Genomic DNA, 124,673 nt, shown 5'->3' with positions numbered 1-124,673 from the left:
AAGTGAGTGGTTGGGAACAAAAGGGAACAAGGGGGAAATACTGTATAAACAGGGAAAGGGGTTGTGAAAGCCTTTTCGGATGAGTTACAAACTAAGACAAGACAAAGTCAAAATGTGTTAGTATGTATATTTTGGTATGGAATCAGTGGGGGTAGTGGGCAGGAAACTAGAAAGTGGGGTGGGGAAAGAGGCTTTAAGGCAGTAGGTGTGTGTGTGGGATAACAGCACACATGTGATCCTAAAGTGGAAGAGGGATCCTGGGAGGAAGTTATAGCAGAGATGGCGGCGGAATGGGTAGGAGGTGTGTATGGAAGTGACGTGTGTACATGCAGGGAGGAGAATCAAATAATGAAACTGAGATTTTAGTATCCATGTTTTTTTATAGTTGAGGTGAATGTGGTTTCTCCCATCTTGTTTGTAGAAGGCTCTGCCCAAAGGAAGAAGGCTGTTAGCCTCAGTTGTTCAAGTCAGAATGCTTTTCCTGCTTACGAGGAACTCCACTTTTTGCAGTACTTCCCCAGAGTCTAGCCTGCCATTTACAGCTTTATCTCTGGTATGATGGTGTGCTGGGAATCATACTCTCAATCCTGGGCTTTTGTGGCTGAGACCAGGAGGGTGTGGCAGACTTGTCCACACTTGTTTATCTTGATTACTGGGTGTTCACTGCCTGCTGAACTTTGGCTTCTTTCTACACAAGTCCAGCATACTTATGTTCCTATCCTGTTGCTTCCCGTGGCAGCACTGGGAGTGGTGGCTTCCCTGGGCTGCTTGGAGAACCTCAGCTCCAGGTTCCTGACACCCTTCTGCTGCAGCCTCTATCACTCAGCCTTTAGTGGTGTATCCTGCCCCAGTCACAGCTCCACAGTCCACTCAGCGTTAGTGCACAGGCATTCTTTTCAAAGGTGCATGAACACTTTACTCACCCAGAACTACTGTATTTACTTCAGTGGAGTGGGATGAATGCATCCAAATTGGCAATGAGCAAACAATGCACACAGTGGCACCTTGCCAATATCATCCTATGTAAAAACCTATCTGCCTTAAGAAAGATTTTTTCCTTTTTCTGCAATTAACATATTACCATGTTTTAAAGTTATAAAAATATACTATCTGTGTGTGTGTGTGTGTGTGTGTGTGTGTGTGTGTGCGTGCGTGCATACGTGTCTATGCACTTCTGTGTCATGGCACGTGTGGTTGGCTCTCTCCCTCCACCATGTGGGTTACTTGATCACACTCAGGTACCCAGGCTTGGTATTGGGTGTCTTTACTTTCTGAGCCATCAACCAACCCCAACCCTAAGTTTATTGCCTAGAAGTAACATCTATAATTATTACATTGTTCTGTTGGTCAGAAATCCAGACAGAATGTGGCTTAGCTGGTTCTCTGTTTTAGGTTACGGCTACTTAAATATTAGTAGGGTGCACTCCTTTCTGTTGACTGAGAAGAACGTGTTTCCACGTTTACTCAGTTTGTTGAGTTTACGTTCCACACCCAGGGCTGTGTTCTCATCTGCCAGCTGTTGGCCAGGTGAGCGTCTAATGGCTAACTGCATTCCCTGGGGCTTGCCTTTTCCCTTTGGCTCCAAAGCCATCAACGATGCACCAAATCCTCCTTAGAATGTGATCACCTCTGATACTCCCTGTCAATTGGCTCCATGCAGGTTGTCTAGAATTTCCCCCTTTAAACGGTCTATAGTTTCAATTCTTCTGAAGATCTCCTTGATAGCAGTACTTTATTATTTTATGAAATAACCAGAGGTGAGAATCTTACAAGAATGTCTTAGAATCCTATTATAAGGTATCGGAATATAATGAAAATGAGAACAAGCTTGGAGAACAAGAGGCTTGTATTGGAACAATGTAGACATATACAGCATTGCAGAAAGAACGGCTTCTATGACAGGAAGTGCATATACACACAGGAAGTTGATCCAAGCCCTTTTGTGGTGGGGTTCTTGAACTCTGATTCCAAAGATAAGACAAAAGGCAAAAATAATGAGAGTTGACCTTGGAAAGCAAATGTATTCTGCAACTCATTTTGTGAGCCTAGCTAGGCTACCCTTGATCCTAAAAGTTAGAGAGACCTTAACAGAAAAATAGTTACAAGTCTATACCATTTGTGAGAGTTCTCTACATTCGAAGCCAAATAGCATTCCAAATTCTGCAATATATAAAGAGTAATAGATCAACAGAAAACCAAAGTCAGAAGTATTTCACGCATATGACTTCTGATTTACAAGCAAATGTTATCTGTGTTTGTAAGCGTCCCGGAAAGGCTTGCTTGCCAGACTGAGTTGCTGTTGGGTGGCACTGGAGCCTTTCTGGAGTGCCAGTGGCAGGAAGTTGGGTCTCTTGGACTGTGCACGTGATGGCTCTGGGGACCCAACACTGTCTTTTCCTCTCATTTGCTTGAGGCAAGGTAAGCAGATTCTTCTACCAAACACTCTCACTATGATGTACCCTCTTGTCATAGGTTCAAAATAATACACCAAGATATTTCTGCAGAATGGAGCACATCATCTCTCACAAGCGTTCATTTCCCTATGGAGAGGAGTGTAGTATAAGGCTTGAAATGAGTCTTAACTACTGGGAGACCCTCCCCAAGTGAGACACGAGAATGGAGTCTCACTTGCAAATGCAAGGGGTTTATTTTCCAGCACATCGGGGTCGACCTTCAAGCAGTTCCTCATGGCGAGTGACTAGAAGGAGATCCCGAATGGCTATAACAAGCAGTTTTTATACTTTTTAGGGGTACAGGTTACATCAGCAAGGTTACAGTTTAAACTCTATGGCTAAGCATATCGACCTTTGAATCTATTGGCTAGCAAGCATATGACATGCATTCGAGCTGGGACCAGAGAGCAGGTGGTATCAGTACATTCTGCAGTTTTTCAGGAATGTCCCTGCTTCTCCCAAGAGCTGTGGGTGGAGAATGGAATTTGGCTTAGCCTTGACCGGAAGCAGGAAGCTGGTACTTGGCCTAATCTTGATCTGTGGTGGGGGATGTAAAGTTGGCAGAAGCTCCTGGGGCCCTTCACAGGAACCCCATAAACTACCTACTTTCTACCAGGCCAAGCCTCTTAATAGCTCTTACATTTCAGTAAGAACTAGGGTCCTCGAGTAGAACTACAGTTGTCACCTTCTCTTTAATCTTAAAATAATCCCAGAGCAAAATAATAAATATGATGATAATAATAATAATTAATAATAACAAGTCTTAACATAGAAAGGCAAGAAATAGAAAAAGGTATTACTAATCATAAAGGAAAATACTGATACATTGACTTCATTAAGAACTTCTTCCCAGTTGGGCAGAGGTGGCACACACCTTTAATCCCAGCACTCGGGAGGCAGAGTCAGGCAGATCAAGTCCAGCCTGCTCTATGGAGCAAGTTCCAGGACAGCCAGTGCTACACTGAGAAACCCTGTCTCAAAAAACAGTACAGGTACGCACACGCCCCCCCCCCCATTTTTTTCTCATCTAGGTATTAGGAGAGTGAAGAGATGAGCCATTAAAGTGGAAAACCACTGATAACATATAAGCAGCATAAGATTTCCTCAGTGTGAAATATACTAACACAAGTAATTATGGAAGACACCAACAACACACTGTACGAATGGGAAAGCACTAAATAATGATGTGGTTGATGGGCTTTTCATTACAAAGAGATGCAAGACAGAACGTTTGGTATAATATGCCGTTAGATGGGTGAAGATTGAAATATCTGAGTACTGCTGAGGGCAGGTCGCTGGCAGTTGTACTTTTGAATCTACATATAACATTTTCTGGTCTTTTGGAAAACAAACTTACTTTGATTCCATTTACAAAAAAACCAAAAACCAGAGAGTATGCTATATTTTAACTACACAAAGCAGTAGTGTTTATAATATTTTCATACCATCATTGCTCAGCTTGTATCAAATTAGTGTTGCTTTTAGATTGCATTATGTTATAATGCTTGATTTTCAAAATTATTGTTTGAATTGCTGGCTTAAGCCTCAAAGACTATTAGATAAATTGTCTTGGAATTAGGACAAAATTTCAAACAATATGGGAAGAGCCTAAGTACACCTTTGTCACTTTGTACTAATTATCATAGACCTGTTTGTGATTATAAAAATTATAATAAACTCTGAAAAATGTTGAGGTTATTCTACATTCCATAGTATAAAATGTTTAGCCGAGATTTAAAAATAAACACAACATTTATCTCATTTAGTCTGTAAATTTTCTTTTAGTAATTGCTTAGCATGTATTTTAAGATGAAATACTTTATAGCTTATTATCAGTGATTTGTATACCTATTCTACACAGCTATATACACGAAGTTGCATTAAAGTACAGAGAGATCACAAGGAGAAAAAGTTTAAGGTCCATTCTAGGGTATACTTAAGTGTATGGACACAAATAATCCTTTACAACAACTGCTGATAAATAGCCTAGATCAAGGACTAGCTTATATACTCATTAATAGTATAAGATGCTATAGTACGTTCATGGGATATGGTAATCCGCAATGGACGTCAATAAACTATAGCCATATCAGCACAGGTTCAGCAAGACTTCCAAGACATACTAAACAAACTCATTTTGCTTATATTTACTTAAAACTAAAAACCAGAGATTAAGCTCTATCATTTAAGGCTGAGTTATTAGGCAGTGAAACTGCAAAGAAAAAAAATGTCTAGGTGGGCTGGAGAGATGGCTCAATGGTTTAGAACACTGGTTGCTTTTCCAGAGGACTCGGGTTCAATTCACAGCACCACACAATGTGGCTCATTGAGGTGGACATTTCTGGTTTCTTTAACAGCTCAGTTATGTCATGTGATGTTTTCTGGAAGCTTCCTTGTGAGAGGGCATGTGATGTTTTTCTGAAAACAGGCACTTGAGACAGCTTCACTGGTCTTTGCTGGTCTTATTATTCTCTTGTAGAGAGAAATTTGCCAACAACTTCTCGTGTTAATCCAGCTGACTCTGGCCACACTTTGCTGACTTGTGCTGATTTGGTAAAGCCTTGCTGTTTCTGCTGAATCCTGCCAGTGCTACTGAGTCATGTTTTGTGTGTGCTATTGAATTGAACTGCTGGTGTCTTCTCTGGACAACAAAGAGTGGAGTCGCCTCAAGAAACTACTTTTCCTATTAACCTTCTTTTCTCCCTACTTCTGGACTGTGGGTTAAAAGGGAGGTTGAAGTATTTAAGAACCCTAAAGTAGGTTTTGAAAAACATCTAAGCTTACATACAACTGTGGGTAATCCCAGTTCTAAGGGATCAGACTCCTTCACACAGATATGTAGGTAGACAAAACACCATCTTCCTGTCACATTTCTTTCCCTTGCTTTTCTAAGTCCTAATGATTCTTGTTTGTAGGGTCCAAGAATCTATATTTTTAATTAATTAATTTTAAAAATAATTTTAAGTTATTCTGAAGGGTAGAGCTTTCATGGCACAAACACCACCCATGAGGTAAACATGCCAGTTGTTTATAGTATATAATGTATAATATATAAGCAGAGATAATGTTTGTTATTTCTATGAAATCAAGACTACCTGGCAGTCTAAGTGCTCAGGCCAGAGGAAGTCATTATTATAACAAAGGAAAGGATAAAGATCAACATTTTTTTTTTTCTTTTTCTTTTTTTCCGGAGCTGTGGACCGAGCCCAGGGCCTTGCGCTTGCTAGGCAAGCGCTCTACCACTGAGCTAAATTCCCAACCCCAGATCAACATTCTTTATGAATTTAAATTTGTAAATTCCAAACAAATTATTACCAAATCATATCAAATATGTTAAAAAAAAGCACATAGCTAAGTCAGTGAGATTTATTCTCACAGTGCAAGTCTGTTTCATTCCTCAAAAAAAAAAAAAACTCTAAGTAATCTGTTATATGAAGAATAATGAGGAAAATCATGTAATCAGGTAAAAACACATAGGAAATACTGACAAAACAGAATAATTATTTAAAAGAAAACCAAATCAGGGGTTGGGGATTTAGCTCAGTGGTAGAGCGCTTGCCTAGCAAGGGCAAGGCCCTGGGTTCGGTCCCCAGCTCCGAAAAAAAGGAAAAAAAAAAAAAGGAAAAAGAAAAAGAAAACCAAAACAAAAACGTTTCTTCAATTTTATGGAGAAAATGTACAGGAATTGGTAATATAATTCCGAGGTAGATTGCATATTATCATGTTTGAGGCTTAGTATCTTCAACAATGCAAAACAAATTAATAAACAAAAGAAAAAGAATCCAAAAAAGGAGAAATGGTTGTAAATTCTTTATTATATTTTTTTGTCTATTTAGTTATTTTAACATGTAATGGATGTAACCTAGGTCCTAGTACATGCAAGGCGAGTGATTGACCAACGAGCTACATTCCCAGTATCTCAATAGATTTTCTAGAATGGTATATATTGATTACTATTTCCCCTTCCTCCCCGAATCCCCCTACTTCTCATCCTATCTGGATCCATCTCCCTCCCCTTGTCTCTGATTAGAAAACAAACTGGTTGGCCCTAAAGAGATGGCTCAGTGGTTAAAAAAGCATTGAATGCACTTCTAGGGGACTCCACAACTACCTGTAACTCCAGTTCCAAGGGCTCTGACACCTTCACACATATACATGGAGACAAAACACACATCACATAAAAACAAATCATTAAAAACAAGCATCTAATGCTCGCTTCGGCAGCACATAGTAAAATTGGAACGATAGAGAAGATTAGCATGGCCCCTGCACAAGGATGATGCGCAAATTCGTGAAGCGTTCTATATTTTTATGAAATTCACAGGCAAATGGATGGAACTAGAAAATATCATCCTGAGTGAGATAACCCAATCACAGAAAAACACACATGGTATGTACTCATTGATAAGTGGATATTAGCCCAAATGCTCGAATTACCCTAAATGCACAGACCACATGAAACTCAAGGATGACCAAAATGCGGATGCTTCACTCCTTCTTTAAAAGGGGAACAAGAATACCCTTGGGAGGGGATAGGGAGGCAAAGTTTAGAACAGAGACTGAAGGAATGGGCATTCAGAGCCTGCCCCACATGTGGCCCATACATATATAGCCATCAAACTAGGTAAGATGGATGAAGCAAAGAAGTGCAGGCTGACAGGAACCGGATGTAGATCTCTCCTGAGAAACACAGCCAGAATATGGCAAATACATAGGCGAATGCCAGCAGCAAACCACTAAATTGAGAATGGGACCCCCGTTGAAGGAATCAGAGAAAGGACTGAAAGAGCTTGAAGGGGCTTGAGACCCCATATGAACAACAATGCCAACCAACCAAAGCTTCCAGGGACTAAGCCACTACCCAAAGACTATACATGGACTGACCCTGGGCTCCAAATTCATAGGTAGCAATGAATAGCCTAGTAGGGGCACCAGTGGAAGGGGAAGCCCTTGGTCCTGCCAAGGCTGAACCCTCAGTGAACGGGATTGTTGGGGGAAGGGCAGTAATGGGGGGAGGATGGGGAGGGGAACAGCCATAGAAGGGGAGGGGGAAGGGTTAGAGGGAATGTTGGCCTGGAAATCAGGAAAGGGAATAACATTGAAATGTAAATAAGAATTCCCAATTTAATAAAGATGGAAAAAAAACATGCATCTAAGGGGTGATAAAATAATATATAAGATCTAACAAAACAAATCCATTGGAGTAGGACAAAAACAAAAGAAAACAAAACCAAAAACCAAAATCCAGCAGGAAAAGACCCCAAGCAAAGGCAGAAGAAGCAGATATAGACACAGAGACCTACTCGTTGGTATAATCAGGAATCTCATAAAAACACATACCATGAAGCTGTAATAGATACAGATAGGACCTGCTGGGTGAAAGGAGAAAAAAAATCATAGAAAAAAAGAAAAGGAAAGGAAGGCCCCTGACAAGACAGTATGAGGGAAGGAATCTTGAAGATCCTCCAGAGGCATGTGCTGGGAGTGCAGCCTGCTCCAGCAGTTTGTTCCCAGTGAGGAGAGTCTGTGTTTAGTAAGCACCTCGGTGAAATACCTCACTTCCCATGCACTTAGTCTGTGGCACCGAGGACCACAGCTTGAACAAACTTAGTAATAAAAAGAATCAACAGTGCTACTTATTATTAAAAATCCAAGTTTCAGGCTCCCTATCAGACAAGTATCCCAAAGGGAAGACTGAGAATTTGCATTTTTAACAAGGGCCCCTGGCGATTCTCAGAGAAACCTGGACACTGTTATGGTGACTTCCACTTTTAATTTTCTGTTCTAAGTGTAAAGACGAAATACCTGACTTAGAGTAAGAGCGGCTTCATTTGAAAGAAAGTGCCTACCCTGTAGAAAAAAGGGCAGATTATAAAGTAACACATTTTTGTCTGGCTCAGACTTTTCGGTGCTTCAGACCCATAAATCCAAGTGTTTACACTTCCTTTTGAAGTCATAAAAACATCCTAAACTCTTTCTTCAAGTCAGAATAATTTCCCTATAACCTTGGCTCTTTTCCAGTGTTCGTTATATCTCAGTGATGGCCTCAGTAGCGGGCCCACCAGAAACCTCCAGTTTTTAAAAAGGTTTCTTTCCTTAAATCTTGATCTGAATCTGTCACCAAGGCCTCTCATTTTTCTTCCTAATTTGTTCCATTTGCCCTACTTATTTCCATTTCCTTGCTCTCATTTCAATTACACTGTGTCTAACTTTTCCCATCATGAGGACATCCTAATTGGTCCAGTGTTGGCCAGGCTTGTTCTCCCTCGCTGTAGCTGGAATGATTCTGCTCTGATCTTATCAAACTCCCGTTTTCTCAAGAAAAGGATTAAGTTTTGTTTTTTGATAAAACAAGGCCAAAACTGATCTTTAGTGTGGTGCCCAGTTTCACCTTGTATTGCTGTCTCCCTGTCCAGTCACAATGGCCTCCTTTTAGTCTCTTAGGCTTGCAAGGCCTGCTTCTAACAAAAGGCCTTTATATAGGGCATTCCCTGTGTTTTTCCACGGTTGTGTTTATCTTTTGGATCTAATTTGAATGTGACTTCCTTAAGAAAGCTTACTCTAACACCTCTGGCTAGATTGACAAATCCCCCTCCTGTACGTTTTTGTAACACCTAAGAAAATTGAATCCTCCCTCCCTAAATTAGACCACTTAAAATCCTCTCAGCTTGAATCATTTGTTTCCTCTCTCAAAGTATTCTCTAGATGCAGTCTTGTTACAGTTTAGGCTTAGTAGGGAGCCATTCTTGAGATTTGGACTTGTTAGAACAGCGGCTTCACCTGCTTTCCCATCATCCCTGGCTGCTATGATACATTTTAACACCGTGAACACTTATTTAACTTGTAGGTTTTCTCCCACTGCTGTTGGATGCTCTTGTGTTTCCTTTGTACTTAACAAAGGGCCTTGTCCATAAATGCTCAAAGTCATCCTGTAGTCTGTAGTTTAGCAATTTATCCCTTGTATAGCTGTCTTTCCTGCATTGTCTCGGACTGAACCCTGAGCCTTGCATACACTAGATAAAAGTATACTATCACTAAGCCATATCCTCGGTGCATGTCTTACCTCTCCATTTATAAGACAAAATGGAATAGTGCAATCTTTATAGTATACATATCTTTCTACTTTACGTGTCCTCATTTGAAAAATTTGGGAGATGATTTAGGCTGTTTCCCTTTCAAACCTGGCTAGACTACATTTTTTTCTAATATAATGTCCCTAGAAAATTTTCACCCAGGATTAGATTTTTTAGAATCTCTTGGCCCCAGCTAGTTCTTTTCTGTCTTGCTGTCCTGTTTTATTTTATTTTATTTTATTTTATTTTATTTTATTTTATTTTATTTTTTGGTTCTTTTTTTCGGAGCTGGGGACCGAATCCAGGGCCTTGCGCTTCCTAGGCAAGCGCTCTACCACTGAGCTAAATCCCCAACCCCCCTGTTTTATTTTTAAACTCCCTTTATGACAGACCTTGATAGCTCAATGAAAAACCCTAGGACAAAGTATTAGCAAGAGTCAAAAATGATCTTTCCTGTTCCCTTTAGGAAAGATCTGCGACAAGAGGCAGTAGCACAAGTTTTATGTTCTTAGAAACTATCAAGGCTGGGAAATAAAGTGGTTAATTTTCCAAATAAAAACTGGTGAAATGTCTGTTTTATTGTCTTCCACATTGGTGAGGCGATACACTGCACACTAAAGTTTAACTCTCTCCCCCCATTTACAAACTAGATACTATGTCTTCTCCTTCTCTGCAGGTGTCTTCAGTGTAACCATACCATCATTATACCTATTGCACTTTGAAAATCGGAAACATTTTTTTCCAGTAACTAAAGTAGAAAAACTCATAAAAATGATTGAACACAGGATAGAATGCAAAAGCCTTTGTTGGTTTCCCTTCTTCTTATGCCTACGGAGCTCTAGTTTCCCTTCCTCCTCTTTCAAGTGTGAATTGTTATTGATACTTGCAGTTGATTAGAAAACAACATTCTTTGTGTCGTTTTCAAATCTTAGGGAAATAACAGCACTATGGCTTTACGCAGGCCCAGTTATTTAGAGCTTTGGGGGATTGTTCTTGAGGTTAAGAGTATAAAGATGGAAGGCTCAGCCTTTGTTGCTACCCATAGCCTGAAAAGACCAGCCTTAACATTTAAAGTTCTTCTCATACTGGTGAGGTAAGCGCCTAGTCATGAAAGCACCCTTTTTGACGTCCAAGAGCAACAAAAGCAAGCCTAAAAGCCCTCATGGGGTATGGCCAGGTGATGTATGTATGTTTTCACTGGCTTGGCTGGGATTGGACTCTTCTGAGCTATGCAATGTAAACCTTTTTTGCTGCCTTCTGCATGACAGCTGTTCTGGGATCTCAGGTACCTGCTCTTTTCCAGACACACCGGTCTCCTCCTTCAACGCCCCTCCCCTTTGTCCTCCCCACTCTTCTCTCGCTCAGAAGCTCTGGGACAATCAAGATCAATTTCTTTTCACGGCGAGACGGGGGCGTGGGAGATGTTCAGGAGAAAAGAAGGCAGAGGAAGAATAACAACTACTAGTAAGGGTCAGTCCGAACGGCCCTACCCTGTGGTGCCCCGAGGACGGACAGCCTATACTAGCCGCAGAGGATTCACAGCCTAAATCCTCGGGCCACACCCTCCGCTCTGAGGCACCAACGGCTGGGCCGGCCGGATCACGTGATGGGGGAGCGGCGCGCGCCGGCTGCAGCGCCCATTGGCTGGCGGCGGGAGCGCGGGGTTTGATGGGAAGGCATTGGCCGGGCCCAGTGCTGTATCAGTGGGTGCTGCTGCCTGCTGCATAAGCTCTACGCGGTGGCGACTCAGGCTTCCCCGAGTGGACGCCGGGGCCAAGCGGCGCCCGCTTTCCTCAGGTAGGACGGTGAAGGGAGGGCCGCGTAGACAGAGGCGCTCGGAACTGCGGGAACCAGTCGCCGGGTTCCTCCGCGCGCCGGCCCCGGTGCCTCCGCCCATGCCTAGTGGCCTAGAGCTTGGCGGCGGCTGGGGACGTGCCGCGGGGCTGCCCTCTGTACGCTGTTGCCGCCTTCTCTCGTGGATCGCCCTGCACAGTGGCCCGAGCTGCTCCGGAGTGCACGAGACTCGGCTCTGTCTCCCCCAAGGCCGGTGTTCTCCCCGGGTATGTTCTCAGGGATTCCGCGCAGTGGCTGTTTAGAGCTCGAGCCCTTGGGCCCACTTGTGTTGAGAAGTGTCAGAAGGTCCCAGAAAGCACACCCCTAGCTGAATTATCCACCCGGAGTGGTCCGATCACCTCCGCGTCCACCTGAGCTGGCAGGACCAGCAGGTCTGAAAACTGTCAGTGTCATGCAGCTCCGTCCGCGTGTGGGCGTGGATTGTGAGCGACTTATAGGAGCAGCTCCACAACCATTGTCCCTCCAATAGCAGGGACAGCGGCCGGTCTGAGGGGTGGAGTGGGTAGGACGAAGATACGAGGTGTCAGGAGCAACCCGGGAAAAACAACTTCAAGGGACATCAGTAGGTTTAATTCTTTGATGATGTGTTTGCGGACGTAGAGTTCGGATTGGTCAATTTATTTTTTGCGTGCAGTTTTAAGCAACACCTGTGACTCACTGAGTTTTCCGTGTTGTGTTCTTCAGCCCTTTGGCTTCTGGTTTTGTGGTGCCTAGAGCCTATTGTTTTCTGTCTCCGTGGCCTCGGTCTTAGCTTAGACAACATTGTCTAAAGGTGTGATGGATGTGAGTAAATTTAGTTTCAAGCATATGTTCAAGCTGGAAGGCAGGACTAATACCAAGTCCCCAAAGGTCATCATAGTGCCTTCTTTGGGGAACAGAGTTGATTTTGATTACATTTTCTTAAGCCAGAGTGGTTCATTTAAAAGTAGAGTTTTAAAAAGTTCCTTGACATCTATTGGGGTCACCATAGTAATAATGTTAATAAATGTTTATGGTGTTTATATATTGGAAGAATGCAAGGACAGGTGACTCACAGAGGTATGATTTCATATAGCAATCTGTCAGGTTTTTTTTTTTTTTAGTTTTTTATATTTTGTGGTGGTCTTCTCATATTAAAAGTGCTTTTTGAGGTGTGCTAATCATTTATTATTTTGGTAATAGACCTGGTGTAAGATATTCCAGAGTTGTCTATTTGGACATTTGGAAGCGATTTCGAACAAATCACATTTAAATCCAAATTGTGTAGTATAATGTGGAAGTGCTGGTAAAGGTGACTAGTTTATATTTTTTTTTTTTCTTTTTTTTTTCCGGAGCTGGGGACTGAACCCAGGGCCTTGCGCTTGCTAGGCAAGTGCTCTACCACTGAGCTAAATCCCCAGCCCCTATATTTAAGTTTGGAATCTAAGGTAAAAACACAAAACTCCATTTCTTTTGTTGTTTTCTATGAAGGCTTACAAGCTTTTTATTATGGGATGTGCTTGAAGAGTATTCTGCTTTATTTCCATGCTAGGGTAAATGAGAAAAATACTTTGAGTAAAAACACAAGTTTATTTTATTTTCAAACATTTAAATTATGAAATGATTAAAATATGTCCTAATTTAATGAAAAGTTAGGCACATGTTTTATTTAGATATTACACATTTTCTTGGTAATAGCAATAGTAATGGCTAAAATTAACTAAATACTATGTGCTAAACACCGTGCCAAGTGGTAATTTCCCTTAATTTATACAATTCCAAGGAATGTAACTATTTTAACTGCTTTGTTAGCCAAGGCTTAGAGAATCTAAGAACTCTCTAAGTTTAGTATCATATAGCTAGTAAATGGCTGAACCATATTTTCAATCCTTATCCCATTGTTTTAAAATGAGTTGAGAATTCAAGAAAGACACTTAAATCTGAGTGTGAATAACAGTAGAAAATACCATATAGTATGGTAGAGGGCTGGAGAGGTTAGGAGCACTCAGATGATCCATATGGTGGGTCACAACCATCTGTAACTCTAGTTTTCTGGTATCTAACATCCACTTCTGACTTCTCTGGGCACAAGGCACACATGGTGCACATATACACACAAGCAGAATACTCATACACAAAAAAATAAATAAAACTTAAAAAAAAACACATTTAGGTGCACTCAGCCCTTAAGGTCACACATGCTAAGTCCCATTGTGATATCAGAGTTGGAAAGAGACAGCACCTGTTGGGGACAAGCTGCTTGAGGTCCACTTAAAGGGAAGTGAGTGATTTATGCTCCAGAAAGAAATGCTAGAGTTACTGGGCCAGAGAGTTGAGATGGATTAGAAAGTGGCAGTAACTACAGCAAGAGGAACAACTTATTACGGGTAATAATGTCTCATGTCTATAACTAGGGTAAATTAGGACACAGGCAAGCCTTTCAACATCTGAGAATTCTAACTATCTGTCTTTTGCAAATGAGGAAATTGAGAAATAAGAGTGTTTAATTTTTTTTGCTCATTGTTTTACAGTAAGTGATGGTCAGTCAGAATTGGAGTTAAGGTGGAATGGACAGAAGCAGTGGGTGTGGTAGAGAAATGAACTTAATGCTGGACAATAAATATCTAATCTTACTGTGATTCATGTCTGTTAAAAATACTGCCATATGTGCATTGAAGAAATCAGCTTTAATAATACTAGAATATGATAGAAACATTTCTGGAACAACAAGAATTGATTGTTGCTTATGAATGTGAAAGCATGGATTTAATGACTATTACTAATATCTCAGAGGGTAAATTTAAAAGCACAACTTCTCGTTTCAGGGAGCCTGGAGGCTAAATCAGGTGGGTTTTTTTGTTTGTTTGTTTTTGTTTTTTTAAACAGCAAAACATTCTCTAAACAAATAACTGACATAAAATAGGTATTTGTTATTAATTATGAGTATATTTCATATACTCATTTAAAAATATTAGGCTAGTTGATGTAAAGTTCTAACTGGAACCCTAAAAATTTAGCAAGCCATTTAGTTTCTCTCTAATGCAAATTTAAGCACTCAGATTTAATCAGATAAAAGATTGGGCTACCTGACACATTGCCATAAACACTATTGTTATCACTCACTTTCCAGCTTAGTAGCTTTGCTTACCAACTGTTTGAGGAAGTTCAAGGTGCTTTCTTATATTTTATTGAACTTTGTATTTATTTTTCTGTTTTATGGTGCTGAGGAAGGGGCTCAGGGATCCTCAGTACTAGGCAAGCGTTCTATTTCTGACCAGTATCCCCAGCTATCTAGATCTTGTACATAGACATTCTAGCCTATATAGATAGATTCCTGCCTACGTTTCTATATAAATATCTTCCACTTCAGATTTTATCATTTTGGGAATGATTGGTTGCATTAGAAAAAAAAGCAAAACTAAATAATGTGTTTGGCTTTACTACTTAGTACTTTGGGACTTAGCATATTACTTCTCTGGCCTCAGGGTCTTAATTTGTGAAGTGGAAGGGGATAGAATATAAATGATAATATTCTTGGGAATCATTTGTTTTAGGGCCTCTTAGAGATCTTGTGCCAAGTGTGTAACTGATGTTGTTATTAATTTCAAACAGTAAAAGGTCAGTCTAAGCCAGGTGGGGCATGATGGTACAAGTTTATAATGCTAGTCAGTACTCAAGAGGCTGAAGCAGAAAAGTAGTTGAGGGTAGGTTAGACTATATAGGAAAATCTTGGCTCAAAAAAAAAAAAAAAATCCAACCAAAACAGAGAATTTGGTCTCAAGGTGTGGTGGCTACAAGCTTGGAAGGATACATTTATTTCTTTTAGAAATAGAAATATGTAATCTAATTGTGCAGGAAACATTGTCAGTTATCACAAGCCATTTCTAAAATAGGGGGATGACAGACAAGTAAAAATTAAGTGATCATCTGAATTTCTTTACTTCTATCATTCTTTGTGATTATTTTTAGAAACTTTAGATTTTTTTGTTTAATCTTGACTCAGAATTTATACTTTTGCTCATTAGAGTTCCAGAATATCTCATAATTACATTTTAGAGTTTAAAATACTGAGCAGGAGTATATATAACCACCAGATTAATATTTAGTTTGCAACTTAATTGCAGCGTATAAAATTAAGTTAGTATGCTTCAGAGTGTTTTAGAACAGATAATATTTTGCCCATAAGAATCTCTCTGTAAATGAAAGTACTTTATAATTAGTCATTCATTACTTTTCTAAAAAAAGAAACTCTTAAAATAGTATGCCTTGAGTTAATTTGGACATATAAATAGTATTGCAGTTCTTACTGGGTGCTGGTAATTATCCTGTGATTATATTTATGTTAAGACATGGGAGATATACCTATGAAAATAAATGTATGTGTGTATTAAGTGTAGTTTCACACACTGATAATCATATACTTGTAGCCTGATAACATATCAATTGGAGGGTATAATTTTACCATTTCAACTTAAAAGAATAAGAAATTATAAAATGATTATCTGTTAAATTGATTTGATATACTATTTCTGAGTCTGTATATAACATTCACGAATCATAGATAAACAAAGAGTACACAGCTAGCTGAACTAAACTCACTACTTGAGGGTCATAAGTTTAGTAGCACATGCTTAACTGGGTGTTGAGCAGCAGTCGTCTGAAGATAGAGAGACTTTAGGACTTATTTCTTATGTGCTGTGGGGCAAATCACTAACTTTCTTGTTCTTTAATTTTTTTTTCTATTTCCTTTCTTTTTTTTTCTGGAGCTGGGGACCGAACCCAGGGCCTTGCGCTTGCTAGGCAAGCGCTCTACCACTGAGCTAAATCCCCAACCCCTTTTTTTTCTATTTCCAAGGTGTTTACACTAAAAGGTTGTTCTGTGACAAACTGTTGACCTTATTCACTTTAATTTACAAAACAGTTAAGGCTCACCTTATTTATTTTTTTTTTTTTTTTGGTTCTTTTTTTCGGAGCTGGGGATCGAACCCAGGGCCTTGCGCTTCCTAGGCAAGCGCTCTACCACTGAGCTAAATCCCCAACCCCAAGGCTCACCTTATTGAAGGATTTATTTATTTTTTTTTATAACAAGAACAACATAGAGGAACTATTTTTAAAAAAACAGGAAATTTGTAAGTATGTGTATACTTTTAAAAATGATTTATCATTAAAAACATTTCCAACTCTGTTTTTACTTTTAAGTATGTCCTCACTTTGAATATTCTAATGGCTATCTGGATTCAAGTTTTATGTAATTGAAGGCCAACAAATAATTTACAGTATTTTAATGTAATATTGCAACATTAAAAATTTAGAGAGAATGTGCTGTGTATTTAACTTAAAATTTTTAAATATTTTACTTTGTTTTAGCTGTGACTTCTTTTGGACAACTCATGATATTTATTATTGTGCCAAGTTTCTACAGATAAAAGATGGGTGGATTATTTTCTCGATGGAGGGTAAGAAAAAGTTTTTTTTATTGCTAGTTTTTAAAATCTGACATAAAAGTATTATAGAGATTTTTCACAAAGTTATCCTTTGGAGTGTGCTCTTTAATGTGTTTGATATTATATATTTAATTTCATTTAACTCCATTAGAATTACTTTTTTGGATATTATTTTGGTAGCTCTATTTTATGGGTATCAAATATGTCTAGTAATTTATTTTTATTTGTGTATTTTATGCAAGTACTTTTCTTCTCATACTGCCCAAGTTCCAAGTTTATTCTAAAAGTAGTTGAAATTAAAAATTTTATACCATACTTAAGGTTGTACTGTACCATCTATCTAATCTGTCCATCTGTCTATCTTGGAGATGGGTTTCACTGTGCAGCCTTGAACTCACAAGGCTCTTTTCCTGTCTTTTCTGTTATTAAAGGAATTTTTGTTTGTTTTGTTTTGCTCTCTTATTAGCATGTCACATAAATTTACTGATACCACGCGAAATATGCCTTTAAGAGTTATTGGTTGAACAAAATAAAAATGCAGATTTTATAAGATAAGCCTTTAGAGAAAGTATCTCAAATTTAGAGATATAAAATATAAATTATATTGATAAATTGTACTATAAGAAGAGATAATGTAGTCTAAGACAAACTAATTTTCCTTATTCCTTATAATAAGAGTCCAGTAGTACTTAGTATATAATTTAGCTCTTGACTTGTTCGATTAAATTCATGTTTTAGATTTGTGTTATATTGACTTTCTTTTTAAAAAAATCCATAGGTAAAATAGCATATTTACTGTATGCAACATGATGTTTTAAAGTGTATACATTACATCGTTTAGGGATAGTGAATTAACATATGCATTAGCTCACATAATTACATTTTTTGTGATGAGAAATCTAACATTCTGTCTGTTAGTATTTTTCAAGAATATAGTATATCAGGGCTAAAGAGATGGTTAAGTGGTTAAGAGTATCTGACTTGGTGTTCTTGCAAAGGACTGGAGTTCAGTTCCCAGTGCCCATATCAGTTTTTTCACAACTGCATGGAGCTCCAGTTTCATGGATTTGGTACCTCTAGCTTCTCATGATAGCTGAACTCATGTAACTATACACAGAAACACATGTATATGCAAACTTTAAAATGAAATAAACTCATAAAAAGAAGACAGTTATCATTATAAGCTCTAGTCACAATGCTGTACCATTTGTAGAACTTACTCCACATATTTTGTATCCTTTGACCCCCAAAGCTTTCAAGTCCTCAACTCTGTACCTACAGTTTCCTTAGAGTTTTTACTTTCTACTTCTATGGGATCCCCCTATTTCATTCCACAGATGAATGAAATGACTCCTCTTTACAAATCTTTGACAGAGCCAGGCATGGGGACTCATGCGTTTAGTCTCAGCACTTGCGAGACAGAGGTAGGTGAATCTCTGAGTTTGAGGTCAGCCTGGTCTACAAAGTGAGTTTTAGGACAGCTAGCACTGTCACACAGAGAAATCCTGTCTCAAAGAACAAAATAAAGCAAAGATAAAAACAACGATAACAACAAAAAATTATGACAGGCTGAGAATCAAATTATCATTATTTTGTTTTCTTATTTGGTTGAATTATATGAAATTGCTGATATTCTACTTTGACATAGAGACATGGCAACTTTACATGATTCAATCTTATGTTATCAACTCTTCTAGGGATATAAATACTGGTATTCATTACTGTCTTGGTAAATATTTTCTCAATTGCCATTTAAACTATTGTGGCTTATATAGAAATACCTTTGGCAAATAATTTCTGCTACTATAAAGTATCCTTTTATATTCTTTAAAAATTTCATTTTTTCAAAAGCCGTGTACTTAGGGCTGGAGAGATGGCTCAGAGGATAGAGCACTGATTGTTCTTGTGGAGGACCCTTGCTCAATTTCCAGCTCCTAGTTGGTGGCTCACAACTGACGCTAACTTCAACTTCAGGAGATTCAGTGCCTTCTTCTGGCCTCTTTGGCACATGGATGCACATGGTATACAGATACAGGCAGGCACACATCTATAATCATTTAAAACAATCAAGCAAACAAAATCACTTCTGAAACTTTAGGTATCACAGTGAAGGTAGTCTTTTTTTTTTTTCTTTTAATCTCCGGAGCTCTGGGGGTTTCAATACTGAAATCAGTAAGTGTGCTGCTGGCACTGAGCCTGAGTATTACTGAATTAGACTGTCTTTAGCTCATGAATCTTTTGGTATATAATATGTTTCTCTAGAAAAATCTATTCTCTTGAGGTTAAGAATGGTAAAAGTAGAGCTATCAAAGTCAAGTTTCAGGAAAAGTTATTTTAAGAATCTTACATAGTTTGGTAATTATAATTTTCCATTATAGTTATGAACAGGTAGACCTATAGCTTGGAACATTGAGAAACCTATTTGTGAATTAAAATGTTCATTAATGACTATATAAACCTGTGTTTTTAACAAAATGTTTGTGGTAATAATTTTTAATGCCATGTCTTATTTCTGTTTCTAAAACAGGCAAAACCTTCAACAGTAGAAGTTCTAGAAAATATAGATAAGGTATGTTCTTTGGCTCTAATGTACTTTAATTTATTTTAGATGTTAAATAAATATTTCTCTAATAATTTTATATTAGAGAAGAGACGTGAGAACTTAAACATGATGTAGAACAGTGCTTCTCAGCCTTCCTAATGCTGTGACTCTAATACAGTTCCTCATGTTGTGGTGTCACCAACCATACAATTGTTGGGATAACCCACACTACTGTATGCACTGGCTGTGAAGCTGTGTCTGTATTCTCAGTTGTTAATGGCCGTTCCTCAGGTGCTGGGCAAGCAGAATGAGTAAATGTCTGTTGTTCCCTTACCTGCCCAAAAAGAAATGGCAAACAGTCAAGGAGGTCACCTGGTCCTCAGAGCCAAAGGGGCAGTGCTGAGAGGAGAGGAGGCTCAGGTAACGGGTGACATCCTGCTGCAGATTGGTGTGACTTTTTGCGTAATAAAGTGCTGGTGGCCCTGGCAGGGGAGACTAGCTGAAGCGGGGAGGGGAGCAGCAGCAAGGAGGTTGATGGTCTAGCTGAGGGACATCCCCAGCAGACAGCCTTAGACTTTATTAAAACCCGCGCAGGACCCTAAGAGCCGGCAATATCAAATTATTTTGTTGCTACTTCATAACTGCAACTCTGCTACTGTTATGAATTTATATATATAATCTGATATATAGAATGTCTGATATGTGACACTGAAAGGGGTTGTGATCCACAGGTTGAGAACTACTGCTACAGAGACATCCTGAGAACTCTAGTGTTACATGATCTCAAAAAAAAAAAAAAAAAAAAAACTAAAGTCTCTCAGTGACTTAAGAAGCCTGTGTTAAGTAGTAATAGAACCTGTTAGAGTGCAGTAGAGCAAGCATGGTGTAAATCAATGTAACAGCATAATAAAGATTGCAGGCTACTGTGCAATACTCCTATATATAGCTTTAACATTTTTCTCTTATCTATCATGTTTTTTCCCCCTCAGAGAAATAGATGATAGATTGTGAAATGATGTAATTTCAATCACTTTTTTTTTTTTTTTTGAGATAATCTCACTTTATTATGTCTTCTGGCCTAGAACTGTCTGTCTGTTTATATCAGGCTGGCCTCAAACTTGGAGAAATCTACCTGCTTCTGACTATGTGTGTCAGGATTAAAGGTGTATGCCACCATACTTGGCCCTACTATTTTTATTATTATTTTTTTGTCAGATTTTTAAAGGCTGTATGTGAAGAATTATTATTTTCTTGACTCCATAAGTGTTTGCTGATGCCAATTTAATTTCTCCAGTCTTTGCCAATTTGATAGATTAAAAATAGTATTTAATATATTTCAGTTCAAAAGTTGGGACAGACTTAGTTTTTAACTTCATTTTTAGTTTACTATTCCATATGTTTTGCTTTAAAATATTAGAATATTGTATTTCATTGAATTTTAGGAACCTTATGCAATCGTTATGTTAATTCTTTCAATTTTAATTTTTAAATAATTTATGAGATTTCATAATATGAATACTTTTCTCTTAACAGGAAATTCAAGCATTGGAAGAATTTAGAGAAAAAAATCAGAGATTGCAAAAATTATGGGTTGGAAGATTAATTATCTATTCTTCAATTCTTTATCTGTTTACATGTTTAATTGTGTACTTGTGGTATCTTCCTGATGAATTTATAGCAAGACTTGTCATGACACTCCCATTCTTTGCTTTTCCTTTGATGTAAGTATTTTTTGTTGATCTTTTCTTTTCTGACCAGATAATTTTAATTTTTTATTATAAAATATTAATGTCTCAGGTTGAATAAATTTGGATTATTTTTGCAGTTGGATAATTGTTATTTTTTAAATTGTAGGATAATTTCTACTTTATAAACCAAAGGTATACCTGAGGGATATCACCATTGTTACTAGTAATATATAGGTTTCTGATAGAGCGCCATGACTCCTATAGGCATTGGACATGGAGTGGGGGAAGGTAACGAGTGGGGAAGGATTGTAAAACTGAAATAAGTGTCCAGATGACTCTACAGAGGTATCTTTCACCCTGACTCCTCTCTTTTTAATTATTGCTATAAACAATAATTTCTTAAGTATTTCATAACCTGGTACTCTATAGGAAGTGTATCTCAACTGGACATTTTTGGGAACAGTTTTTTCATTTATTTAGCAAAATGTGGATAGCAGTTGTGTAGACATAGGATCATTATTGTATATGGCGAACAAAATTGAAAAATCATTGGCTGTAGATCTTAGGCTACATATAAAGTAATAAATATGATTAATGTTAGGACAGGAATGCAAGTGCTATGAGAACAGGGGCCCCAATTCAGGCTTACTGTGGGGGTCTAAAAAGAGTCTTGGTTGTAAGTTTTCAATTGGTCTCAAGTTAAGCAGCTTAAAGCAACACTCATTCATTATATCAGCGCTCTGAAGTTCAAAATTCAGGCAGCTTAACTGGGTCTTTGTTTAGACTCTCATAGGCCAGAGTCTGTAGGGATGAGACAGATTTAGAATCTCTGGAGGGAGGAAATACAGACTAGATTATTGGTCAACGTCTGACTCTGTGATTTACCTGGGTATTCCACAAGAATCTCCCACCTTAACATCAGTAACTTTGGTTATAGCTGAACAGTCCTTCACAGCAGTTGTCTAGATTACTGTGTGATTGGTTATATAACCAAAGGCTGCGTTGAGAAGAAGGATATCAGTGGGATTGTTTACTACAGACTTTTAAAGAATTGATGTCTGAATTTGAGACTTGCAGAATGGGTTGTGTGTGAAGTGGTATGACATGGCAGCAAGAATAGTGGTAGCTGTGGCAGTAGGAGTGTGTAGTCACATTACACTCATGGTTGGGATACAGAATAAGGTGAATGCTATTGCTACACTTGTGTTTACCTTTTTATTAAGTTCGGGATCCAGCCCAGAGTATGGGTCTGTTCACGTTTAGTTGAGCCTCTTACACATGTCCAGCTGTCTGTCTTCTAAGAGATTCTAAATCTAGCTAAATTGACAAGATTAACCATCATGTTATTATAGCCACTGAGAGTGTAGCTTGTAATAAATTAGGAGGAAGTAAGAGTGGATCTGGAGTAGGAAGCTAGAAGGATATTATAGTTGATAAGGGAAATGATGAATGATTTGTATTTGATGGGTGGGAGAAGAGCAGATGGATTGAATGAAATTGATGGATTGGAGATTTAGGAAGTAGAATTGAGAGACTTGGTAATTGGATTTGGGGTGAAGAGGAGGAATCACGTCAAGGGTAAAATTCAGGTTTAGTATGGGATATTTGGTTGAGCGCAATCATTCATCAAAATAGTGAGTAACACGAGTAGGAGGAAGTTTGGGTATCCATTGTATTTTCTATTGGAACTGTCGACGGATGGCTAAGTATGAGTGTGAGGTTTAGAGAAAATTCAATAGAAGATAAAAATTTAGGATTTTGTAGCTTATAATAGTTAACTGAAGTCAGGCCTGTAATCCCAGCTACTTGAAAAACTGATGCAGAAGGATCACAAGATTGAAGCCTGCTTTGACTATAGGGGAGTTGATTCAGGCTATGCAACCTACTGAGACCCTGTCTCAAAAGTAGAAAATACAGAAGGCACAGGGGTTCTAACTTATTAGTAGAACATTTGCTAGTATATGTGAGGCTCTGGTTTTGCTCCTAGTACCACACACACACAAGGTTACCAAAGCCATCATCTCTTTATTAAGTATTAGGCATCTGCAGTGTGTTAAGTAGTGGTAAGATTCTGCTCCATGTAACTTGCATTCCTCTGTGAATGGGCAGATAAAAAATAGAGATAAGTTAGCAAAGATGTTCAGTTAATTTAGAGAGAAATATGTGCAATGAAGGAAGTTAAGTGATGTGATTGAAAATAGTTTCTTTACAAGGGTCCTGGAAGGCCTCTTTTTGGGAAGTGGTATTTGAATTGAGTATTAAGTGTGATGAACAAGTATGGAAAAAAGTTGAAGTTTATGAAGATTATATGGAGCACATAGTGGCACATATACCCACAAAGTTCCACATAAAGGATTATTTAAAAAAATGTTAGTGGTCATTCTTTCTAATGGTATGATTTTAAGTAGTTCTTTTATTCTATATGTTTTCTGGTAGTGCTTGCATTTTTTACATCAGTGTATGCTTTACATTGTTAAAAACAAAGTCTAACTGTTGAAGGACTGTGCTTCTAAAACTAGAAAATAGAAAATATGTAGACTGAGAACTTGAGTATATAGCTTATGTGAGGGGCCGAGATGACAGGCATATTTGTAATGTATGATGGAGAGATAAATGCTGTGAAATGAACTTCGAGAACCAGGCAAGGTTTATATTAAGGAAAAAATCAAACCTATTTCAAAGTAGGTGAAATGGGAAGCTTCTATAGAGGAAGAATAGCAAGATAGAGAGTACATTAAGAGGGTCACATATACGATGTTTTATGGAGACAAAAGTAAAATACCTAGGAAACTGCTATATAAGGTCTTTTGTTTCATTTTGGAGACTGGGTTTCACTGTGTGGCAATGGTCAGCCTGAGACTCACTGTGTACACTAGGCTGACCTTAAACCTGCAGAGATCTGCCTGTTTCTGCTTCCTGATTGCTGGGATTAAAGGCTTGCACTGCCATGCTTGGCTTAATACATTTAATCTAAAGATAAAGGCAAATTGGACTGCCTAGTAGCACCAGATGTTAATAGATAACTTAGAAATATTTTGAAAATTAAATCTGATAGGATATGACAGGAAGAAATGGTATATAGAAAAAGAAGGCATCAAGAGTGTTAGGTTAGGTTTTGGTTTAATCTTTAGTGCAAGGCGTATTTCCTAGTTTGAATTCCCAAACTTACAATCGTAATCAACTTGCATGTATAGAGTAAACACATTTATGTGCACGCTCAGTTCTGAGACCTGAAGTTGAGTTCATGTCTAACATTGCAGTTAGTTTTCTGGTTGTTGGCCCTGAGCCTCCTCATATGCTGGGTAAGAGCTCTGCTTCTGAGCTGTACTGTCAGCCTCGCTCTTAACTTCTTTATTCCCCCCCCCCTTTTTTTTAAATAAATCTTTTGTGTCTTTTTAAATTCCAAAATAGAAATGATTTTATAATGCTGAGCTCTTTTACATTGCTTCTTTTCTATTTTTTTTCATAAGAAGCAGGGAGAAAATAAGATTAAAAGTATGAGATACTTAGTTGATTTAAATAGTTCAATAAAAGTAGGAAAAATAATTTAACGTGACATTCAGTTCAACATAGCAGGTTGAATTTCTGATTTTAAAAGATAATTTATAAATGTCTGATTAGAACTCTGCTAGTTCTAATTGCTGTTCCAAATTGTGCTTTGCTGGATCTGTCACTAAATCATAAGAATTACTTTTGAGACAAATAAATCACTTATTATTTGTGATACTGGGGATAGAATCACTGCACCATGTCTTAAACATTTTTTACTGAGCTGTACTCTTATCTTAGCCTGCATCATTTTTGAAAGTTAGAAAAACTTTATTACATGTTCAAGTGTACTTAAGTATTGACTTGACATAGCCTAGAATCATCCGAGAAGTCTCATTTGAAGGGTTGTCTAGATCAATTGGCCTGTGTACATGTCTCTGGGGATTATCTTGATGGCTAATTGATTAAAAGGGCCCAGCCTACTGTGGGAGTATCTTCCTTAGGCAGGTGGTTCTGGGCTGTATCAGAAGGCTGCTAAATGTTAGGCTAGGAGCAAGCCAGTAACAGTTCCTCCATGGTTTCTACATTGAGTTCCTTCCCTGACTTCCCTTAATGATGGATTGTGATGTGTTAAGTATAAATTAAATAAAGCAGTCCTGTCTTCTGTTGCTTTTGATTAGAGTGTTTTATCAGCTGTCCAAAGGAAACTAGAACAGTTACGTGCGTATGTGTTTGTGTGTGTGCGCATGTGTGCATCATATGTGTGTGTGTTTTAGGTCAAAGGACTTCTTATGGGTGGCCATTCTTTTCTTCTACTGTGTGGGTCCTGAGGATTGAATTTGTGCTGCCATGATCTATGGTAAAGAGCCTTGGCCCAGTGAATCATCTTCCCTGCCCAGGAAGCATTTGAGGGTGTGTGTTTGTGGTGACTTAACCCAGTGCCCCATGCATGCTTGACAAGTACTATTCACTTAGTCATACCTCCAGCCTATTGTATCAGTTATAAGCAGTATCAATGTATTCTTCGTCTCTTTCTTTCCTACCCCCTTCTTGCCTCTCTCCATCTTTCACTTCTTTTTCCCTTCCCTTCCCTTCCCTTCCCTCTCCTTCCCTTTCCTCTCCTTCCCTTCCCTTTCCTCTCCTTCCCTTCCCTTCCCTTTCCTCCCCTCCCCTCCCCTCCCTTCCCCTCCCCTCCCCTCCCCTTCCCTCCCCTCCCCTTCCCTCCCCTTCCCTCTCCTTTCCTTCCCTCCCCTCCCCTTCCCTCCCCTCCCCTCCCCTTCCCTCCCCTTCCCTCTCCTTTCCTTTCCTTCCCTCTCCTTCCCTTCCCTTCCCTTCCCTTCCCTTCCCTTCCCTTCCCTTCCCTTCCCTTCCCTTCCCTCCCCTCCCCTCCCCTCCCCTCCCCTCCCCTCCCCTCCCGTCCCCTTCCCTCCCCTTTCCTCCCCTCTCCTTTCCTTTCCTCTCCTTTCCTTTCCTTCCCTTTCTTCTTCCTTTCCCTCCCTTCCTTCCTCCTCTTCCTCCTTTTTTGGATTTTTGTATCAAGGTTTCTCTTTGTAACCCAGTGAATTCTGGAATTCAGTCTGAGGTAAGGCTGGCCTTGCACTCACAGAGATCCTCCTGCCTCTGCCTTCCAAGCACTGGAATCAAAGGTTTGTGCCACCACCAATTGGTAGTGTTTCCTTTCTTAATAAAACTTCATAGATATTTTATTCTCTATAATTTCAGAAATTAATTACTATGAAAAGTTGATCTTTGAGGAGTTAATCCTGGGCTTCCTCCATGGTCGTTTGTTTTTGTTTTAATTAAACAGACCTTTTTGTTTTCTCTTACAATGTGTCTTGGACTGCTGTGTGTCATTGCAGTTAGTGCTTTGTAATTGGAGACGTTGCAGAATCATCTCTCCCTCCCTTTGTCTCATTCTCATTTGTTACCTCCACTGTTGCAGCTCCTAGTTCAGTGAGCGCAGGCCAAGTTATGAAACAAAGAATAGATGTCTTTTCACCCAGTGACAGTCAGTGTGAAATGAAATACAGGGGTGAAAGTGGTATTGTGGCAAGTAAGATCCTATGAGTACAGCATTTTGTTTGGAGTGTGAGCTGTTGCTTAAGCTTAGTTGGACTTCTTTTCTTGGGAATATTTCTAAGGGATCGACTAGGATTTATTTCAAAGTATTGAAAGTGGAAGGAACAATAAAATGTTATTTTATTCTTCACATTTTTATATTTATTAGACCACTTAGAAATTTGTCTGATATATTCAAAATCTCTAAAATGTGATAATTACCTTTATTCACATTTTTTGGGGATGCCTATACTAAAGAGGTCTATACTAAAGATCAACACTCATAATCTAGTCCTAGCTATCCCAAAATTACCCTATGTGGTAGAATGTCAATGCTTTATATAAGATGTCTTGAGAATTTAATTCATCTTCTCATTGTTATATACAATGATAAACTTCAGATTCCATTATTGTTTTCTAGAACATAGAGGTTCAGTAGATAGTCATTTTTTTCAGTTCTTTTTGAAATTTAAATACTGCTTTTTTGGTACTGAGGATCATCCCTAAGACCTTATACATGCTAAACAAATGCTCTACTGCTAGGGTATTTTCTTAGCATAAGGTTGAGTTTTCACCCCCCTAACCCCCTGATTCTAAAACTCAAACCCCTAGGGTTTCACATACGCTAGGCAAGTACTCTGCCGTCCTCTAGCCCCACTAAATTATAATCAGAATGCAGTGTTTAGTTCATAGACACCGTTAGGCTTTGTCACAGGGAGGGAAGGTTTGGATAGACTTATACTTTTGTAGTCATATTATGGCAGATATGCATTGCTTTAGGAATTTATTTTTTTGTTTTCTTTGAAATAATGTCTCAGTACATGTAGTCCAGGGTGGCCTCCAACTAGTAATCCTCCTGAGTGATGGGAATATAGGAGTGTGTCACATGCCTGCCTGAGTTGACTACATAGACACACAGACACACAGATACACGCACGCACGCGCGCACACACACTTTTTTCCAGTTGTGCTGTGTATGTGTTAGGTAATCATTCTATCTCTGAGCTACGTCCCCAACCCTTTTTGAGACAGGGTCTTGCTAAGTTAATCAGGCTGGCCTTGAAGTCATCCTTTAGCTTGGACAAAGCCTGGAACTTTTGATTTTTCTACTTCAGTCTCCTGAGTGGCTGGATTAAAGGCCTGCTTCACAGCATGTGTGAATGTCCCCTTCTCTCCCCTTTAATTTTATATGGTACTTAAGATCAACTCAAGGCCTCATGCATGCTAGGTAAGTAGTTGACAACTGAAGTGAATTCAACTCTAGTTGGTTCTTCTCCTTTTAAGAGAGAGAGAGAGAGAGAGAGAGAGAGAGAGAGAGAGTGTGTGTGTGTGTGTGTGTGTGTGTGTGTGTGTGTGTGTGTGTGTGTGTTGATTTAACCAGTGCACCTTGCAGGCTAGACAAAGCACTCTTCCACTTAGTCACACTTCCAGACTATTGTATCATTTATAAACAGTCATATGTATTCTTTGTCTCTTTTCTTCCTTCCTTCCTCCTTCCCTCCCTCCCTCCTTCCCTCCCTTCCTTCCTGCCATCCTTCACTTTTCTTTTTTTTTTTCTTAGTGGAACTTTCTAAACATTTTATTCTCTATAATTTCAGAAACTAATTTACTATAAAAGTTGATCTTCCCAGAGGAGTTAACCATGGGCTTCCTCCATGTTTTTTTAATTTTTAATTTTTAACTTTTTATTGTTTTCTCTTACAATGGGACTTTGGGGGAAGACATTTAAGCAAGGGAATTGGAAAAGGTAGTCAGTCACGTTCCTCTTTCTTTTCATATAGCCCTACTTTAATTGGAAGCTATTAAGAATATTTTGATCTTAGTTAATTTTCTATTCCATGTTTTGCCATTTTTCTTTTTATGGGTCTTGTTTTACTTGGCAAGTTTAGGAACCTCTTGCTTAGTTATGTATTCCAAAGCTTCCTTTTATGTCTTTTCTAAGCGTTTTAAAAGAAACACATCACACTTAGGTTTCTTTTTTTTTGGTTTTTTTTTTCCGGAGCTGGGGACCGAACCCAGGGCCTTTCACTACCTAGGCAAGCGCTCTACCACTGAGCTAAATCCCCAACCCCTCACACTTAGGTTTCTAATGTATTTTAATTGATTTTTGTATAGGGATGACATGTTGGTTGGTCTTTCTCACCCCAGATGCTGCCTAGTGGCTAACTAATTAGGAAGGAGCGTACTTTTAGAAACAATTTTAATAGATCTTCTTAAAGTACAGTATGACCATATGTAAGGAAATGTTATAATGAAACCCATTATTTTATACAACTAATCTGTGGTGATAAAATTAAAAAGATAAGTGATCTTTCTCTAGTTAAGTCTTTTTTTTTTTTTTTTTGTGGTGTTAACGTAGCACCTTCTATTTTATTTGTCCCTGGTATGTCTCCATTATTTTAAGTCTGAAAAAACAGTTTCAAAGTTAGTGTATATTAAGGATTAGATTTTACCTTATGATCCAGTATGACAGTCTGCTTTTGAATTTCTAGTTTTAAGTTTAGTTCACTTTCTTGATAAGAGTTAGTTTTAGTTTTGAAATATAATGTACTTTTAAAAAATGTTTTATAATAAAAAAGACTTATTTATTTTGTGCCAGTTATTTGTGGGAGATTTATTTATTATTAATGGAATGTCTTCATCTGTGTTTTAGACTGACTGGAGTTTTCCTTATCTTGATTTTTGTAGGAAATTTTATCTTTTCCTAGCCAGTGAAGTTAGGCAACTGCATTTTCTCATGGGGCAGAATCTCTTTTCTCCTTCCTTGTCATCAAAATACTGCTCTTTATAAATAGATCATTTTTGAATAATTTATTTTTTACCTCTTTTCTTTAGTTATATTTCTTACCATTTTTGCTGACATGATTTGATTTGTAGATTTTACACTTGGAAAGGTTTATCTTGCTGGCATCTTTGTGAATATTCTGAAGTTTGGGTTTTATAGCAACAACTCAATTTTTACCAGAAAAGGAGATTAAATTTTTATTTTTATCTTGTTTGAGTGATTTCTCAGGCTGGAATTGGGTGAGAATGGAGAATGTGCTATTATTCTCAACCCAGAAGGGTGTGATGTGTGTGTGTGTGTGTGTGTGTGTGTGTGTGTGTGTGTGTGTGTGTGTCCCTGTTTTTTCATAAGTTTCATTTCTCTAGAAAGCCTTAGCTGGGATAAGTAGAGCATAGATGTCTGAATTCCTGCAATTATGTTTCTAAATTCTATTATAAAATAAAAAATAATTCCATGTAAATTAGCCCTAAACAGTAAGAATTTGTGTCTGAGTAAAGAATGGCAACAAAACTGTTTTAAGAGCAAGGTCTTTGTAAATCTTGGAAAGTTGACACAAGAATCATTGTTTGGTTGCTGATTTTTCTCAGGAGCAGTTCTGATAAGAAATGAAAGGATTTACTGTCCAGAAATGGGGGCAGCTTTGGTTTGAGGAGACTATATCTCAATTCTTAGAGCTACATTTTAAAACTTATATACTCATTTACAAAAATATCTGGTTGCTCGTACTTAGAATCTTTCAATCCCTTTCCTATTTCATGCCTCTCTGTACTTTTTTTTTCTCTAAATCTTTCTCAGAGTACAGTCGTTACTCTTATCTATGATTTTGCTTTCTATGGTTTCAGTTGTCTGTGGCCAACCACAATCTGAAAATTACTAAATGAAAATTCTAGAAGTAAAAGAGCCACAACTTAAATCTGAGTAATGTGATGGTATTTATACCACACTGCCCTGTCCAGAATATCAGTCATTCCTTTGTTTAGTGTATCTATGCTACAATATGTGACCTGTCAGTCACTTAGTGGTCCTCTTAGTTATCAGATTGGTTGTCCAAGGTATAACAGTCTTCTAGCTAATTCTAATTTTTACTCTAATAATGAGCCCAAAATACAACAGTAGTAAAGCAAAGAAAGCAACAGGGCTTAAAACATGGAAGGCCAAGCTAACTCTGGTCAGTGTAGCAATGCTGTATGACATAAGAAAAATCATATGTACAGCAGTAGTTCTCAATCTGTGGGTCACAGTCCCTTTGGGTGTTGCATATCAGATATCCTGATATGAGATACTTACATTATGATTCATAACAGTAGCAAAATTATAATTATGAAGAAGCAACAAAGTAATTTTGTGATTGGGGGTCAGCACAAGAGGAACTGTATTGAAGTGTCCCAACGTTAGATGTAAAGGATTCAGTCTGTCTATGTTTCAGGGATTCAGTGGGGAGGAGATGATAGAACTTTGAGGGGGCATATTCCTTGTAAATAAGGGGAATATATTGTGGGGATTTGCTACTAGTGTGTTATATTTAACTTTTCTCCTTCTCTCCTTTCCCTTGATAAAGACAAATGTTCAGTAGCTTTTTACTGCTTATGTAGCTGCTGTAAGAACCAGGTAGGAATCTAGTGCTAGTTATTTGTTTTCCTATCATAAAACTATATGATCACAATTCAAAGGTGTGTATCCATAGCTATGTAGCAAACTGTCCCAGAATTTAGTAGCTTAATAAAGTCCCTTACAGTTCCTGAAGGACAAGAAGTGTTGGGAGCAGCTTAGTTGAGTGACTCTGTTTCAAAGTCCTTTTTCTTGTATCAATTACAGTTAAGCTGTTGGCTTGGGCTCGTCATCTAAGGGCCTAACTGAATCTTCAGTCATAGCAGACAAAGTTGTTGCAGAGTTTATACCTGCTGACCTCCAGTTTCTGTCTTACTTCATTTATTTTTACCTTTGCCTGACTTCATTCTGTTTTTTTTATTTGTTTGCTTGTTTCCTGGAAATCTTTGTCTTTTTATTAGGCCATATCTTATAGATCTATGCTTATGTGTGGATTTATTTTCCTTGCTGCAGTCATAAATCATGCCAGAGCTAGTCGTTTTGCCACTTTGAAAGTAGATTCTGAACCTAAATACAGCCGAGGTCATCTGGTATATATAGTTTTAGGCATTGTGGGTAATTTTTTCAAATCTGCTCTGAAGCTTACACATTGTTTAGCAAGTTTCAGCCCTTCATTAGTTGTTTACTGCAGACTCATTGACTTTTCAGGCTCGGTAATCCAAGAGAGAACAGAGAGAGGGACCCAAGTCTGAGCTCTGTCTGACCTTATCTTTACCACCACCTCTGTCACATTCCGTCAGCTGTGGTAGTGAGAGGACTTTTTTAAGTTTCTAAATAGCAATGCTATATTTTGGAGTAAAGAACTAAGTTTCTTTCTTACATTCTAAATTTTTATCCAGACACAATGTATCTTTTGTGTTTTAATTTTTGTGAGTGTATATTCGTTGTATAGGGTGCTGGTAGTTATGTATATAAAATAAATGAAACAGTGTGTTTGTCATTTTGACACTGACTTAATCCCTTGATATGATTATCTCCAGCTACATTCATTTTTCCTGAAAGCTACATATACTTTGTTCTTCTTTATGACGGAAAACTTCCATTATGTATATATGCCACACTTTACTAACTTCTCTGTTGATGGACATTTAGGTATTGATTCTACAACTTGGTTGTTATGAATGGTGTTACAATAAGTACTTATAGGCCAGCATCTCTATGATGTGTAGAACCTTGGATTGAGAGACCTGGGTCTTAGGATAGATCTATTTGTAGTGTTTCCTAGTGTAGTGCTGATTTACATGGCTGGATTAGCTCACATTTTCACTAGCAGTATGTCTAAGGGTTCCCTTTTATCTGTATTCTTGTCAGAGAATTTGTTGTTGCGTTCTTAGTGACTGCCAGTTTGACTAGGAAGAAAAATGGAATTATGTAGTTTTAATTTGCATTTTTCAGATAGCTAGTGAGGTTGAACATTTTTCATATGTTTATTGACCATTTTATACATCATCTTTTGAGAATTGTCTATTCATTTTATTCTAGCCCATTTATTGATTTTGTGGTTTGATTTCTTACTGTTTTCATTTTTGAGTTCTTTGTATATTGTAAATGCTAATCTTCTGTCAGATGTATAGCTAGCAAAGATTTTCCTCCTATTCTGTAGCTTGTCTTTTCATTTAGTTGTTTTTCTTTGCTGTATGAATAGAAACTTTGGTTTCCTGAGATCCCATTAGTCAATTGTTGTCATGATTTCTTATACCAGATTTCTATTCAGAAAGTCTTTTTTTCTTAATAGTTTCAGAGCTTTAGGTCTTATAAAGGTTCTTTGGCCCACTTGGAATCGATGTTTTAGTGTGTGTGTGCATGCGCTCATGCATATTTGGTTGCGCATGTGCCTATAGACGTTAGAGAGATTTGCATTCCTGGGCCCTGGAGTTATAGGTGCTTATGAGTTGCTGATACGGCCCTAGGATTGGAACTCCTTTCCTCCCGGTAGAGCGGCCAGTGCTGTTAGCTACTAAGCCACCTCTCCAGGTGTTGGTTTCATTTTTTTTTTTTTTTTTACAATATGAGAAATAATTAATAGCTTCTATTCTATTTGTGGATGTTCAACTTTTTTCAGTGTCTTTTGCTGAAAAGGCTATATTTCTCCAATGTATATTTTTGTCATTTTTGTCAAAAGTCAGGTAGGTATTGCCACTGTGTGGGTTTATATTTGGGTCTTCTCTATCACCCTGATTTATATGCTTTGTTTTGGTACCCATTTTAATGATATTTTTATTACTGTAGCCCTGTAGAATAATTTGGAATTAGGTATGATGATACCCCTGGTGCCTGCACATGCGCACATGAACACATGCGCATGTAGTGCACATGCATGTGCACACAAAGGCACATGTACACACCCATATATTTTTGTGAGGAGTGATATTGGAATTTTGGTAGGGATTGCATTGACTTAGTCTATAAATTGCTTTTGGTAATATAATCATTTTCACAATCTTAATTCTTCTAGTCCATGAGCATGGGTCTGGGGGATATCATCATGCTTTTTAGTTTCTTAAATTTCTTCAGTTTTATGTTTTTACTGTAGAGGTCATACATTTCTGTGGCTAAGTTTATTCTAAGTATTTAATTTTTTTCTTGAAGCAATTGGAAATGGATTGTTTTCCCAACTCTTTGTCAGTCGGTTCCTATTTGTACTTAGGAAGGCTGATATTTAATGTTAATTTTGTATCCTGCTTCTTTGAAAATGTTTACCAGTTTATTAAGGGAGGTTTTAGGATCTCTGATGTATAGAGATATCAAATACAAATAAGGAGACTTTGGTTTTTTCCTTTTCTTTTTGTACCCTTTTTGTTTTCTTCTCTTGTTGAGTGCTGTAGCTGACTTTAAGCAGCACTCGATTGTATCAGAGTAGGATAGTAGACAACTTTTCTTGTTCTTGATTTTAGGTAATGCTTTGAGTTTTTTCCTACTTAGTATAGTATTGGCTATAGGCTCGTTTTATATAGCTTTATTATTTCTTTTATTACTACTTCCTCAGAGCTTTTTAAAATCTTGCCATGAAAGGGTATTAGATTTTGTTAAAAGCTTTTCCTGTGTTTATTGAGATGATCACATGACTTCTGTCTTGGAGTCCATTAATGTGGTACATTATATTTATTGATTGTATATATTCTTGCACCATCCCTATATTTATGGAACAAAACCAGCTGGCATGGCAGATGATCTTTTTGATGCTTTTAAATATTTCATTGAATTTTTATATTTCTGTGGTCATTAAGAAGACTGTCCTATAATTGTTTTCTGCTTTTTGTATCAAGATAATACTGCTTTCATAAAATCTTTGGTAATGTTATTTCCCATTCTATTTTATGGAGTAGTTTAAGAAGCGTTGATGTGGGCTGGGGATTTAGCTCAGTGGTAGAGCGCTTACCTAGGAAGCGCAAGGCCCTGGGTTCGGTCCCCAGCTCCGAAAAAAAGGACCAAAAAAAAAAAAAAAAAAAAAAAAAAAGAAGCGTTGATGTTTGTTCTTTAAAAGTCAAGTAGAATTTAGTAGTAAATCCATCTGGGTCTCTTTGATTTGGGAGATTTTATTAGTATTATTGACACAATTTCATTGCTTGTTATGATTCATTAAATTTTTAATCTTTTCATTTGTGTGTGGTGTGTAGTACGTGTGTGTGTGCGTGCGTGCGTGTGTGATTGCAGACCCTATGGAGGGACAGAGGACAGAATTGTGGGGTTGATTACATGTGGCTTTTGGTGGTTGATATCAAGTTGTCAGGTAGTCACATCACATTGACCCACAGCCATCTGGCTGGCCTAGAGTTTCCTGGTTTTATATTAGCGATGACTCTGACAACCTTGAGATAGGATTATTTTTTGAGTTTCTCTCAATTCTTTTAATATTATTGGATATATTAATAGTGCAAAGCCTAAAGAGTTACTACTAGAAATTTTTAGAAAGGCGTTATTTAGCTAAATTTTATTATTTGAAAGTAAGGTTTTTTTCCCCCTCTGAATTTCTTTTTCTGGATAGCTTATTCTATTGAATAATGAAAATCTCGTCAGTGTTAAATGGTAGGGATCATGTAATAATACTCTTGTTTGAAAAAGCAAAACATGCTTACCTATTAACACAAGGGACAGATAGGAAATGTTTTTGGAACCAGTATTTACTTAAACAGCATTCTTGAGATTGGAGAGATGGCTCAGTGGTTGAGAGCTTGTGCTGCTCCTTCTTTTTTTTTTTTTTTTTTTTTTTTTTTTTATTCTTTTTTTTTTTTCCGGAGCTGGGGATCGAACCCAGGGCCTTGCGCTTGCTAGGCAAGCGCTCTACCACTGAGCCAAATCCCCAACCCCGTGCTGCTCCTTCTTGAGGTCAGTCCCCAGCATCTATGTTAGTTTACAACTGGGACTTCAGTTGCAGGTGATTGCACACCTTCTGGCCTCTTTGGGCATCCCCACACATATGTACATATAAACACACAGACACATACACATAAATAAAAATAGAATAGAATTAATAAAAGAAAGCATTCTATAATACTGTTCTTAATGCTTTGGGGGGGTTTATAGAAGTTGACAAAAGATATGGTTTCTCTAGAGAAATGCATTCACACATAGAAAGGTGGTTTTATAATTCCAGGAGGAACTCTATGAATGTCCGTGGAATTTAGTTGAGAGCTCATCTATTGAAATATCTAGTGAGCCTCTGGTGTTTCTTAACAAAACAGTGATTTTTGATTCTCAATACGTAGGGAGAAATGCCTAACTAATTGGAACTGTTAATTTTTGCCTTTAGATTCTGATTCACCTCTTGTAATGATGGATTTTATTTTGAATTTTGCTTCCTTTCTAGCATCTGGACATTAAGAACTGTGCTTATTTTCTTCTTTTCCAAGAGAACAGAGAGAAATAGTAAGTTTGAATACTTTTTATAAATCTATAGTAACTCATCATACAGTGAGGTGTTTTATAAGCCAGAGATGATGGTATGGTGTGTCAGATTGTTTGCTGTCCTACATAACAAAGGTCATGAGTGTAAGAAAGTTCTGTCTTTAATATGTGTCAATTTTTACTTAGTTTTTTCTATACAAACATTTTTTTTAAGTAAAAGCAAATTGTATTTGTTAAATTAATTTTTGTGGGCAACATTGGTACAGAGTAAAATATAGTACATAGGCGCTTGTTTCTTATCCATCTCACTTGTGTACATGGGGCTCTACTTGCATGTGCACTCCTGGTACCTGTGGAGTCCAGGCGAGGTCACTGCGTCCCCATGGATCTCGAGTTACAGATGGTTATAAGTGGCTGTGTGGGTACTGGGAACTAAACCTGGGTCCTCTAGAAGAGCAACGCATGCTTTTAACTACCAAGCCATCTCTCTCGCTTTTCCTTTTAATTGTATTACTCTCATTAACATCACAACCCTTTAGCTTTGTCTTAAGTGAAATATATAAATGCAAAAATTTGCTTCTGTATGTTTTATATATGTGCAAGTTTTAAAGATTTTTCAGGTCTTAAAAAGTATTTGCTGGGTGGTAGAGACTTTAGTTCCAGCACTTGGGAGCCAGAGGCAGGGGCTGGTGTCTGCCCTTCTTTGTAGTGGCCAGTACCATGAACACTAGTAGGGGTGAAGCCTTTATCTAGTTATGCACCAGCTTGACTTCTCTGTGTTCAACGAGATATATATTTATCTCATATATGACTTAAATATCTATGGTTTATCTGAAATGAACTTTCTATATGGTATGTTTCTTTTTTCCACTGTACAAAAGTATAGTCTACTGAACTCTTGTACCCGTGATTGACTTAGTTATCAACTCATGCTCTCTCTTCTTTTGTTTTGCCTTCACCTTCTTCACTGCTTATTATTTTGAGGTATATTTTAGAGAAATAAAAATAAAAATATAATATATTATCATACCTAGATATACAAATAAAGTATTAATGTAAAATATCACATTTCTAGTAGTTTTATAAGTACTACATGGTTTGAAGATATTTGCTTCGGTATGTAAGTTGTATGAATAGATGGCCTTTGCTGTATGCTCCTTGCCTATAATCTCACTTCTGTCTAGTTTCGGGTATGATATGTGCTCTAGCCCAAATAACCACTTATTTGCAGACATCTTTGATTCTTTCACATTTTTTCTTTCTCTACTTATTTAAATGTATTTCTGTTTAAATGTAATTAATTTCTAACAAACACTACTTAAATACACTGTTTTTTCACTTGAAACAGCTTTATTTATTATACATATATGTTTGTGCCCATATGTGTTAATACATCACGTGTATGTACAGGTGTCTGTAGAGGCTAGAAGAAGTCATTGGATCACTGGAACTTGAGTTACAGGTAGTTGTGATGTGCTCAGTGTAGGAGCTGGGAACCGAACTCTGGTCCAGTGCACATGTGGAGGCGAGATAACAACTTTGCAGGAGTTACTTTTTATTTTTGCTAATTAAGAATTTCTACAGAAAAATAGAAACAATACATTTGTAAATGGATCCTTTTTGTTAAGGAATTATTTAATGTTTTGCCTTCATGTATGCATGTGCACCATGAATATCTGGTGCCTGTGGAGGTCAGAGGGTATCAGATCCCCTGGAACCAGGATAACGGATGGTGGCGGTAAGCTACCATGTGGGTGCTGGGAATTGAAGCTGAGTCCTGTGCAAGAGTAGCGAGTGCCCTTAATCTCTGAGCCATCTCTCTAACCCGTCCTTATTTTTTCTCCAAAATTATTTATTTTTATTTAAAAATTTATTTTTGGTGACAGAGTTTCAGTTTGTAGCCCTGACATCTAGTAATTGTTTTATAGACCATGTTGGACTTGAAATCACAGAAATCTTTTTGTTATGACTCTCCCTGGGATTAAATGCAGCACCATACCTGGCTTAAGGGATATCTTTTGAAATGATTGCACATGTTCCATTATGCTAACTAAAATAAGCATGTAAATTTTAGCAGTCTTTAATTTTGAAAAGCTACTGATACTACTTTGGAAATTTTCAGGTATAATAAAGGATTTTCAAAAGTCTATTGAAATAAGCAATATGCTTCTTATGAACAAAGAATATTTTTATTATCAGTCTGTAAAAGGAGATTTGGTATTTGTAAATTAAGGAGAATTAAATGTTCAAGGAGAAGTATAAGAATCATTTCTGAGAAAAATATTAAGAATTTTGTCTATATAAAGTCCATTTAAATTTTTTCTGAATCTTAAAATATATAATACAGGAAGAATATGAAGTGTATGAGTAAAAATTAAGATAATTTTTATCTCTACTTATGGCATAAATTTAGAGAAATCATGAACTTTTTTTACATTTGCTTCACATATAGTATTTATGATGATTCTTGTATCTCTTCACTTTAATATGTGATTTAAATCTCCTTTTCTAGATGAAGCATTGGATGATTTAAAATCCCAGAAGAAAAAGATAGTAAGTTAAATTTTATTTAAAGTTAATTTATGTAAATCAGTTAAGAATTGGGTAAGTAATGCTTATATATTATAACAGTGATTCTCCAAGGAATACTTTTTGATAGTACTTTAATGTTGAAATTAAATTATGAATATTTAAGAGTTAATATACAGAAAAAAGTAGTTTAGGTGTGTGGATTTTTGAGATTATGAGAATATATGTTAATTGGGAGATAGGAAGTAGGTAAATAATTCACAACAGAGAACTAAATGAGGCACAAAGGGTATAAAGGTTAGTACCTAGATTGTGTTAGAGCCCCAAATGGAAGAAACATGGATCGTGTTAATTCTTAGGTTTCCTTAGTATTGTGATTCAGAGAGAGAGAGAGAAGGGGGGCGGACATCTAAAGTCTTTAATAAGCGAATTAATCTTGGTGTTTATCTTAGTGATTTTACCTATTTTCTTAGTATTAAATATGGAAATAGTGATAGTTGCTGACTGTATGATTATGTAGAAAATCATAAAATGAAATTAAAGTATATGTGGTCAGTTTCATGTATTTTTGTATAGCGTGTAATATATTGTATATAGTTTTCTGTTGATGTGACAAGTAGCAGAGGTAATCAAACTGACAATCTATTTTGGTTTCTGGCTTTTGAGATTTGAGCCCTTGGTCACTTGCCTGTGGTGGCACATATTTTATGACAGGGATATATATTATATAAAAATAATTTTAGATAAAATTGAAATCATAAAGGGGAGAATGGGATTGGTTTATTACTGTTTAAAATTTAATCTTATTTAAGGTAAATGAAACACAGACACACAAGTGATCGTTTACTGATCTGTTAGGAATAGCGTTGTTGAAATAGCATTTTGACTTTGAGTTCTCTGTTAAAGATTATCATTGTATCTAATCTTTTTAAAACTTTAAACCTTTTTCATCTTTTAAAGCCTTCCCCTACATAGATTGGTTATATTTACTATGTTATATAGGTCACTTGGTGCAAGTATGTACTGTCCATTGAACACATGCCCTCTCAGAGTCCCTGTGGCCCTGCCTCCATTGCTCTCCTTCGTTCCCATAGACAGTCACTCTGTCTTCATGTCATGGACATAGACATGGTTTTGTGTGGGTGTCAAATTTAGGAATCACATGTAGGAGAAAATCCACAGTGTTTTTCAGAGACTGACTTCATTTTCGTATTATGCTAATCATAAACCTAGCAATAGATTTTATCTGTAGCTATGCTGACTAAATCAGTAGCTACTTGTCACATTTGACTAGTTACATTTTCATTATTTATAGTGAAATAAACCTTTTTTTTTTTTTTTTTTTTTTTTTCCGGAGCTGGGGACCGAACCCAGGGCCTTGCGCTTCCTAGGCAAGCGCTCTACCACTGAGCTAAATCCCCAACCCCGAAATAAACCTATAAACTTAATTTCTAGGTCACAAAGCAACATTTTAAGTGTCCATTTACCATATTCATCTTCGTGACTTTATCGTGCCAGTGTAGGAGCATATCTGTCAGTACTGAGGTCTACTGGATAGTACAGGTGTAAAGTCTAATGAGAGAATCAGTTCTTTAATATTTCATGATGATGTTGATTTGGGGATGTATTTCATGATACTCTTTCTTTACCTCCATTACTAATTTTTCACTTGTCCAAAATGAATTTTATATAAGAAAATTGAAATTGCTTATCTTGAGAATTTATTATAATTTTGAAATAACTAGTAAAATATTTTAGTTTTACTAAATTGAGAGTTATAAATCATTCCTCTAAGAACTGAGATTCTTAAATTTTAACATTTAATGGGCAATCTATTAGCTATAATTGTGGCAAGACATTTCTTTGAAACATATGCTTTAACTAAGTAAATGTGGTGTGGGTCACTTTTGAAGATAAGTGTCCTTGGAATGAACAGGACATATAATGAATATAAGTGGTTATTGGTCACCAAGAAGGAAAGTCATGTTCCAATTTTTCCCAAAGCATTTTAAATTGCACGCTAATTATTTGTCATAACTGACTGTCTTGTACTAAAATTTAACTTTTTCTGATATTGGACCATAACTGTTGAAATGATATTTACTAGTGATTACTTACTTTTAAAATTGAACCCCCATATTAGGCTTATAAAGTGTCTTGAGAGCATTGTAAATAAAGTGCTACAACAGTGAGGCTTTTAGTTACAGTCCCTCCCTAGTGTGAGCCTAGAAGTCAGTAAAAACTTAAATTCTGCGATTGACTTCTTGTAAAGGTGTTTGGATGTGAGAGAAGAGGCGGGAGAAGCTTCTGAGCCACTTGAGCAGATTCCAGGGCTGTTCTCCCAGTTACAGTTCCCACCATGTCTGCAGCGAGCTAATTGCTTCTGCTAATAAATAATCTAAAATCCATGCTGACAGCAGTTAATTGGCACAGAGATTTTATTTTGTAAAGCTCTTGGCTAACGACCTTCTTAAATTAATAGCATTAAGTGCTGTGAGGAAATAAATCTGAGGAATTGCCTGTCATTTGCTTGTCATGTCTAATAACTTCCAATAATGATGGCTGATAGATTTTTGCACATTCCATTATTGAAGTTGGTGCATGTAATTATTCTCCTCATTATATGTAAACAATTAGCAATATTTGGTATTTCCTTGCAGTAAAGCTGTTAAAATACAAGTAACATACTAGAGGTTAGACACTATTTTAAAAGCTTGGATTTTTATTATTTGGTTGCAGGAAAATCTATCAATTTAGATACATTTGCTAGATATAAGTACAAAAAGGAGGGGGTGACTTTATCTTCCTTAATCCTGATTGATACTTTAATACAATTTGAATAGATTTATAAAAAATAAATAGTACATGTTTCAAAATACAATAATGGAAATTTTTGTTTGTAGCTTGAAGAAGTCATGGAAAAAGAAACTTATAAGACAGCAAAATTAATTCTTGAAAGGTTTGATCCAGACTCAAAGAAAGCAAAGGTAAAACTGATAACACTTATTTTTCCATTACAATGTATACATTGTAATAGGGTAATGTATAATTTAAACATTATTGTAATTGACAGGAGTTTGAGCCGCCATCTGCTGGAGCAGCTGCAACTGCAAAGCCAGGACAAGGTAAATAACTTTGTAGACACTGCTGCTGCTGTTGGAAAGATCCATATTTATCCAAGTGAGTTTACAAGTGTGTGTTGGTGGTGTGTAAAAAGTTAGATGTTTATCTTAATTTATACTTGGTAACCTGACATATTACTTTGGGTAGATAACACTAATTTTATTTCGTTTTTGTGTTGTGTGAATATGTTGATAAATTAGAATGTTGAATATTGAGATTAAAGTATATAATTGCTTTCAATCTGAAAATTTAACTATTTCACCTATATTTTACATTTCACCTTGTAAATAATAAGAAATATCTTATTAATATCTTTTCATTTTTATGATTTTCTTCTGGAGAATGAAGATTTTTGCCAAGGCTGAAGTCTGTTCTAAAAGAGTACAAAAGTAAAATAATTTAAAAAATGAGGAAAAAAAAAGAAAATTGAATTTCATATAACAACAAATTTTTGAAGTTGTATTATCTACCATACAAATCATCACCATTACATTACGTATTATGTAAATTTTCAAGTCATTTTATTATTATTGTGTGTATCATGTGCCAAGGCTTTCATGTAGAGGTCAGAGGGCAGCTCTGTGGAGTTGACTTAGTCCTTCTGCTTTTGTGTGGGCTACAGGGATTGAACTCAGGTTCTCAGACTTAGGAATTAAGTGCCTTACCTATTGAACTACTTCATCAGCCCCCAGAAGTCATTTTAAATGCTTACGTAAAAAGTCTCCTAAAGTAGAATGTGAAGGATAAAAGTTGCATCAGCTTTTAATTTTTATATTTTTGTTTTCACTAGAATCTGGTAAGTCTTTAAGATTTTGTGGCCTTGAAGAATATTAAATAAATAGAAAACTGCAATTCTCATCCTTGTAGAATTGGATGCTGGTTTTAAAGTTACAGTAGCATTTATGACTTTGCGAAGGTAATCTTTTATAAATATCCACAAGGACCATGCAGATTAAATGAGTTACATTTTTAGGTTTTCTAATTGATATTGCTGAGTAGGAAGATTTACTCTCTTGGCCTTGATAACTAGGATTTTGAGTTCGCTCTTTCTTATTTTTTGGCTGCTCTTTTGGTAAAAGTAAAAGTTCATATACCATTAAAATAAACTACATATATGTGTTTCTAGTGAAATTCCCATTTTATAATCAGTATAGTTTGTACATCTGTTAAGCAATCATAGAAAAAGGTTTGTTTATCTGTAGCATTTTTCTTTTTTTTTTTTTTTTCTGGAGCTGGGGACCGAACCCAGGGCCTTGCGCTTCCTAGGCAAGCACTCTACCACTGAGCTAAATCCCCAACCCTTATCTGAAGCATTTTTAAAAAGATTTATTTATTTATTTAATGTATATGACTGTTCTACTTACATGTGCACCTCGATGCCTGAAGAGGGCATAAGATCCCATTACTGATGGTTGTGAACCATCATATGGTTACTGGGAATTGAACTCAAGACCTTTGGAAGAGCAGACAGTGTGCTCTTAACCCCTGAGCCATCTCTCCAGACCCAAGCAATTTTGTGTATACAGTACTACTTCTTAAAAAAATCCTGAATTCATAGAAGCAGAGTGTAAATTGTTTCCCAAGATAGAGAGAGAGCTGATGAGAGCAATAGGGAGAGACTGGCCAAAGGACATAGAACTTTAGTTATATAGGTGAATATATGCCTAGACAGCTAATGTACAGGATACTTATAGTTAGCAATGCTGTATTGTTTACTTGAAATTTAGAAAGACTGGATTTTATGTGTTCTCTCCACATAGAGAAAAACTGGTCTGATGGATATGGCTGGTTAGCTTGACTGGAGGAATCATTTAATAGTGTGTAAGAAATCTTTTGAAGGGCTGGAGAGATGGCTCAGTGGTTAAGAGCACTGACTGCTCTTCCAGAGGTCATGAGTTCAATTCCCAGCAACCACATGGTGGCTCACAACCACCTGTAATGAGATCTGGTGCCCTCTTCTGGCCTGCAGTCACATATGCAGGCAGAATGCTGTACAAAAAATAAATAAATAAATCTTAAAAAAAAAAAAGAAATCTTTTGAATAAGTAATACAAAAATGGCAAATATCTTTTTTAATGTACTTTACAGGAAGCTGTGGTTGTTACTTTAAAAAACTTTCTTAGGTATTTTTTCATTGAGTTAAAGTAAGTTATTTTGAGAATTTAAGTGTTACTTAAAAACTTTCAAGAACCAAATAAAATTTTTCTTCTGACACTGAATCATAATTATAGAAAAGCTGCCGCTGTTTTCATTTGCTTTTGGTTAGTCTTAGAGAATTCATATTTAGTTGTTATGATCAGTCATTTAAGAGCATACATAGAAGGAACAAGCAAGACGAGTCAGTGGGTAAAAGCACCTGGTGCCAAGCACGATGACCTAAGTTCTATCCCTGGGATCCACACGGTGGAAAGAGAGAGCTGTCCTCTGACTGCCACACATGCACCATGACATACATGTGTAAATTCCATCACTGCAAATTAGTAGACATTTAAAATGTGCTGAATACTTAATAGGCAGATACTTTAGTGATGTATCAGTTTTTAACCTTAAAAATTAATAACTGTGTATGTGTAGTGGGATGCTATTGTGTGTGCAACTATGCATGCATGTGTATGCACATGCCTGTGGAGGCCAGAAGACACTCATGCTGTCACATTCTTCAGGTGCTGTTTACCTTGGTTTCTGAGGCAGGGTCTCTCAGCTTCTCCACATGGGCTAGGTTGGTGTCTAAGGAGCTCCAGGGAGCCTGCCTCTGCTTCCTAGCCCTGGCGCTCCATGCCCCCGTTTTCATTTGGTGGGTTCTGGGGATTGAATTCTGGTATTACTACACACATTTTACTACCGAACTGTTTTCCCAGTCCCATCCCCTTCAAAAATTTTACAACTTCAAATAAAAAATAGTATTTCTTTGGGTATATTCTAGGTTGTCTTATTCTTAGCATATAATTACTGTTTTGGATTTTTTCTTACCTTTAAAAGTTCTAAGTTATGTTATAATTTTATTTTACTTTTTGAAAATTATACTTGTGCTATTTATTTAATCTTACTTAATATTTAGTTTCCTATTTTTTTGTTTATTTGAGACGGGTTTGCTCTGTAGCCCAGACCAGTCTGGAACTTGTCAGTTCTCCTGCCTCAGACTTGCAGGTGTGTGCCACCTTTCCTGCTTCCTGTGGTTTTTATAGGTGACATAGTCACAGAGCCGTTGATTTTATGTTTGTTAGTCCTGAGTCTTTAGTTTTTGCTGCACTGCATGCTAGCCTTCCCTTCCTCTCTTCCTCCCTTCTCTCTCTTTTAGTTTGCTTTATGCTTAACAGAAAGAATAAGTACTGAATACATACATAGCACTCATCCTTGGCCCTTGGAAAGATCTACCCTCCAAAAGATCCCTTACTTAATTGTTCTCATTCACCATCTCTCTTGCAGTTGCTGAGCTGTAACTGATGTGTGCATAATCGATATTTTAATTTTGTGTTACTGGGTTAATGATGTTTACTGTGCTTAGACTGGTTACACATTTTGAGGGTAGTATTGATTTGTGTGCACACAGGTCCCAACTTTTTATTTTTATGCTTATTCCTTCCTATAAAATGATAACCATTTTTTAAAGATCAAACACTCATTAACATAAGTTAAAAATATACTTACTGGATTATTAACCATCCCTCTCAAGTATATGTCTTTTTTTAAAGAACAGTTTTGATCTATTGATAAATGGCAAAGACAGTGTAGAGTTCCTGTTTGTTCCTGTGCCAAGCTTCTCCTGTTACCATAACAGGAAGGCATATTCATAGCCCTCTGCTCCATTATGGAGAGGTAAAGGCTGTTCTTTACCCTTTCTCTTCTGTGACACCATTGGAATTTTATGCTGTGTTTAGTTAGTTGTCTTTTCTCCTTAGACTTTTAACTGGAAGGGCTTTTGGATGTTTCTTTATTTTTGATACCTTGAAATATCTTTCCCTAATATTTTTTGGCAAGGAATTTTTATTGAGTGTTTGATCTTTTTTAAAAATGATTATCATTTGATAGGAAGGAATAAGCATAAAGAGTGAAAAAGTCGGGACCTGTGTGTGTGCACACTAAACAGAGCTATCTGCTGCTTAGGTGCTCGCGTTGTCATGGGCTAGAAGATGGAAAGATTTCTGTCTCATATTAAAAAGCAATAAAGCTTGGATGGAAATGAAAAATGAAATTTGTTACTATTCAAATTCCTGCAAACTCTTATATCATGTAGAAATATGTGTTTGAGAATGATGAAAAATGAAATTTCTTTCAAGATTTTGATTATACAGGACTAAGCTTTTTTTTTAAGGACTAACCCTTTTCATTTTCAAGATCTCGAAATACAGGACTGGATTTAATTCTAATATACTATCTTAGTTGGGGTTACTATTACTATGATAAAACACTATAACCAAAAGCAAGTTGAGAAGGAAAGTGTTTATTTTATTTATTTATTTATTTTTTCCGGAGCTGAGGACCGAACTCAGGGCCTTGTGCTTGCTAGGCAATCGCTCTACCACTGAGCTAAATCCCCAATCCCGAAAGTGTTTATTTTTATTTGGTTTATACTTCCACATCACTGTTCATCAAAGTCAGAGCAGGAACTCAAACAGGGACAGAGCCTGGAGGCAGAAGCTGATTCAGAGGCCATGGAGCAGTGCTGTTTTTTTGGTTTGCCCATCATGGCTTTCTCAGCCTGCTTTCTTATAGAACTCAGGACCACCAGCCCAGGAGTAGCACCACCTACAATGGGCTGGGCCCTCCACCATCAGTAACCAATTAAGGGAAGAAAAAAAATCTAGGTTAGCCCACAGCTTGATCTTATAGAGGCGTTTTTCCCAGTCGAGGTTCCCTTTAAAATGACTTCAGTTTAAATCAAGTAGACATAAAACTGTCCAGCATATGTACTAATATCTATTTCTCTTTCACCAAGTGTTTACTGAGTGTCCGTCTGCTGACAGGGATACAATAGTAAACAAAAAGGACAGCCTTTCTGTTTTCCATGTTGTACAGAGGTAGACAATAAGTTAGTATTGATAGAGTTAAATAAAGGTTGATGAATAGGATAAGCCTACGGGAGGGCAGATGATAGTATTATTAGGTAGAGTTACTAGGGAAGAGCTCACTGAGAGTGTTAGAGATAGGAAAGAAGTGAGGGTATGAGTTACGTAGATACCTGAAGGAAGGATATCCTAGCCAGGAAACAGTGAGTACAAAGACACAGACAAGAGAACATGCCTACAATACTCTAGAAAAAGCAAGCCCAGTAGGTCTGGGCTAGACTGAGAGAGGGGGAAATAGACAGCAGGAGAATAGCAGCTCTATCCATCTCTGATAGAGCCTTCTAGAATGTAGATCACTATAAGACTTCTGTTGTCAGTTTGTTTTTTATTTTAAATTTTGTTTTAAGGCAAAGGATTAATGCGACCTGGTTTGTGCCAATAAGACAGTTTAATACCTGTGTAAAAATACTCAATAAAATTCTTGCAAACCAAATCCAAGAACATATCAAAACGATCATTCACCATGATCTACTAGGCATCACCCCAGGGACGCAAGGATGAGTCAATATATGGAAATCCATCCATGTAATAAACATCCGTGTAATAATCCATCCGTGTAAATAAACAAACTCAAGGAAAAAAAGCATATGATCATTTCATTGGATGCTGAGAATGCATTTGACAAAATTCAACACCCCTTCACGATAAAAGTTTTGGAAAGATCAGGAATTCAAGGCCCATAAGTAAACATAGTGAAAGTAATATACAGCAAGCCAGTAAATGGAGAGAAACTTGAAGCAATCCCACTAAAATCAGGGACTAGACAAGGCTGCCCACACTTTTCCTACTTATTCAATATAGTACTTGAAGTCCTAGCAGAGCAATTAGACAACAAAAAAAGGTCAAAGGAATACAAATTGGAATGGAAGAAGTCAAAAGATCATTGTTTACAGAAGATATGCTAGTATACTTAAGTGACTCCAAAAATTCCACCAGAGAACTCCTAAACCTGATAAACAACTTCAGCAAAGTGATTGAATATAAAATTAACTCAAACAGATCAGTAACCTTCCTCTACTTAAAGGATAAACAGGCTCAGAAAGAAATTAGGGAAATGATACCCTTCACAATAGCCACAAATAATATAACATACCTTGGTGTGATTCTAACTGAGCAAGTGAAAGATCCGTATGACAAGAACTTCAAGTCTCTGAAGAAAGAAATTGCAGATCTCAGAAGATGAAAGATCTCCTGTGCTCATGGACTGGCAGGATTCAGATAGTAAAGATGGCCATCTTGCTGAAAGCAATTATAGATTCAATGCAATCCCCATCAAAATTCCTACTCAGTTCTTCATAGAGTTAGAAAGAGCAATTTGCAAATTCATTTCCAAAAGCAAAAAGATCCAGGATAGTGAAAACTATTCTCAATAATAAAAGAACTTCTGGGGGGAATCACCATCTTTGACCTCAAGATGTATTACAGAGCAATAGTGATTAAAAACTATATGGTATTAGTACAGAGAGAGGCAGGTAGATGAATGGAATAGAATTGATGACCTAGAAATTAACCCACACACCTATGGTCACTTGATTTTTGACAAAGGAGCTAAAACTATCCAGTGGAAAAAGACAGCATTTTCAACAATTGGTGCTGGTTCAACTGGAGGTCAGCATGTAGAAGAATGCAAATCGATCCATTCTTATTTCCTTGTACAAAGCTCAAGTCCAAGTGGATCAAGTTCCTCCACATAAAACCAGACACACTGAAATTATTAAAAGAAAACTTGGGGAAGAACCTTGAACACCTGGGCACATGGGACAGTTTTCTGAACCAAACACTAATGGTTTATGCTCTAAGACTAAGAAACGACAAATGGGACCTCATAATATTGCAAAGCTTCTGTAAGGCAAAGGACATTGTCAATAGGACAAAGTGGCAACCAACAGATTGAGAAAAGCTCTTTACCAATCCTACATCTGATAGAGGGCTAATATCTAATATATACAAAGAACTCAAGAAATTAGACTCCAGAGAATCAAATAATCCTATTAAAAATGGGGTACAGAGCTAAGCAAAGAATTTTCAACTGAGGAATACAGAATGGCTGAGAAGTACCTAAAGAAATGTTCAACATCCTTAAACAACCCTGAAATCCTACTTCACACCAGTCAGAATGGCTAAGATCAAAAACTCAGGTGACAGTGGATGCTGGCGAGGATGTGGAGAAAGAGGAACACTCCTCCATTGTTGGTGAGATTGCAGGCTGGAACAATCACTCTGGAAATCAATCTGGCAGTTCCTCAGAAAATTGACATAGTACTATCTGAGGACCCAGCTATACCTCTCTTGGGCATATATTCAAAAGATGCTCCAACATATAACAAGGACACATGGTCCACTCTGTTCATAGCAGCCTTATTTATAATAGCCAGAATCTGGAAAGAACCCAGATGCCCTTCAACAGAGGAATGGATACAGAAAATGTGATACATTTACATAATGGAATATTATTACTCAGCTATTAAAAACAATGACTTCATGAAATTCATAGGTGAATGGATGGAACTAGAAAATATTCTGAGTGTGATAACCCAGTCACAAAAGAACACACATGATATGCACTCACTGATAAGTGGATATTAGCCCAAAAGCTTGGAATACCTAAGAAAATTCACAGACCATATGAAGCCCAAGAAGAAGGAAGACCAAAATGTGGATGCTCCATTCCTTCTTAGAAGAGAGAGCAAAATACTCACGGGAGGAAATACAGGGACAAAGTGAAACAGGGATGGAAGGAAAGGTTGTCTAGTGACTGCCCTACCTAGGGTTCCATCCCAGATGCAGCCACCAAATGCAGTCACTATTGCTAATGCCAAGAAGTGCTTGCTGACAAGAGTCAGATATGGATGTCTCCTGAGAGGCTCTGCTAGCGCCCTACTGATACAGATGAGGATGCTTGCAGCTAACCATTAGACTGAGTAAGGGGACCCCAATGGAGGAGTTTGAGAAAAGACTGAAGGAGTTGGAGGTGTTTGCAACCCATAGGAAGAATAATATCAACCAACCAGACCCACCAGAGCTCCCATGGCTCCAGCCACCTATGTAGCAGAGGATGACATTGTCCAGTATCAATAGGAGGAAAAGCCCTTGGTCCTGTGAAGACTTGCTTCCTTGTTTCCTGGCAGCATAATGCCAGGGCGTTGAGGTTGGAGAGGATGGGTGGGAGTGGGAGCATCTTCATAGAAGCAGGGAAAGGGGGAAGTAGGTTTAGGAGAGGGGGGGCAGGGAATAACATTTGAAATGTAAATATACAAAATATCCAAGAAATAAAATAAGATAGTTCTTAATTGTTAATTTTGTACCATTATAACTATCAATAATAAACGACTGGTCCTAAAACTTAGTTTTAACATTTATGTATTTTACTTAGACAGACTTTGAGTTTGCCCTTGGTTTTGTCGAGTAGACTAAAGTTGGTCTCCACCCTGAGTTGTGGCTATTTGGTTGGGACTAGATGGTTTACTTGCATGGCTGGTACATTGGTGCTGTCTGTTGGTTCTTGTCCACATAGATGTAAATGTCCTCCAGTAATGGCTCGAATCTCAAGCCAAGAGTCCCGGGGACAAGTAGTTGTTGGAATTTGCATACTTGTACTCTCTTGGGCAAACAGTCACAGAATGCAGATTCAAGAGAAAAGCATATAGATAACCTCCACCCCATTTTTGGGGAGGCAGATTTAGGGATTTGTTTACTTAATTTTTATATTTATAAGTCTTTATTTTAAAACTGCCACATACATTTAATATAGATAGCAGAGAGTTCTTTCTCCATGTGTTTTCAGTATTCGCCTCAAGCACCTTCAGTAGCAAGAGTCCTGTCTACAGTGCATCACTTCGCTTACCCCAGTTGTCTGAGACTCTGTACTGCACTCTATTAACTTTGTGTTTATGACATTATGTGTAGTAGTTTATCTTGTTTTTGCTTCCACTGTGTGCAATCCAGAATCTCTTTCCTAGTGCTAATCATATAGTCTTAGTCTTAGAGACTAAATTACTTTTAGTATGTCAATTGATAAAAGTAAATGGGAACTTCTTTTTTTTTAGAATTTCCAAATTTTGTTTAATTTTTCCTAAAAATTATCAAATGAGATATTGATCAATTACAAGGTGTAAGTTGTACAGAGTTGACTTAAAAAACAAATCAGACTAGAAATAAGACATCAACATGAGAAAAAAAAATAAATGTTAAGATAAAGAAATAACATACAAGACACGTGCTTAATTTGAAGTGCCAGAACAAGGGCCAACGAGGTGAGAGCCTCCTAGTTAGTCTAAGATTTTCAGTGTAGTGAGCAAACAAAAGTTGAGCTGATTTGTAATTTTAGTTTCAGTTTTAAACGGTTTGGGAATGCTGTTGTTGATGTTGTGGGTATTCTGTTTATCATGCTGTGTGGGTTGAGTATTGGGGAGTTGGAATTTTAATGGAAATGTAGGAGGGAGTAGATCATCTTCGCAGGTCTTTATTAGGCTTATGCTCTTTGCAGTTACCTCATCATATCTTGAGGGAATAAGGTTGCAGCTCCTACTTACGTGCTCTTCATCGGAGGGGTATGGTATGCTCACAGAAATAGTTGGTATACTTAGGCCCACCGTAGAAGGTAGAAGCAAAGCACAGTACTTTTTTATGAGAACAGGTTTGAGAGTGTATTCTTCAGTAAAGGGATCGTTCCATGGACAGTGATAGAAGGTAAAAAACTTGATGCCTTGAAGGACTGCTTCTTCTCCCTGAGTTCGTATGCACATCGGTCTTGCTGATTTGGAAGGCCTTGCTTGCTTGGTGTCCTCTATACCCTCTGCCTCTGTATCCTCTCCTCCTCCGTGGGGGTTCCCTGATCCCTAACGGGGAGGGATTTGATAGAAGGAGCCTGGTTAGGGCTGAATGTTTTAAGTCTCTCGGTTTCTGAATATTGTCTGGCTGTTGGTTTCTGTATTTGTTCCCATTTTCTATAGAAGGAAGCTTCTCTGATGATGGCTGATCAAGGCACTGGGTATAGCAGAATATCAATTGAAGTCATTTTATTGCTATGTTCTTTTAGTAGACCAGTAGTATTTGGTTTCTCTCTAGGTCTGTGAGCTATCTAGTCTTAGATTCTTGGTTACCACGCAGTGTTGGATATGGGTTTCATCTTGTGGAGTGGTCCTTGAGTCAAATCAGATTTTGATTGGTTACTCCCTTAAGCTTTGCCCCACCATGGTACTACCATCTCGCAGGCAGGAGACCATTGTAAATCAAAGGGTTTGTAAGCTGGGTTGGTGTTTACATTTCTCACTTGGTAGCATGTATAGTTCCTTCCTGTACCAAAGGTGATAGTGTGTAGGGGTGAAGACCCTGTGTAGGCACCGCCTGGGACTTTCCACACACAGTGAGTCACGTAGGTACTGTCTTCAGCAGCAGGGCCTTGCCATGAGTGTGTAAGGAACAATTTACAGTGTTGGCAGCACCCTGTGGTTTTGGGGGTTCCCATAGGACCCATTTGGCAAAGAAGCTTCCAGTGGTGCTTTTTCCCTCCATTATTTGCCAATTCCCTTTCGATTACCTTCATAATGGCCCTTAATTTTAGCTTCTCTCCTCATATTCCCTCCCTTGTTCATCTTTCTTTTTCTCCCCCATCCACACTTGATCCTCTTGTTCTAGGTCTCCCATCCATCTATAACTATTCTATTTCCTTTTCCTAGGAGAAATCTGTCCCCTTTGTCCCTTACTCTATACCTAACCTCTGTGGTTCTGCAGATTATAGCTTGGCCATCATTGATTCAACAGTTTTGTCTTTCTTGGGTTACCTCAGGAGAATTTTTTTCTAGTTCTACCCATTTACCTGGGAATTTCATCATTTCATTCTTTAAAACAGCTGAGTAATATTCCACATTATAAATGTACCACATTTTCTCTATTCATCTGTTGAGGGACATCTAGGTTGTTTCCAATCTCTGGTTATTATGAACAGAGGACCGGTGAGCATGGTTGAACAAGTGTCTCTGGAAGGATGAGTATTTTGTGTATGCCAAAAGTGGTATAGCTGGATCTTAAGGTTCCCATCTTCCTGAGGAACTTCGCCACACTGATTTTTTATAGTGGCTGTAAAGTTTGCAGTCTCACCAGGAGTGGACAAGTGTTCCTCCTACTTCAGATCCTTGCTTGCTTGAGTTGTAATTTGTTTTGCTGCTCTTAGCCATTGTGATGGCTGTAAGATGAGATCTAACTCAAGAAAATGGCTTTTTAAGCTTGGAGATTGGGTGGAACAGAGAACAAAGCTGAGACTTTCGACTATAAATCATCTAGTATAAATATGAGAGGAGGGCATGCACTAACAGTTTCAGCAATGTAAGGATGGAGAAGAGAGCAGTGGTTCTCAACATATGGGGGTCAAATGACCCTTTTACAGGAGTCACAGATTAGATATATTTCTTATAAGATATTTACATTACAGTTCATCAAAGTAGCAAGATTATGGTTATAAAGTAACAAAATAAAAATAATTTTATGGTTGGGGTTTACCACAGCATGAGGAAATGTGTTAGTCACACATTAGGTAGATGAGAACCACTGGGACAGAGAGAGAGAGAGAGAGAGAGAGAGAGAGAGAGAGAGAGAGAGAGAGAGAGACTCTGACTGAGACTGAGACTGAGACTCAAGGGTGGATTGATGTAGTTTGATGGTGATTAAATTTGGAAAGTAGAGGGTAGAGGGCAGGATGTGTCATCAGTAGATGACCCAGATTATCTACCAGACTCTTGAGAGGTATTGTAAACAGTGCCTGGTAGTGTAGTGCTGTAGACATGCTACCCTTTCCATGAGAGTCTGCAAGCAACCGTGTGCTCAGTCTCATCTCTTACTGCTAAGGAGATAATTCCGTGAATAGGCCATAGCTTCCATAAGCTGGGAGTTGATATTCAAGTCACTATTGAAAATGCCTAGGTAGGTTTCAAAAAATAAAGTTACAGTTATTTTCATTATAGAATATTCATCTCAAGAATTAATTTTTTTCTTTCTTTTTTTTTTTTTTCCGGAGCTGGGGACCGAACCCAGGGCCTTGCGCTTGCTAGGCAAGTGCTCTACCACTGAGCTAAATCCCCAACCCACATCTCAAGAATTATTAACAGAATGCTATAGATGTAGATTTTATTTTTTGCAGTTAGATTTTCACTAAAGAAACTAAGAAATAACTTGTGAAATATTTAATATATATATTAATATTTGTATTTTATTATTTTATTTAATTTTATTTAATTTCACCTGCATGTTTATCTGTGAAGGAGGTCAGAAGAGAGCATTCCCTGGAACTGGAGTTACAGAGCATGTGAGTGAGCATGGGTGCTGGAACTCAAACCCAGGTCCTATGGCTAAACCACCATCTCGCCATCTCCCAAATATCTATTTTAAAGCAATGTTTAAGGTCTGAAGAGATGGCTTAGTAGTGAGAAGCTCGTTCTCACAGGGGACCTAGGGCTCTGTTTCCAGCACCTACATGGTGGCTCACAACCATTTGGAGCTCTAGTTCCAGGGGATCTGATGAGGATACCAGGCGTGCTGCACATAGTGGACCTACATTCACAGAGGCAAAACTTAAATATAAAATAAGTAATTTAAAATTATTTTCATCCTATGTATGTAGGTATGTATGTATGTTCATATGTATGTTCATATATATACACACACATTTTATTTGTGCAAGTGTGCTACATGCCTTCCTGGTGCCTGTGGAGTTGGGGTTACAGACAGTTGCAAGCTACCATATGGGTGCTGGGAACTGAACATAAGTACTCTGCAAGGGCAGCAAATGTGTGAACTGCTAAGCCATCTTTCCATCCCCTGAGGAAAGTAGTCACCGTGGAAACTAGATTGCTTAAGGCTGCTTACGTTAGTTTTTAGTTTTCATTTTTCTGTTGTTAGGGATTGAATTCAGGGCTTTGCACGTTCTTGGCAGATGTTTCACTACTTAACTATAGCCTCAGCCTTTGATCTTCCTTTTTATCCTGGGTCTCCCATGTAACCTAGGCTACATAATGTGGAAGTGAAATTAAGAGATGTCATTGATTTAGTAAAGGTGGCACGCATATGAAATAAAAAAGAGAGATAAAAGTTCAAATATAGTCTTCTTGTCATAAAATGTTTTATAATTACATTTAAACTTTCTTTTCTTTTGTTTATTCTAATATAGTAGTTTGATTCTGTTGGTTTAAAATTTGAATTTAAAACCAGAATAAATATGCAAATGCTACCACTTGGTGGTGAATTTTGTTGCCTGATTATTAGTGAAAATAGTAAGTCTTCCTTCCGGCAAGACTTTACTCTAAGGCTAGCTCAGCTGGTAGAGCATTTGCCTAGTCTGTGTGAAGTGCTAGCCCTGATGTCCCATGCCTCTGAGTGATCAGAAGTTCCAGGTCATTCTCAGTTACGTAGGGAGCTTGAGGCCAGACTGTGATATATGAACCCTGTCTAAACAAAGAAAAATTAAAAAAACTGTCAGGTAGAATCCACATCCAAAGTGTTTCATGCACTTTTACTGTTTAAGCCAATAACCATATAATTTCTGTAGTTTCAACCAAGTGATTTAGGCTCGTGACAGTTTAATATGATATGCAGAATTAAAGTTATAAAGGGTTTCTTTATATGATATTTACCACTAACATGTAAAAGGGACTGTTAGAATTTCATTTATGTCATCTAGTATGTCAATTAGGAAATATTCAGTGTAGCCAGTTAGTAAATGGCTCTGAGAGCCATATGGTCCTTTTTGCAGCTTTGTAACTGTTTGAAAGCAGCTATAGACAATATGGGGGGCGGGGTGCAGCCGTCTGTTATCCAAGAAAACTACAAAACCAGGAAGCAACTTAAATGTAACACGTTTGACTAGTCTACTACAGAGCATTTTGTAATTTTTAGAGCTGAAAGCTAAGTTTCCAGTATGACAAAGCACTATATATTCAAAATGGAAGTTTTCCTTCTCTGCATGTATTAGTACAAATAAATATGACAAAAAGATAACCACAGTATGAAGAAATAGGTAGCAAAATAGTAAAGTAAATTTTTTAATGGCATTTTTATGACTACTTGGAATATTTTATTATTCCAGAATATATGTCATGTAGTCCCTTATTAAAAGTACTATTTTTAGTTTTGGAAGCAAATCAACTGTTTGAAATTTCACTAATTTTGATGTTTTTTCCTTTTTTTTTTTTATCAGAGGAAGGCTTATTATAAAAAGATGTGACAAATAATCGAGTGGTGATTTTATTGAATTTATTTTTAAAATGTCAGTAGATAGGCAAATCAAATTTTGTTGTGTAAATGTACAGTTGAATTACATGTTCATAAAAAAAGAGTCCTCTACTTTTGGTGTTATGTAGTGTTAACATTATAAGTGGCCAAATGTAGTGTCTCTTAGTGCCACAAAATTTTAGCCAAAATCATTTATGGTTGTGGCTAATAGGGTACATTGGACATTAAGTCTAAAATATGTTTATTATTCTCAGAGATTCGTCAGCGAACTGCAGCTCAAAGAAACCTTTCCCCAGCACCAGCAAACTCTAATCAGGGTCCTCCTCCACAAGTTCCAGTATCTCCTGGGCCATCAAAGGACGCTTCAGCTCCTGGGGGACCGCCAGAAAGGACTGTTGCTCCAGCCTTACCCAGGCGCCTTGGATCCCCTGCTACTTCAGTTCCTGGAATGGGTAAACAGAGCACTTAATGTTATTTACAGTTTATATTGTTTTCTCTGGTTACCAATAAAGTGGGCCATTTTCAGACCGTATGGAAATGGCATTTCATTTGGAAATAGCAGAGCAGTTATCTGATTAAGCAGGAGTTCCATATTCAATTAGCTATAACTCTTTACAGCTGGCACCTTGTGATACCAAAACCTATTTCTTGAGCTCATTTAACTGTTATGGCTTCTTTGTTTAAATGGCAATAAAACTTTGTAGCATTCTGTAGTCTACAGTGTAGCATTATCTTTTTATATTCAATTCTTAGAATGGCTCCAGATTTATATACGGTAGGGATAGAGGGGAACACTTTAGAAAGTACTTATATTCCTTGCTAATTTCTCATACAGACAGTAAAACATGATAATTACCATATTTCAGGAAAAATATCCAAGCACTGTGTTGCCTGATGTTACTTTTGTAAATAGGAGCTAGTAGGTTCTTTTCCTTCTAAGTCATGGAACTGAGGCATTCTCTGACAGGGTTCCTTTAAGTTCTGTTAGGTGTGTATAGACCTGTAGATTTTATTCAGGGGTATAGCATACTTTGTTTTTATTATTGTGTGATTAGGGGTCGTGGAAATTCACTCTCTGCTTTAGCAGTGTCATTATTTCATGTGCATTTCAGATTTAATGTCAGGTTATTAACTAAGAATAAGCTATATTTGTGGTATTTAATTCTAATTCAGGTACTATAATATTTCATGACTAATTACTACTATATAACTAGAGTTTATAATGATTTGAGACTAGATACTACTAAAATCAGGTAGGTAATTAAAGGATTTATATAAATATAAAAAAACAATGTTACTTATGGTAGATTCTTGCTTATGTTCCTTTATAAACTCAACTGAGATTATAGAAGAGTAGGAAACTATTGATTTACAAATTAAAAAACTGACTACAAATGAAATGCATAAAAATTTTACAGCATTTAAGATGATTTTAATAATGCCTCATTTTTAGGTATAATGATAAAAATAGTCATATATTGTGTGAAATTGAGAAAGTTAAGTGGATTGAAAATTAATTTGAGATACCCATAACTTATAAATTCAAGTTTTGGTTGTTTAATGTAAGAACTTTGGTAAGAGTCTTTAACTCCCAATCAACTTAACCACACATAGTTGTAAGGACTGCACATTGTAGCATAGTGCTGTACAAGCACCTGTAGCTTAAACTTCATGTGTGTATAAACAAAGCTTGCTTTGCCTAAGCTTGTAATTGGCTTCTGTGGAAGAACTATTTGTATTGCACATTGCCAAAAGATGTGAAGGGGTTAAATAATTTATCATAGAGAAAGTTAATAATTCATTTTCTTAACCCATTTGCAAGAGAATCAATTTAATTTATATTATCACAGTGCTCCCATATGCTTGAAAATTAATAACCAGCAGGTACTTGATGGTTTGCCAAACTGTAAAAATGCTCAGTATCCCTATAATAATTGCTTTTGATGTTTGTTTACTGTTGCTCATGCAGCATGAGTATTAAGATACACTATTTTTAAAGTTACCATGTTATTTAACCAAGTTATTACCAGGCTGCAGAAAGCTTAAGATATTGTAATAAAGTCTTTTATGTGCCCACATTGCTTTGTGGACATGTTCACTTTAAATATGTAAAACAGTAAAATACTCCAGCAAGTTAGGGTTATGTAAATGCCTTGAAGTCTTAACTGGGAATGTAGGTCAGTGATAGAACGTTTGCTTCAGTGCTCTGTTAGCTGTACATAGATTTTTAAAAATATATTTTATGCATTTACTTTTTATTTAGCTAAGTATTTTCTAATTTCTGTTTTGATTTGCTTTGCGTACTGAGTTATTTAGATATAACTTAGTCCTAAATGTTTTGTTGAGTTCTAAGCTGTTTTCTGTTGCTGATTCTAATTCTTCTGTAGTCAGAAAATGTACTGTGCTGTTTGGAACTGATTAAATGTATTGAGACCTGTTTTATGACCCATTATGTCATGTCTTTGTAACTGCTTTCTGTCTGCTCGAATAAACATGTATTTATTCCTGCTGGGCAGAGCAGGTATACAAGTCCGCTAGGTAAGGCGGGTAGTAGTAGTGTTCAAGTCTTCTCTTTTTTCCTAATTTTTACAGATTTAATTTAATCGAATTACTGATAAAAAATTGTTAAAACCATCAACTATAATTTTATATTTGTCGTTTTCTTAAAGTTTTGTTAGTTTTGTTTTATGTGTGTAAAGCTTTGTTAGGATGCACCTACGTGTTTGATATGTTGTCCTTCAGTGAAAAGTGTCACATTATTCATTTATGTGTGGGCATGCATGGGTGTGTGCATGTGTATGGAGGCTCAAGGACAACTTGGGGTAATAGGTTCTCTCTACCATGTGGGTTCCAGAGGTTGAGTTCCGGTCAGCAGGTTTGCTGGTAAGCACCTCTGTCCCCCGAGCTGTCTTGCTGGGCCCTTGTTTTTGATAAGTTGATGCCTTTGTCATTGTGAAGTTTATAGTCATCCATGGTTTCCTATACTTAGTGTTAGCATATTTATATATTTTCTATAATTTTTTACTTAAGTTTATTTATTTTCCCTGTTTTTATTTGAAAAGTCACAGAGAGCATATAATGCAGTGAACAGTGCTTTTTATTCAGACAGACTGTTTCATCATGGGACTGTCTGCAACACATGAGCTGATGCCCTGATTGTGTGTGAGTGTGAGTTTAAATGTTCCATATGAAGTAAACTCATTTGTCCTATGCGTGTGCTTCCCTGTCCCTCATTTTCTCTTTTCCTTTGAATTGACTGTTTTTATGATTACATTTAACCTTTTCTTACTGCCGCATTGTTGCTAACACTGTCTCGGCATGTGATTTCAGTGGTTGTACTGAGGCTTACTTAGTAAGCCCTGCAGCCACAGTTGTTCAAGTGATGCAGGCCGTCTAGCATACAGTTTTAAAGGTCTGACAGTATATACTTAACGTTTTTCCTCTCCTGACCTTTGTGCTATTTATTTAATATTTTTAAAAAAGTTTACTGGATGTTCAGATATTATTGGGGATATTACTTTTATATTTTTCACTTTTTACAGTTAGTCTGCTACTTTTTATTTCCCTTTTGCTTAATTTTTACGTTTAATTTCTACACATATAATAAATATCCCTATTATTTTTTCTTTAATCAGTTATACAGTCTCACTATGTAAATTTGACTGGCTTGGAACTCGCTCTGAGTTCCAGAGTTAAACATGCTTCTGCCTCCCAAGTGCTGGGATCAAAGGTGTTCACCCCCAAGCTCTGCCTATGTTTGTGACCCTAGCTCCCATGGAGGACAGAAGGAAGGCATTAGAGAGCCTGGAGGTACAGATGCTTGTGAGCCTTTGTGTGGGACCTTGTAAACAAATCCAGTGCCTCTGCAGGAACCACCCATGCTAATAGGAGAGCTAACAGACACCAAGCTCCAGTGCAGCCCACATCATTATATTTTTAATCTGTTGTCACTTTCTTTGGCCTCAAGGACTTTTTCGTAATGTAGTTTGACCAATGATAAATTCTTGAGTTTTGAACATCTGGAAAAAGACCTCATTTTGCATTGCCTTCATTTTAAAAAGATATTTATGCTGGATATATATTCTAGTCTGAGAGGTTTCATTTTCAAAATATTAAAGATAAGTTTCCCTTGGGCTTGTGCCTGATGACAGTCTGCTGCCACTCTTATTTCCTCTCCTCTGTAATGTACCCTTTGGCCTACTTCTAAGCAGCTTGCTCATTTTGGGAGGGTGGGGTGCAAAATTCTATGTCTTTGGGATTTGTTAAGATTCTTTGATATGTAGTTTTAAAACTTTCAAATTTGGAAAAATATGTATTTCTTAGTTATGTATTATTTTTCTTCAGAGAACTGTTTACTTGACTATTTGATATTGTTCTACAATTTACTGATCTCTGCCCCTTAGTTTTCAGTCTTTTTCTGTTTTATTTTGTATGTTTTCTATTGCTGTGTCTTCAAGGTCTAAATGCTTGTTTATCCCATCAGTTGGTTTTTTTAACTATATATTGTAGGCTTCATGTTTGAAGTTTAGTTTTGGTATTTTAGTTCTTTTCTGTCTTTACTTAATATACCTAGCCTTTCCACTAGAGTCTCAAGCGTGAATATAAATATAATAAGTATTTTAGTACTTTTGCCTGCCAATTCAGTCATATCTGAAACAATTTCTATTTTTTATTATATTTTGTATTTTTGTTTGTTTACATGGCTAGTATCTTTTGAATGCCAGACATTGCAAATTTAACAGGTATGCTTCTTTCCCCTCTTCTTCCTCCCTCCTTCCTTTTCTTCCCTCCTCTTCCTCTTTCTCTTCCCCTCTTCCTCCTCCTCCTCTTCTTCCTCTTCTTCCTCCTCCCTCCTCTTCTTCTTCTTCAAGCTTTTCTTCTTTAACTCTTGGAAATAGACAATCATTCTGTGAATAGTTTCCTTTAATTTTTTGATGGAAAATTTTCTATTCTCAGATAGTTTCCTTGGGTGCTTGGGCTGATCTGTGATCTGCTCAGTGTTTTCATAATCCCTCTGGAGGTGTTTTTCCCCTTCATGTTAACCCTCTTCTTTGGCACTGTCATGACTGTCAGCTGCATTGATTTCCCCAGAATTCCAGCGCTGTCTTCTCAACTCTTGGAGACAGCTCTAGTTCCTCTGCTTACAAATTGTAAGAAAAGGCTGGGGGGGTGGGCAGTGATTGGGATGTAAAAGAAATCAATGTAAAATTAATGGAGAAAACACCCAGCAAAAACAATACAAACCAACAAAAGAAAAGACTGGGGCAGCTTCAAGGACTTGTCTTGGCTTTTAGTTTGTCAGTGAGATGTAACCTGTACTGCTTGACACGCGTGTTGTTAAATTCTTCATATATTTCTCTCTCAGTCTAAGAAGACAAACCTGGTCTGTTACCTGAGTCCAAAGTGGAAGTCTTCAAATCAGTGTCCTAGGCTTTCAGGAGCAGGCTATTTTAAAATCTAGTTAGTTAGTTAATTTAGTTAGAGCCCAACATGGTCTCATAGCCTAATGAATTATGTGGATAGTTTCAATGTAGTACATATGTAGTAGATTTTTATGGTATGGTAGTGTTAATGAATACTTAATGCTGTACAGAGATTTATAAGAGTATTTCGTTGCTTTGTTAAAATCTTTTAAATGCTCTAACATACTTAGACTGCTTTTGGAAGTTGAATTAAATCTTATATATCTTATACATACAAATTTCATGTGTTTTTATTTATTTGCTAGGCCTTCATCCTCCAGGCCCACCTTTAGCAAGACCCGTTCTCCCCCGAGAACGAGGTGCTCTGGATAGAATTGTTGAATATTTAGTTGGTGATGGCCCACAGAACAGGTAATGTTTGCTACGCTGGTAGTTAAGAAACATGAAAAACATTGGTCACTGCATGTGTGCATGTGATGTTTGGCTTGTGTTTGTACTTTTAGTTATGCTATTATATTAGAGAATTGAATTATTTTGTTCAAACTATTTATACGCAGTGGGTTTTTATATGAATACGAATCACTGTTGTTAGTAGTGATGGAAACCCTTGCACTAGTAGTGAAAACAATTTGCACCATTTAGCTTTTACTTTTTTCAAATGTTTCTCAGGTTATTATATTACTTGGTCCTTACTAACTCCAGGACAATAGTTATGAATGTGCAGGGCATTCGCCATTATGCAGACTTTCAAAAAAATCCATGAGGACACATTCGACAGCTTTACTAGCTGGTATCAGTTTCATAAAGGGACTATAGTTTAATGTTTCTATAAGCTGTGTATTATTGAAAACAGAATGAATGATTCTATAATGATTAGAGAACAGAAAGTGAGAGCAGTATGTAAGTGTTACTGATAAGCGAGAAACACACAGGAACCACAGCATATAAAAATTTAACTGTTGGCCCCGATTATGTAGAATTAAATGTATTTTTTTCAAGATTCTTTAGGGCTTGTTTTTTTCCCCATTTTTAATTTTTTATAACATTTGTTATAAATCTCTAAGAAGGCCCCATCAGTTCCAGTCTTATCTAATCACAAATTTGGAAGCCATTATCCCCAGGAATAAAACATTGAAAAAACTGTTGTTGAACTTGAAAAAAATTTTTAAAAAAATATTTTATATTGTATGTATATGAATATAGGTGCGTATAGAAGCCAGAGGCATGAGTCCAGTGGAGCTGTAGTTACAGGTGGCTGTGAGGTGCTTGGTGTGGGTGCTGTAATCACACTCAAGTCCTCTGAAGAGCAGCATGTGCTGCGGTCTTAACTGCTGAGCCATCCATCACTCAAGCCCTCGGCTACTAAACTTGTTTTTGTGAACTTAGGGCATATTCAGCTATTCCGTAGTTTATTTTTAATATCATGTATAATTGGATGTATATACAGATGTCTATATGTATACATGCATACATAATACATATGTGTGTGTATACTTTTAAATGCTTTATGCTCTGTGTTTATTTTTTAAGTATTTAATTAATTAGGTGCTGGTGAAAGAACTCAGAATTTTGCACATGCTAAGCAAGCACCCTATCACCGAGCTATTCTCCCAACTCTTAAACTGCCTTCCACACTGATTGCTAATGATTTGGTAACATTCATCTATTAAGGCTCAGCTGAGCGGCCTCTCCTATAAGCTTTTATCTGTATTTGTAACTGGAGTGTTATTTTCCCTTGTGATACAGGTACGCCCTCATATGTCAGCAGTGTTTTTCTCACAATGGTATGGCTTTGAAGGAAGAATTTGAATATATTGGTAAGGATTTTGTGGATAGTTAGGTGTAAACATTTTGCTCTGAACTCTATCATTCTTGAACAAGCCCATGTAATGCCACTTTATTTTAGGTGCTGCCTATACATATGGACCAACTACACTGACTTCTTATTTAATACTAAAAACAAAGCAGAGAACAGCGCAGGCTCTCTCTTGTACTGTACATCCTCTAGGCCAGCTATTCTCAGATGTTCTTCTATCTCCAGGGAGTCTGAATTAATTATTGGGGGTGGGATCTAAGCGTTAAGGTTAGTTAAGACAGTTAAGGTCATCAATTATTTTCACATGCAGTTGTTAGTAAATGCTCACATGATAAATTATGCTTCAGAAATTTGACACATGATATCTTGGACACAATTTTGGATTTCAAAATATATAATTATTTTATTGACTAGAAATACAAGTTCAAGTACTTAAATAATTATTATTTATATAATTTTGTTATTATACCGCTATTTAACTTTTTATACCTTTTCTACTTTAAAATTAATACTTACATTCTCATAGTCATTATGCAATATACTTTAAAATTAATGTTGATTTGAACACCTATTATATAATAAGGTAAAAAATTCATGTTATAAATTTATTACTTGAGTCTGGCTATTTATAAACGTAATCTTGTGAGTTGTCTGATAAATTTTTGTAATTTGGTCGATTGATTTTTCTTTTCTTTTAAAAAATTTTCTGTGCAGCTTTTCGATGTGCCTACTGTTTTTTCTTGAATCCTGCAAGAAAAACGAGACCTCAAGCCCCACGGCTTCCAGAGTTTAGTTTTGAGAAGAGGCAGGCAGTAGAAGGCTCAAGTTCAACTGGTCCCATGTTACTAGAAAGTGTGCCCTCACCAGAAAACCAGCTCACTGAAGGTATAAATATGTTAGCTGTTTGTTTTGGTAATGTGTGTAGCCTTATGATATAAGCACAGTATTTATTAAAGATGACAGTGGATTAATTTATGAGAGTCTTAAGCATGCACATGTCCGCTGATGCTCTGATGGCTTCCTTTGTGATTGCTATGATGTGTCAATTTCCAAATGCAGACCCCGTTTGGATCAGCTGTGCTTAGACCAGTTGGTTAAGCATCGCCATTGGAATGAGCCCTTGTGAAGCGTGAGAGAGTGGCCAGTGATGCTTTTCTGGGGTCGTTTGGATGTACCTAACTCAAGCATTTTGAAACAGCTGCTGTAAGGACAAGATATTTAGAATATGTGTGTGTAGCGTACATGTGTGTCTACCACTCAAACTGGGAGAAGTGGCCAGAAATCAGCAAAGTTAGGAGTTGGAAAGTCATCTTTGCATGTTGTGGACAACTGGGTTAGTGATACTGGGTTTCATTTGGACAGTTTATTATTAGAGGCCCATGAGCTTTAACGTTGCCTGTGATAAAGGAGTCACTTTGTGGTACAGACATAAGATGATCAGAACTTGTATTTTAGAATTCATTTTGCAACTCTATCTTAAAAATTCTTAAAGAAGTTTCATGAAAAAATGGACAAGGTGAAGTAGAAAACTGCTAACTGTATCTTATTACTAGTATCACTCAATTTTTTTGTTACTCAGTTCTAAATTATGAAGATGGCTAAAATTATGAAATAGACTATAATATTTTGGTGCTGTGCCTATTATATAAAAACATACTGGAAATTCACAAATTTAATAGCATTTACATATGTTTATCATTTACATATGTTTGATTTATTTTCATAAAAGAATTTAAATTGCTTTAGCTGGATTATGTGAAACAATGAATATTTTAGGTATCACAAGGTTAGTATGAGATTCAAGTTTTTCTTTTAACTTTGAAGAATGACCCCAAAGTAGGTGTGGAATTGGGGCTTGGCTTTTGGCTTACTAACAAGTATCAGTGTGAACGCGAGCACAGACAGCTGTGACTGAGCCTGTGCACTTCCACCGCTGAGTGAATGCGTCTTCATCTGGAAGTCTGCAGCATCAACTCCAAGCACAGTGTCAACCTTTTTCTTTTTTGCTTAAGTCATGCTCTGAGCTGCATGCTGACACATGCAAACCATCTGCCTTGGCATTGCGGCCTCTTGGAACTGAGAATAAAGGATTTTATACTGAAGATGCCTAGAGGAAAAACTGAAGTCTGTTCCACGAGTAACCTTGCTTATGAAAGCCAAAGTTAATGCTTGAAAACCAATAGTATTTTTGGTTTGATTTTTTTTTTTTCAAAGAGGAAAAAAAGCCAACAAAATATAAATCTTGATAATGCGTCCTATTTTTTATTTCTTCTACTAAGGTCAAGATGGATAGTTAGCAAACAACATACAGCTATACCTTTCCTTCTCATCTAATCTAGGAGGAACAATACCTCAGATGTCTCATTTTCTATCTGAAATCTCCGGAATGAAGTCTAACTGGCTCAAAGTGAACCCCAGTAAGGTAATGTTAATAGGTGAAGACCAAACTTGAAGCAGGGTCTGATGACTCCGTAATACTAAAAGCCGAAGCAGAAATTCTGTTTCATTAAGGATGTTTTTAAAGTAGTAATTTTTTCACACTTCTTTTGGATTCATCAGAGTGGCTAGCCATCTTTTTTCTGTTTGGTTCTTCAGAAGACAGAAACTTTCTTCCAAGACTCCTATTGTTACACTACGACACAATATCAGTCTAAAGCTGGATCCTATTGTAAACAACGCCAAGTATTTCTGGTGGACAAAGGAAGCTGCATTTATTTTAAACACTGGTGGTGCACCATGTAGTTAGTTAAATTGAGCTATTAAGACTGTGTTTTCAGTCATTATTTTGTGCGAATAGCCAATGTAGCTGGGAGATTAAAATTCTGATTTCTAAATTCATCAGCATTGTAGAAAATTGAGAACTGGTCAGAAAATTTTGTTTTCGTTTTGTATCTTTAAACATATTGAAATAGCTTCTTAATAGCAGAAACTGTACAGATGATGTCATTGGATTTACAGGCACTCTGCAAAGGTAGCTTCCTTCTGAAGTTTTTATTTCAACAGATGTCAGCAAGCATTTATAGGTGAGCTAGTGCTGAGGCTTCCTCCTCCCACTCTGTCCTACATGTTTGTGCACTGAAGTTTGGTCTGGATTCTGATAGTAGAAGAATTTGCATATAGGATAAGGTTTTTAAAATTTCGGAATCACGTTTTAGAAAAGCATACGGAATCTTGACAAGTTTTCATCAGCGACTTAGAAGAAATTACTGTTAATCCTTGAATTTTTTTTTTATTCTAGAATTGTACATACAGATACTTTGATAATGTAACAAAAACACAAGAAACGAGGGGCATTAATTGCTTTATTTCTAAATCTGTACTAGGTATGGCATGCCAAAAGGACCTGCTTTTAAAATCTTTATTTCCTTTTATGATTGAGTGATAGTGAATAATACATAATATATAAATGCGTAAAAATTAACCCTGTTAACTGATATTAAAGTGGTTGATTGGTTTTTTCCCCACTCAAAACTGGGCTTAGCAAGATGACTCCGTGACTCAGTAACAGGACTTGCCACGGAAGTTTGATGACCTGAGTTTGAATCCCTTGAGTCCACAGAAAGGCGGGAAGGAGGAACTTGCTCCCCAGTGTTGGCCTCTGGCTTTTACAGGCACGCATCACCCCAGCACTGTTAATAATGATGATAAATAAAATGCTTTCCAAAGTACTGTGCTATTCAAACGAATAGCATTCTATTCATAGAGGTAATCAGAGCGATGAGGTCTGCATTCTTAAGTCATAAGTTTAGTGATTTGTCATTTGCTACCATGTTTGAAAATTGTTTCCATTTCTCAGTTAATTGTGTTTGTTTAGAGCTCATGTAATTGCTTTAGTTAAAAATAGCTTGCATTCACAGGATAATATGAAAATTCATGGCTTCTATTCAATACTGGCAAAAATTGTTAAATAAACTTTATATAATATAAAATTTTTCTGGAAATCTGATATCTACTTTTTCTTATATGCAGAGTACTGTTACTATTAGGTTATTTTGGATGAATAAGAATTCTGTTTTCATTATTTCTCTTATGCTCTAGGAAACTATACTATTTGATAATGAAAATGTCATTGGCTCCTGTGTATGTATCAGGCTTCTCATCAAAGCTTCAATCTTTATTTATGTTGAATTCTCTGAATAGTATATTGTTGTAGTTTGTTTTAGATAGATATAATTTTATCTTTTGACTCATTTTTTAAACATTTTCGAATAATGGTTTAGTTTTAGGTCATTTATTGCTTTGCAATGAAACTTTTTAAAATTTATTCTTCTCTCATATAATACATCACGATCACAGCCTCCCAGTCTCTCAGCACCTCCCTTTTCCCCAGACCCACTGCTCCTCCTCTGATTCCCTTTAGAAAATAGCAGACCTTCCAGTGATATTGATTGAACACAGCATAGCAAGTTGTAGTAAGACTAGGCATATACCCTCATATCAAGGCTGGCTGAGGGAACTCAGCAGGAAGAGAAAGGTCTCATGAACAGGGAAAAAAGTCAGAGACACCCTCACTCTCACTGTTAGGAGTCCCACAAGACCCTCGAGCTAAACAACTGCATCGTGTGGGCAGAGGGCCTTGCACAGAGACTCGTGAACGCTTCGGTCTGCGCGAGCTCTGTGAGCCCCACTGAGTTGATTCGTGGGCCACGTTCTCCTCGAATCCTTGACCCCTCTGGCTCTTACAATCCTTCCTCACCATTTTCTGTAGAGTTCCCCCAAGCCCTGCCTAATGTCTGGCTGTGGTCTCTGTATCTGTTCCCATCAGATACTGGACGAAGCTTCTCTGATGACGACTGGGCTAGACACTGATTCTATAATATAACAGAATATCACTGGGAATCATTTCATTGACATGTAATAAAGCTATATGTTTAATTGAATTGTTAACCAATGATAAATAGCTAAATAGTACTCTGTGTTTTGAATTTTAGTATACACACACACACACATGCACACACACACACACACGCAGATTTAAAAACTGGTTATCATTTAGCGGAATTATTAACTGAGTCATTGTTATGAATTGAGGTGGAATTTATGCCTTTGTTCCTTAAAAATATTGACAAATCTTGTGAAAAATGCCATCTTTGCTACCTGTGAACTTAAAGACTAAAATTGTAATTCTCTTAAGAGCGAGGAGAAAAATCTAGAGCTAAGATAAGGATCTTATATGTTTTTGCATGTGTATGTTTAGAGATGAAACAAGTTTTGAGTTAAATTGTCTAAGGCTTAGCCTGAACAGTTAATTACCAATTGTTCTTATTAGGTGGAAAAATGCTGCTCTCAGTAATACTGGAGTGGAGGGTAGTGGATAGGAGTGGGGAATGAAACAGAGCGATGTATTGTTTTTGTTTTATTACGTTATGGTATGCTGTTGTTTGTTTGTTTTGAAGCTAAACCTGATTTGAATTATTTTTTCTTGCATATATAATTAGGTCATTCAGGTTACTATTTTGAGTCTTAGTCTTTTGGTATCTTATGGTCAAATACTAACATCTTTTAAACTTTTTTTTTATATTTCTAAACTATTTTAAATTGTAGTGATATTTAAAACAAACAAACAACAACAAATTCCCCCAATTTTTTTTTTGTTAGACTAATCAAACTAGTCCCATAGAAATAAATATTTTGAGATAGTAGATGGTTAACACATGGTCTTATTATAATGCTCTAATGTTTAGATGTGAAATTGTTTTAGATCTGTTAATACTATGCACCTGATCGGTTATCACGTGTCAGGGTGTGTGTGTGTGTGTGTGTGTGTGTGTGTGTGTGTGTGTGTGTGTGTGTGTGTGTTTATGTATGTGTTGTTCTTATCAAGATTATTTTCCTACAGATGAACCCAAGGGAAGAAAGTCCTTATAAATAGATAGACATATCAGTTATTTTCAAGCCCTAGTCATCATTTCACCACGTTTTACTTTTTTATATATTTTCTAAAATATAATTTTGACTGGAAACTCATATTTTCTAATAATTGATATACACATTATTTCTTTGTTCATGTATTACAGATGTTTGAAATTTCTAGTAGTATGGTTCCATTTTTTTGTATTAGCTTTTTTATACAAATAGGATTTTTAAATTGTCTTTTACTTGGAAAAGTTTTGAAGTTAATAAAGTTTAATATAATAAACTTTGAACCTTGACCCCTTTGCTGTTGTGTCAATCTCTTACAGTTTAGCTAGTGGTTGTTTGTGAGTTGTGTCCTGTTATTAGGATTTTTTTTTCCATTTTATATGACTTAATAGGTTGGTTTCAGAAGGCTTACTAAGCAAATTGCAAAGTTCTTGCCAAGTAAGTATTGCTTCATGGCCAGAAAACCATGACTCTTAAAATTCTGTGACTGAGTTCTGTGAGGCTTGTATTACGAATGTTTGGCAGTTTGTAAATTTCCTGCAGAAGAACTTGTTGGCTTTTATAGCAGAAATGGTTTGTCTATATTCAGTTTTATTTGCCCCTTCTCTTTTCCTCTCTGTCCTGCCTATTTAACTAAACCTGAGCAGCTTACTACTTTTCATCCTTTCTGTGATGATTTCAAGTAGTACAGCAGTGCCATTTAAGTTCCGTATGATAACAAGGCAGGGCTCCCATACTCTGTGTCACAGGATGATTTATGAGCGCTCCACACTGCTTTTTGTGATCAGCTATTTGGATTGTCATACAGTAAGACATCATTATGTGCTGCCCCTAACTGTGGAGTCTCAGGCTTTTATTCTGTAAAAGAAGAAAGTAGTCGTAACTGCTCCTGTAGGTGGGGAGACTAGGATAGCTGTTTAAGGAGATAATACTTACAAAATATTTTACAAGTTCTGTCAAAAACAAGATTTGTGTTTATTAAAGTATTGTGCTAAAACCATGGATTTCTAATACTTCTATACAGTATTGCATAACATGCATAATTTCTTTGCAAAACTGTTTACTTTGTGAGATTTTGACTATATTACAAGGCATTTAACTAGAATCTTTTCTTAAGCAGGCTGGCCTTCCCCAGGGTTTGTTTTGTTTTGTTTGTATCAGTAACACACAGTTAATCCATAAAGAACATTATGAGGAAAATTTGCCCTTCCTGAGCTCATGTGCTTTAATTGTTTTTTTTGCTCACAAGAATATTAGATTTACTATGAAAAAATACTTTTTTTTTTTTTTTTTTTGGTTCTTTTTTTCGGAGCTGGGGACCGAACCCAGGGCCTTGCGCTTCCTAGGTAAGCGCTCTACCACTGAGCTAAATCCCCAGCCCCGAAAAAATACTTTAAAGCTAAGTTTTATCTTTGACTTGAAAATGGGAGACTCAAAGTAGCTGCTTTTATCACTCACTTCTTCTGTCTCATTTTTTAAAATTTAAAGAATTAAAGAAAGTTTAATTAGTAAATTTATTATTAAATTATTAAGTGATTTAAGTTAAAATTCAAAAATAGAATTTAAAGGGAGTAGATTTTCAGGTAAGGACTTTCTGTTTATAGAGAAACCCTTTTCTTTGTCTTAGCACACAAAGTATGCAGCATATTCTGATCTCTAAGTTTAAATGGTGAGCACTTAGGGATAAAGGGAGAAAATCATACAGATAGCAAATGTGGATCTTGATTTCCTTCATCTTGAGTAATAGAGATGCATGTAGAATTGGGAGAGTGCTACCTACATATACATACATACTACATACATGCATAGATATAGGTATTAGTGCATATATGCATACACACAAAAGTATACATTTATACATTGCTTACAGTTTTGCTTAGGTGTAAGAAAAGTGATTTTCTGTTCAGTAACCTGGGTGATTGTATGTTCATTTTTTTCTCAACTCTTGTTCTTGTTAGGTTTTTCTCTTGCTGTGACAAAACACCCAAACCATAGAGGAAAGGGTTTATTTCTTCTTACAACTCTGACTCCCTGGTCACAGTCCATCGTTGACGGAAGTTGGGTCAGGAACTCAAGGCAAGAGGTCAGAGGCAGGAACTGAAGTAGAGGCCACAAAGGAGTGCTGCTCACTGGCTCCCCATTACTTCCTCAACTTGCTTTTTTTTATACAACCCAAGTTCACTTGCCCAAGGGCGGTACTGTCCACAGTGAGCTGGGACCTCACACATCAACCATTAATCAAGAAATGCCCTAGGCACGCAGGCCAGTCTCAGGGAGCTAGTTGGGTTCTCTCTTCCCAGGTGGCTCAAGTTTGTGTCAAGTTCTCACAAATCAGTACACTAAGAGCATCTCACCCTGTCGAAGCCTTGGGTTTTGGACATTGTGCTTGTAGATGTATCCTTAGAGCCTTATCGTGTATGAAAGTATTAAAGCATGGGTTTATTCCCTCAGTTATTCAGTTCACATTCATTCCTGAGTGGTACGCTGCCGTTACAGAGTGAGTATAAGTAAGTACTTATCATAGAAAATTTAAAAGGTACGTTAGACCACTCTAAGGTTTTTAGTATGTTTGCATGTTTATCTTTGACTTATCTCATTTAGCAGTTTCAACATTTGAATATCCCTGCAGTCTTATGTCTTTCTCTCTTTTCAGACTCTTTAGAAGAACAAGATGATCTTGATAATAGTACTGAGCAGAAAGATGACAAAATACCAGTTACAGAGCAGACAAACCAAGTGATTGAAGAAACATCTGGTCCAGAGGGGTCAGAAGAGAACCAAGAAGAGACTGAGAACGAGGAAACATCGACAAATGAAGCCAAGTCACCTGTTCTCAGATCTGATTCTGTTTCTAATCTTGAACTGAGTGAAGACTCTGTGGTGACAAAGTAGTAAATACTTCCCTGTGCCTTCAACTGGATATTTGTAGTCACGTTGACCTCAGTTACTGCTTTTTTTGTGGTACTCAAGAAAAATTTGCTCTCTAGATATACTTTTAATATTCATAATGAGATTGCCCTGCAAGTTCAGTGTATCCCAGCCCTACCATTAGGTATTGAAAGTAAAAGCACATGGTATCAGTTAATGTGCAGAGACATGGCTGATAGATGCTTTGTGCATTCTAAAGTTTAAAAAGAAACTTGTTGTCTACACGTATAACCTGTAAATAATACCGGTTTTGACATAGGAACAAATTTGGCTAGGAATAATTTTTTCCATAGTGTTTAAGGATTGAAACATAATTAAGATTTTGAATACTTCACCAGTAAATTTTAACTTTGGAGATATTTGCCAGCGGGAAGGAAATATCTATTTAGGTGTTTACATTAAGTGATGCTGAAAGCTGTAACCTTAATTACATATGCATTGGTACGAATTCTCAATAAGAACGCAACTCAACAGTCAAGTGCAGTATTTCTTTGATGTCTTTTATTTTACAACTGGGCCAAAGGCACATGATGTATATAGTTAGTTTATGTTTACATATTAATAGGAAATACATCTGCACTTGACTGTACTTGAATTCTTGGTATTATTTATATTTGTAATATAATGATGATATATAAATGGCTTTTATGTGTGTGTGTGTATGTTTTGTTAAGGAAAATAAAGACGACCTGGCAGCGTCTTTTCTTTGTTAAATCTCTAGACTTCTTCACATAGTGTCTTGATGGATAACTTGGCTATCTGAAAAAACAGTCTTGGTAGGGAGAAGTCACTGTGTGATAAATATATAACAAATTATGTTCTTCTTTTCATTTAGACTTTCAAAATCGGTGACATAAGAGGTTTAGTGTTTCTAATCAGAAGTTAAATTTTTCTGATTTTGAAACATATTATGTCATAGGTAGTTTCTAACTTTGAGAGAAATAGATACAGTTTTGAAGACAAGGCAGTTAAATTTAATGAAACTCACTAGATATGTATACCAATCATCAGGTGGGAAGATTCTTGATGTAACTATTCTTAAACATAATATGATAATTTGTCCTAGTTTCCTTTATGTGTCTTATATTGAAACAGCTGATGTGAATTTACATCATAGGGGAGACATGTTACGATAGTGTATCTGGCTAATCTTTTGGCTATTGAATGTTTATTTAAACTAAATATACTTATCATTTAAAAGTTTATATTTATAATTTAATACTTCATCTGACATATATAAAAGAACCCTGTTTGTTACTATTCTGAGGCATTTTAGTTTGGTGCCCATAAATTCAAGCATGTGGAACTGGACTTGAATGTCAGCTTTGCACTCTTGGGCAAACTTCTCTGCATTTATTTAATTTAATCTGTAAAGTGAAAAGAATAATATGTTTTCCATAGGTACTGGGAAGTTAAAAATAATTTATATGATGTGCCTAGCTTTCTTGCTGGATAATTAATAGATAGTAGGTTTCATGGTAGAATTTATTACTATTATTATGGAAGGGCCATAGATCCTTTTTTTGGTAGATAAGAAAGAAAACTATGAACATTCAATTCAGTTGCTCTGAACAGAAAATTTCTGCATTAATGTCATATGCATGTGTCAATGACAGATTAAAGAGATGGAGAACTGAAACTAGAATATAATCTTCTAAAAAACGAGATGTGTTTATTTTCATTTTATGAGTATAAATGTTTCCCTTGCATAAATGTCTGTCTCCAGTGTGTCTGCAGGTATCTGGAGGTCAGATACCTGGGTCGTTTGAGATGATAATTACAGATCAAACTTGGCTACAAGAGCAGGAAGGGCCCTTAGCCACTAAGCCACTTCTCCAGCTTCATGTGACCTTTCTGTTTGTAAATTTTACTAGGGGTGTGTGTGTGTGTGTGTGTGTGTGTGTGTGTGTGTGTGTGTGAGAGAGAGAGAGAGAGAGAGAGAGGACCTTGTTAGGAGTTAAAAATGCCTGATATGCACTGCTCAAAAATGAATACCTCAGAGAAATGGAATTTAATGATGAAACCAAGAAGATATAAAAACATCCCCCAAAAGAAATGTAACAGGGGAGGAAGCTAGAGAGGGGGCTCAGTGTTAAGAATGACAGCTGGAGGGCTCCCTCCCTCCTGTAGCTCCAGGTCTAGATCTGATGCCTTCTACCTGGCCTCCTTATAAGACACTAGCCTAATGTGCATTCTCATCCCCACGGATACACATAACTACAAATAAAAAAATCCAAATCTTAAAAGGAGCTCAGTAAAATTAGCACAACAGAGGCAATTGTCGGTGTATTTAAAACAGACTCCTCTTCTGATGTTATAGTAGACAATGGCTGAAGTGAATGAGACCCCACATTTCCGACTACTAAGATTATTTGAAGGGACTGCCCTGTCCACAAATGCTCAGCTTGTCGTCATGTCCTCAGTGTGGGCTGCAGACAGAGCTTAGCTTCCCTTTCTGTCTCTCCTACCCACATCCTTCTCCTGTGGCTCTGGGACTCTCGTCTCAGGGATGTGCCTATGCTTTGCCCGTTCTACCTCAAGTGTCAGCTTAACTTTTTTTGTTTGACAGATACCCTCTTCTTCTCCCTGTCTGAAGCTAACCCTCTGCCTTTTAGTCCTGTTTTGGGTCACTTTATCTTTGCTCTGAATTCTTACTGCAAGGGTATTTTGTTTTCCCATCAACTGTCTTCACGATTTGCTTTTCTTCTGTCTGTATGTGGAGAGCCTAGCAGTGCCCTGCTTATATCTCATGTGACTACTCGGTACTTAGCCATGCTCTTGCTTGGCAGAGTGGCTTGGCTGAGTGTTCTTTTTCTCTGAGACACCTTCATCCTTTAGGTTCTGGATGTGCACTGCCGTTATCTTCTCTGGCTTCTTGTTTTCAGTGTCCCTTGAAGACTTCCTCTGCCATGTTTAAATGTTGGTGTTCTCTGGCTTCCACCTGTTGTAGTTCTTATGCTACACATTCATTCTCTGGGAGCTCTCATCAGTGCCCAGGGCCTTAGTAACCACTGTCTGTATGAATTCAGATCTCTGGCTTGGTGTTTCTTTGGCTTCATAGCTGTGTATTTTACCCATCTACTGCCATGATGTTGTGAAGTCAGTATTTTTTTAAAAAGAACACTTGCTCAAACTTGTTTGTCATTTTACCAAATAGTGTAAGTATTCAAGCCAGAACTTAAAATATAGTCCCTCTTTCCCTCTGTCTTCAAAGTGTTCATTCCCACTTTCTCCCCCTATATCCCAGTAGAATATTGCAATGTAGCCCAGCTTGGGCTTAACTTTGTGACTTAAGGCCTCAGATTCCTGGGTGCTGGAATCATTCCCAAGAAGTGCTGTGCCTTGCTCTCCTCTGAACATTTACGTTTATATTATTTGTCCATTTTGTTTGGATTATATTCACATAAATCTGTGTTGTTTCAGTAAACTACATGCGCCTTCTGTATGTATGTTTATACACAATTTTGTTTGGGGGGGGCAGTTCTATGGGGATTTTGTATCTTAAGTATGGATATGAAACAAGATGTCGGGAGAATAAGCAGCTTTCTTAGAGGTCCATATCAGCATGTGGAAAACCTGAGATCTGAATGCAAGCAGATCACTTGTCTTTGGCATTGAACCCACAGCCTTGTACGTGCTTAGCGTTGCTCTGCTGCTGAACTGTTTCTCCAGCTTCCAAAGCCTTACTGTTAATCATCACTGTATTGCCTTCTAATTCCTGCCTCCGTCTCCTCAGGGTATGAAAGCTACCTTTTAATCAGTCCCTCTGTCTGTTTTCAGTCATGCTGCTTTCCTGTCCATTCTGTGCACTGGGACCTCAGACCTCTGCACTGTCTGCAGTCTTCTGTGTTTGAGAGGAAAGCTGAATGTCTATTGACTGACAAAGTTCGGTGCAGTTTCTCCCCAGTTGTCTCTCACAGCAAGTTTTCGCATTACAACTACTGTCACTGCTACTTCCCCTCTACCACACGCATACTTAGTATACATAGGCTATTATTTTCAGTGCTGCATATATGTAGGTTTCTTCCAGTTGCCTACATTTCTCAAGCTCTTCCTCCTGAAATACCTCCTGTTTCTGTAGATACCGAAGGAGCTCAATATAGAGCTGTTGAATTGGAATATCCTTTAGAACCCAAGGTTGGAAATTTTATTTATTAAACTGAGTTTTTCAGCATGTACTCATTGTACATACACACCTTCACAGTAGAATCAAGTCTGTAGCTCTGTGTGTGTGTGTGTGTGTGTGTGAGAGAGAGAGAGAGAGAGAGAGAGAGAGAGAGAGAGAGAGGTGGGTGGAGGAGAAGAGATTGATTTTAATTATGTAATGATTGTCATTAGGTAATATATGCTGAGTTCCAGAATGTTAAATGATTGTCAGGTTTAGGTCAGGGATAGTGGGCATCTGAGCCAAGTCAGATTTAATGAAGGACTATTTATATTGAAGCTCAAATTTTTCACTGATTCAATATTGATGTTTATGATTTCTTTAACAACTTTATTTCTGTTTCCAACTGACAGTACCTACCTTAATTAGTATATTACATGTTAGCTTTTTAGAAGTATCACTTGAAGGGTAGACTGAAGAGGACAGCAGTTTTGAGTGGTTGTGGGCAATGGAACTGCTCTAGGAAGTTAACAGAAAAAAATTTAGCGAGTTTCTATGTGGCATAAAAATTGTAGAAGACATTAGATACAGTTCACAAATGAACTATCAAAAATAATTCAAGTACCAAGTAATAATCAGTACAGAAATGGTCAGGAATTGAGACCTTTTAGAATTTGACTTATTTCAAGTTTATTAAATTTCTGGCCAACAGATAAAAATATTCCGAATTTAGACAGACAGTTATAAATATGGAAAAGTGTCTTTGAAACAAGAACAACTAAAACGAGTGCAGAATTAAAACCTTATTGAATTGTACCAATCCATAGGCAATTGATGTGTTTCAGCTTCCTTACTACCTTTTTGTAAACTACTACCTTTCACCTTTTTAGGGCATTTTCAACTTAAAAAAAAACAAAAAACAAAAAACAAAAAAACACTACTACCTTTAACTTTCTTAGGGCCCAAGAGATGGCCCACCAGGTAAGGGGACCATTGCCGAGTCTGATGACCGAGGTCCACACGGAGGAAGGGGAGGACCGACCTCCTCAGGCTGTCCTCTGACCTCTGTGTGCCTGCTGTGGCACATGTGTGCCCACACACACTAATGAAATCAATGTGAAAATAAGATACTCTCTAAAATTATTGCAGTGGAGCTGAGAGAAGTGTGTAAGCAGGAGGAACTGAGTTCGGGTCTGCAGCACCTGCGTAAGGTCTGGATATGGCTGACTGCCGCTGTCACCCATCATCAAGGGGTGGTGACAGCTGGGTTCAGGCACACGCTGGCCATCCTTGCCTTTTTCCTTTGGCTTCAAAACTGATAAATGTTGGAAGCACTCTGAGAAGATTAAAAAGTATTCTTGAAAACTTCCCTCAGTCCAGAATTCTGTGAAAAGAGGCCAAATTTTTAGCTACTGAAGGTTTTTACCAGATCCCTGGCGCTTGCTTTAGTAAAACTGAGAAAAAAATAATTTTCATGGAAATAAATATTTCTTCATCTGCTTTGAAGGGTGTCGCAGGCGGGGCATTTGGTGCACATAATGCCCACCTGTAGGTCAGGCTTATGATCTAGGTACCTTCCAGTGACTTCAGGGAGACAAGGGTCACATGGAGATGGAATTCATTTCCTCAAGCTGGTTTATAGAGCTGCAAATAGGTTTTAAACATGGCGACTAAAATTGCTTTCTTTACTACCTGTGTGCGCTCCTTCGGTAGCTGAAAGACTTAGGCTAAAGCCCTGAGTTTCTCATGGTCGTGTGGTATCTCACATCATTTGTACAGGAGATACCTGGTGGCTTGATAGGTCTGCTTCTCAGTTTTCATGGAATAGTGGACATAGACTATGTTTCTGGGTTCTTGTCTCCCTCTTGACCTCAAACCAAAGTAAACCAGAACTTGGCACAGACACATTATGTAAATAATCAGAAAGTTAGATTCCTGTTACTAAGTGGTGGACTTGCCTTTGCTAACACAAGAGGTTGGTGTGCTGTTTCTCTCTGAAATTCCTATGAATGATAGATTTGGGACTAGAGAGGGAGAACTGCCCAAAGCACTAGTTGAGGGCTAGGATATATTGTTTTTGTTCTCTTGGTGCCTGACATAGGAGAACCTCAGTGACATGAGTGAACTAAGATGATCTAAACCCATGTGATGCGGTGGGAGAATTGCCCAGTGCTTAGAAGAGCCTGCTAGTTGGGTTGGGTTTAAGAATTGCGGTAAGATCATTTGAGTTCGGTAATCCTTTTCCTACTTCTTAGGAGATATGTAAAGATCCGTATGTAAGAGTGTACACACATACACACACACATACATATACACTCAGTTTCACTATGTATTTCTTGCTGGTCTTGAGTTGCAGTGCAGACCACACTGGCCTTTAAACTTACAGTGCTCAGCCTGCCCCTAGAGTCACCTGTACTGACTTACTGACTTTCACTTCCCTGTTTCTAACATTTGACACTGACTGATGTTGTCTTAGAACTTAGACATTTCTACCTTTTGACATCTGGACCTAGTGGGGCCCAGATACACACACACTTTTACGCAGGATAATTTAAGGATATTTCTTTTTCTATATATAGGCTAGTATATAGATTTTAAACTTGGGTTCTTACCTCAAAGCAAAACAGGAAAGGAATGGTTCCTGTGCTTTTATTAAGATGTTCCAATGTGTGTTTTATGAATTATAAGCTGTTTCCTAAAACTGAAACTGGCTATTCATGTTTTACTGTCCATTAGCAAGACTTCCAAAGGCTTTGCTCACCTTCTAATAAGGGGAGCATTTTTTTAAAAGTTGAAATGGTTTGCTTTATAAAAACAATCTTTCAAAAGAAATCGAATATACTTGGAATAAAGTTATTCTCAGCTCTGTATTCATATAGCTACAGTGTATGGTTTTTCAGAGTAGAATACTTTGAGTCCTGTAATTGAAATTGAGTATGAACTGGAATAAAATTGATATTCTTGAGACCTATTTTGGTTGAATATTGTGTATGGATTCTTGCTGCACATTTTCAGCACATTTCCCTTTTAGTTTTTGAAAATCTGAATTCTTTTTGATTGTTCATGAACCAACCCCCCCCCCCCCCTTTTAAAGTATGAATGGCACTTTATTCAGTCATTTTCTTTACAACTGAAACTCTGGGAATTCAAAATTAACATCCTTGCCTGTGAGCTTCTTGTATACACCAGAAAATGTTTTGACCTTGTGCTCCATGTTGTTCTGCTGTGCTTTGTCTAAATGAACTTTTATGAGCCGGCTGCCATCCAGTTTCACACAGATCCTCTGACCCACAATTTTACTTGGGAAGACCAAGTCCTCAGGGATGGTGTCGTGCACTGCTGTCAGGGTGCAGCTTCTGGGGCGCCTTTGCTAATTTTTCGTAAGGCTTTTCCAGTTGGCTTGGGCAGAATCCTCCTCTGAACAATGAAGACTACGTGCTTCCTTCCCAGTGAACTTTTTCTCCAATTCACAAACTAGCTGGACTTGGATTTTTCTGGAAAGATTTCAGCTGAGGAACCGGTACAAAAATCATGATAGCTTTCCGACCACCACCGACTTCGATTTCCTTGGCCGTAGTGACGTTGAATTCCCGCAGCTGCGCCTTGAGATCTGAGTCCATCTCCAGCTCGAGCAGCCCCCGAGAGATGCCAGACTCGAACTCGTGTGGCTCCTCGCCATCGGGCTTCACAATCTGGTGCTCGAGCTGAACGTGGCTTCGTCCTTATGGGAGGGTTGGCTTAGAGAGAGACAGCTCTCATGAGAACAGTTCATATCCCAACCTTTCTCCCCTTAATTATGGTAATCTCCTATAGTTCAGCTTTTTTCAAAACAACAGCCAGGCAGGATGGCTCAGTGGGTAAAGCCAGTTGCTGCCATTGCCTGACTTTGAGTTCAGCTCACATTTTCCTCTGTCCTCCACACATGAACTTCACACATGTGCTCCCACCCCAAATAAATAACAACAAACCATAGTCTACTAAAAGCAGAGATTTTCTTTCCGCTGTTCTCTGCCCTCCCCCTCCTGCTGCGTCCTGGCCACTGACGGAGAGAGCAGAAGTGGTTCAGGTTTCGGTAGATTCTGATAAGACAATTTGTCCACCCAACAAACACAAGTTTAGAATCCAATATGCCACACGACTACTAAATTGTCCGTCAGCAGGATCGTAGTATGTGCAGAGTTGGAAGAGAAGCATGAAAAGTGATGACTCGACTTCTGATCAAGATGCTCAGTTTCAGGCTGCTGCACTCCTGATGAGTAGTGAGAGGTCTGGCAGCTGCCACTTCTGCCCCCAACAGTCCGTTCCCCAGGTGTGCAGACCGTTTGTGCACTGTGAAGTTTTACGAGCTCTAAAGAGTGATTTATGTCCTCAATTTTCCCTTATTGCCCACCAAGTACTGCCCTCTGTCAGAGGGCCTGGACTATTTAATTTTTTAGGTCTTTGTCTTCATTAGTATGACAATTTTTGCTTGTAATCATTGTACTGGACCTCGTTGATAAGCTAAGACACTGTGAGATTCATGGTGTTGACATCTAACCTTGCCACTGACTTCTTGACCCTTCTGCTTCCAAAACATGGATTCATTTTTTTCTTTTTGAAAACCAAGGTAAAACTCCATCTCTTTTTTACACATATTGTGGGCAGTTTAAAGGTTGGTCAGAATCAAATATTGTGCTTTCAAATTTGATAATGCATGAGTGTGGAAGGGTGACCTTTGTTTCACAGTCATACATCAACATGACATGAGCAGAAGAGGCAGCCATTACCTTTAGTGTATTGGAATAGTGCTTTAGTTGCCATCTTCCGTGTAATTATTGCAAAAAAAATGTTTTTTTAAAGCATTAAATTTCCATTTGTGAAATTTGTGAAGTTTAGTATTTTTGGAAATAGTTGTAATTTATACAATAAACAAATAGTTTATGATTTAGTACCAGCACAAGCTTAGTCTCCATAAGATCTACTTGTTCACTAATAAAAATTGTTAATTATTGCTCTGGTAACAGATTAATATACTACTATTAATATACTACTTTGTGTTTTAGGAATAAGTTTTAAGACACAACTCAAAGAAGTTTTACCAATTTTTTTTTTTAAATACATGTCAGTGATTGGCTCAAAGAGTATTTAGTGGTAATAAGAATCTGTTTGTGGTAATACAGGCTGCATACAGGTTCTGCCATCCGTAGGACTTCTGTCCTAGCGTGTGCAATTAGTCATTCATTTCCCCTTTAATGAATGCTACCTATGAGCCAGGCATGGGAGAAAGAAATGAGACTATGCAACAGAATGATGTGAGGAAATTATGTGACTTCTCAGAAGGCTCATTCATTGAGAGACAATGGAAAGAGAGAAGGCCTCCTTTAGTACTCACATATCAGACTTAAAAGCTAGGCCAGTGTGGCCCGAATGGTAAAGCTCTTGGCAGTAGTTCCCATCCTGTCTTTATTGCTCCATGACCGCCACTTCACTAGTTCTCTTCAACCCCCACTCCCTGGTACAGGGACTCAAGGAGCCCAGAGGCCTCTGGAAATGCTTCTGCACAGTTTTATATGTGTGCACACATTGTTCTGGGAAGAGAACACAGATCTCATCTAATTTCCTAAGAGGACCAGAAATCAAAAGAGGGAGGTCATTGTGCCACGGAGAATGCTAACTACCGAACGATTACTTAGTATCGTTTAAAATTGGGTGGATCTTTCTTCACACAATAGGGAATTCTGTAAACTTTCCTCATGGATGAAGCCACTCTGCTAGGCCCAAAAGAAGTAATGCTGTATTAAGTGGTACAATGGATGTAAAAGTGTGTTCAGTGTGTTTTTGGACTCATGATGGCTTTATTGGTGACTACTTTTGTTTGGAAGAACACCTTCAAGTGTGTCAGTTAAGTTTTGAAGAGTACTGTGAGGAAGCATAATACATTTGGTGGCAAATACTGTATTTCTACTCATTCTATTCTATTTTATTCTTTAGTTGTGTCTAGTTCTTCCCTTCCTAGGAATCTTCTGCTTCTGTAATCATATCATAAAATTAATTTTTTCTCATCCATGTCTTTTTCTGTTTTGATTTTGCCTTTCAGTACTGGAGGTTAAACCCAGGGCCTAGTGTGAACGCTCTACCACTGAGCCTCATCCCTAGTGTGAGTGCTCTACCACTGAGCCTCATCCCTAGTATGAGCGCTCTACCACTGAGCCTCATCCCTAGTGTGAGCACTCTACCACTGAGTCTCATCCCTAGTGTGAGCGCTCTACCACTGAGTCTCATCCCTAGTGTGAGCGCTCTACCACTGAGTCTCATCCCTAGTGTGAGTGCTCTACCACTGAGTCTCATCCCTAGTGTGAACGCTCTACCACTGAGCCTCATCCCTAGTGTGAGCGCTCTACCATTGAGCCTCATCCCTAGTGTGAGCGCTCTACCACTGAGCCTCATCCCTAGTGTGAGTGCTCTGCCACTGAGCCTCATCCCTAGTGTGAGCGCTCTACCACTGAGCCTCATCCCTAGTGTGAGCGCTCTACCACTGAGTCTCATCCCTAATGTGAGCGCTCTACCACTGAGTCTCATCCCCAGCTCTGAAACTTTCTGCAAAGCTATTTGACAGTTTTCTCTTTTTGACACATTGAATTTTTCTCTCCCATGGGATTCCTTTTTAGTTTTTAATCCATTCAGTTTGTACACTTTATAAATTACATAACAGCTGTATATGGAGCTATATTCTTAAAGCAAATCTGGGTCTGAGCTAATTCTCTGTGCGGGAGCAGAATTGGCTTCTAGTAGCTATTTTCACAGGAAACTGCTGTTAGCACTTTCTAGAATCCATCATAGTCCACTTGCTGTTGTCTGGGGCCTTGTAGACACCTGCCACCAGCAAGAGACGGCAGCCCTTCAACTTCTTACAGACTCAGAGCAGCTGCCAATGGTAAGGACTTTTCTCATCCCATTATAGGCAGCTCAGGACATGGGTGCAAGGACACATAGTCTCCATTCTTACCCCAGTTTCCCCTCCTTAATTTCCTGCATTTTTTTTTAGTTTGAAGTATTTATTATAGTGAAAAAATATACCAGAATGTTTAGAATGGAAGGAGAGAGTAACACCTTTAAAAATAGTTTTTAAAATTTAAAATGTGAGGAATGCTGGTTCAGTATTAAGAGAAAAGTGGATACAATGCTACATAGTGCATATGGTTTGATCTTATCTATGATAATTGTGTGTATGCATATGATGTTGCACATGTAAAGAACTTGAAAGAAATATATTTTTATTCATTTTCCTTGTTTTTTAAATTTACTATCAAATTTTTCTAATATTATTTTTATCTACATTTACTATTTTAAAATAAATTCCAAATCGAGAGCAATGGCCTATAGCAAATCACTGTTAAAGAAAGATCACAAGATCTCAATTAATACTCTTGAGTTTCAAATTCAGAACATTTTTATATGAGTAAGTCTTTTGGGAAAGAGTTATCTTTAATTCAGCTTTAAACATGGGAGAGAATCAGTCTGAGGAGAAGAGTTTATGTGAGCAATAAAGTCTAGAGATCTTTGTTACCCAGGAAATGGAGAGGAGGAAGGAATGCTTTATGAACAGCACAGGGTTAAGAATTAGGAAGCCCAGATCACTTCTAGTAGCTTCAAGTACTCTCCATTTGTCTGGCACTATGAAGGTCCTCTCCCCACATTTGCATATCTCCTCTGCCTTCCTTTATGTGCTCATATACAGACATGCACAGCTCATTAATTCTTCTAATTAAGAGAAATAAACCAAAGCTTTTGTCTTCTAATAAGTACTTATGTTTATATTCAATATGACACCATAATCTTTGATTTCTTAAACTACTTTTTGGACATCTCACCACTCAGCTCTATGGAGACCGCTTCTTAAGTGTGTTCGAATAGTTTTCTAAAGCTGGCTTTGGATATAAATCTAGAAGCGATTCTGCTATAATACACATGCTAGTCTAGTTTAGAATTTTCAGGCAACAAAGAACAGTTACTGCAGAAACCTCACAAGTTGAGAATTCTTAACGATTTGTAATAGATTTGAAAATTAATTTCACTACTTAGGAGATTACCATGCAGACAGATTTATATATAGTATATATGAGATTTTGTAGGGGTAATACTTAAGTCACTTGTTTTAAATGTCTGACTATGTACACTTGGCTGTGTTAGTTTCCTATGGTGCAGAACTGTTATTGAGTACTTAATATTTATCCAGCCTGTTGTAAGACTTTTTACATTCAGCTTAGAAGGATTCTTTGGAATAAATTTTTATCTCCATCTTGTAGATAAAGAAACCGATGTTCAAAGTTAACTAACTCATGAAAGATCTCTCGGTAAGTGGCAGAGGCAAGATCTGAACTTAGGTATCTGTTGTGTAAGTATGTCTCCTTTGCTCTTAAGCATTTGATAAGCATAGATTTTTACTAACATTTTCCTTTATCTAATGTACTTTAAAATGATTAAAATATTCTGTGATAATGATTCATAGCAATATGTTATTCAGTATTTGAAGAAGTAAAGCATTTGCCAAAGAATCTGCTGATTAGGGTTTCTGAAGCTCCGTTGCAGAGATTAAGAAACTTAAGAGTAGTCTACTGCCTATTGGCTTCTCTACTTAGTAGTAAGAAGTACTGTATTCTTTCTGCTCGCAGCATTCCCTATAACTTTCCTAAGATAGCACAGAATGGAATTAGTTTGTAACAACACAAAAGATGATTGAAGTTGCTCTGTGCACAAATACATAAATTACATCTCCATTCTTGATGTTGAATAAATTTCTAAAACCTTTACATTCTTTGATTCTGTGTCATTTAATAAATCGTCTTTCAGCTAAGCATGATGTTGTAAGCTTGTAATCCTGGGACTTGGGAGGCTGGGGTAGGAGGATTGAAAGTTACAGGCCAGTCTGGATTATAGTTCCAAGGCTAGAATGGACTACAGAGTAGAAAACTGTCTGAAAAACCAACCAACCAACCAACCAACCAACCAACTGATCAACCAACCAATAAACCGACTGATCAACCAACCAACCAACCAACTGACCAACCAACCAATAAACCGACTGATCAACCAACCAACCAACCAACTGACCAACCAACCAATCAACCAACCAACCGACTGACCAACCAACCAACCAACTGACCAACCAACCAACCGACTGACCAACCAACCAATCAACTGACTGACCAACCAATCAACCAACCAACCAACCAACCAACTGACCAACCAACCAACCGACTGACCAACCAACCAACCAACCAACCGACTGACCAACCAACCAACCAACTGACCAACCAACCAACCAACCAACCAACTGACCAACCAATCAACTGACTGACCAACCAACCGACTGACCAACCAACCAGCCAACCAACTGACCAACCAATCAACTGACTGACCAACCAACCAATCAACCAACCAACCGATCAACTGACCGACCAACCAACCGACCGACCGACCGACCGACCGACCGACCGACCAACCAACTGACCAACAAACCAACCAACCAACTGACCAACCAACCAACCAACCGACCAACAAACCAACCAACCAACTGACCAACCAACCAACCAACTGACCAACCAACCAACCAACCAACCAACCAACCAACTGACCAACCAATCAACCGACTGACCAACCAACCAACCAACCAATCAACTGACTGACCAACCAACCAATCAACCAACCAACCGACCAACAAACCAACCAACCAACCGACCGACCGACCGACCGACCGACCGACCGACCGACCGACCGACCAACCAACCAACTGACCAACCAACCAACCAACTGACCAACCAACCAACCAACTGACCAACCAGCCAACCAACCAACCAACTGACCAACCAACCAACCAACCAACAAATCAACTGACCAACTGACCAGCCAACCAACCAACCAAACAACCAAACAACCAAACTACCAAACAACTGACCAGTCACAAGGGAACACCTTTTCAATAAGATATTCCCTGAAAGCATAAAAAGAATTATGCACTCATTATCTCATCAAAATGTATGTTCTCAGTCCACACTGTTGATTTTTTTGTTGGTGTGTGTGTGTGTGTGTGTGTGTGTGTGTGTGTGTGTGTGTGTGGTTTGTTTGCTTTTTTGTTTTTTACAAAAACTGCAGACTTCTATACTGTCTGGATGTTCACTAGGGAACCAGTGTTCCTTAGGTAGTTTCAACTGTCTGTTTAGCACAGTGCATAGCAAAATGTGGTTCTCCACATTTTGTGGTTGAAGTGAATTTTGTTTTTTTGATATGACACCATGCCCCAATATCAATATTCACCACATTAAGAGTTTAAACTTTTTGCTAGAACGGTAAAATTTTAGTTTTAGATTTTCTTGTGCCACCGGGCCTTTGCTTTGGTACAGTAGGGAGGGAAGAGTGTAGATGGCTGCCAACCTCAACCCCAGAGCTTCACTTAGAGGAACAGGTGATGGCCAGTTGCCTTCTCGGTGTCATCTGTGAATCTGTATAGTCTGAGTGCCTGGCGCTTGCACCTTACTTTCTTGGATGCCATCTGCAGGTTACTAGATTGTGGTCACCACCACTTTCATCTGCAGTGCTTGGTGTGTTCTGTTGAATTGGGGTCAAGGATCAACCTTCCCTTTAGTTCTTTATGCACTTACATGTGTTTTTCATAATTCCTATTTAAATGTAGTTCTTGTACTGTGGTAGTTGCAAAGCACATACTTTGTACAAATTCGTATTTACCAGATTGTTGCCAGATGTTTGATAGATGGGTAAGCATGAGACTCTAGCTCTGCCAAGAACTTCAGGAGAGCAAGGAGGAGTGAATAACCCTTTTCCAACCACCTCTACTGACATTCTCATGAGCGGTCCTAGGACCTGACAGTCAGTCTTTGCAGGGAATGGCATCTTTTCCAAAAGTCAGGGACTTTTTTTTAACTTATTTTAATTTTATGCTGTGCTTCATAGGATCACCAGGTTCGATATATATTATTTCTCAAACATTTGGCCCATTTTTTTCCCCCAAAGAGGACTGTATCTTTCATAGTTTAAGGGTAGCTATTACATAAGAATTATAATGTAAAATAAAGCTAAAGAGACTCCTAATCGAAAGCTAAAATTACAAATGCTTAAAAACACCTTCCAGTAAACCTATATTGAGAACTTTCTTGTGTTTTGTGTCAACCATTCACACTATTAAAAAGATACAGCACAAGATGTAGCTCAGAGCAAAGAGCTCTTGCCAGCATGTGTGGAGCTCTGGATTCCATCCCTAATACCACAAATGTGAGTGAACAAAGACCAAATTTGTACCTTAACTTTTGACTTTTATAAGATTATGACTCCTTTCGGACCTCAGTTCTTGAGTGTCGACTCACAACAATCATTCTGCCTTTGTTTAGAGGTGCTTGTTCACCCTATTTAAATTCTGTAAAGCTAGAGAGACGGCTCACTTATTAACAGTGCTTGATATAAACTTCTTGCAGAAATAAAAAGTCCTCCTCCAGCTTCTTTCAGCTCCATGCCCCCTTCCCAACCTATCGACTTTGTGTACTTTTTGTGAAAACAGAGGCAAATCAATTTCTATAATGGTGAGACATACATTAGTCTATGGGTACAATGGTGAGTAATTAGGAGTTGGTTTGATGCTATGTCCACTTAGAATAATAGTATGTTCTTCCCCCAGAGCCTATGATCTGTCTAACCGCACATTACTGACTTGACAGTGGTGCCCAGGTATGGGTTTTGTCTTGGGGAGTGGAATTTAAATCCAATTAGAAGGCGGTTGGTCACTCCTGTGACACCACTTTTACACTAGGGTTCTTGTTTTGCCAGGGCAGACATTATTCCGGCTTTCCACTCATACTCACTTGCAAAGGTTCATTGCAATGAGTCAGAGTCTGTTTCAAGATCTCTGGCTTCAGTATGGGATCCTCATCGGGACTTCTCCTGGTTACCCCGTTCTTGCCAGGTGTAGTGGAGATCCTGTAACTTTGGATCAGCAGGACTGGCCCTTTCCTTTCATTGGTCCCAACCTGTTCACAAATGATACAGATTTTGGAGTGGGCCAATTCAGAGCCCTGGATCTGAGCTGGTCAGTCTGCCCGCTCTCCTTCACCCACACCACCGAGGTGAGCTCTTCAGCACTGCTCTGGCTAGACCACCCAATGAAGCCCTCAGGAAGAGGCAGGCTCACCTCTCCTGCTCTTATATCCTCAGGGCCAGTTTACCTGCACCTGTGCCTCCTGAGGCAGCTCCACTGTGCTGCCCAGTCAAGGTCTCTGATCTGCTGCAGCCTGCAAGTGGCAGGGCCAACTCTCCCATGCTCAGTCCTCCAGGCTGGCTCACTCATTCCTGCTCAACCAGAGCCAGCTGGTGAAGGGCAGGGCTAGCTCTCCCAAGCTCATGACCCAGTGAGCCGCTTTCTTGACTGCTGGAGGGAGTGGTGGTGGGGGCACTCTGAGCCTGTGCCACCGCATAGCAGATGAGTGGCAGGGTCTGCTCTCCCACACCCCAGTGTCCTGCCTGGGGGAGCACAGGACCTGCTTTCCAAGTTCTGCTGCTGGTGAGAGATGGGGCTAGCTCTCCAGAGCACTGCACTCATGGAAAAGGAAGACCAGTTATGTACAGCCCATGTGGTCCCTGGTGGCTACCCTAATAAGGGACATCCCCATGTTCTCTAGTGGTAATATGAGCCAAGGACATAGACACTGACCCCTGCTGCTCTGTTGCCTTGGTCTCAGACATGGCCTTCAGTGGCAGCTCGGGCTGGGACCTCATCATGCGTGTGGCAGGAATGGTCATTCACAACAAGCTATTCTCTACCCTCGAGTCTCCAGTTCCATGTCTCTTCGTAATGTTCAAGTTGTTCTGCTTCTGTCTCTCCCACCTGACCACCACATACTTGCACATTGTGGGGGTTCCCACTGTAGGCTGGCCTCACACGAGTGGGTCCTTGGGTGACATCCTCCATCTGTGTGTGTGGCATGGTGGCAAATGGTTGTCTATGGCCTGAATGTGCTAGGCATTGCAGGGCATATCTTAGTCTGTCTTCCTCCTCCTGTGCTGTGCTGCTTGGATTTGATTTGACTTGATTTTTATGAATCCTAGGCATAAGACTGCTGTGGCCACCAAGCCAGACATCAAGTTAGGATGAACAAAGGACAGTCATTTGTGCTGCCCTTGCCAGACGTAAGAATAACACCACCAACAAGGTGTCTCTTTGCTCATTGCCACGGGGACAAGTTTTATTTTTCTTAACTGCTGAAGAATATTCCACTATGTAAATATACCAATTTCATTGTTCATTCATTAACTGATGGACATCTGGGCTGTTTGCATTTCCTGGTTATTGTGTCTAGAGAAACAAGGCACATGGATAGACATGTTAGTCTTTGGGGGTGTATGCCCAAGAGTGGGATGGCTGGATCATGTGGTAGATCTATTTTAGTTTCTTTGGGAATCTCTATACTGATTTCCATAGTGGCTGCACCAGCTTGCACTCCCATTAACCACAAATGAATGCTCCTCTGCCTCTCATCCATACTGGCTTTTTAAAATTTTTATTTATTTTTAAAAATCTTATCTATCCAAGCTGGGATAATCTCAAAGTAATTTTAATTTGCATTTTACTGATGGCTTGGGATGTTGAACATTAAAGAAAAAAAGTTTCTCAGCCACTGGTATTTCATCTTTTGATAACTCTCTGCTTAGTTCCATGCAACTGGTTTTAAAACTGAGTTGTTTCTTGATTTTAATTTTTTGAGTTTGTATATTTTAGATATTCTGTCAGAGATAACGATTCCCCCTCCCCCCACACTCTGTAAGCTGCCTCTTCACTTGAGTGATGGTGTCCTTTGCTTTAGTTTTATGAGGTCCTATTTATTGATTGTTGGTCTTTTAAATTTTTTATTTATGTATGCTGGTATTGTGACTGCATGTGTACCATGTGCGTGCCTGGTGCCTATTGCTGGCAGAGGCAAGGAGAAGCTGTTGACTCCTCTAGAACCGAAGCTACAGAGTGTTGCCATGTGGGTCCTGGGAATGAAACCCAGGTTCTCTGGAAGGGCAGGGGAGAAACCATAATCAGGAAGGTGGTTTACCCAGGCCACGATTTATCCATTGCACCCAAGATGTGCTGACTTCTTCAGTTTTCCCAAATGTGGGAAATTCAACTGCATAATTTACAGTAGTAGGGGCATTGCATCCACGCACCCCCCCTGGGGGTGTGAGGGAAAGATGTACAAAAGTTCAGGGATATGGTGGATTACACCTATAGTCTCATTGTCTAAGGCTGAATTAAGGTTGTTTTGCATTGTTTTGAGGCCAACCTGGACTTCATTATGAGTTATAAACCAGCCTGGTCTATAGGGTGAGAACTTGTTTCAGAAGAGAGAGAGAGAGAGAGAGAGAGAGAGAGAGAGAGAGAGAGAGAGAGAGAATAAAATAGGACAAAAGGTGAGAAAGTCAGAATTTTGAGGAAAATTTGTATTACAATTTTTAATTAAAATAATTTTTTAATATATTTATTAAAAATACGTTAAAATAATATCTTCAAATGGTATGGCTCATGGTACATGATTCAAATGGTACATAGACTCAAAGAAGTACCCGAACCCCTCCCCCATTTCTCTTCAACTACTAACAGTCTTGATCACCACCCCATCAGTGATGGTAGGCTAAATTTATTGTCAGAATGGTGTGTTATCCTTTGTTTGCTTCTAGACTTTCAGATCTTTCTCAGCTTGCTATATCTCACCGTGGTAATAATAGGAGTTGAAATTAAAGTCGTCAATGTTACAACTTTTGGTAAACAGCTGGGTGGAGGGGGAAAGACCATTACTGACAGAAAGGAAATTTACAGTCCAAATGGATTGTAGCTGCATGCATTTCATTAGCACACATAATTGATAGCAATGCTAATGTTCTAAAATGATTATTCTTTAATGCCCAGCTTGCATTATTAGCACACGTGTATTTCATTAACATACATAAGTAAGAACATTTATACATGTGGTAGCAAATGAGCTTTTAAAAGTCATTTTGTAGTTAGTGGGTGTTTGCAAGGCCCATCCACCAGTGTATGTAAATGTAAACACCTCTGCGTGCTATGGTGACATCTTTAAAAAATTGGAAGTTCAGTATAGAAGTTGTGTCCAGCTGTAAGACCAATCTCCCCTAAAAGGTTATACCTTTTAATAGCTGAATAGGCTGCCCCTCAGACATACCTGAAAGCAGAGAATTTATTACATAAGGTACAATTTCATTGGGTATGCAAGGTAAATAACCTCATTAAGGATGGACTCTGAAGGAGATACAGTGCTGTTCAAATAGGGCAAAAGGGGGCCAACAAGGCAGAACAAAGGCAGTTATGGAAGTCAACCACCGCTTTTATTTTGTGTTGAGTAAAATAGATTATCAGGGCAGCTACTTAAATCGAGACGAGGTCTGGGGAGAGTTTCTTTCTTCAAAGCAATGGATTAGAACATGGACTGTTTGTTGTTCATGCATTAACTGAACAATTTCAAAAAGGTAGAAAGGTTGACGCTCACGAATGTATCTTTAAAGGGCTATAAATGAAGACATCCTCTTGCGTGCGTTTCTCCACATTATGGTCATCCCCTAATAGATGTCTTGATTACAGTTTCATGTTTCCCATGCCTTGCCTTATGCTAGAGTTTCTTTTTTTAATTTAATTTTTAATTGAAAATAGTTATTTTTATACCCTATATTCTGAATACAGTTTCTTTCTTTCTCATCTCCTCCCCACCTCTTCACCCTTCCAACTTCACACTTTCTCTCACATTCTCTTAAGGCAAATAAAAAGACAAGCAAAGCAGGATAAAAATGCAAAGAACAAACTAAAGACAGAAAGAAAATATGATAAACACACACACACACACACACACACACACACACACACACACCATAAAATCCAAAATTAGAAACCACAATATACAAGCAAAATAGCAGTAAGGTTTAAAAAAATGTCCAGACAGCAATATGAGACAAGAAATAATCTTCAAAAATACTTTTGAGTTCATTTTGTGTTGGCCATTTACTTCTGGGCATGGGCCTGCCCTTCTACGTGGTTTATTTGTCGTGTGAAACTCCTTGGAGAAACGAAGTTTTCCTCTGTGAGCTGTTGTTAATTGGAGATAGATTTAGAATCAGGAATCGGAGCTTGTGTCTACTTCCCCATCAGTGCTGGGACCTGATCCGGTTTAGACCTGTGCAGGCCCGCAGGCCCGGTGCCGGTGCATTCTGCCACAGTCTCTGTGGCATTGTAGACTGGAAACTTTGTAGCAGGGCTGGTGTCTTTCTTTCTTCTCTGCTAGAGTGCAAAGTACCTTCCAATACATGAACTCCGGTCAGCAGGGGTGAAGGCTCTTCATGAGCACCAGCTAGATTTCGATGTGTTCATTGAGACATACAGGCGCTGTCTTCAGTAATGGGGCTTTACCATCAGTCTGTGGAGAGCAACCAGTGGCCTCGGCAATAACCCAGGTTGTTCGGAAGTTTTTATGGTTTATAATGGAATCTTAAAACAGGGAATGCTTCTTTTATTGAGACAACGGGCAATATTCGCTCACATATTACTATTTAAATTTACTGTCTTCTATACTATCTATAGTTATTTCAACTAACTCATCATTCAAAAGTTAAATTAAATCTGGCACGTTGGCTCAGTGGGTAAAGGCATTTCCTACCAAGCCTGAAAGCCTGAGTTTGATCCTTGGGACTCAGATGCTAGAAGGACAGAACCAGTTATGAAGAGTTAACCTCCGACCTCCACATGTGTGCAGTGGTGTGTACATGAATGCGTGTGCACACACAAAGACGTGTAAAAAATATTCAGCTGCATTGGAGTATCTAGAATGAAGCATTTCTAAAATAGAAAAGCTAGTTAATATTGGAGGCTATTTTGTTTAGGGTTCTTTCATTTTTAGATTGTCAAAAAAACTAATGCACATAGGACGCTTAGATATCTCCTGTAGCGGGTTTCACAAGAACACAGAGTTTAGGTCTTCTAGCTAACGATTAAGAGAATAGCAGCCCTGTGCTTAGTCTCAGACGGACTTGCTCTGTGGTTCTTTGTACCCTTTAGGCACGTCCTCTTGTTTCTACAAATCAGTCCCAATTCTCCCTTTTTAGCCCTTCATTCAAACTGCCTACTCCTACCTATTGTCTTACTGTGGTACTGTACTTGCTTTTTCCTCAGAGTAAAAATTATTATTTTTATAGTACCTTTTAAATCAGGATGCTGACTTTTGTGAGAATAGATTAATAGGTTTACTTTTTGTCGATTTCTTTTTTTCTAGTTCAGTTACATTCTTTTATTTTTCTTTTTAAAATTTTTTATACTTTTTAATTGAAATATAATTACATTGCTTCTCCCTTCCCATTTCTTTTTTCTTAATTTTATTTTAGTTGGATATTTTCTGTATTTACATTTCAAATGTTATTCCCTTCCCTCCCTCTCATCCTCCTCTCCCTCTCCCTGCTTCTAGGAAGATGCTCCCACTGCCACCCACCCACTCCCACCTCAAAACCCTGGCATTCCTCTATACTGGGGAAACGAGCCTTCACAGGACCAAGGGATTCCTTACCACAAATGCTTAAGCTTTGGAAGTTTTATGTTTTCAAGTTTCTTCCCTTTTTCCCCCGGTTAATTTATTTATTCAGTTTATATCTGGATCACAACTCCCCATCTCCTCCCAGTCCCCTTCTCACACAGCCTCTCCACTACACCCTTCCCCTTCTACTACACGTCTGAGAAGGGGGAGAACCCCCTTGGGTACCAACCCACTCTGGAACCTCAAATCACTGTGGCACTGTGTACATCTCCCAATGAGGCTAGACAAGGCAGCCCAGTTAGGGGAACGGAATCCAGAGGCAGGCAACAGACTCAGGGCAGCCCTGCTGTAGTTGGGGGATCCTCATGAAGAACCTGTACATCTGCTATACATGTGTGGGTGAGCCTACGTCCAGCCTGTGAATGTTCTTTGGTTGGTGGTTCAGTCTCTGAGCGCCCGCAAGGGTCCAGGTTAGTTAACTCTGTTGGTCTTCCTGTGGAGTCCCTATCCTATTCAGGCCCCTCAATCCTTCCCCAACTCTTCCATAAGACTCCCTGAGCTCTGTCTAATGGCTGGGGTCTCTGCATCTGTTTCAGTCAGCTGTTGGGTGAAGCCTCCCAGAGGACAGTTTATGCTTGGCTCCTGTCTGCAAGCATAATAGAGTATCATTAATAGTGCCAGGAACGGATTCTTGCCTGGGGCTTACTTCACTTGGTACAGTCTATCTATAGTCCTACAGATGTCATGGTTTCATTTTTCTTTATAGCTATGTAAATTAGGACTGTATATAAGCACAACATTTTCCTTATCCACTCCTCTGTGGGTGGGCATTTAGGACAGTGACGTTTCCTTGCTATTGCAAAAAAACTTTCAAAATTTCAAAATCCAAAGGTCATTTGCATTTCACGAAAATCTGTGATAACCCCTCATTTCTGTCTCTGAATTTATTGTTGCAGAATGAACTCTTGGATTCTATGGATAATTTTATTTATCCATAATTAGAGCAGGGACTGCCTGAGTCTGTTGCCTGCCTCTGAATTCTGTTCCCCTAACTGGACTGCCTTGTCTAGCCTCATTGGGAGATGTACACAGTGTCACAGTGATTTGAGGTTCCAGAGTGGGTTGGTACCCGGTGGGGGGCTCCTCCCCCTCTCAGAGGAGGCATAGAAGGGGAAGGTGGAGGGGCTGTGTGAGAAGGGGGACTGGGAGGAGATGGGGAGCTGTGATCCAGATGTAAATTAAATAAATAAATTAATCTGGGGGGTGGGGAGACTTGAAAACATAAAACTTCCAAAGCTTAAGCATTTGTAATAAGGAATCCTTTGGTCCTGTGAAGGCTCGTTTCCCCACTGTAGAGGAATGCCAGGGCATTGAGGTGGGAACGGGTGGGTGGGAGTGGAAGCATCTTCATAGAAGCAGGGAGAAGGGGAAGAGAATGAGGTGGGGGAAGGGGATAAAATGGATAATTCTATGGATTCTGTGTGTGTGTGTGTGTGTGTGTGTCTTTGTGATGGTAGCTTCTGCTCTGTATTTCTTGACACTTACTGCTTTGTTTTTCTCAGACTCCTGGGCCCAACGTGAATCTGTTTATCTGTGATCCCTCTGCCTTCTTAATGCAGGCACCCCCAGTTACACACTCTTACCGCTGCTTTAGCTGTTCTTGGCTGTGTCTCACAGGCTGTGGCAAGTTACACTTCCACGGTTTCTTCAACAATCTACTGGCTGTTTCAAGAGTATATTGTTCAACCTGCATGTAGTTTTTTATGTTATTGAAGCCTAGTTTTATTGCAGTATAATCTGATAAAATTCAATTTCTGGTGATCTGTGATTTAAAATGTGGTCTATTTTAGAGACAGTGCATGGGCTATTGAGAAGAGGGTGTTTTCTGTAGCATTTCCATGTAATATCCTTTACGTTTCCATTAAGGGATTTCCTCTGTGGTGTGGTTTAACTCGGAGACTTCCTTGGCTTTTATTTTAGAGGACCTGTCTAGAGTTGAGAGCACCACCCACTGTCATTATATCAGATCCTAGCTGAGTTTCATGTGCATTTGTGTCTGTTTGGTGCATGTGTTATACCCTCCCCATGCATCTCATCAAAGTCGAGAAGTTTCACGAAGCTTGAGTCTTAGTGTAATGCTCCTACTTCGCCTTCCCCTTGCCCGTGAATGAGAATGTGTAAAGTGTAGGAGTAGAATTTTCTTGCAACCATTACAAGCACTTCTTGGTGCTAAGAATATAGTTAGTTGCCCAGACCTATGAAATATAATTCTGAAATCGAATCTTAGTTTTGTTCCTTCTCCACAGGCTGCTGTCCTAGCACTCAAGACTCTCCCTCTGGCTGCTGCTGCTTTCATAATTAAGAGCCTGGAGCGATTGTACTCACGTGATCCTATGAGTGTGATCTTACCTCAATACAGATGAAATGCCTGATATCTAAAGGTAACCCCACGTGGGACACACTTTGCTAACATTCCTGATTTTAAAAATCAATGCATTGTAAGAGACCTACTAGGGCAGTGCCTTAACCCAGGATGGCAGCCATAATGGAACAGTGTAGCTGTAGCTCTTAAGTACCTTGGAGCTCCTTCAGGGACCAGCTGCACTATTCTAGATGGCTGAGTTTGTTTTGATTTTTGCAAATCAGCTGGAGGCAGAGACAAGACAGATGGTATCGATACCCCAGAAGCAATCCTATTTTACATCTACTTTCGTCCACGATGACGTGAGGGGTGACGGACACGCAATGGATGCGCGAGTGTGGCCGTGGTCCCTTACTCTGGAAAAGAGTCACCAGGAAATCTTAGGTGATCTGAACTAAATTTTTTTTTCTATATGACAGAGTCACAAAGTCAGCCTGGAATAGTGACATTCCCATGAAATTAAATTGATCCTCAAATTATTGCCTAAATGATAGAACAGTAGAAGCTTAAGAACATATCAATGTTAATGGGGATTGCTCAGCCAGGGCCGTGCAAGGCCAGTTGCGAAGTGCAGCAGGCGTGTTACAGAAAGCCATTACGTTCATCTTTTCATAGATGCATGGTTTGTTTTATTCTAAAAACATTTGAGGTTTAACGTTTTTATACCATGTCTTATGAATAAGAGTGTAATGAGGCTGGAGACCAAAGGAGAGCTCACCACTGTGCTCAGAACTAGAAAAAGAAGACGCTTCGGCCAAACGGCGTTCATTTGAATCCCCATTGCTAAAAAAATCCAATTTAATTTTTTTGTCGCTTGTCTCATTAACCCCAGATTTAGAGAAATCAAATGCCATTTGAATAAAATGAGACTGACAATTCAAAAAATACTTTTAAAGGGTTTGGCTTTCGCATCGATCTTCCCTTAAACCTTTCGCAATTAAATGTTCACCCATTATCAAACTTCTTTTTGCAGCATATCTGTTTTTGCCCCCGAGTTGGAGTCCACCTGTCTTCAATGTACACTGAGCTTTTATTTATGCTTTGAAAATATGGTAGATAAGAGGAATAAGTGTTTCTGATATTATGTTTTCTCATCCTCAGCTAAGAAGATTGAAATTCTGAGAAACAATTTTCTGAAGAAATGAAATCGTATGCCCTCTGAACCCTTTGGGGAAAATAGCCTGTGTGTTTGCTCAGAATGTGAGACAGGGAAACAGTACAAACGCCACAGCCATCTGGGCCACGCATGTGACATTTCTGTCTGGGGGGGCTGGAAGTGGTGCTTTAAAAAGATTTGGGATTGTTTGTTTATTATTTACTTATTAATTTATGAAATCACTAGTAAAGATAATACTGGTACAGTTTTGTCGATAGGAGAAATTTCAAATCTGATCTATGTATTTTCTGGGGAACCTGGGAGATTGCTTTGAAACCTTTGTGTGGATGACTTCACAGAACACAAGGAAAGGAGTTTTGGAAGCGCTCCGTCACGACAGCCTTTCTGAAGGCATGAGGAGCGCCTGAACTCCTGCCATGTACAGTCCTCCAGTGAGTGTCTTGAAAAGGGAGCAAATGTTTTAAAAGACAACCCTCCAACATTATTAACGCCACAACAGCTCTATTTTTTCTTTTTTTCGGAGCTGGGGACCGAACCCAGGGCCTTGCGCTTGCTAGGCAAGCGCTCTACCACTGAGCTAAATCCCCAACCCCGCTCTATTTTTCAAAGAAGAAATAATTGCATTTAGTTTAAAGAATCTCTGCATATTGTTCCCTCTTCTTCCTAATAAAATGCTACCTGGCTAAGTGATGGTTGTTTTTTAGGTTAAAATTTTGATTTAAAAAATCAGGTTCATAATATATACAAAAGCATGTGATACTGGTGTTATTATCAGACCTTAGACTTAGGAAAGTGGTCTTTTATACTTACATTTATGAATCTATTAGACAAATTAGCCAAATCACACAAATAATATTTGGAAGTTTTAAAAATATTTATTTTTATTTTATGTACATTGGTGCTTTGGTTACATGTATGTTGATGTAAGGGCGTTAGATCCTCTAGATCAAGAGTTATGGGCTGTCGTGAGCTGCCATGTGGGAAGAGCAGCCAGTACTCTTAACCACTGAACCATCTCTCCAGCCCCCATATTTTGAAGTTTTACTTTGTAGGTAAATTATATATAAAATTTAAACAGCATATAACTTAGTAAAAGTACCTGTCAAAGGCAGTTTCATAAATAATGAAAGAAAAACCTATCTTCATTTTTATATCCAAAACCGTTTTAATGCCAAATGGTTTTTAAGCTCAATCACTCGGCTTCATCAGCAATGCTGGCTCCCAGCGCTTGGCTCATTCCAGACTCGCTTCCGTGGTAAAAACTGGGTGCCATCATGAATGCTCAGGGAAATAGGTAGTAATCCAGGAAGACTACCTCGAAATAGAGTTCTCGTATTGCTTTGAGAAATCATAGCCTCTGAAGACTAAGGGCACTGCTGTAGACTAATAACTCTGAAGGGAAAGAATACACACGTGGGGTTTATACTCGGCCATGATTAGTTAAAAGTCAGTTTCTTTACTGTGGAATTGGAGCTCATATACCATTTGGATTCGGAATGTATCTTTCCCAGATTCTTAAGAACTCAGGCTATTGAGGAAGTGGCTATGGTTTTTAGTTCATAGAATTTCCTGACTCAAAAGTCCTGGCAGCAAAGAAACCTTAAGAGTTTCAGATGAAGTTTGACAAAAATAATTGAATTTTCAGTGGCTAATCACTTTCATAAAAGAGTTTCCTAATCAGTTAGTTATCTGCATATCTCTCTCTCTCTCTCTCTCTCTTATATATATATATATATATATATATATATATATATGTCATATATATATATATATGTCATCTGTCTATCAATCTGGCATTTGTCCATCCATTGGTCTGTCTGTATACCTACCTACCTACCTACCTATCTACCTATCTACCTATCTACCTATCTACCCAATCATCCAATGACACAGCAACTTTTTAATAAAGTTTGAGTATTTTTTTATGTATGACTGTTTTATGTTCATGTTAGAGCATTTGTTTTTACTCTAAGTGGCAGAAGTTAAATTAGTTCAAGGTAAACAAGGCTATTTCTGAAGTCCAGCGTTGCCTCATTTGCCTTAATTCAAGCAGAAGAGGCATGTGACTAGAACTCGGGGCCAATAGTATCTAGGCATCCAAATGCCCTCAGAACTGCTCTCTTCAGTTTCCAGCTGTATTTCTCTCAACTCTCAACAAGAGTTATACCAACAGTTATAGGCAGTGCTGTCTACGTGGTGGAGGAAACAGTCAATAATGTCAACCAAGCCAACCTACAACACAGTGAAATTCATTGATTACCACTTCAGTTCTAGTACCCAAATGCCAGATACCGAGGGGGTCTTGTATAAACCTGGCTGTCCCTATACTGAACACATAACTCAGAAGGAACTTAGGGGTAGTGTTCTCAAGAGAATGGAAATTTTGAGCGGAAAACACAACAACACTACAATTTCCAAACAGAAATTCAGCTTCCCTGGTATAACCAGTAGTGTCCCAGAGGCTGCACTGTACACAACAACATATATTTGAGAATGACTACCTTCCTGATGACTTTGAAGGGTCCTCCAAATGTAATCCAAATGTTCTCCAAACTGTAATATTGGTGGAGTTCGTCCTCCACATTTCCTTCATCTCATCCACTAAAATATCTGTGGTGATGTTTCAGTTAACAACATGTGAATAGATCCAGCCTTCCAGAGTTGAAATCTGTCCTCTGTGTCATCTTGGGCAAGTGCCTAACCCATTGTGCCTCATTTCCATCCCGTATTACGTGGATATAATTCCTACTTCGGGGGAAATCTGGAGATTTGATGAGAGGCCAACATTATTACCTGATGAAAAGCTAAGGACTTTACTTACACTTTTCTCATTCTTTTGGTAATTACATAATTATAAGAATAAGGTCTACAGGGGAAAATGTCGTGCTGTTGCATAAGCTTGGGTGCCTGCTTGGATGTCATACTCTGCTGATGCACGAAGTTCGTGTGATGCTGTAAGTCTGGCTTTGCTCTTTTGGTTGCTCAAAGCATTTTAAAGGCAGACAAAGAATGTCTTACTACTCATTGGGTTGCTGATGCCTTTCCACACACAGTGTCATAACTGTGAGACCGAGGGCTGGGTCTTATGCATTTCCATATTTTCAGAATTTAGTACATGAAAAGACATCTTTTTAAACCTTTTCTTTGAATATTTTTAGAAAATATATATTCATTGACAATTTTATCTATTATCTATATCTATCTATCTATCTAACTAACTAACTGAATCTGATTATAATCCTTTCTGTTAAGGCAAAAAAAAATTGATGGGATAACAATATATCCACATCAAACTGATGTTCTTGATATTACCTCTGCCATTCTAACCAGGATTCCTTCATTTCATCTTTATTTTTATCAAAGATCTAAAAACCTTCAGAGCTCAAGCCAAGTACTATATTTTCAGTTAGGTATCTTCTGAATAGCCAACCAGCTCTCTTAGCTCAGTTTCCCCCATAGACACAAGGCACAATCATGGGTGTTAGAGATCAGTTTACCTACGGTTTTGTTCTTAGAGTTGCATGAGAAGACCTTACATAGTCAAATTAGTGCACATCTCTTTTATGCAGGAGGAGTATACGTTAATGCAGGCCTTGAAATTATTAGCTTCATAATTTCTAAACAAGGCTTTGTGTTTTATGGTAAGCCAGGAGTATTTTCATTTCTTATATTCCTATACTTACTCTAAGGCTTTTTATAATCTTTTTAAAAAAAAGACTGGACTTATTGAAAGATTTATTTTGTAAATTAGGATTCCTAGTTCTATTAGACTTTTAACTTAGTCCAAATAGTTAAATGTAGAGAAGCCAAACAGCTTAAGAAGTCTGGAGAAAACTGCCAAGAAAAGAGATGACTGTGATTTATGCTATCTCCTCGTAGGTGTCAGTGATCAGATTAAAGAAGAGAGGAAAGTCTATGGAAAAGGCCCAGCTGCTGGGCTTTACAAACATGAAGCGCCATGGGGGATATCTGATTTCTCAGCGGACTTCACTGTGCAGAGTTTATAGACGGTAGCATTCGCGGTAGCAGGTTAGTTAAACATATTTGCTTATCTGTACTTTTGATGGTTTGTGAGCCTGCCTTCCCTGCTCACCGATAGAAGATACTGAATTCAATAGATAAGGAAAAGACTTTGACTCCATTCTAGTTGCATATGCTGAGGCCCTTGCCTGTGACTGAAGGAGATCATCTGCCTTGGTGAGAATGCAGGGTCATAGGCTCTGGGTGTGTACCTGAGAGGCACAGTATCCTTCAGCAACAGCACGTGGGGGGCTCTAGTGGTGCTCAACAGAGAGCATGCCAAGCACGCTCAAGCACGCTAAGGCTTGATCCTTAGCCCCACAAACAAGTTTTCTCTTGAATTGTTGACATTTAGTAGTGACCATTCATTCTTGGTCACATATTTTTTTCTAAGTGTCTTGAACACGTTGGCAGTTACATTAAACATTTAAAATTGGGGCTAGAGAGATGGCTTACTGTATTACCCATATACATAAAATAATCTTAAAAAACATTTAAATGAAAAGAAATTAAGGGTTGCAAATTTCTCCAAGTAGTGCTGAAGTTTCCAGGCTAGTTTACTTAACAGCAAGAAAATATTTCAAAGGGGCTGGAGAGATGGCTCAGAGGCTCAGGGCACTGGCTGCTCCTCAGAGGACCCAGATTCGATTCCCAGCACCCACATGACTGCTCACAACCTTAAGACTGCACTCCCTCTTCTGACCTCTGCAGGTACCAGGCACACACACAGGGTGCAGGCGCACTTATACACAGACAAAAAATCATATACATGCAATAACTTTTAAAAAGAAGATATTTTAAAACAGTGCCAGCCTATTCTTATTCTATTGGCTGGCTTTCAGTTAGGTGTTATTGCTGGATCCTCAAAGCCTAACATAACACGCTGTGCTTTTACAAATGTGCATCTGCTGTGTTTCTTTTTGGTGTTTCTTGGCATCCCTTACCTCTGTGATCTGACAGATATTTAGAGATGGATCCTTTTGTCTTGCTAAGAATCTTCTAGCTCCCATCCCAAGACCTGTCAGAGACTTTTCTCTTCCAACTCCAGAGGCCTCAGCGTTCAACCTCCCCGCAGAATTCTTTCTCTTCTCCACCTCTCCTATGCCACTCCTTTGACTTTTCTTCCTACCCTCGCGTCCGGGAAAGTCTATTTCTGCGTCCTCCACCTTCTGCAGTTTGACCTCTAACTCCACTTTAAAAACTCACCAAATGGCCACTCGATGTCCTGTAGATGGTCTTTCCCCACAGCCCTACTTTAGTAAGGGATTGTCATCATAGCTTCTCCATAAATTCTGGTCCGTTTGCAACTCTCCTTGCCCTGTTTATGATCAGTTCTGGTTCTTACATCCGTTCTCAATCTGCAAATGGCTGATTTTCCCCTCTGCCTCACTATTCCAAAGGAAGAGGACTCACGAGCACTGACCTCTAAGCCTCCGACCCCTCTCCGTTTGGCCTGCCTTTTCTGACTTGCTCACTTGTCCGCTTTCCCAGTGGAACCTCTCCCAACTGTTCACTGATATCAGGAACTTAACTAAATGCTCGAGTATCAGGCAGATGAATGCTTGGTTGGAAACCAACAATGAGAAATGTGTAGATTTAAAGCCAGATGTCAAGTACCAATGCATACCTAAAACTAAAATCTTTATTTACCAGATGAGAACGTCTGAGGGTCTGAGGTGCAGAACATTCTTTCCTTAAAGACATAGGTTCCAAACAAGCAGTGGTTCAAATGTAATCCTTTGAGTATGAACTGCTTGCTGTCTTTCAACGTCGATGTAGCATTTAATAGGCAACCTACGTGGGCAGATGAAGACCAACGTGCTTAGACTGAGTCCTGACATGGAATTTTAGTTGAAACATTTCTCCTTGTACATCGCAATAGGTGCCAAGAGTCCTCTGGGAGTGGCACCTATTAGCAATGGCGGTTTAGAACTTCCTCGTGTTTGTAAGCGTCTCGGAATCCCTTAGTTCGGCTTCTTCTGGGGAGGCACGTACTCATTTTTCTCTTGCACATCATTACTATTAGCCATTACTGTTATCAGAGCTGAGGTAGATTTTCTAACCCTGGAACTGTTCTTTGCCTTGGATCTGCCAGCTTACTGACCGGGCTCCAATGTCTAACTGAATCTCGTTTACAGGCTGTGGAAACTTAATCAGGAGATGTGGGGGGAATCCTTGGAGGACCGTGCCTCGCTCGCTCTAAATAGAATCTCCCTGTCACACCAAATATCCTGTGAGGCTTTGATGGAAGGAAAAACAAAACAGAGCCCACAACAAGAAGCCCTTCATTCTTGGCAGCCAGATTCTCCATTTGGCCTTAACATAGCTGCTAAAACCACCGCCGTAACTTGAGTTCAGGTCCTTGTTCATAACCTCTGAGGATAATTGCCTCCGGTGGCCCGAGCCCCAAGGTCGTCGGTCAGCTTCTCCCCTTACCTCGGCTCCAACCTCTGCAACCTTTATGGCGAAGACTAGCTCTTCCCTGGCTCTCTGAGCCGTGATTTCCAATGCTCACCTAGACTGGTTTTGAGGATTAAGTTGTGGGCCGCTTCCCCACGCCAGGCACTGCCCTTGCATCCCCTGCCTCTTAAGGACTGGAGAGATTCCGTTCCCTTCCCTCCTCTGGGTGGTCACCAGAAATGTGATCACCATAATGAGAGACCTCCTTATTTGCTCCTTAGGTGAGCAGTCCTCGTATTTCTGATAAAGTAAACAACAGATAAGCCTCTGTGGAAGTTCTTTGACTTTCAGAAAAGGTGAGGTGTTATGGGTTCATTAATATGTAAACTGTAGTATGTAGATCTCAATGAAAGTGACAAACAAGTGCCACACTGGGTATTGCTGAACACAGGAAATGGTTGGTTTGAGCTAATATATACTTTTGGCACCACTTCATCTTAAAATCATACATAGCATGGCGCACCGGCAGGCTGGGTTTATGGCTTCATCTATTACGGCCTTGTCACTGTTAATTGTCATCCTTTACCCGTGCAGTATTCTACAAATTGGGCCTATCCAAAGTGACAGGAGGAAGAGCATTAAGCATCTGACAAGATGATATCTAAGTTCAATTTCCTACTCTTTACCTGATTTATACCTGCAGAAGATAATTTTCCTTTCTGTCATAAACAGCCCCATAAATCAGCAGTGCTTATGGCGCAGCCGCACCGAGAGCCCCCCCGGCTTTGCCGCCTCTGTGTTTCCTATTAGGAAGCCATTACTGCAGAATTTTCCTCCTTCAAACAAAAATGATGAAATTTAATACCACCGAGATTACAAAGATTAAGAGCTGAAGTACTGCTGGGGCTTTGCAATTGGAGCAGCTATCTGAGCAATCTTTGCAAAACTCAATAAAAACCGGGTTTCTGCCTTTGACGCCATTATCCATCTGTTTGGATGAAATTGCTGTATCATGGTATAAATCTGCGATACAAGTGACATAACCTCTGAAATAAAAGGGAACATTAACTGCTCTATCTTCTGGAGGCCCTGGGACCGGCTGGCTATAAGCTCACTCAAGTGTGATGGCGGTTATGCTGTGTTTTACTAGACTGGAGACAATTATCCTTTGCTCTCCTCCCCTCGTATGACAAACTGTCAGGGCTTCTGCAGAAATGATCTCAAATAGATTTTCTAAAATGCTTAGTACTAGATTGCCTCCATACATTATTTCTTTTCAATGGGCTGAAAATAAAAACCTAATCCACAAATCAATTGCTACATCTATCAGATGCACATTGGTGCACATTTTATTTTGTTCTATCAAGATTTTACACCGCTTATATCCTCTTCGAAGCGTTTTTACATAGACGGGCGGGCGTGCTGCGGAGAGGCGGCTCGGCTCAGGGTTCACCGGGAGTCAGGAGACAGTTTCACTTCCGGAGAGGGGAACCTCGGAGGGTTCCGCGATAATGGGAGGTGTGAAGAGTGCTCTCAGATCCTGCAGTGCGGGCGAGGGCACAAACCCCCTCACGCCCTTCAAATGCCCACCACATCAGAGAAAAGGGGTAGAGTGACTCTACTTACCTAGGGGGATTCTACTGGGCATGAACTCACTTCCGGTTTTCCTCCCTGTCCTTGGACTGATGAGCCGAGTTGAGGCTCAATCTATCCGTAGGACGGGATGCCAGCATCATGCCTGCCAAGCCTCATCCCTCGAGTAAAGACCTGAGATGCCTTTAAAAACCCCATCTGTAGCCAAAATGGTATTCACTCAGATAAGCGGTTGTGATACCTCTGTGGGTACAAAACTTTTACAGACTTAGGCTCATTCTTTAATTTAATCCTGCTTCACAGGCTCCATGTGGTGCTAATACTGCTAGTCTCCGAGGAGCTGGTTACCCAGCCTTGTAGACAAATCAACAAAAGCAATGAGTTCCTAAATCTGCAGTACAGGCTATAAACTCTCAATGTGTTCTCGTCTGCTGGAAAAGGCATTCAATCTGCAGCAGACACTTACTTTTCTTGTATTTACAGGTTCAGCCCAAACATTAATGAGAGAATTCCAATTCTCAATAAGGCTAAACATAACCTCACACCGGAGCAGAGAGCTGGGCTTGGCTGTTCATTTGGAGAACACTGTAGTTACACCCCTCTCTTTTCCTGGTCTGTTTTGGTCTCTTAGTGCTTAATTTTATTTATTTGCAAATGAGAAAAAAAATGAAAAGAATTACAGTGGGAAAAATGTCTTTATAGACTCTTCCATGGGGTAGACAGCCAGAAAAGCCAAATCAATTAATAAGCAATCAAACTTACTTAATGTTGTAAATTGCTCAGGGAACCCCTATAGTCGTTGACATGAGTTGCTAAAGAGGTTGGATGGGAGAGGGTAAAGTAGCCTGGTTTTGCAGGAATATGCTGGCTTAGGATCTGTTATTGGATTCCTATCTAAACGCAATATTATTTTTGTTAAATATTTGAATCAATTCAAACATCTGGACAGCCGTAAGAGTTTTAGAAAATGTCATCGGCTGAATGTTTCACACATCATGTCCCTCTTTGATGGCCCTAGACTGGGAAATAATTTGGAGATAATAAATCTTCCTGAAAATGCTGGAGTTGAATATGCAAAACCCAGTTGATGATCCTTCCAGTGTGGACACGCAGTGAGAACTTAAGGGAGGGGAGAGTGAAGTCGGAGTGTGAACTTTCAAGAGATCCCCAGGCAACTGTGATGTGCAGCCATGGCTAGCTGGGGAACCACACTCACAGGGCCTACTAGCTGCCCTTCATCTCCATGGCAACAGAGGAAGAAGCAGGCATTACCTGTGGCACAAAGTATTTAGGGTGATGCGAGTTTGTGTTTAATGACTAGATTTGCTCTTGTCGTTATAGCCCGTTAGTGACTATCTTCTCTGTAGACTGTGCCTAAGATCTGGGTAAGCTGCCACCAGGTGAATTCTTTTGCTTATAGATTCTTATAGGCATCTACTGAACACACATAAAAGAACGCTATATTAGAAACCAAGTCAATAAAACTTTTCCTCCAGAGACTCATACTGTTAAAATAAGAGCATACAAAATAAATTTAATTTTAAGTATAAACAATAGACTAAAAGTAGAACAGTGTATGAGTAAATATAAAATGCTCAGGTACAGATTAAAGAGCACTGCTCACCAAGCCTCGACTATTACAATGTGTATTTAATCTAAGCCTGGTGAGCCTTGCTAGGACCAAACTGGAAAGTGAGTGTATTTGACTTTGTTAGACGTTAGAGTTCTCTGTCGCTTGCTCTCAAAGCTCTTTCCTCTGAGTTTTTGGGAAGAAGTGTGCTTTTCCTGTAACGCCAGGCGTCACAGAGGAAGGCTAACACTAATACTGTGCCTTCGTTTTTCTCTGAAAACGTTTTGTATTTTGATGGCTCCTTTCCTGCTCTTGGTTTACAGAGATGTCTGTTTCTCCCACAGGATCACATTTATAATGATTTCCTTCTTCCTCCTGTCAACAGAAGGTTCTTGCCTAAGTCAACTCTTCTCCCCAAGCTTTCTGTGCACGAGGCTTTGTAAAGTCCTTCTGTGTGCCTCTGCTGTTTATCAAATCCATGATGGTAATGAATGCATTAAAGTTGGAACATCAATCAATTTCACTTTTTTTTTCTTTTTCAAATCAGGAGGTGTCTTTAAACAAAACCGAGTGTCACCTGTGTTGTGGGTGCAGTCCCTTGTCTATGTTAGGGAGAGGAGTGCTTGGCTATCTGAAGTCCATGCAGATCACAGGGGGAAAACTAAAGAAGTGATTACATGGCTTTATAAACAAGTTTCATTGTGTAAATAGATTTAAATAGACTTTTTAAAGATCTGGAATTCAACTTTCTCTATCTCAGTCTTGAATAGGCAGGAAGACAAACATTGTTTACAATCTATAGTGACTTTTTCTAAAACTGTGAGGGAGCAAAGCATACGTGACTTGAAAATCTTACAAAACATTGTAAAATTGGTGTTATGTGTGTGGTAGAAAACCAGGGAAATGCAACTTAAAAAAAAAGTAGAAAAAAAGCCCCAAGCTTCATTTCTTAAGGGTAGAACAATTGACACTTTTAACAGGATTATGAGTTATAAAGAAATAGATCCATAACTCAGAAAGCTCCTATAGGAGATTAAAGTTATTTTTGCTAGCATGTTAATAACTGATAATATATTTAATAGCAGAACAGACTAAAGGGACACTGTAGGAATTTAAGTAAGGATTCCTAACAATTATTTTGCGTTTTGACTAACCCAAACCGCCACTTACTCTCATTTACTGTCGCTGCAAAGCCGTCCTCAGGAGGTGATCTAACGGGCATCAGGAGAGACAAGAAGTTATTTATCACAGAATTATTTCCCGGGACAATACTGTGGGCTAATGGTGTTGCATCAGTAATGTGGTGAAATGCCTACAGACCAATGTTATGAAAAAAAAGTCAGACTTTCAAGCTTTGGGTGCATTGTCTGAAGTACGTCGTCAAGACATGGGCTACGAAACACACTGTGAAACACCGAAAGAGGAAAACAAGCGCTAAGCTCTCCACTCTGACCGTTCTCTACAGTTTCCTGCAGGTTCAGACATTTCTGCCGTGCATAGGCTCCCTCTATCATGGTATTTTGAAAACAAAATCAACAGCACCAGGTAACAGGCTGCGTCGTTTTCTGGGTACCATACTTGGGACACAGAGGAAGAGATTTAGAACACCAAGCATCCTCAGAACATTTCCTGTGTTTCTAATCACATGGTAGCTGTTTGCTCAGTAATAGTCTGCCCTGAGTTTTATAGAAGCAACATTTTTTAATTGAGCGCTTTGAAGAGACTTCAGAACCACGTAGAGAGCCAAATAGGGGCCCTCTGTGTGGCGGGGCTGGCTTGTAACACAGTTTGAAATGGTTTTCAGGCACAGTTACAGCCCTCCCTGTTGGTTCCCTCCTTTCACAGGAATCAGTGCCCAGGCACCAACACTCCTGCAACGCTTCGGATTAAAAACTCATTTATGCAAAGACAGCCTTGGGAACCAGAGATAGCAGGAGCTCGATCCCTCCCCCAGCCTCAGCAAGAAGAACATCACTGGAAACCACCTGTCTGGGTCAGGCTGTCTCGCTCTTGCACCGCCCACTGTGAAATTTTTCTGGAGGGCACAGCACTGGTTGCTAGTGACCTTTCCTTTAATGATAGAACTCACAGAAAGGAGTCCGGGTAGTTCTTCTTGACTTTGGTAGGAACAGTTAGTAAAACAGAGGGCAGGGCTTACACGATAGAACATGAGTAGTTTTAGTGCCATAGAAAACACATTTGATCATCAGTCTTGAATTCAGTCAACCAAGAACTGCAAGTCTTTTTAAAAATTGTATCTGTATTGAATACATGTAGACATTTTCTGCAAAATTTAGTACAACAATGACTTACATAGTATTCGTGTTGAGTTAGACACCATAAGTCACCCAGGGATGACTTGTAGTCATCCTACAAAAGGAAGTAGGTAGGTCATAGGCAAACATATCATTTTATACGAACAACTCAAGCATCACATATTTCAGTATCTCTAGGGGGAGCAGGTCTTGCAATCCATCCCTCTCAGATACAGAAGGATGACTGTACTCCAGTTCTCCCACTGGGTTGGGTGGGAGAAGAAAACACAACATACTGGGAGAGAGGGACAAATGGATTTTTTTTCAGGGGCCATTCAAGGGTCTGGGCTATCTGGTACAAGTGGCTTTGTGCCACCTGTGATCACAGGTGTGTCATCTGGTCAATGGCAGAGTAGGGACATCACAGAATCGCAAGTCCCTGAACTGGAGAGACAGTGGATGCTGGGCTTTGAACCTGAACTTTACCTTGAGTTAAAGGGCTGCTTGTGCATTGTGAATGCCTTTTCATAGCAACAGAGACTGCGAATCCTGAGCCAGCCGTTTAGTGCAATGAGATAGGTGCTTCTACCTGCATGTGACAAAGCTCACCCTCCATTGACAGCCAGGCTTTGGTGGCTGAGGTAAAGTCATAGCAGCTGTTGAGAAACCATGGACTATTATTCTTAAAAATCAAATTCTTAATTAATGCATGGTAATTCATATACTTACAAGGTACATCGTGACATTTCAATGCCTGTAAGTCACCATTTCTCAATTTTCTGTGTTTGGAAAATTATAAATTCCTTCCGTGAGCTTTTTTGAACTATAATTGTTGTCAACTGTAGGTCCTGCTGCGTTGTGGGGTTTTAGGCATTACCGCTCCAGAGCCGTCGAGATGACTCAGTGGGTAAAGGCACTGTTGCCAAACCCAGCAGCCCGACTCCCATCCCAGGGACCCACAAGGAAGAGAGAACTGACTTACGAATGTCCTTAGTCTTCTACAGATATGCCATGGTGTATAAGTGCACATGCAAGAACGTGTGCACTCATGAACACACACGTACACACATACATAAACACGCACAATTAAATAATGATCTTAAAATTGAGAATTGGCATACGTGACTTTCTATATTTCAAATAGAGTTATCTAAGATGCTGTGGACTTAAAAATTCTTGTTAAATTTATAAATCTCAGTAGTGTGTTTTAAATTTTTCTTGTACATTTAGCAATATACCTTAATTTTCTTTTTATATTAATAAATTTAGAATCACATCACTATATTTTGTGATTGGTTAGTATCTACACAGAATGATATATCTTAATTTGTTTAAAGTTTTGTTTTTTGTTTTTGTTTTTGTTTTTTGGCAGTTTCTTTGTGTAGCCCTGACTGTCTTGGAACTCCCTCTCTAGACCCAGGCTGGCTTTGAACTCAGAGATCCAACTCCTCTGTCTCTAAGTGCTGGTTAAAGGTATATGACACCACCACCACCTGGCTTAATGGCTTATTTTCATTATTTTTATTACATGTATGCGTATGTAGGTGGCTATGTACACGTGGGAGCCAGAGATGCTGGATTCTCAGGAGCTGGTGTTACAGACAGTTGTGAGCTGAACCTGAGCCCGGGTCCTCTGGAATAGCAGCTCTTAACTTCTTTTTTTTTTTTTTTAATTTTTTTTTTCCGGAGCTGGGGACCGAACCCAGGGCCTTGCGCTTGCTAGGCAAGCGCTCTACCACTGAGCTAAATCCCCAACCCCAGCTCTTAACTTCTAAGCCATCTCTCCAGCTCCACTTAATTTGTTTAAAATGCCCTGTTTATAGACTTTTCATTTACTTTCAATTTATTTTATTAAAGTTACTCCAGTATTTTAAGTTATTAGAATAACAGTGTGAGAAACAATATGTACTAATATCTCCTTTGCTTACATTTCTTATATTTTTGGTTGTGAGCCTAGCCTTTAACGGCTGAGCCATCTCTCCAGCCCCTTTGCTTACATTTCTAAATGTAGTCTCAGTGGGTTGGAATCATACACATTTAATGTTTTGACCTGAATAGCCAACATGCTGTCATAAGCTTCTTTCATTTTGTCATAAACTAGGCTCCAGTCACGGTCAGAGTCTTTGATGCCATCGGCTTCTCTCTTCTCTTGTGTTTCAGAGTCTTATTTGGAGCTCAGCACTCCAAAATCTCTTTTTCTCTTCATCTCGATCGGTTGTGGTCTCTGTGTTAGCATTTACCAGAAAAAGAATCTTCTCTGATGAGGGTTGAGAGACACAGTTAGCTTTGTATAAAGGTAAGAACTTAGGAAGCTCAAGCTGTGTCAAGTTAACAGAATAATAGTATCAGGTTCTACCCTAGAGACTATGACTTAGCTAGCCATGGGTTTCCTTCTGTTTAATGGTACCAGGCATGGGTTCTATCTTGTAGAGTGGGTTTTAAGTCCACTCAGAAAGTGGTTGGTTACTTCCATAACAGCCATGCTGCTATTGGTATCTTGTATCTTGCCAGGCTGATGGTTACTGTAGTCTACAGCTTGATAGCACTGTCGATGATGCTACCCTCTTGTAGCATCCTTAGACCCGCCCAGCACTGTGAACACTAGCCAGTATGAAGGTTCTGGGTTGGTATCAGCTTGATTTCTCCATGTCCTGTGATAAATCATGTGGGATCTGATCATCAAGTTCTGCAGTGTAACTATGAGTATGACAATAGCCTGTAATATTTGTAAGAGTCTAACAAGAGAGGACCAACAACTTGGAAAGAGGTAACTCATATGTGGCACTGGACTTTTCATTGGATGGTCTATGATGTCTGGAGGAGGTATTATCTCCCTATTATAGGATAACTCCATTGTTTCAATTCTTAGACAAGATTTTACTCTATAGCCCAGTCTAGTCTGAAGTTCATCCTATAGCCCAGGTTAGACTCCTGGCAATCTTTGTGCCTCTTTCTCCTATGTGTATAAGTCACGATTCTTTCATTCCTTAGAATTTCTGGAAACCATTGCATTGTATGGATATACTACATTTATGTATTCCCTTATCAGATGATATACATTTAGATTTGTCTTCAAGCTTCTCTACAGAGAACAAGGCATGTACATGTCATGTAGACATAACCAAATGTTTTCTTTGAATTTAATTCAGATCCTGCCAATCTTATCTCTGAAGTCTCCATTGCTTCCTCTTTCCACTTGGATTAGAAGCCACAAGTCCCTATGTGGCCTTTGAGGCCTTACCCGGGCTGACCTAGCAGTTCTCTGATGGATTATGTCACCTCTCGACTCTCCGCTCGCTCACTGTGCCGCTCCCCAATCACCCTTGCATGTGCAGTTCCAGCCACTGGCTCTGAGCACATCACACCCAAGGGCTTCTGACACTCTCCTGCCTGTCTGAGACACTCTTCCTGCAAGTGTGAGTGTGGCTTCTGAGTTCATCTCTTTTAGGCCTTTGTCCAAATGTCACTTTTTAAAAAATTTCCTTCATCACTGTATCAAAAATAAGACCCGCGCCGATCTCTAATCTCTCAACTTCATTTCATTTTCCTCATAACAGCAGCATCTGGTGCATCGCATGTGCTTTATTTTGTGTCTTTACCCCGACTGGAGGTGAACTTCACAAGGGCATACTTCATAACTGGAGCGGTGCACAGGAGCCCCGTGGAGCTATGCAGAGTATGAACTTAGTGAAGCATGGATTGGGTACGCTGCCTGCAACACTGACCCAGCATCTGAAGGAATCATGGATGTCAGCATCCAGAATCAGAAATGAGGTTTTCATAGAGATGAATGGTTGTATACTCCAAGAGTGGGATGTTAGGCATAGACATATTTTGGTGAGCATTATTCTCTAGGGTCAATGATGTAGTGCTAGGTGGAGCTGAGGGTGAGGAAGCCACCAGGTCAGGAGTATAGACAGGCTTTTGACACACATAGCCTGTGCATAATCTCTTTGTGTTACTGAGCAACCTGGATTAAACAGACTGACTAAAGAGCCTAAAGTATCCAGGGAACAAACCAGCAACGGGCCAGTGTACAAGACTGTTGAGTACCCATCAAGATCAGCTGCTGCTCTCTCCCCACCTGACAGGATAATCTGAGGGGAGGGGCACACTTCCTGTTCCCAGATCATCTGAGTTCAAGACCAGCTGTACAGTCTGCATTCTACGTGAGATCTTCTGTTCATAAAATACTCAATGCCCATGGAAGCATTGTAAAGTCACTTGTTCCCAACAAACAGAATGAGCGCGAGAGTGTGCGTGATAGCCTTTGGCAGGGGCATCTCACCAGCAGAATACGTTGTTCAATTGCACTGTGTGTAAGTGGCCCAGCCTCCGGGTTATGTGTTGGAAGGTGTCTCATTCCTGCTGACAGTCGCATAGCCTCTGTCATTGTTGGGGTCCCAGGCATGCTAGTTGGAACTGGCAGGAACTGGCAGGCAGTTATTTAGACTTTCTACTCAAGGGCTCTTTCGAAACAACTTTTAAATTAAAAAGTTAGATCTCCAAGATTCACCAAATACGCAGTCGGCCTGAAGTTTCCATTACAAGCCTAGAGAAAAATGTCTATACCTGTTTGTTGGTTTGTTTTCTTATTTAGTTCTTAGGACAGACAGGAGCACAAGTAACCAACAGAGGCCAAAATGAAGAGTGATGGTGGCTGTACTTCAGGTAAGAGCTGACTGGCCCCTCAGACCCGAGAACCCAGACTACAGCTTACCACCAATCCGACCCATCCAAGGGCAACGAAGGGTTGTCCTGCCCCAGAGGTGACAGGGACTGAGAAGGGTGGGCCTGGTTTAAAAAGGAAGCTCACCTTGTCTTCCCTGGGCCTTAGATGAGGCAGGAAGATGAACAGAGAGCAGGAATGTGGCACATCTCACACAAAAGTGCTTCTTTCCCAAGCAGAGATTGTAAATCAATGACTCAACATTTTCCACAGGCACTTGCTCTCTTTTAGGACCTGGGGGGGGGGGGCGTATCATTGATATCTCCAAGAGAAAGTTAAAAACCAAACACCCAACACCCACAAAACCCAGCTGCATTGTCTCCCATGTTAAATTTTCTTAAGTTTTTTAGAAGAATGTTTTATTTTTTTGAATGGACATTTAAACAGCATTGTTTTTTCTTTATTGCATATTTTTTATATGCCTGTGGAGGTGCACGCGTCACAATGGGTATGTGGAGGTCCAAGTCAACCCGTGGGAGTCAGTTTCCTTCTTCTACTCTGTGGATATTAGAGGTGGAACTCAGGTTTGGCTCCTTGACCTGCTGGACCACCTTTCTCCAGCTCCCAAATTTAATTTCCTTTGGACCACAGTAAAGGACACATTTGATGGTGATATCCATCTGCATTCTGGTTAAGGGCGTGGGCTCACGATCTTGCCAGCTTTCCTAGGGGGTCGTGGTCCAAATGTGGTACTTACTTGTCTATGTCTTGGCTTAAAAGGTCTCCTCCCTGCTTAAGCCTTATTTGCAAGCTTGGAAAAAAATAATGTCTTCCTGTGGTGACTGATTAAAAAGAATTAAATGCAATAGTCCAGGCTCAGTGGGTGCCGGGCATGTAATAAGTGGCCAATAAATATCAGTTGCTATTGCTGTTATTATTACTAGACTTTATATTGGACTCGAAGTGGTGTGGAGGTCATTACACCTAACTTCACTGTGTTGGAGATAAGAAAATTGACCCACGGTGCTGGAGGCTCCTGGGTGATTAATTTTCGATGCGGTTTTGACTGGATCACCTGCACTGCTGTGGCACATCTGTGAGTGTCTGTGAGGATGTTTCCAGAGAAGACCGACTGAAGAGATAGGGAGCACTGTCTCATTCACCAGGGGCACAGAATCAAAGGAGAAATCCCACCTCCCGGCTTCCTGACCTTCTATCCTATGAACTGCTCCTCTTTGCCACACCCTGGGCTCAGTGGGCTAAATGGTGGACAGAAACCACCAGGAAGGGCTGAATCTCTGAAACTGTGAGGCTATGTGAAGCTCTCCTTCACAGAGTTATATCGATGTCAGGTAACTTCCTCGCAGCAGCTGAGAAGTAACTCCTGAATGCACCCAGACCAATTAGCTGATTCCTGCAGAACCAGCCATAGCAGCTTCCGGAGCTCTGCCCCAAACTTATCACTGTCTGCTGTCTGAGTTTTTAATCATTCTGTCCCTCTGCCAGGTGCAGTTGGAAGGGGCTCCCGACAGCATAAAGGGGGAGGAAACAGTAGTTTATAGGCTCCATAAGGCCAGTGACCATGTCTGTGTTTTGGTCTCTTCTGTTGTTGTCTTGTGATACCCGGCATTTGGCGGGTGCTTGAGAATGAATAATTAATGTGTGTGTGTGTGTATTGCATTAGGTGTGACTCAAATGAAAGACGAGTGCACACGAGCGAGCGTCACAGTGTGAAGCGGTGACCCTTGAGCGCCGCCTTCTCCCTTGGGAGTTGTTATGAAACACATGTCTCCATCGCTTTAACAGAAGGCAGTTTATGTGAGGGGTTGTTATGGTTGGCTCTCCCCTTTGTCCTCCTCCTCTCTCTCCCCTCTCTCTCCCTCTTTCTCCTTGGCTTCTGTTCTTTCTCATTTTCAACCACTTCTCTGCTTCCTACCCCTTGCTCTGTCAACTGGCTGAGGCCAGGGTATGCTTTAGTAATAAATACCCTCTCAAGCTAAGTGGCTTGACAAAGTAGAATTTATTTGTTTCTGAAGCAAAATGGTCTGGAGATCTGGGTGACACTTTGTGTCAGCATTGGTGACAAAGTCCTCCAAGTGTTGATAAAGCTTACCTCCTACAGCAAGAGCTTCTGCTGTCCCTGATCCAGGTAGGGTGTCATGTAGGGGCTTGTAGTAGACACTGCACATCACTGCTGCCCACTTTGGCCTAACTGGTCACATGGACCTACCTAAGGGCTTGGACAAGCAGTCCCTTCATAAAGTCCTGGCGGGCACAGGGACCTGCTTCTGGGTGAACATTAGAATTCTCTGCCATGACTCTTCTTTTCACAGAGGCTTTTCCTTTTCCCTCTCCTCAGTCCCCTACCTACTTTCATCTGTCTCACACCAGCCGCCGCTACACTAGCAAAGAACGTTGGCCAAGGTGGACTTTGCCTACTTGATGGCAAGCCTCTCTCGGCTCGATGTGGATAAAGGTACTGCAGTTTTCTTCTCTTGGCTCCCGGGAGGTTTATGAGGAAGCTCCATTTTGTCTGCAGGCTAAGAGGACTGGTAAGTGGCTGAGTGCTCTGGAGTGACCTCCAATATCTTTAACTCCCTCCAAAAGTCAGTTCTTTCAAAGATCACCCTTCCCTCCATCGAAGCTCATGGTTCAGAGGAGCTGGCTGTACTTCTGGCAGGAATTGGACTTGGTTGTCGGTTTCAACCTTGGGCATTGACCAGGCAGCATTTGTTGTTTGTAGAGGAGAGATGAGTGTCTTAACACAGTCAATATTTACAGGTGAGGGTTCTAGGTAGCCATAGAAGTGTTATAAGTTAAGATGGGGTGGGATTTCTTTGTCCCGGTTACAGCAGACAAAGTTTATTTAGCTGGGAGGCAGAGGCACGGACACTGGGAGCTGGCCTCGCCGTGGTGTTCATATGTCTTGTAGGGTAAGGCTTGCTTCCTTTCTGGGCTTCAGTTCCCTTCTCTACAAAGGGAAGAGGCTGAATAAGGTGAGCTCTGGGAGGATCATGTGTTTATCTAGGACTAGGGTGTATTATTTTAGGGGCTAAAGGGGGCTCTGTGGGTGCATTGTCCATCAGAGAAACAAAACAGGAGTGAAACAGGGAAAGAGTGGCTGGTGTTATGTGGAAAGTTCAGAATGAACAGAGAGTGCCGGGGGTGGGGGTGGGGTGAGGGTGTGGTGGGGGTTGATGACCTCGTGCATATTAATCAGCTCAAAAATAGCTCAGGTTTCTGGTCCACTTTGGTTTTCATTGTTCCTCTTCCTGTTCCCTCTTTCATGTTTGAAAATGCTGAGAGTGGAAATACGCGGAGCTGTGGGCCTGGCTCATTGAGGTTTTCAGTACAGACACATCAGCTGTTGGTGATTTTCTCCAAAGTTGAAGGTTATAATTTTTCTATACTTCTTAAGATATAATGGTCTCTTGGAATGTGCCAGTAAATTAGTCATCCTGTGTCCTGAGAATTGGTCTCTGTAATACATCCTGGTCTCTGAAAAAGAGCTGCAGTTGTATAATGGATTTTAGAAGTCTCCAAAGCTGGCTCAACTAACATATTTGTTAGTCTAATAAATGATATTGCTCTTGTCAAGATTTTTCCATATAGCACAATTTAATAGAGGAATCAATAGTTTCTCAGACATGACAGAAGGGTCTAGGTGTACTTTGATGGGAGACACAAAGCCTCTTGTTGTTCTAATGAAGCCAAAATGGGAAAAACAAAGTTTTTTTCATCTTTCAAGTGTATTTTTATGAAGCTAAGATATACATACCACTTTCTCTAGGAAAATATTTGTCTATCAATATTTGCTCCTGCATTGTCTTTTTAGTTTGTTATTACACATGAATATGCATTTCCCATTCTTCTGCTTCCCTTTGTTTGATGAGCTGTCAATTTGATGATGCCACTCCAGAGGAAAAAAACAGTCTTGAGTCAAGACAGATTTTTAGCCATTGGGTCTATAAATGTGTTGGTCAAATATTATCCTTTACCCACATTCCTCTTCAGAAGTCGCCACAGTGGTTTCATATAGCGGGAGACCATCTCCTCAAGACCAGAGAATTGGTTGCCCAGAGATGTCTTACGCTCCTGTACCATGTGCCCTGACCCCTGGTGCCATCGCAGTACCTGTGCTGGCTTAGGTTAACGGCCACTGTTGAAGCTGCTTGGAAGGGCCTTGCTGTGACGCTGAGAATATTAGGTTGTGTTCGTCCTCAGCCAGGGACTGTGTTTTCTTGAGAGTATGTGACATTCACTGCTGCAAGTTCTACTGGCAGAAACATCACTGACACCGGCCCTAGTGGTAATCCCCAAATAACACTATCTTCAGATGTGACTCCAAGAAGGGTTGGACAGCAGCTGTTGTTACAAATCTCACTGAGCTGATGAGAGATTGCACTTTGAAAAGTGACTAAAACAAGTTGAGTTCATTGGCTCCAACTCTTACAGTAGGAAGGGGTTCAGAATGCTTCCAGAGTAGAGAACAAGGACCTCAGTGGCCTGGGGGAGCTGAAGACCCCTGTGGAGGTTGTTATCCAGTTAACTGTGCATTAGAATTGTGTGAGGAGCTTTTGAAAAATTCGGCAGGCCTGGTCCCATACTTGAAAGTTACTCATCGGTTGGCAATTCAACCCAAGAGAATTTTCACTCTCTTCAGATTCCTGAAGCTCAGAGCTGTGCTGCTCAAAGTAGGATTCTGTGATGGGATGGGATTATGTCACCTTGGGTTTTGTTAGACGTGAATCTGGGATTTTGTTCAGTTTCCAGAAAATTCTGAAGCCTTATGTGTGATTTTTGAAACTTAGTACACACATCAGAATCACCTGAAGGGATTTGAGAACACAGGCTGCCGGATTCGATCTCCAGACTTGTCGTTAGTGGTCATGGTTCCAGTCTGAGAACTGGCATGTCTGTGAGGTTCTCCAGTGACATTCAGATGCCTGGTCTACAGGCCACACTTTGGGGTGGAGGGATAGCTCAACTGTTAGGAGTTTCAGTTTCCAGCACCCACATGGTACTCACAACTCCAGATTCAGGGGATCTAGTTCCCTCTTCAGCTTCTAAGGGCATGCAGGTGGTACACATACACACATGCAGACGAAGTACTCATACACATTAACTAAAAGTAGATCTTTCAGGCCACACCCTGAGCAGCACTATTCTAGAGCAAGTCTGGGAACTTGGCTTGTTTTAGAGTGTGTTTCAAAAGTGTCTGTTCTTAGATATTGAGATCCCAGAAATCACACAAATGGACCTATGGGACAAATTGCTTTGGTTAGACTTTTAATTTATTTTAGTTTTAGTTTTCTTTTCTTTTCTTTTTCCTAAAATGCAACACTCCAGAAAGTAAGACAACAGGGTTCACAAACTCAAATGCCTCCAAAGACTAGGAGGGTGGACATAGGCTGGAGGACAATGACGGCGTGGAGTCACTTCTCTGTCACAGAGAAACACTACATAGTATGTCCAGAGAATATCTGTGGGTACTCAGTCTGTTATTCAAGGTATCTCTCCTGAGGTTCTATTAAGAGACATTCAAACCTATTTTAAGTTCTAGGAAATATGTCCAAATGACCTGGCTTAGCTTTCCAGAGTTGTGATTCCAAGGGACATAAGGGCCATGGAGAAATACCATTGTCTAACTTTTTAAAATGGTAATTTAAACAGCTGAGTCTCCTGCTTATGAACAAACAGATTTTAGCATAATAAGTATCTTTGGTACACCATGTTCCTTTGGAAGGGAGAACTGGATACATTTCAGCTTTTAGTACATGGAATTACCAAGATAGAGGGTGGGAAAATCTCTGTAGAAGAGTAGCCACAAAAGAACTTCAAAACCAGTAACTTAAAACTTGCAGGGTATGAGCTTCAACTACTAGACTTTCAGTATTCAGACTTGACTGGGTCCTTCTGCATCTTGAATTATCATAGTATCTAATTTCTTTAACACTTGAGAACCAGGTGGCTGAGAAATGGCTGAAAAGAGATATTCTTTTTTTACAGTTTTAAAATTTTATTTATTTTAGCTACTTCTTTTTGTGAGACTACCATCTAATTACATCATTTCTCCCTCCAAACCCTCACATGTATCCCTCTCCTTGCTCTTCTTTCAAATTCAGGACCTTTCTTTCATTGATTGTTATTGTATAATATACATATATGTATGCATACACATCTTCCTTAAATACATAAATACGACTTGCTCAGACTGTGCTATGTTACTTAGATGTATTTTTCAGGGTTGTCATTGGTCTTGATGATCCGTTGGTGTGCTCTATCCTGGGGAAGGCTATTTTTCCCGCTCTCAGCAGTCTTGAGTTGCCTGTAGCCCTCTGTGTAGAGACCTCCTGGGCTCTTCTCTGTCTACATTTTAGCGTTCGATTGCTGTTTAACGGTCCATTGCTGTCATCCTTATTCGACCTATGTTTAGGCAGTCATGTTGGTGAGACTTTGTGGATACAACTTCTGACGTTACTAAGAGACACACTCTTACAACAAATTCTGATCCTCTGGGATTCCAATTTTTCTTTCCCTTCTACCAAAATAATCCCTGAGCCTTATGTGGGAGTGTTTTCTAAATGTATCTGTGGAGACTGAGTTCCACAGTTCTGCATTTTGAGTGTTTGTGGTTTTCTGTAACGGTCTGTTGTATAGAGGATTGTCTTTGATGAAGGCCAAGGACGACAGTTATCAGGCTAGACCCAGGAGAAGGATATGCGAGACCTGGTGGAGTGGTAAGAAGAGAACACTGTAGAGTAGATATTGCATTTCTCACGCTTATCTTTTCTCTGCAGGGCAAAAGAGGTGCTTTCTATGTGTTAAGTTGTAGACTGGTATGAGGAGCTTTGAAGTCTTTGGGCTCTACTTGAACCCCTGACTTTTGCATTTAAGCATCTCAGCACTCTCATTGCTGTTCATACTCCAGTCCCATCTGTCTGTTTCATTGGAGGAGGAAGAATCTTCCCTCACATATGCCCAACCCCATCTTGTGAACATTTCCTCCAGTAGCTTCATTGGTTCCTTTACAATTGCCTGAAGCTACCCACGGGATGGAGTGGACTGAAAGCAGCGAGCACAGTGTTAGCTCTACCGTAACCACAGTAGAAGTTATATACTGAACTTCAGTTTCATGCTCTCTGAAGATGTCATTTGGTATGTGTTGGCAGGTCGACAGCAGGAGAATTTCCAGGAATGGAATCCAAGGTTGTCGCTATTACTCCTGGAATATAAATATAGCATAATGGCCAGAGGGGTTTCCTCATGGTCGACAGTGGGCTGTAGGAAATAGGATTCATCTAAGACATACACATCTGGCTAATAAGGAAGTGGTATTACATTTCATCTGCACCGTTTCTCCTTGTGTCTTTTCTGCCTCTTAGTTCCTATAGAAAGGCTAGAATTTGTATTCCCTTGGATCTGTAGCCAAATACCATCTAATTTCCCCTTAACCAAGAATATAGCTTTAAAAAACAGACACACTGGAGAGATCTAAAATTGGGAAGGGATACAAGGATGGTGCAGTTCAGAGAATGAGTATACAATTTTTTTTTTTGTACTTTGGAAACTAACTGAGGGAGCACAGGAGTAGGCAGGCGTTTAAGAAGTGAAAAACTTTTTTGAAAGGAGAAAAACATTGTGGAAATTGAAAAGAAATATTTTGGATTCTGACTTAAGTCCTGCTATGAGTTTGGAATGTTTTAATCTGTTCATCATGAGCCAAAAATAGTTTCCAAAGGAGAAAGATGTGGGCTCCTTAAAGCTGACCGGGCCTCTGTTTATCACTTCTGCTTTGGATGTATGGGTAGACCCGATTCTGATAGTGTTCTCACAAGCATGGCTGCTTGCCCATGGGAATGGACACCCCAACTTTGGTCCCTGTTGTATTACTTAGTGTGCCAGAGTTCATGTCCTTTCTTTCTCACCTACAAAGTGTTCATCATTTCTGACCGTATTAACTTAGTTCTAACCACTCTAGTCAACAGTTTATTTTTTGATAAAATGAAAAATGATGGTTGCTTGTTGAGATATTATTAATCAAATGAGATGGAATGCCTAAAGGAAGTGCCAAGTTGCTAAATGGCAGAAAGATTAAGGAGGTATTATTTAATATGTACTATGAAGACAAAGGTCTTGGAAACACTATAGTCTAATCGAGGCTGCAACCAAATTTCCATAGCCCAGGAGGGGGTGTGAACCATGGTCCTGTTACAGTGAGTGGGAGTCATCAACCAGACTTGAGGTTAAACCTTTGCTTTACCAAGCTGACCACAAGGCTCCTTGAACCTTGACGTTCTCATCTCTAACAAAAGTAAGAGCTTCCTCATAGAGATCAAATGAGTGGGGCATTTATGCAGCAAGGTTCCTGACACGAGCTAACTTAGTAAATGCAGACTTCATTTGCTGAACTATATCCATGGATGACATTATTTCCAAAGCATACACAGAATAGAAAAAGAGCGTCTGAGATAATGGGCACTGCGTTTGGACTATCTTGGTTTCTAAGGCTAACTTGAAGAAGAAATTGGCTAAGAGCTATTTTCTTTCCTTATCTCCCTGTTTCAGCAGCCATGATATTCCCGGTGGAAAAACCATTCTTCTTCCACTGTCCTTATTCACAGTGCAAATACTTCTTTTTAAGAAACACATTATCATCAGCCATTAGCTCTCTCTGGTATCAATCTGTGTGATCTTGAAGTGAAGAGACACAGATGGCGGGAGATCAGATCTTAAGATCAACCAATAAGGAGATGATCCATTTGTTGTGGTCTTCGCCGTCTGTCAACGAGGCGGTGCTGGGGGTACCTGGAAGAGAATGGGGGACAAGAGACACGAAGAAGGACGCCAAGACAAGAGTCTGATCAAGGCGACAATTTTATTTTTTCCCCAAGGCTGAATTTATACCATAACAGGGGTAACAGAGGGAGGGGGGAGTAAGAAACATTTACGCAGGCCAAGGACACAATATTCGTGTCAGAGAATAGGCTGATGTTGACAGGATGTCAGAAAGGTCACAGGTTTGTCATATCTATTGGTCAGCAGGATGTTGGTTTTTCAGAAAGGTCATCACGTTGGGCATCTTGACGTCAGATGTATTTCTCAGCAAGGTCAGAGCTTTATCATATCATTATTCATCTTGACCACTAGATTTGTATTAGTCTTCTGCAGCTGGCTGGGGATTTTCCATGAACCCAGTCATACTTAATTCCAACCATAATAATAGCATCAATAATGGAGGGCTTCAAGGGCATCGCTCCCAACAGTCATCACACAGTCATCCGTCAACTTGACTACACCTTGACTAACACCTGACTCAGTTGCCCTCAGTATTGGAATATATGACTGGCTTTGGCTCAGATGAAGTGACTTCTGTTTAGGGATTAGGTTACTTAAAAACAAACCAACAAACCAACCAACCAACAAACAAGTCCATCTGTCTCAGTCTTGAGGATATAGAATTCAATTATTTCAATCCAAACATGTGTTCGATGCCCTTCTCTGTTCTTGACTGCATCAAGGTGGTTGATACAAGGCTCTGGTAGTGGAATATAAGACTTAGTAGGACTGCTTTAAAGGCACTCAAGGTGTAGGGCTACAGCTGAGACTGGCTTATGACCAGTGCAATGTTTTTTTCACAGTTCTGAAGGATGTGGAGCCTAAGGAAAGATACTGAGACATGGGTATCTGAAGGGACTTCATCCTCACATTGTGGGAGCTATGGGATACCCAGCAATCTCTTTAAGGTGGTCACCAGATCATCCTCGAGGATTCTGCCTAATCCCATCTGGAACCTCATCTCTTATGGGGTAGGTTTTCGATATTGAATTTGGAGGAACACAGAGGTTCAGTCACAGAGGTCTGACATCTGTGATGCCCTAAAACCCATAAAGCAACAAGAGAGGAAAAAAAAAAGATGTTTCTAAGGGCTCCGGCCCAACAAATTTAATCAATATTTTGGCTACTTAAAAGTTTTATTTCTTTGTTTGATTTACAAGTTTAATCCCCCACTTGCAAATAAGAATATTTTTCACATAGTACCTTTCTCACCATTAAGTGTTTGTTTATGGTCTGAATATCCGAGTCTCCCCTAAAGTCAATATGTTTAAAATCTCAGCCTGTAAGGTTAGGAGACGAGAACTTTTCAGGGAAAATAAACCACGAGAGCAGAGATCTCATGGCTGGAGTTAGCAGCCCCATACAAGAGGCTGTAGAGGGCGAGGTAATTATTTCCACTGTGTAAGAAAAGGGCACCATGGAGTCTTTGTGAGCAACCTCCCTCTTTTTCCTTTTTTTGGGATGGAATCTCACAGTAACACCCAAATCTCTTATACTCCTGAATTTAAGTGCTTCCTCTGCCTTAGTCTCCTGAGTAGCTGGGATTGTCGGCCTTTGCTGCTATGTGTAGATGACTTCCTGTTGTTTATAAGCTAACCAGAAGGTGGTATTTTATTTTAATAGCCTTGACGGACTAAGGCACTTAGTCTGTTATTTCAACCTTTTAAAAAAGGACTTGCTTTTTATTTTTTGAGTACGTGTAAGCGCCTGAATGAATTCAGTACCATTTATGTGCCTGGTGCCTGCAGAGGCCAGGAGAGGGTGTCTGCTCCCCTGGAATTGGCGTTACAGATGGTTATGAGGTGCCACGTGGGTACTGGGGATTGAACCCAGATCTTCTGCAAGTGCCTCATCACTGAGCCATCTCTCCGGTTTCTACCCTCTGACCCCAACAGCTTTTGGTGTCAATCTAGTAGAACAACCATGCTATTTAATTTGATCGATTGGCCGAATTGGGGATTAAACCTAGCTAGGGCCTTGAACATGCTGGGTAAGCTGTGAACCCTGAACTATATATCCTAAGCCTCCTTTTTACTCTTTTGTTTGTTTAGTTGCCTGGCTAGCCTTGCATTCATTCCATATTGCCAACTAGTCTGAACCTGTGATCTTCTGCCTTGGTCCCTTGAGTACATGGGATTGTACCCTGTGCTATTAGGTCAGGTTCACTTTTAGCTTCAATGTTCAGAGTAGACCATCAGAGGAAAGGAGCTAACATTGGATCCTTCTCTTGTTTCCAGCTACTTTGGCCCATGTGCCTGGATACCATGACTTCTTCTGTGCTAGCCATTGCTGTTGGTGAGGTTTGTTTGAAATTCCCCTTAAAAGGTGTCTTAGTTCGGATTTCTATTGCTGTGACAAAACAC

The 124,673-nt window shown here is 39.0% G+C and overlaps 1 protein-coding gene, 1 non-coding gene and 3 pseudogenes across 17 annotated transcripts; 3 read left to right on the top strand and 2 right to left on the bottom strand.

The window, feature by feature from the left end:
• The first annotated feature begins 6,663 nt into the window (after positions 1-6,663).
• LOC120101944 (U6 spliceosomal RNA) lies at positions 6,664-6,764 on the top strand (annotated as a pseudogene).
• Positions 6,765-10,645: 3,881 nt separating this feature from the next.
• Positions 10,646-78,842, top strand: Lnpk (lunapark, ER junction formation factor). 16 transcript variants are annotated; one of them, XM_063284125.1, is made up of 15 exons: positions 11,187-11,323; positions 14,164-14,184; positions 16,706-16,794; positions 19,310-19,351; positions 20,858-21,045; positions 35,760-35,818; positions 38,310-38,350; positions 41,230-41,313; positions 41,400-41,451; positions 55,992-56,189; positions 61,466-61,571; positions 62,907-62,977; positions 63,691-63,861; positions 65,316-65,398; positions 71,492-78,842. In XM_063284125.1, exons 3-15 carry the CDS (start codon positions 16,768-16,770, stop codon positions 71,498-71,500), a joined length of 1,131 nt encoding a protein of 376 aa, XP_063140195.1. In that variant the 5' UTR covers positions 11,187-11,323; positions 14,164-14,184; positions 16,706-16,767; the 3' UTR covers positions 71,501-78,842. The 16 variants fall into 16 exon arrangements, with proteins under 16 accessions (XP_006234441.1, NP_001070897.1, XP_006234439.1 ...); XM_063284126.1 differs by having other exon boundaries at positions 11,226-11,586; NM_001077429.1 differs by lacking the exons at positions 11,187-11,323; positions 14,164-14,184 and adding an exon at positions 10,757-10,811 and having other exon boundaries at positions 71,492-71,758.
• A 138-nt stretch (positions 78,843-78,980) lies between these two features.
• Positions 78,981-80,671, bottom strand: Rps7-ps11 (ribosomal protein S7, pseudogene 11; annotated as a pseudogene).
• Positions 80,672-88,947: 8,276 nt separating this feature from the next.
• On the bottom strand, positions 88,948-89,091 carry LOC120102032 (small nucleolar RNA SNORA48). Its single transcript, XR_005503074.1, has one exon. It is a non-coding gene; the product is annotated as a small nucleolar RNA SNORA48 (small nucleolar RNA).
• Positions 89,092-89,916: 825 nt separating this feature from the next.
• On the top strand, positions 89,917-90,071 carry LOC120102034 (U1 spliceosomal RNA; annotated as a pseudogene).
• The last annotated feature ends 34,602 nt before the right edge of the window (positions 90,072-124,673 follow it).

The sequence above is a fragment of the Rattus norvegicus genome, chromosome 3, assembly GCF_036323735.1.
Source record: "Rattus norvegicus strain BN/NHsdMcwi chromosome 3, GRCr8, whole genome shotgun sequence".
Classification (NCBI taxonomy): domain Eukaryota; kingdom Metazoa; phylum Chordata; class Mammalia; order Rodentia; family Muridae; genus Rattus; species Rattus norvegicus.
The sequence above is the reverse complement of the archived record's forward strand: the minus strand, read 5'-3'. Positions and strand labels throughout refer to the sequence as shown.

Bases quoted from the DNA above. Each gene is read 5' to 3' on its own strand.
- Lnpk (XM_006234379.5), top strand. From the start codon at position 16,768: ATGGGTGGATTATTTTCTCGATGGAGG. The intron at 21,046-35,759 runs GTAAGTATTTTT...CTTCCTTTCTAG, and splicing joins TTCTTTGCTTTTCCTTTGAT to CATCTGGACATTAAGAACTG. The intron at 41,314-41,399 runs GTAAAACTGATA...TGTAATTGACAG, and splicing joins CAGACTCAAAGAAAGCAAAG to GAGTTTGAGCCGCCATCTGC.